Source organism: Panicum hallii, chromosome 7, assembly GCF_002211085.1.
Source record: "Panicum hallii strain FIL2 chromosome 7, PHallii_v3.1, whole genome shotgun sequence".
Lineage (NCBI taxonomy): Eukaryota > Viridiplantae > Streptophyta > Magnoliopsida > Poales > Poaceae > Panicum > Panicum hallii.
The window spans coordinates 36,868,556-36,971,601 of NC_038048.1; the positions used below are offsets into that span (position 1 = coordinate 36,868,556).

The window sequence follows — 103,046 nt, forward strand, 5'->3', positions numbered from 1 at the left end:
CCAAAATTCTCAACTTGCATCCACCATTTTTTAAATCTAAACTTAGGTTTTTTGATGGCTTGATCACATCTAGAATCCCACGGAATAAGGGTGTGATCACTTAGGCTCCTAGGTAGGGCACTACAAGTGGCTAGAGAAAAAAGCTGGTCAAACTCCACAGAGAAAAAACTTTGTCTATAAAAGACTATAAGATTCGTCTGGTTGTTAGTCCAAGTAAACTTCCTCCTAATTAAGTTCAGCTCCGCTAGACTACACTCATCTACCCAGCAGTTAAACTTGTCACACCAATGGTGATCAATGACGCTATTACTCTTGTCAGCCTGCCTTCTAACCAGGTTATAATCACCTCCAGTTATGGAAGGACCATTCCAAGCCTAGTGGATTTCATACAACTCTTTTATAAACTCATTCTTCTTGTCATTGTATATAGGTCCATACACAGTTATAATTCTGTAGACTGTGTTATCTCTTCTATTCTTAATAAAGCAGCTAATAGAAAATACTCTAACTTCCCACTTGATTATCTCAAATCAATCTTCATCTACTCCCATCAAAATCCCTCGAGCCGAACCAGTTGAAGGCAGCCACTTCCAACAGTAGTGTTTGCCTCCAGAGAAACTATTCAGGTAACCTTCACTGAAATTTTATTTTTTAGTCTCCTGGACCCCTATAAAACTCAATTGATATTGCCTACAAAGATCAGAGATCCTTTGTTGTCTACCTTTCTTTCCTAGTCCTCTCACATTCCAGAAAATCTCTTTCATTTGATCACCTTTTTCTTGGGGTGCTTGCCCCATTTAGTATTACCCTCCATTTTAGCATCAGCACTACTCTCAGGCTTAGGGCACTCCAATAGAGGTTTTGACCTTTTGCTATTAGACCCATCATTAACCAGTCTAGTATCTTCGCACTCACATTCTCCTTGGTTATGTTCATGACTAACCTCGCTTCTTCCTCGTCGACAGAAATATCCACACAATTAGCAATCTTAACAGCATCAGCTAATTTTTCCTCAATTTTAGTGCATGGTTTGGGGTTCTTACCTTATTTTTTATGTAGTTGTGCTCCAAGTTTCGTGCTTTCTTAATCTCCTCAGCTTTTTATTGAGCAGGCCTCTTGTCTTGAGCTAGTCTTGAGCTTTTTTTTTCTCAGCAACCACAGGCTCCCATCTCTTCCCACTCTTCTTCTCCACTGGCTTGCTCTGATCACACTTTATCTGCTTGTTGTTCTCATCTTCAATTGTATCGATCTTATCATCCTTTATCTTCTGAGTACACACCTCATCTTGGTTAACAACCTGTTGAATTTTGATTTCATTAAAACTTAGCACAATGTCATCAGGCAAATATTCAGACGCTCCTATTCCCTCATTAGTTTGTAGAAATTCATCTTGGCAGATAGGATTGGGCTCAACATCCATATTTTCTTCCCATACAAACTCACCCTCTTCATCCACCACCTCCATTTCTCTCAATAGCTGATAGATCTGATCTTCTGTCATCTCTGAATTATCTACAGCTTGCGTGATCACCATAGGCACTGATTTTGTTTTTACTTAGATTTGGAAGCAAATCCATTCTTATCTGACTGGATATTATTTTTTGGTGTTGTTTCCTTTGTCTTGGTCTGATCATTACCACCACTCTGCCCCCCATTGGCAGGAGGTTCCTCTTCCTCCACGTCAAGATCTAGGTCCAAGTCATTATCATTATCACCATCATAGTTATCATCATCCTCATCTCCTCATCACCACCATCATCACCTACGTTAGAAGTTTTCTGGATAGGAAGGTCCTCAACCACAATAGCCAAACTGTACAACTTGTCATTCATGCAAAACAACCTCTTCTTGGGGACTTTGGAGAAATCTTGATATCTAATTTTTATCCTAACCACCTCATAGAATATTCTAAATAACTCCTGCCAGTCAACTTCTTCTAGCAGACCAAAGCTTGAGGAAAATTGATCAAACACTTTCCAACAACACCAATTTGATGAAATGCCTCTCACTTGTATCCAGCCTTCTTGCAACTTAGCATGGGATGCTAATTCACCTTTCTAGGGCACCATTTTGATTGAAACACCCTCCTTATGCAGGTCAATAGACTATAAATCAGCTAAGTCCTTCACCTTCTTGGTTGGAGGGAATCTAACCAAATAGTTCCACTCGTCTAACTCTCTCAGTTGCCATGGCCAAGCAGGGTTAAAACTAACAACAAGCTCTTTAATCAGTTCTTCCTTTGTTATCTTCCCTGTGTCGATGTAGATATTTTCACAGTTTTCCACATTCACCATGTATTGTTCCTGATTTTCTAACACCTCAATGTTGTAAAAACCAAGCCCACATGCTGCATTGCCGATGTACCTTGCAGGCAAATGCCCTTTTTCCTTTGTTGGGCACTCCTCAACCACATGAGTTGTTTCCATGCAGATGAAACAAAACTTCGGCTTAGTGCAATTGGCTTTGTGGTTGCCCAGGCACACCACAGTTGTAGCAAATGACATCAACAAAGTGCATCTCAGGAGCAGTTTCATTGATCTTCAGACCACCAACAATAGTACCTATAGAGATATCTGGTTTCTTCTCACCCCCTTTGCTAGCACCAACAGCACTAGTGCCCTTCCCCAGAGGTTGAGTTGAATTACCTTGGTTTTGTAGCGCTGCTGATTTCTGCTCCTCTAGCTCCCCTGGGTGTTCCAGCAGTAATCTGAGGGCCATGGGGGCGGAATGGGCGATATCCTAGATTGAAACCCGGATCCTTGGTAGTAGTACGGCGGCGGCGGCGAGTACTCCTAGTACGGCGGCCACTACGGGCACCGCCCCCTCCCCCGGCCACGGCCACGATCCGCCATCAGCACCCGGTCTTCGATCTGCTTGATCCTCAACTTTCCTCTGCCTCCTCACGGGCCTCGATCTAGTCTCACCAATTTGGCTGGCTTCAGACGATCTGTAAATGTTGCCGGGTAGCAATCCTCTTCCGAGAAGCACCTATCACGAACCAGATCGCTTCGGATCCATACGAGAAGGCGATTCCTAGATTTGGAGGTAGGGTTTTCATACCCACTTCTGGTGTGCGGGAGTTATTTGGGGATCTCCCACAACTACCCAAAAAACTTTTCAATCTCACAATCCTCTACAACTAGGTCTCCCATGTCAGGCATTGACAGTCGTCTACTGCGATTTTGAATATGAGCATTCCCGCCGCCATTGTTGCCTCTCTGAGTTGGGCCCCCAAAATCCTGCCGATTTGCTGACACCAGTGGGCTATCCTCCTCATATGGATGACGCGGTGAAGGAATGTCTTCCGGATCAACCTCTGCGCGACTCCAAAACCTGCGAATCGGAGTATGACTCCGAAACCGCGTGCCATTATTTCAGGATTTAACCGGCGCTATTTTTTCAGTATCTGTCATAATTGTCATATGCAATGCATGCTAAGGGGACAAGGGGAAAGGAGGCACGATTAAATTGATGTACCAGCCAGCAAGTCTCCTATCTCAAAATAAAGTATCATTAATTCTTACATCTCTAGAAAAAAAAGGAGGCATTGGATAACAGCATGGGGATGCTGAGTTTTGACCTTTCGTCACTTAAAACTTGAGAGAGGAGATGGTGAAGGGCATCTAGCCACCTGCATATATACATCTGGTCCTTCTCTCATCTTGTAGGGTGCTCCACACTACTCTGTGCAAACATTGTCACGCAATGGCTAGAGCTGCCCCGTTCCCCGTTGCTTTGTTGTTGTGCCTTGCATTGGCATGTGGGGCTGATGGGGCGCGGAAGACGGTTGGGGTCTACGAGCTCAAGAACAAGAAGGGAGATTTCTCCATCAAGGTCACCAACTGGGGAGCCACCCTCATGTCTGTCATCGTTCCTGACTCCAAAGGTATGGCTTCCTTCCTTTCCAAGAATCCTTTTTTTTTTCCTTTTTGCGTAGTGCTGGTTTACATGCTCATGTGAATTTCATGCTGCAGGGAACCTGGCTGATGTCGTCCTTGGGTATGACACCCTTGCAGAATACGTGGTAATGTCACAAATCTCTGTTTTTTTTACGGTTGTAGACTGGTATGAATCCAAAAGATGCATCTAGCTAGTTGTGGCATCCAAATCTAACAAAATAATCGCAGTGCTGCTGCTGCAATGCCAAACAAAGCAAGTTTAATGTTTTTCTTTTGAACCGGGAGTTTCTTGTTTTGAACTGTAATCACGGACTACACGTATTGATCAGGACGGTTCTTCTGCCTTCGGAACTGTGGTTGGACGAGTAGCCAACAGAATCGCCAATGGCAGCTTTGTTCTTGATGGAAAAACCATCCATCTGAACAAAGACGGCACGACTGTACTTCACGGTAACCTCCAGAATTCATTTTATTCTCCAACCTCATGTGTAAATCGTGACGTACGCTTTTATGTATGACTGATGGTTCACTGATTTTGTTTTGCTGCCATCATATGTGTAAACCACAAGGTGGCCACAGGGGGTTCAACAGAGTCATCTGGACGGTGAAGGAGTACGTGCCCAGTGGTGACTCCCCATACATCACCCTCTACTACCGTAGCTTCAACGGGGAGCAAGGTACGGTGAAAACCAATGCATGTACACCCAAAAGAAATGTAGTCTTAGAAACCTTCTTTCATGTAAACCTTCATCTTCGTAATACGCTGACCTTGCTGAAATTCAGCAACTCCAAGAAGCAGTCAGTCTGAAGTTGGAACAAGTTGACATATTCAGCTCATTCCTACTGATCATTCCAATGAGCTGACTTGTCTGAAGTTTGAACAAGTTGGCATATTCAGTTCAGTCAGTAGTCAGTACTCGATCATTCCAATGAGCTGACTTACACTTGTTTATCTTCCAGTGTCTTAGACGTTCGTGCGCAAACATTACACGATGACGACGCGTCTGATGGTTTTGTAGGATTCCCTGGCGACCTGGACGTGTACGTGACCTACCAGCTGTCCAGCCCGTACCACCTGAGCGCCCGGATGAACGCGACGGCGCTGAACAAGGCGACGCCGGTGAACCTGGCGAACCACGCGTACTGGAACGTGGGCGGCCACGGCAGCGGCGACGTCCTGGGCCAGGTCATCCAGGTGCTGGCGTCGCGGTACACGCCCGTGGACCGGTCCATGATCCCCACGGGCGAGGTCGCGCCGGTGTCCGGCACGCCCTACGACCTGCGCGCGCCGACGCCGCTGGGGTCCCGCGTCAGGCTCGTCTCCGGCGCCGGCATGGCCGGGTTCGACATCAACTACGCGGTGGACGGCTGGGACGGGGACGGCGGGCTCCGGAAGGTGGCCGCGGTGCGGGACCCCGCGTCGCGGCGGGCGCTGGAGCTGTGGGCGGACCAGCCCGGGGTGCAGCTCTACACCAGCAACTGGCTGAGCGGCGTGAAGGGCAAGGGCGGCGCGGTGTACGGGCAGTACGGCGCGGTGTGCCTGGAGACGCAGGGGTTCCCCGACGCCGTGAACCACCCCAACTTCCCCTCGCAGATCGTCAGGCCTGGGCAGGTGTACAGGCACCACATGGTCTTCAAGTTCTCGTTCTAGCGCCGAAGGATCTTGCGTGTTGCGTTGCAAACTTGTAATAAGGCCACTGTACCAGAACGTGGTGTCGTTGCTAGAGCTAGAAGCTTCTCGTGTATGCTGCCGAAAAGAGCACGGACTTTGTTCGTCAGTACCAGTGTTTGTGATCCTTGTGCTCTGCCTGTCATTTTTTTTTTTGACAAAGCGGCAGATGGACACAGTGGCAGGCAGCAGGTGCTGACCGATAGCAAACTTCGTGAGGAGCTGAGGCCCTGGGCCTGAAATACCAGCGTGCAGGCCTACTTTTCGGGCCCATGTTGGGTCAAGCGAAAGAAGGGTGCGTGTGCGCGCTTGGGCCAGCGCCCGTTTATTTACCCTCGTAGCCGTAGCCCACTTAGCCCAGCGCGTCCGGGCAGTCGTCAGCGGCCGTGCCGTACGATCTGAGCGAAGCCTGGTCATCGTCCCAGGAAACCTCGAGCGCGTGCGAGTGCGGAGTCGTCTCCCTCCCTCCCGTGCTAGACCGTTCTTGCGTCCGTACGGCATTGCACGCCGCGCGCGCCTGCCCGCCGTCTCGACCTCCGCCGGACAACGCCGCCGCAGGGGCACGACGCTCCTCAACTGGACCACTTGCCGACTGAGCTACGGCTCGCTCCCACGCCCCCAAATAATGCGGTGGGCAACCAAGGGCTAGCTAAGGCCTCGTTTGGTTCGGCTTTTCCCTGAAGCGTTAGCGTTTTGAACGTGGAATCTGAACCAAACGTGGAGCGTTAGCGACCCGCTTTTTCCAACGCGGCAGCGTTCTCGCGTGCAATTCCCGCAGCCGCCTACTCCCAGCTTTTGTCCGCGTTTGGCCCAAAATTACAGCGAGTGCCACCGCCAAGTTGGGTACCGGTTCGTCTCTCTTCTATTTCCGCGACTCCCTTCGCCCGGGCTCCCCTATCGACGCCGGACGCCGCCTCCACCTAGGGTTCGCCGGCGCCCGCGCCCCCGTCGCCCGCGCCCCCGCCCCCCGGCGCCCGCGCCCCCGGCGGCCCGCGCCCCCGACCCCCTAAAGGCGGCGCCCCCGCTCCCCGGCGCCCGCGCCCCCGCTCCCCGCGCCCGCGCCCCCGACCCCCGCGCCCCGACCCCCGACCGGCGGCGCCCCCGACCGCCCGCTCCCCCGCGCCCGCGCCCCCGACCCCCGACCGGCGGCGCCCCCGACCGCCCGCGCCCCCGCTCCCCCACGCCCGCGCCCCCGACCGCCCGCGCCCCCGACCCCCGACCGGCGGCGCCCCCGACCGCCCGCGCCCCCGCTCCCCCGCGCCCGCGCCCCCGACCGCCCGCGCCCCGACCCCCGGCCGGCGGCGCCCCCGACCGCCCGCGCCCCCGCCCCCCGGCGCCCGCATCAGCCAATGTAAGATCCCGCTTGCTCTCTCTCCATTCCCCCCTGTGCACCATTTTGGTTTCTTTTCAGTTGCTTTGATGTGAGATTTTAGGTAGCTTAAATTTGTCTGGTAGTAATTAGATAATGCAAAGAGAGGGTAGTAATTAGAGCAGTCATATGGAAAAACTAACTGCAATGCCTGCTGCTATTGCATCATGCTTCGCAAGAACACGCTGCAAATCATCATTCAGTGCAAGCCCCTGCGACATAAGTTGCTCGTCCCTGCAGAATGTGGCAAGCAACATTCTAGTATAAGCACAATTGTTGTCTGGTGTATACACATGATGTTGCTCGTTGGACCAAGAAACCATGATGATTTTAGAAATGTCATTCACTGCCATAAGATATACTGCAAATTCAGAGACGAGCAATTGTTGGTTGAGTACAGCATAAATATTGGAAGTAAACCATGCAATTGTATTTTTAATTAGAGATCACTGTTTTACTTCTACATGGAATTTTCATTCATACCACAGTTGAGGGACACTTTTCATCTATACGATATGGCTAGTCAATGCCATGTGGAGTCAGGTCCAACAAGTTAACTGAGACAGGGTGGTGTTATAAGTAAAAAGAAAATATTCCTACTTCTGTTTAGTACAATCTATATGGTAAAAGTGATTAGCTAAAGTACAAGAGCGCCCAACATTAAGATAGGCATGCTACAATTATTTTATATGCTTCAGTACCAGCCCTACCACATTACCTATAAACTCTGTGCTTCAGTGGGGCAAGCATCAATTAAAAAAGGAGGCATGCTTAGGGTACTCTGGTACCTCTCTGTTTCCTGGGATTAGTCATAAGAGCTTCTTATAGCAAATAAAGTAGGTACTGATAGATCGTTTGGAGAGTTACATTAGGTCCGATGAGCTGTGCAATAGACATGTAGCAGTAACAATTCATTGCTTTCTGTTTACTATATGCTGAATTTGATCTCAAGGGAAACTATGAATTTGTATGCATATCTGTTTCTGGTTTTGCTTCCTTTTTTGGGTGATAATTCATTGCTTTCTAAATACATTTGGATTAATACACCGATTGCTTGTGAATGAAAAAATAGTTGATTTCGATCCTCACATTAGTGATGGGTGAAAAGGCGGTGTGGGATAATGCCACTTTGAAGCACTTCATTGATATCTGCAAGGAGGAGCTTATTCTTGGGAATAGACCAAATGGTTGTTTCACTAGAACTGGTTGGAAGAACCTTGAGGATAAACTTCTTGCAAGAGCCGGGTTGAAACTAGTGAGGTCACAATTGAAGAATAAATTGGACAACATGAAAAAAGATTACACCGTGTTCATGGAACTGAAAAATGCTGCCACTGGGCTTGGATGCGATGATGCGAATCAAACTGTTGAGTGCTCTAGCACGTGGTGGGATGAACATCTTGCGGTGAGTTACGTTATGTTTTTTGAAGGGAATTCTATTTGCCTTTGTTATATGTCGTTCCTAACCTTGCTAAATTTATTTTACAGCGATGCAACAACCCAGAGAGAGGTATCAAGTGTGTCCATGTCAAGTTTCGAAAGAGGGGGCCGAAGTACCTTGATGATTTACATCTGCTGTTTGAGAAGGTGCATGTCACCGGTGCTTCCGCATCATGTCCGGGAGATATTCCTTCAAGTGACTCGAGTGATGAGGAACCAGTGGAGATTACTACCATTGAGAAACCAAAACCAGCAGGAAAGAAGCGCAAACAATTGTCTAGTCAGATTGAAGAGAAGGAGGAGAAGAGTCCATTTTTCCGGATGTACAAGAACACATGCATGAGGATTGAAAGTGCAGCTGAGAAAATTGGCTCAAGTCTTGAAGAATCATCGGCTCCTCCGCAATCCAGCCGTGTTCCAACTATTGCAGAATGCATGAGAATGGTGAAGGATTGTGGGATTCAGGAAAAAACTGCTTTGATGCACACTGTTCACTTATGCCTCATGAAGCCTGAGTTTAGAGAGTTTTTTGGTGCGCTTGAAACAAACGAAGGAAGGCTTGATTTGATTGAGAGGGAGCACGAGTTAAAGAAGGGCACATAGATCAATTTCTCTTGTGTTTGAACCTTTTATTTGCTTACGTTCTCGTATGTTCGAACAATTGTCTTGTATGTTGGAACCAGTGTTGTTTTTTAACTTGGAACCAGTTTTGTTATGTATGTTGGAACCAGATTTGTAGTGTATGGTGGAACTATTTTTTCCCGTGTATGTTTAATAAGTTTTTCTTGCATTTTTTGAATAATTTACTTTCTTTATGTAGATGGATGCGAATATGGAAGAGCTGGCTAGAAAAGGGCAGCAGTCTCTTCTTTCACTAAATGAATTATCTCAACATGCTGCGATTCTTGGAAATCTGGCTGATCTTTACAATGACCGGTATGCTAATAAAGCTGAATATAGAGCAATGGAAGATTCGGAATCTGGTTATGATTGGGTCATGAAGTGCTTCAAGCGTCCAAGATACTTTTACAAAATGTTTCGGATGAGTACAGAGGTTTTTATGGCTCTTCATGATTTATTGGTGTCTTCATATGGTTTGAAATCCTCTAGAAATGTTACATCAATGGAATCATTAGCAATGTTCTTATGGATTGTTGGAGGGCCTCAGTCATTTTTCCAAGCTGAAAACCGTTTTGTCCGATCAACATGGACAGTTCATATGAAATTTAAGGAGGTATTGAAGTGTTTACTTAAACTAGCAAAACACAACATCGCACCGAAGGATCCAACATTTAGCAATGAACATGAGAAGTTAAAAGAACCTCGTTTCTGGCCTCATTTCAAGGATGCTATTGGTGCAATAGATGGATTACATATTCCGGTTATTGTTCCGGTTGATGAGGTAATTAACTACACTTGTCGTCATGGATATACATCACAAAATGTACTTGCCATATGCGACTTTGATATGAGGTTCACATTTGTGGTTGCTGGATGGGCGGGTTCCGCCCATGATACACGGATCCTTAACCATGCGTTGGCAAATTTTCCTTCATTTCCTGTACCTTCTAAAGGTAAATTGTCCATTATACACTTTCATCATCATTTTGTACAATGCTAACTTATTTTTTATTTTCAGATAAATACTATCTTGTTGACTCTGGTTATCCAAATCGAACCGGATACCTTGCACCTTTTAAGGGGACTACGTACCATATACCAGAATTTCGTCATCGTCGTGGACTTCCACCGCAAGGAAAGCATGAGTTATTCAACTTTTTGCACTCCTCTCTCCGCAATGTCATTGAGCGAGCATTTGGAGTTCTCAAGCAAAAATGGCGCATATTGAAAGCTATGCCGAGTTTTTCAGCTGATCGGTAGAAAGAGATCATTATAGTGTGTTTTGCGCTACACAATTTTCATTCGGGATAGTCAGTTGCGTGATAAGGAGTTTGAGAGGTGTGACGCAGATGAGGAGTATATACCACGAGCATCAAATGTTGAGGAACAAACTCAAGATGATAATCGTGAGATAGAGGGAGAGAATGAAGTTACTATGAACACAATTCGTGATAGGATAGCTGCTTCAATAGAAAATGCAAGGGGAATATGAGATTGCTATGTAGCTCACAATTCTTTTGAAATTAACAATGCACTTATTTACATATGTAATATAATTTCGTAAAAAACATGTCGCCAATGCAAAGTTTACATCATTACGCTCATTTTACATATATACAGGGTATCAGGATCTCAGGGGCATTACGCACATTTTACAGCAATTCACACTTTCACAGCAGATTGAACCAAACGGCGTTCAGCTTTTTCACAGCAGCTTTCTCACAGCAGATTTTCCACAGCAGCTTTTCCACAGCTCACAGCCGAACCAAACGCACCATAAAGCTGCCTCCGGACGCTGCACACGCCGACTCCCCAGCAAGTGACCGTTTCTATCCTGCGACTGCCTGATGAGAGCCGTGGATTTGATCTCCGAGTGCGCTGCGTCCGCGTACGCACCCACACGGGGGGCACTACCACCACCACCGTCATCATCATGCGGGGCACGAGGTCGCGCCGAGTACTCGCCGGTCGCGGTCCATGTGCCAGCGCCACCACCAAGTGCAACGGACGGGCGACGGACGCGGCTGGATGGCGCCTGGCGCGGGGATTGAGCCTGCGGACAAGGGAAACGCACGGCGCCGGCACGGGACAGGCGCTGCCGTGCCGCGGCATGGTGCCCCACCTTCGGCGTGCAGACAAGTGAATCCAATCGGGCCTTGGGACTTGGGAGCAGGAACCGAGGAGGGGGAGTGACCACTAGCCCACCACAAAATTGGCAGCATCTCCTATCGCATCCCATCTATATCTTTGACTACATCCTTCCGTCTCCATCCCGGTAGCTGTCGCCGGTCGTCCCGTCGACCCCGTCCGTCCCCGCCGTCTTCGTCTTCTCCCTTTTCACGACCAGGCGCGCTTGCACGGCCTGGGCCTGGCACACACACCCTTGTATCGGCCGGGAAGCTGCTGGTAAGTGGTAACCATGGCCGGAGCCCCGCCCCCGCTGCTCCTCGCGCTGCTGGGCCTCGCGGCCCTCGCCGCGGCGGGCGGCGCCAATGCGGCCGGGAGGAAGACGGTCGGCGTGTACGAGCTCAGGAAGGGCGATTTCTCCGTCAGGGTCACCAACTGGGGCGCCACCCTCACCTCCGTCGTCCTGCCCGACTCCAGAGGTGCGGTTGCGTTGCGTGCGCACGCCTTTCTTTCCTTCTATTCCTTCCAAGAATCCATGGCGTCCGTCCGTCCCCCTGTGCTGTGCTGTGCTGTGATTAGTCACTTTGCTCCGGGTTTCTGCGTTCGGTGCTGCGTGTCCACGGCCTGAACTGTGGGAGTGAAACCTTTGCTGCCCAACCTTGATTGCAGGGAACTTGGCTGACGTTGTCCTCGGCTACGACACCATTGCTGAATATGTGGTAAGCTCATGGCTCCCGCTGCTCCAAATTCTTCTTTACAGAACTTGTGTGCCATTCTGGTATCATCCTCCGTTTGGTTTCTCTCTGCATGAGTTACGACTGGTATGAATCATCTCGTTCACTCGTTGGTCGATCGACTCAAGCAGATTGTGTCTGATTAAACCCTCGAATGCGCATCTTTCCTCACTCCATGCCGATTTTTACTGCATCTGTGTGTGTTCCTTGAGCAAGTCCTTCCTTCTTGCCTGGGTTTATTGCCATTTTAATTTCCACAACATTTTTTCCCCATCACCAAGTAGATATACTCACTGAATCACCCACCTGAACATCCGGCAAAACCGCTGTCAAACCAGTCAATTATTCTGACATTTAAAACCAAGCTCATCAACCATAGGACCTTTCTTGTCGCCTTCAGTTTGAGCTCAGTTTTCTACACACATGGAGGTCCCAGGCGTTTGAAAACAACCCCCACAGAAAACTGAGATGCGTCGGCCACGTCTGTCTCGTGGAATACAGCGACACAAGAAAACAAAGAGCAAAGGAAAAAAAAAATGTACTATGACGACCAGAAGAATCGACAAAGCGATTAGCTGGACGCAGTTTTCTTTGCTTGCGCTGGTGCCTGGTGGGCATGTTACCCATGAGATGGTTTACGAGCCGGGGGAAGGCACCTTCACCATGACACCATGTGGTGCCTGTCTGGCACGGCTACTTGTTCCCTAATTTTAGCCACACACAGATTTCCTTCATCAGCATCCTAATCTCTTTTTCTGAAGCTTCACTTGTCTGTGTACAGTGTGGATGCGACTGAACCGTGGCACTAAAACCAGCATAACCGCAAGCAAATTCTCCTACCAGCTAGTAGGAAAACTTTTGAAAACTCTCCTACCAGTCTTAGTACATGCCTTTCCACAGTACCACGTTGTTCTTGTTCTCTTCTTTACTATGGGGGGTAAACAAAGCTCCTAACTTCAACTTGTTGTCTGAACCTTGCTGATCAGAATGGCTCTGCATATTTTGGAGCGCTCGTCGGACGCGTAGCCAACCGGGTAGCTAATGCGCGCTTCGTGCTCGACGGAAAAGTCTACCATCTGTATCGCAACGATGGCAAGAACGCACTCCACGGTACACCTCAGAAACCAGAGACTTCAGAGTCTTGTTCACTTGTGAGGGAGCTCCATGAACAATGGCTGAATCTACCTTGCTCTTGTTCGTTAACTAGGTGGTAAGAGGGGCTTCAGCAAAGTTATATGGACGGTCAAGGAGTACGTCGGTGGCGGCGACTCCCCGTACATCACGTTGTACTACCACAGCTTTGACGGCGAAGAAGGTAACACCAATGCAAATTGTTGATGATTTAAACCCCCAAATGACACCACATGATTGTGCTTCTTTACCTTCAGTAGAATCCATCTTTGAGAAAAAAAATTCAAACTTTTCTGTCAATCCCAGACAGTCAGAAAATTCAAACTTTTTTGTCAATCCCAGACAGTCAGAAATTTCAAACTTTTTTTGGCAACCCCAGACAGTCAGATCTGGAACATCTAGTTGTGCTACTGAAGATTTGGTGACCGATTGTAGGGAGCTGAACTGAGACGGTGCTAAATACTAAATGAACTCTGCTCGTGTGTGTGACACAGGGTTCCCTGGCGACCTGGACGTGTACGTGACGTACCGTCTGTCGGGCCCCTACGAGCTGAGCCTGCGCATGAACGCGACGGCGCTGAGCAGGGCGACGCCGGTGAACCTGGTGAACCACGCGTACTGGAACCTGGGCGGGCACGGCAGCGGCGACGTCCTCCGCCACACGGTGCAGCTGCTGGCGTCGCGGTACACGCCCGTGGACGCGGGCCTGATCCCGACTGGCGCGGTGGCGCCCGTGGCCGGCACGCCCTACGACCTCCGCGCCCCGACCCGCCTGGGCGCGCGCCTCCGCGAGGTCTCCGGCGGCAAGGCCGGCGTGTACGGGTACGACACCAACTTCGCCGTGGACGGGGAGGCCCGGGCGCTGCGGAAGGTGGCCGCGGTCCGGGACGGCGGCGCGTCGGGGCGGGCGCTGGAGCTGTGGGCGGACCAGCCCGGGGTGCAGTTCTACACGGGCAACTTCCTGGCGGGCGTGAAGGGGAAGGGCGGCGCGGTGTACGGGCAGCACGCCGCGCTGTGCCTGGAGACGCAGGGGTTCCCCGACGCCGTGAACCACCCCAACTTCCCCTCGCAGATCGTCAGGCCCGGGCAGGTGTACAGGCACAACATGGTCTTCAAGTTCTCGTTCTAGCCGCTGCGTCGTCGATCGTGACGGTCACCTGGGACTGGACTGGATACACAATCATATCTGATTCGGAGCCACTTTTGCAAATTGTGATGTTTCTCGCTGAGACTGGGCGCCCACGCCTTGTGCAACCAAATTTAGCAGCGATCATGGTGACGGTGCCATGCACAGCACAGGACAGTCACGTCTCACAAGCCACGGATCTAAGCGCGGCACACAGGACAGAGACGGCGATGGATCGGGTGGGCACGGGGAGCTACCGGACGAGGCGAACCGTGGGAATGGGTTACACGCCCGGCAGCGTGCTCGTGCATGGTGGCCCGGCGCAACCATTGGACTAGCTAGCTGGTACTGTACGACGCATCCGGGGAGGAGGAACGACCGCTTCAAGCCCGTCCAAACCGTCGCCATCGCCATCGCCATGCCCCCCGCACAACTGATAGCCGCCTATATTAGGTCATGAGTGGCCATGGCCTCGCGGGATCTCGGCAGCCGCATGCCTGCCCGCATCTAGCCTTCTCCTTAAGACCTTAACTGCACTGCTGACTTGCTCCTGTGTCCAGCTGCGCTTTCTGCTATCCATCGCCGCCGGCCGCCGTCGATGGCGAGACGCGAGATGCTCCTCGGCCTCGCGCTGCTGTGCCTCGCGGCCTCCGCGCATCCTGCCGCCAGCGCCGGCGCCGGCGCGAGGAAGATGGTCGGCGTGTACGAGCTCAGGAAGGGGGATTTCTCTGTCAAGGTCACCAACTTTGGCGCCAGATTGATGTCCGTCGTCTTCCCCGACTCCAAAGGTGCCCGCGGTGTTCTTGATCCCTGTCGCCGCGCTCTTGTGTCGTGCCCCGTTGCTGGGATGATCTTCTTTCGTTCCGTTTCGTGCCAAGATTTATTTTTGTCAGGCGTGTTGCTCTGCAGGGAATTTGGCCGATGTCGTCCTTGGCAAGGACACCATCGCGGAATACGTCGTAAGATCTCCGAAACCACTCTGAATGTTCTTCTTCTTTCTTGAGCTCATCCATCTTTCTGCGCCACTGTGCCCGCATTTGCCATCTGTTGGGCAAACAGATTTGTGTGAGGACAATGCATGAGCACGGGACATCCTTTTTATTTCCTTATGATCTGGTAACAGTTCAAATACTAATATTCTACATGTCCAACAAGTTCAGTTCAACTTTAGAGAAAGTGGTGTGGTGTGCACGCCTAAACGTAGAGATTATTCAATTTCTTATCCGGCACGGCCTGATGCCCTCTGCGAGGTTCAAGAACTCAACAAGTAACATCCGTTTATGACAATCTACTTGCAGAACATGCTTGCTTTTTCAGTCATCCCACATGGTATTCGTCTAAGACATCAAGATGATAGTGGTATATAAAATGCGGGAAAAAGAAAAGTGTACTGGCACCAGATGGAAAGGAAAAAAGTGATAGATAAATCTTGAAGAACCGACAGTCGTCAGACATTTTTGCATTGTTTTCTCGTCTTGTCTAACACACAACTCGTCAGCAAATGCAATTACTGTAGTACCTTTCCTGAGGTCATACTAGTAAAAAATTCCGTCACATCAACCAAAATGTTCAGAAAAGCCTGATCTAATCTTCCGCCACCAACCAAAATGTTCAGAAAGGCTTATCTTCAAGTAGCTAGACAAGCTTTCAGCTGGTAGAAAATGACATCTGCTTGGTGCATAATTTCTTCTGTCTCGTACCCATTCCAAGTCATTTTCTGCATCTGTTCGGCCAGGACGATGACTTCTACTTCGGGCCGATAACGGGGCGCATCGCGCAGAGGGTTGCGCAGGGCCGGTTCGTCCTCGACGGCAAAGTCTACCACATGTACAGAAACGACGGCAACAACACAATTCACGGTACTGATCCATGTCGATGATGCACGGTGCCCGATGGATCGGATTGACCTGCTGCTGTTCTTGAACGAAACCATTCACCTGCTACTGCTTCTTTTCCTACATTCAGGTGGCGGCAGAGGGTTCAGCAAAGCAATCTGGACGGTGAAGGAGCACGTCGCCGGCGGCGAGTCGCCGCACATCACCTTGTACTACCGCAGCTTCGACGGGGAGCAGGGCCTCCCCGGGAACGTGGACGCGTACGTGACGTACCGGCTGTCGGCGCCCTACACGCTGGGCGTGCACATGAACGGGACGGCGCTGGACCGGGCGACGCCGGTGAACTTCCTGCTGCACGTGTACTGGAACCTGGGCGGGCACGGCGCCGGCGACGTCCTGGGCCACACGCTCCGGCTCTTCGCGTCGCGGCACGCCGTGCTGGACGAGGAGCTCCTCCCGTCGTCGGGGCGCGTGGAGCCCGTGGCCGGCACGCCGCTGGACTTCCGGGCGCCCGCGGCGATCGGCGCGCGCATCCGCCGCGTCGTGGGCGGGCGCGCCGTCGGGTACGACGCCAACTACATCGTCGACGGCGGGGAGGGTGAGATGCGGCCGGTGGCGCGCGCCCGGGACGGCGCGTCCGGCCGGGCGCTGGAGCTGTGGGCGAACCAGCCGACCATGCAGCTCTACACCGGGAACAACTTCAACCGCACCAGGGGCAAGGGCGGCAGGGTGTACGAGAGGTACGCCGGGTTCTGCCTGGAGACGATGGGGTACGTGGACGCCGTGAACCACCCGGAGTTCCCGTCGCAGATCCTCAGGCCCGGCCAGGTGTACCACCACGACATGGTCTTCGAGTTCTCCTTCTAGTAGTAGTTGTGAGATTGCGTTGGTGTAACCGTGCGCGAGCAAGATGTGGAGTCAGGTGGTTATTGGTGGTTGGAGGAGATCTAATAAGGGTGGGGCTTGCTGATGATTCCGAGCGCCGGCGTGAGCTTGCTGATGGCTCGATTTTTTGGGCTCGACGCCGTAAACAATGTCTGATCCACGAGCGACGGGGCTCGCCGTACACGCTCGCAACCGGCGGCAACCCGAAGACAACCTCACCGGAAGGACGGGCTCCGGGGGGCTCGCCGGACTGATCGATGGGCACGGCGAGATACCGGACAACGGGCAGCTGCCGGTGTACGTCCGCATCCGCGCCGGCCGTGCCGAGAAAAAGATTGACCAAGTGCCGCTGCTGGCCTGCTGCTTCCAAATCCTAAGCATAACAAAAATCACACAAGAATATCGAAAATCTGAATTGAAAAAACAAAGACAGATTCAAAGCCGTCCGGAATTCCAGACCGTGCGAGCGCGTCGCGTACTGTCGCACGCGCACCCGTCTCTATATATTGGGCGATCGCTCGTTGCGGCAGCCTCACCGGCTCTGCCTCCGCAAGCTACCCCACGTCGAATCGTCGATTGGCCGGCCATGGCTAGGCCTAGCCGCCGCCAGCTGCTCCTCGCGACGCTGTGCGTCGCGGCGTCCCTGCTGGGCGCACAGGCCACCGGCGCCGACGCGAGGACGGCGGCCGGCGTGTACGAGCTCAGGGTGGGGGATTTCTCCGTCAAGGTCACCAACTGGGGCGCCAGATTAGTGTCCGTTGTTCTCCCTGACTCGAAAGGTACCTGCAGCTCGATCTCTTCCTGCTGCCGCCTCTGCAATTCTGCATGCGCTGATGTGGTCAGGTCCGGCCATTGTCGCTGGAATCCTCATCCTCCCATTGGCAACCAGTCCAGGCTTATTAAGTTCAGGTTCGTCGTTTTGCAGGGAACTTGGCTGATGTCGTCCTCGGCAAGGACACCATCGCTGAATACGTTGTAAGATCAGCAGAAGCCCCCTGTTTAATTCTTTCCCTCTGCTCGTCCATGATATCTTTCCTCTGCATTGCATTCGGCTTCTGTTTGATGAACCGGATTTAGAACCGTGTAGCACATCCTAGCTACTTGCTTCACTTCTCGAGACTTTCCCTGGCTGGTTCAGAGCTCGTCTAGCTACGAACTGCCCAATTTTCTAGATCGGCAGATTTTGCATCCAGTTGCTCTCCAAATCCACTAACTTGAATATCTTAGCTAAGTAGTGCCTAAAACTCTTCGTTACACGATGCAATCATTCTAGTCCCTTTTTCCTGAAGTTATACTAGTTCAAGCACGACATGGTCAGAATTTGGAAATTCACAGGCATGAGCTAACATGTTCGGCCACCAACCAAACTTTTTGAAAAAGGGAGCTACAAGCTGCCAACCTCTCGAGATGGAAGAAAATGATATTGCATTATTGTGGTGTCCAGATGGCACGCTCCATCATTATCTTCCCCTAATTTAGCGCTGACAGAGATCCTGCAGATACTCGAGATCAGGCCTGTGCCGATACGCATCATGTGGATGGCACGCTGCTGAATCTCTCAAGCTGATGCATCATGCATGGGTGTTCCCTACTTTCCTCCTCTTGCACTGGCTCTCACATCAAGTTGTTCCCTGCATCTTTGCTCCTGACACGACGCAGAACGACACCTCCTACTTCGGCCCGATCACCGGCCGCGTCGGACAGAGGATATCGCGGGGGCGCTTCGTCCTCGACGGCGAAGTCTACCACCTCGAAAGAAACGATGGCAGGAACACGATTCACGGTGCCTGCTCTAACTGCTCAGAAATAACCCCGCGGCATGGCCATGACCTGACCAACTTGACCTGCTACCGTTCTGTTCGTCTCTATTCAGGTGGCGGCACGGCATTCAGCAGAAGTGCCTGGACGGTGAAGGAGTACGTCGGCGGCGGCGACTCGCCGCGCATCACCTTCTTCTACCGCAGCTTCGACGGGGAGCAGGGCTTCCCGGGGAGCCTGGACGCCTACGTGACGTACAGGCTGTCGAGCCCGTACACGCTGGGCGTGCACATGAACGCGACGGCGCTGGACAGGGCGACGCCCGTGAACCTGCTGCTGCACGCGTACTGGAACCTGGGCGGGCACGGCGCCGGCGACGTCCTCGGCCACACGCTCCGGCTCTTCGCGTCGCGGCACGCGGTGCTGGACGAGGAGCTCCTCCCGTCGTCGGGGCGCGTGGAGCCCGTGGCCGGCACGCCGCTGGATTTCCGGGCGCCGACTCCCATCGGCGCGCGCATCCGCCAGGTCACCGGCGGCAGGGTCGTCGGGTACGACGCCAACTACGTCATCGACGGCGAGCCGGAGGGCATGCGGCCTGTCGCGCACGTGCAGGACTGCGCGTCCGGCAGGGCGGTGGAGCTGTGGGCGAACCAGGCGACCGTGCAGCTCTACACGGGGAACTGGCTGAACAACACAAAGGGGAAGGATGGCAAGGTGTACAACCAGTACGCGGGGTTCACCCTGGAGACGATGGGGTACGTGGACGCCGTGAACCACCCCGAGTTCCCGTCGCAGACCCTGCTGCCCGGTCAGGAGTACAAGCACGACATGGTCTTCAAGTTCTCCTTCTAGGTACATCGGATTTTGGTTTTATTTGGTGCACTACATGCACATTCAAGGTCTTACTCGTTAGCTATTTTGAAGAGGGTAAAATCTAATTAATTTACACCCTCCAACAATTGTCAGAGTACGGATCTGAAATTCTATATCCTGAAATTATGCGAACTTTATAACTATTATAAAACCAATAAAAATTTACCGGCTCCAACTCAGTGTAAGGAAAATGGTCCAATTAGATCATTATTGTGATTTTGGTGATTAAGTGACAATATAGTCAATGGACTAATAAATGAGCTCCTATTTGTAGGATTTTTAGATCTCATAGATAAAGTCCAATTCATAACTAAGATATCCAAATCACAGCCAAGAGACCTAAGCTATAGTAAAAATTTAGAGAATATTTTTAGGTCATCTAATTGACTCACAGCTAGCATGAATTGGATAAGTGACAGCATGAAAAGAAGCGTCGGCGATGGGGTGAAAAATCAATAGGTCGGTGCATGCAGAATTGCAACGACGACCAAGTGCAGAAAAGTCATTCGGTACCGGATCATTTGACACCTTGAAGATAGGCGTCCACAGTTGTTCTGGTGTTATGCTGGTTTTGGATAAAAATGCTATCATCACCGGATGATTCGACACTACTGAAGAAGGCGTAAGCGCAAGTGTGATTTGATTACTTAGAGAGCATGTGTGACAGAATATTTTGAGCAGAACGAAGAAGGATAAGAAAGAAAAAACACAGGAGTCGAAAAGCCCAGGCCGAGATAGCCGCGGCGCCGAGCACATTGGCACGCTACTGGCGCTGCATCTCCAATTACCCCCATTGGTTTCAGTTCCAAGAGAGAGTAATCCCATTGCACGTCAGCTCACCCACCTTGGCCTGGCGCTGGAGCTGGAGCTGGCCGTGCCGGCGAGCGCAAGCATGCAACCGGCGGCAAGCCGGCCAGACCCTCTCACCAGGAAAGACGCCGGACATGAGAGATGGGCACGGCGAGGCATAGGCGCGTAGGGATCGGAAAGTGAAACCTGCTGCCGAAACGTTTGACCAAGGGCTGCTTCTAGTAGATCTTAAGCATAACAAAGACCACACATATCCGATAATACTATGTCATCACTGCCAAAAAAGAACACAAAGACCCCTTAATAATACGAAAACATAGTATATATTATTGGAAAAATAGACGGATTCAAAGTGTCCAGATCATCCAAGCACGTTGCGGTTTCGACATATCCATCTACATTAGGCAGCCTTCATTCCACCAGAGGTCTCGATCCTCCTCCGGCACCTTCCTATCTGCTCCATTCTGTTAGCTAGCTAGCTAGAGTCAACTGGCTGGCAATGGCTAGGTCTCAGCTTCTTCTCGCGCTGCTGTGCCTCGCCGCCTCCCTGGGCGCGCAGGCCGCCGGCTCCGGCGGGAGGAAGATGGTCGGCGTGTACGAGCTCAGGATGGGGGATTTCTCCGTCAAGGTCACCAACTGGGGCGCCAGGCTGATGTCCCTCGTCCTCCCCGACTCCAAAGGTAGATACAGCCGCGCGCCTCCATTCCCGCCGCCCTGATTCTTCTTTCGTTGCGAGAGGATCATCTTAGCTTCAGGCTCCATGTTTTTTGCAGGGAACCTGGCTGATGTCGTCCTTGGCAAGGACACCATCGCGGAGTACGTTGTAAGATTCTTACCTTTCTACAGCATATCATGCCGGATTGTTGCTGATTTCAGATTTGTGTTAGGACAATGCAAAGCATAACGAAGGTCCTCCCTTCTTGCTTGCTTAGTCAAAACAAGTTTTTGTTGATGTGGTTCTAGTCTAAACTAGCACAGGAGACTGCATACCACGACCGGGAGAACTTTCCAAGCTCATCCCGCCGCCAACCAAATAATAGTCAGAAAAGCCTATCCACAAGCTGTCAAGCTTTAATTTGAGCTGATGCAAAATGATAGCCCTCGTTGTCGTTAATAGAAAGGGAAAAAATTGCAAAAACCACCCTTATGTCATCCTGATTTTGATATTCCACCCATGAGATGTTTTGTTGCAAAGACCCACCAGGTTTTGTTGTAAATACCATCCCATCACACATGCACTCTGCCAATTCTGTCCATTTTTACTAATGTGGAGCTTTTGAGAGCCTTTACAGAACTACAGAAGTTCTGAAATTGTTTTTAGTTTTTCCACCAAAGGCATCACGATTGAAAGCTTAAGCGTGACTACACTAATTTTCATCGTAACACAAATAAGCATAGTACAAGCACCGGAACAAGCCAAGAGTGGAGCTAGAAAATGAAAGGATTAGGTTCATCTTCATGGTTTGATGGGTCATTAGCAGCTATGAACAGTGATTTTCTATTGAAATTGTTGGATTTTGTTGGGGTCAGCTGATCCCATTAGTATAACTTTGGATTTTGTTGGCTTTGCCCGTCGTGGCTCCATGTTGCCAAAAACAGATGAAATTTTGGCAAAGCAAATGTTCAGTGGGGCGGTTTTTGCAATGAAACCAAATATGGAGTAGGCATTTGCAACGTTATAACTTCCAAGGTGGAATCTCAAAAATGAAGTGACATATGAGTTGACTTTGAAATTTTTCCCTTATCGAAATAGTACCACCCTTTTGTTTCCCCTGGTTATCTAAGGCTAAAAGGTCCCGAAAACATTCGATATCATGTGTGTGTCAGCTAGCAACCTGCTGTGAGCAGAGAGCTCCTACATTTGAAATTCATAATGGATCCAGAATGGGTGTTTCGTTGTGCCTCTCACCCCAACTAATCTCCCCATCTCATGCTGTTTACGCGTTCAACTTGCCCTTCTTGCCGAGCAGAACGACACCTCTTACTTCGGCCCGATCACCGGCCGCGTCGGGCAGAGGATATCGCGGGGCCGCTTCGTCCTCGACGGCAAAGTCTACCACCTCGAAAGAAACGACGGCAGGAACACGCTTCATGGTATGGAAGCCTACACCCAGAGCAGCAGGATTGCCCGGCCAATGGCTCGATTCACTAACTTGCTGCTGCATCTGCCGCCTCATTCAGGTGGTGGCAGAGGGTTCCACAAGGTCATCTGGACGGTGGAGGAGTACATGCCCGACGGCGACTCCCCGTACATCACCTTCTACTACCGCAGCTTCGACGGAGAGCAAGGTTTCCCTGGGAACCTGGACGTGTACGTGACGTACAGGCTATCGGCGCCCTACACGCTGGGCGTACACATGAACGCGACGGCGCTGGACAGGGCCACGCCGGTGAACCTCCTGCTGCACACGTACTGGAACCTCGGCGGGCACGGCAGCGGCGACGTCCTCGGCCACACGCTGGGGCTCTTCGCCTCGCGGTACACCGTGCTGGACGTGGACCTCCTCCCGTCGTCGGGCCGCGTCGCGCCGGTGGCCGGCACACCCTTCGACTTCCGCGCCCCGACGGCCATCGGCGCGCGCATCCGCCAGGTCACGGGCGGCAAGGTCGTCGGGTACGACGCCAACTACGTCATCGACGGGGAGCAGGAGAGGATGCGTCCCGTGGCGCAGGTCCAGGACGGCGCGTCCGGCAGGGCGGTGGAGCTGTGGGCGAACCAGGCGACCGTGCAGCTCTACACGGGGAACTGGCTGAACAACACCAAGGGGAAGGACGGCAAGGTGTACAACCAATACGCGGGGTTCACCCTGGAGACGATGGGATACGTGGACGCCGTGAACCACCCGGAGTTCCCGTCGCAGACCCTATTGCCGGGCCAGGAGTACAAGCACGACATGGTCCTCAAGTTCTCATTCTAGGTGCACGGTTAAATTTGCAGGATTGTGCACATGCAAAGCACGGGCTGTAAAATGAGATCGTTGTTGGTGTTTGAAGGTGAAATAATGATCTCTGGTTCAGAGGAGAAGCACGCTTAGAAAAGAAAACCGGGCTGGCGTAAACGGCATCCCTTAGGACTTGCCCGTGAATGAATTTTTTAAAAAAATTAACACATTTTTAACCACTAATCGTTGTCCGTTGTTTAATCCATCCAAGAACATACTTTTAAAACTAACTTTTTTATAAGCAAAGCTGAAGTGCGTAATTCGAAGAACCATGTTTCTCATACATAAGATTGTTCTTATATAAAAAAATACTCGACCTGCGGGAAGAAGAAACCTCCGAGCATTGAATAAGAGAAGATAACTCATGTAGACCAAAAAACTCCCGAACTCCTGCCCCACCCTTACACGGGGTGCTGTTACCCATGTAAGTGCGGGCCGGGACCTTCCATTCATGCTTTGGCGTGGAGGCAGGTGAGGAGATTTCTTTAACCTCAGAAATTCGCTCCCACCGGAAGTCGAAGTTAGGACCTGAGAAGTGCTACTGAGTCCATCTAACCAATCCGTCCGAAAAAAGTATAGCCTTTGACGAGATCTATGATTTTACTCAAGTCGCTAAGATGCTTCATAAATACTCTTTCAATTCTAAATTACAAGTAGTTTTAGATTTGTCCTAATTTAAATTTTTTAACTTTGATCGAATTTATAGAAAGAATTTAGAAATCAGACAACACCAAACTAGTTTTACCCATTTCACACTGCCACTAATCTATGTGATTTTTTTAAATTACGTTTTTATGGGACAGAGGGACTATATGGGAGTATATAGTTTTAGTAATTCCTAAAGCTCACTCGAGTGACAACTTGTTTTGCTTTATTTTTTTATAGTTTTTCCGGTGTATGACAGCGGCACCATGAATCTCGGGCCATGTTTCCAGAGCATGGGCCCGCAGGATATAGAATAAGGCCCACAATCACCAGGCATGCGCCCAGGCCTAAGGGCCCGTTTGGATCACAGCAAAATCAAAGGATTTTCGTAGGAATACAATCCATAGAAAAGGAAACACGCTGTTACCTTTGGAACGGAGGAAACCGCGATCCGTTCTGCAGGAAAGGAAACTACGGTGTGTATTTTACAGGAATCAAAAAATCCATTCCGAGTCAAAGGAAAGAAAGGCTCGCTCTTTCTCCGTCTCTGTCTCTCACGTTCTCTCTCCGTCTGGTTTCCTGCAATCCAAACAACAACAATTCTAGTTTCCTGTGTTTTGAATTCCTGTGGTTTTCTCATCTTCTTGATTGCTACCTTTTGCCCATTCCTACATTTTTTTCATTCCTTTATTCCAAACGGGGCCTAAAATATTCATCAGTCAACAAAAAAAAAAGTAGTTTCCCTGGTTCGAAATGTAAAAATAGTTTGTAAAAGGCAAAAAAAACACACGGAGAAGTGCGAGAATGCGCACGTGCGCTTGCATGCTGGCTGACCCATCCCAAGGCCCAAGCTTTGGACTTGGATCTGGAGCTTTCAAATCCACACCCACACGAACCTCGAGTCAAACCCCTCCAGATCATCTCTCTCTCTCTCTCTCTCTCTCTCTCTCTCTCTCTCTCTCTCTCTCTCTCTCTCCACCTAATCCTGTGTGCTCCTCGGCTAGCTAGCTAGCTAGGATTGTTGGCCGCCAATGGCGAGAGGTGAGCTCTTCCTGCTTGCGTTGCTGTGCGTCGTGGCGGGCTCCGCTCTGGCCGCGGACGCCAGGAAGACGGTCGGCGTGTACGAGCTCAAGAAGGGGGATTTCTCCGTCAAGGTCACCAACTGGGGCGCCACGATCATGTCCGTCATTCTCCCCGACTCCAGAGGTACGACGCTTGGTCCTAGCTAGGTTGACACTGCTCCTTTCTCGTTCACGCCACAGGCTTAATTAGTTTGAGGCCCGCTGCTTGTTTGATTTTGCAGGGAACTTTGCTGACGTTGTTCTTGGCCTGGACACCGTCGCTGAATACGTTGTAAGATCACCAAAGCCCTCGATTCGTTGTTTCGTTTCGTTGATGAACAGATTTGAGATCTGTCTCAGGAAATATTCAGCTTTAATTTTAGGGTGTGCGCGCAACGTCCCCTCGAAAGTGGTAGCAGCTTGCAAGGGGGTCTGATTTCGTTCGTTCGTCCACTCAAAAAGCTTGAAATGATTTTACATCCCTAGAATGTTCCTCTTCAAGGAGGCGGTGTGCGCACGCGCACACACACAAGGTAGAGGTGTACTCCAATAATTCGACCTACCTTCTTACTAACTAGCACGGCGTGATTTTCTGTTGAACAGTACTACCCAGTAAGCTTGCCCACGGGGTTCATGACTCAATTAACTACCATCATGTCCACAATGTACTTTGTTTTTTGTTGTTGTGCTGATAACAACAATACAATATGTTTAAGATCGATAATCTTCCATGCTGATATGATCATGACAGTTTCTTACATTTTCCAGTTGTTCGGCTAACCTGGGCCTTTAATGGCGGGTATTAATCAGATGAGACATGAGAGGGGAGCGAGTGAACAAGAACGTGGAGCAGATAAGGTCGGGAGATTAATTAGATGGGTTGTTGGGGCCTGGTGGGTACTAAAATATGCTTTTATTTATGGACAGAGTTTAAACGCCAAGAATGCTTATTTTGTTGACAGGGGAGTGATGGGAGTATTTTTTTTATCGAAGAATTGTCCTAATAAAACGAAATAAACCTTACATTGGCAAAGTTTAGCCATATCTATATTAGGAGTAAAAGATCTTGCAAATATTCGACATCATGTGCTCTACGCCTAGCAAGATATGAGATCATGCTGCTATATTTCAAGTCGGGCATTCCCAGTAATAAGAAAAAATAAATTAAAGACGGGTGTTAATTTCTTCCTGCCTCATGCTCCCATGCAAACTTGCTCCTGCCGCGCAGAACGACACTTCTTTCTTCGGCCCGGTGGCCGGCCGCGTAGCACAGCGGATAGCCCGCGGCCGCTTCGTCCTCGATGGCAAAGTCTACCACCTGAACATCAACGATGGCCGGAATACGCTTCAGGGTATACGCCGCCTGCCACAGGATTATCAGTAACCGGATGTTCTGCTCAGAAACAATCGGAATTGACTTGAACCAAATGATTTGTTCGTTTATTATTCAGGCGGCGGCAGAGGATTCCACAAAGTCATCTGGACGGTGAAGGAGTTCGTCGGCGCCGGCGACTACCCGTACATCACCCTCTACTACCGCAGCTTCGACGGCGAGCAGGGCTTCCCGGGGAACCTGGACGTGCACGTGACGTACCGCGTGGCGGGCCCGTACGCGCTGGGCGTGCACATGAACGCGACGGCGCTGGACAAGGCGACGCCGGTGAACCTCCTGCAGCACACGTACTGGAACCTGGGCGGGCACGGCGCCGGCGACGTCCTGGGTCACACGCTCTGCCTCTCGGCGTCGCGGTACACCCCGCTGGACGGCGAGATGCTCCCGTCGTCGCCGGGCCGCGTCGCGCCCGTGGCCGGCACACCCTTCGACTTCCGGGCGCCAGCGCCCATCGGCGCGCGCGTCCGCCAGGTCACGGGCGGCCGGGCCGTCGGGTATGACGCCAACTACGTCGTCGACGGGGAGCCGGACCGCATGCGGCCCGTGGCGGCGGTGCGGGACGGGGCCTCCGGCAGGGCGCTGGAGCTGTGGGGCAACCAGCCGTGCGTGCAGCTCTACACGGCCAACTGGCTCAACCGCACCAGGGGGAAGGCCGGCGAGGTGTACGACCGCTACGCGGGGCTCTGCCTGGAGACGCAGGGGTACCCCGACGCCGTGAACCACCCCGAGTTCCCGTCGCAGACCCTGAGGCGCGGCCAGGTGTACAGGCACGACATGGTCTTCAAGCTCTCGTCCTGAACGCAGCATGATTGGGTGTTGGGCTGTGTACTGCTGTACTGTGCACAGGCAGGCGTGGCATGTAAAATCAGCTCATTGTTGGTGTTCGGAGGGCAAAATAAAGCTCGCCCCATCTCAGTTCAGTTGTAACTGGATTCAACTGAAAATGCTACACTGTTATTCCGCTCCTGACGAGCAGCAGCAGCAGCAGTCACGCGCGCACGCAGTCCTTCGTCCGTCCATCTCAGTTCTTCGGCGAGGGCTGCACCGCGGCGTCGTTGGGCTTTGCGTCAGTGGTGTTTGGAGGCATCGTCGCGGCCTCCACCTTCTCCCCCAGCAGATGGCCAGCTTCGGCCTCAGAACCCTGCAGACAGGTTCACGAGAAGGTTGCGGACGACATAGCAGCACTTCAGCAATGCTGACAAAATATCTTCACGAAGGCTGGCATTGCCATGTAAAACAACATCCGCCGTGCCAAAGTTCAAGTTTAATTCCAAAACTACAAGATATCAAGAGGGAAAGAGAATGTTTGATGCTCAGTTTATTTTAGTGAACTACTGAAATGTAAAATGACTGTAATGGTAGTACCTCGGTGAAAATCTTGAAGGCCTCTTCTGGGGACTTGGTGTTCAGGATTTTCAAAGCTTGCTCCTGTGCCAAACAAGTCAAAACCGTGGTAAATAGATCTCCAAACTCCCAAAGAACCCAAGCTAGTCAGACAGTAGTAAATAGATGCTCCGGATAAACCTGACGAGCCAATCAATACTGTGTACCGAAGCCAATGCAGTACGCACGTCACAGAAGCTCATTGCAATTCGACGGTAACAAGAAAAGAAGACCATACTGGCTTCTGTGCCTCCACATGCTACATTGTATACCCTTATTACCAATTTTTCCAAAGAACTATAGAATTCAATACATTGGATTAGGAATGGAGCTTTGCACAAATTTGGGTGTAAATTTCAAGGATAGTTTTATATTGTTTGAGAGGCATCTCAGATCGATTCTATTTCCCCGCTTTTCTCTTCATATATTGATATATTCCATTTCAAGGATTTTTCTGTTTGGGTGCATCAAATTCTCTAAACATGTATTCCATTACTGTTGAAAGATGAACAGTATCAGTGTTAAAACACCCATCCACAGTTGCACAATCTAGATTAGATCAAGTTTCACTGAAATGGCATAAAAACTAGTTCTAAAAGAAGGCGTGAAATGCGACGCATACAAAGGGGCAAGCAGGTACTGTACCAAACATACCCTAGCATGCTTGATTTCCTTGCTGGACAGGGTGGGCGCCTCCAGAAGACCACCGGAGAGGTAGCAATCCACGCTGCCAAAGGTGTCCTGCCTCTCGATGGAGCTCATCCTCCCTATCCTCGGACGAGAGGAGGGGACGATGTAACGACTGGAGTTTCTCTTTCGTTCGTGAAACTAGCACAGGAAGAACCGAAGAAGGTTAACACACAAGACCAGGAGGACAAAGCTCTTTTTGTAGGAGCCGGAGGCGAGTGAGACGGCAGTGGCTAGTGGGTGAGATCACGCAAGCCGGTGGCTGACACGCGTCCTGTTGGGTGGCCTGGATTCCCTTCTCCCCTCAAGTTCATTGCGCTTCTCATTCTCTGACGTTTTGGGTGTCACGCGGTAGAGGACGGACGAGTGCGAGAGCGCATGAGAGTTAGGCGAGGCGTAAAGCCTTTGCTTGCATTGGGTGTTTGTTTGGAATTGCAGTCAATCCCCACTATAATCACAAAATCAGTGGATTTTTGGAAAAAGCAACACCAGGAAATGTCACTACAACAATTCACCAAAAGGCATTTACTTTACTGAAAATTTTCATCAGGAGAAAAACTCAGGAACAGCCGTAGGAAATGGGGAAAAAAGCAAAGAAAAGTGATAAAAGAACAAGCGTTAGCCCTCCTGTCCTGCGACACAAACATGCACATGTCGATCACCCCACTATCTTGCGCTGTGTTCCGCCATGCGCGCCACGCACTCGTCATCGTCAGCCTCAATCAGAACTTGAACCCGAGGATGTTGGGCGTGCCGGTGAACTTGAGCCACATCGCGCCGTCGATGAACGGCCCGGCGGTGAACTGTGCGGCCTCCTGCCGCGTGATGACGCGGAACCCCGGCCACTTGACCCTCATGCTGGTGCCGGCGCCGGGGCCGCGGTTGTTGTACTCGGCGTAGTAGAGCGTCTTGATCCCGAAGTCGCCGTTCCAGGGCATGTACCCCTCGGGCTTGATGAAGTCGGCGATGGTGCTCTCCATGATGACGAGGCGCGAGAACTCCTTCCAGGGCCGGCCCAGGTAGGAGGGGATCTTGAAGCGGTCGGGGAAGAGCTTCTGGTCCGGCACCAGGCGGCAGTTCTGGATGACGAGCCCGGACTTCATGTTGGGGTCGGTGCGGCCGTGCGCGGTCACCGAGTTCTGCTGGTTGTCCATGGGCCGCCGCGTGATGATGAGGCAGTTCTGGAACACCGCCGCCGAGTTGCCGAAGATGAAGTCGATGGTCCCGGAGATGACGCAGTTGCGGAAGAACTGGCGCCGGGCGTGCACGTACAGCGTGTCCTGGAACGCGTCGAACCGGCAGTTGTAGAAGGCCGCGAGGTCGCCCTGCACCCGGAGCGCCACCGCCTGGTGCCGCTCCGCGCCGGCGGTGTTGTGGAACCCCATGTTCTTGCAGATGAACCCGGACGCCTCGATGGCTGCCAGCCAACTTCGGTTATAGTACTAGAAGAAGAGTTGCTTATTATATAGTATAGAAAGAAAACGTTGGCTCACAGAAGGTGGCGGTCTTCATGGTGGTGATGCCGTCGGCGAAGCTCTTGCGGCCGGTGACACGGCTGCGCTTGGGCCCGTCGCCGAACATGAAGATGTTGACCTTGTCCTTGGGGATCATGACGATCTCGTCGTAGAGGCCGGCCTTCACGTAGATGACGTACCTCCCCGTGTAGGCCTTGGGCATGGCGTTTATGGCCTGCTGGATGGACTTGAACTGGCCGCTGCCGTCCTGGGCCACCACCGCGTTCGGCTTGGGCTGGTTGCCCGCCGCCAGCAGCTTCCTCTCCGGGGACCTCATCCACACGGGGAAGCCCTTCTCGTCCTGCTCCGACAGCAGGCGGCGCCGCGAGTCCTTCTTGAACATGTCCAGGTCGATCTTCTTGAGGAGCCCGCCGAGGCTGTTGGTGATGGCGAGCGCGTTGCTGCTGAGCTCGGTGGCGTTGCGCAGCACGGTGTGCATGTCGGCCCTGAGCTTCTCGTCGACGAAGCCGTCGATGCAGGTGTCCATGAACGTCATGACGCCGGTGAGCCAGGTCTCGAGGTCGTCGGAGCGGCTGAAGAGCACCTTGATGTCGCCGCCGGCCATCTCGAGCATGCCCTTGAGGTCGTCGACCGCGTCCTCGAGGAGGTTCTTGCAGTCCTCGCGCGCGCCCTCGGTCATGGAGTCCTTGGCCTTGGCCTCGCCGATGGCCTTGGAGTGCTCCACGGCCGACTTGACCGACTCGAGCGCCACCTTGGCGACGCTGTGGAACACGTCCTTGGGGTTCTCCGTGCCATTGTTGCCCTGCGAGAGCGTCTTCTCGCACGACTCCTTGTACAGCGTCGGCGCGCACAGCGACTTGACCGACTTGCCGGAGGTGGCGAGGGAGGCCTCCCCTGGGACGGTGAAGTTGTCGCCGGCCTTCTTGCCGGAGCGGGTGACGGTGGCCACCACGCCGACGACCACCGCCACGACGAGGATCGCCGACAGGCCACCTAGGAGAGCCTTTGACATCTTGGGCCGGAGGCTTGCCGTTGAATCGGAGGAGCCGCCGATTTATAGCAGCGGCCCGGAGGACGACAGTGGCTGGCTGCGCACGGACGTTTGTGTGGCGGGCCGTGTTCCTTGGGAGTCATCGTATTTTGACGTCAGGAAGAGCGTCGTCTATTTGAGGTCTTGTGGCCCAGGTCAACGGCTCCCGTTCTGGATTGATGCAAATTTGCATGGTTCTTGTCTGTGTTCATAGCTGACCACGGTCTTGTAGCACCGTTCTAAAACGGGCTGTGCTACTTTTGGACGACGACAAAACGGTGTTACGATGATATGATCAACCTACATTCAACGAGTGGTCATGGAGATCTTAGCTAAACATGGGTGGATGTTTATTGAGCTTTGTGCTTCTCCATTCGCTTAAGCTGCATGAATCATTTACTATTTGTTTGGATACGACGTGGCTGCTTGCTGGCATTCCACTGTAGCGCTGTTGGCTAAGAGACGAGTCGGTAATAAATGCTTGAGTGCATAATGCAAAGGGTGAAAAATATGTGCTCTTTTTTTTTTACGAAAAAACACTGAACATAGTAGAAAGGCACATACATATGCATAATTGCTCAACACCTAAACACTATGGTTAATTGACTATCTTTGGATTTTGATTGGTCGATGCTCTTCCAAGGTGTAGGCGAGATTTTGGGTTTTGAGTTTGAGGCTCCATGGCTATTGGGGGGGCGCAATGGCAAGCTGCATGCAGTGGAGAACGAGTGGTCTTAGAGATGCAATTAGATATCCAATTGTGTTATTCAGGAATTAATTACGCGGCATGCTATTTTAATTAATTTCTCTCCCTTTAACTAATTATGCATGTGGCATGCTATTTTTATTCATTCTAAAAAATCTCGGTTGACCCAAGGGGCGCAAAACAAGTTGAACTTGCATGCTTGGGCTGAACAGAAAGGAAGAAGAAAATATCCGTGAGTCGTGCGATGCGGATGCAACATCTGATCGAGATCCGCAGACTGAAACTTGAGGGGATGTTTGGATCAGCTATAAATCATAAAAATCTCGATTAGGGGTATATATTATAAAGTTGGATACTTATTTTTAATCAAAAAAGTTGGATACTTATTAAAATCTGGGTTTGCAATAATCTAGGAGTTGTTTGGATCCCTAGAATATAATATAAGGTGGTGGATATTAAAAATCATCTGAGTTGTTTGTTGGATGGGCCAGCCTGCCAGAAATATGGCCCGATGCAACGGGGAGGCCGCCCGGATCCCCTGAACCGTCGCTTGCGGTGACGCTCGCCGTGGTCCCCTGTTGGTTGGCAGCCGCCGCCCTTCTCTGCAAGTCTTCGTGAAGTCCTCAAGCTAATTTCGGTTGGTCTTACGCTGTGGTTAGTTCAGTACTAAATAAAGGCTATTTATAAAACTTTTTGCATGGATGGGTTGTAAATCGCGAGACGAATCTAATGATGCTAATTAATCCATAGTTAAGCAATAGTTAGCGGATGGTTACTGTAGCATCACTGTTGCAAATCGTGGATTAAGTAGGCTCATTAGATTCGTCTCGCGATTTACAGCCCATCCATACAAAAAATTTTGTAAATAGACTTCATTTAGTACTTCAAATTAGCAAGATTCCTTTAAAAATTTTGCATTTACGGCTTTTTTGCGTTTACGGGGTGGAAACTAAACAGAGCCTTAGTTCTTCTGCGCAATTTTGAGGTTTCTCTGATCGTTTCTACTCTCTATTCAGACCTGCGTGCGTGTTGAATTGGGTCCCTTTATTCAGCAGACCTGAAGCTAATTTCACCGGTAGCAGCTCCTAGGATAGTGGCAAAGACGAATGAATCTTGGGTTCAGAACTTCAGATCGATTCGAAGCATGCGAATCCAAATGGGTCGAACATTTCATCTGAGAATTAGGATGATCTAAAATCGCCGGAGCCGCCAGCGCAATACAGCATCCCTCGTCGGCACAGTCCTGATCGTCGTTCACATCGAAACACGCCTTCCGGCCACGGCCGGGCCAGTGCCCGCCACGCCACACCGCCTTCTAGAGTATCTACACCAGCCGGGAGCTTTGCTCGCTCGAACGAGCGCTCACTACTAGCGGGAGAAATCAATCAGCCGTGGTGCAGCTGCAGCTGCAGCAGCCGCGAGTAGGCGCCGTCGGGCCTGGACACGAGGTCCCCGTGGCTCCCCTGCTCCACCACGCGGCCGTCCTGCACGACGGCGATGGAGTCCACGCCCCGGATGGTGGAGAGCCGGTGCGCCACCAGCACCGCGGTGCGGCCCTTCATGATGCGCTCCAGCGCCTCCTGCAGCACGCACTCGGACTCGGCGTCCAGCGCGCTGGTCGCCTCGTCCAGCAGCAGCACGGCGGGGTCCTTGAGCACCGCCCGCGCGATGGCGATGCGCTGCTTCTGCCCGCCGGACAGCTGCACGCCGCGCTCCCCCACGGGGGTGCGGTACCCGTCGGGGAGCGCGCTGACGAAGCCGTGCACGTTGGCCGCCCTGGCGGCCTCCACGACCTCCTCCTCCGTCGCGCCGTCCCGGCCGTAGGCGATGTTCTCCAGGATGCTGGTCGCGAACAGCACGGGCTCCTGCTGCACCAGCCCGATCCGGCGGCGCAGGGACTTGAGGTTCAGCCGCCGGATGTCCTTGCCGTCGACCATCACCTTGCCGGCGAGCGGGTCGTAGAAGCGCTCGATGAGCGCGATGACGGTGCTCTTCCCGGACCCGCTCGCGCCGACCAGCGCCTGGCTCTGCCCGGCCCGGATCCGCAGGCTGAAGTCCTTGAACACCATCACGTCGGGGCGCGTCGGGTACGCGAAGTCGACGTGGCGGAAGTCGATCTCGCCGCGCACCGACTCCACCTGCTCCGCGTCCGGGTCGTCCGGGTCGATGCGCGTCCGGCTGTTGAGGATGGCGAACACGGAGCGGATGGACTCCCCGCCGCGCACGATCTCCGGCGCGAGGCTGACGGTCTCGGCGACGGAGTTGGCGGTGATCACCAGGACCACGAAGACCTTGATGACCTTGGAGAAGGTGGAGGCGCGGGTGCGGACGAGGTGCGCGCCGAACCAGAGGATGAGCGCCTCGGAGGCGTACAGGGAGAGCTGGGAGAGGCCGAAGAGCGCGCCCGAGACCTGGCTGCGGCGGAGGCTGTGCGCCTGCGGGACGCGCAGCTCGCTGCAGAAGAGGGACAGGATCTTGTCCTGCGCGTTGAAGGCCGCCACCGTGCGGATGTTGCTCACGCCCTCCCCGGCGATCATGCTCGTCTTGGCGTGCGCCTTGGCGGTGTCCCCCGCGAAGCCCTTCATCGACAGTTGCTGCGACCAACCAAAGCACACACGAACAGTCGTCAGTCGGTCAGCCAGTAACCGTCATCCACAGCACAGAGACACAAGCTCCGACGTCGGCTGTCACCGCAATCATTTCGAAGCAAACAATGGCACGCACATGCGAATTGCAAGCCTGAAAAGGCAGGCAGGGGACGAGGGATTATACCAGCAACACCATGATTCAGCAGTGTGCATTGGTCAGAAAGTTCTGCCAGCCCATGGACCATGGCCCGTGGACGTCACTGAAAGCGAGCGAAGGACCATGGCGGCCTGGCTCGGTGGCTCCCATGCACGCCCAGCAGCAACACGAGCAGGCGTCACGCGATCTTTACGAATCACCGCAGCCAAAGCAAATTATTGCGAGCATGGCGCGAAAACGGCCATCCCGGCAACAGGAGTACAGGACACGGCCGCAGAGCCTGCGAGAGCGAGACGGCCATGTGCGCGGACTGCAAGCCGTAAAGCCGCCTGCCCCCCCCCCCCCCCCCCCGGCCCGTGGAGCAGCGCGCAGAGCCCCCAGATTCCAGTGCACGAGGCGTCCGTGCAGCCTCGCAGGCCCGAGGACGGGAGCGGGAGGACCACAGCTGCCACGGGCGACGAACCCTATCCACCATGGCGCCGTGCACGCACCCCGGCCCTCTCATCCTCATCACCCGGAAGACAAACACATCTGGGCAAGCAAAGCAGGCGGACGGAAGCTGCCGCCGCCAGCCGCGATAAATGGCGTGGCGCCTAAACGCTGTCGGGGGGCGTCGTTTGCGAGCAGTACAGCGAGTTCTACGAATAAGAACGCGCGCTTGCAGTTGCAGGTGGGATTAAGGAAGGGGTCGGCGGAGGACGGAGAGGAAGCCGAGCTTGCCAGCGAGCGCACATGTCGCGCGCAGTAATCAATCCATGGCAGCTGCGGCGGAGGCCGCGGCATGGGCCGCGGATCCTGGCATGGCATGACGTGCCCGTGAATTTAATTGCCCCCTCCTGTCCCCAACTGATCCAGACGCCCGCCCAGGTGCAACGGCTGCGTGAGGGAGCCCAGAACGGGGGCGGCAGCCGCGCAGGTGAGGGCGTCGTGCAAAGCGCTTGGTTGGGGATACAATAGCTCGGTCAACTTCCTTTGATCCAGCTAGGGTTGCTGACCGGAATCCTAAACCCAACTTGCAACTGGGATTGACGGCAACTGAACGGCCATGCGAGCTCAAGAAATTCAGTAGATGCAGTGTGTTCCGTTGTTTTACCTGGGCGAAATTGGCGAGGACGAGGAGGGGGAAGGTGATGAGGATGAGGAGGGCGACCCGCCACTCGATGATGAAGCCGACCACGAAGGACACGAGGAGGGAGGTCATGTTCTGCAGGATCACCGATATCCGCTCGGCGATGGCGGACTTCACGTCCGCGGCGTCGGTGGCGAGGCGGGCCGCCACGAGGCTGGAGTTGTTCTCCTCCTGATCGAACCATCCCACATCGTTCCTCAAGATCACTGCAAAAGAAAGCCTCGCACTGTCAGGCAATGCACATTGCACACAGAAGGCTGTAGGTGGAAGGAAAACATGTAATTCATACCGGCGAGCATCATCCTCCGCACCCTGGTGGTCAGATTTTCGCCCATGATGCTGAAGAAGTAGTGCTGGACGAGGTACGCAACAACGGCGTACAATCCCGTGCCGATGTAAATGAACACGTACTCCCTGGTCTTGCTCTCCATCTTGTTGGGGTTCCGGTAATAGAACACCTCGATCATGTTGCTCATCACAATGGCGAATGTCGGGCCGATAAACCCAGACAGGATGGACCCGATGGCGCCCAGTATGGTGTAGGGCCACTCCGGTGCGTTCAGCTTAAGGAGTTTGAAGAAGTAACCCCTCGGCGCTGGGTACTTCCGGTCATTGTCAGCGTTGGAAACCATCTCAATGCGACCGTCAGCGCCCGTGCTGTATGAGTAGCTCAGGTTCCTCAAGCTTCCTGACCTGAGGCTCAATGACCGAGTGGACAGGGAGTTGCTCAAGCGGGACGACCGGGACTTGCGGGTTGATGGGCATGCACGGTTTCTGGCCGTCTCTTGGAACCTTATAAGAGCAGCGTAAGCTCCTGAGCTTCCTTTGGCAAGGAGCTCATCATGAGTACCTGTCTCCACAACCTGCCCTTGCTGGATCACTGCGATCATGTCGACACACCTTATGGTTGATAACCTGTGTGCAACCACAACAGTGGTCCTGCCAACCATCAAGCGATCAAGGGCTTCTTGAACAATACTCTCTGAACCAGCATCGAGCGCACTAGTGGCCTCATCTAGGAGCAAAATCTTTGGATTCTTCAGCATCGCACGAGCAATGGCAATACGTTGCTTCTGACCGCCAGAGAGCTGAAGACCCCTCTCACCCACCTATGTTTTAAAAGGAAAGAGTTATTGATCATGCATTCAAGATGTTTGTATAACCTTCCAGTAATAGAATGTCCACAAGTAAGATGAAAACAACACAACTAACTGAAAAAATAGTTGCAATTTTAAAAGAAAACTGCAAAGTAGGTTCCATAACAATAAAGAAGTATTTTTAAATAAAATAATTGTATTGCAGGGCAGTAATAAACATATAATTAGAATAAAAGTAGAAGTAGAACCCACATGAGTGTTGTAGCCATTAGGAAGAAGAGCAATGAAGCTATGGGCATTAGCTGAAGTAGCAGCAGCCTCAACTTCAGCCATTGTAGCATCAGGCTTGCCATAAAGAATATTCTCAAGAATTGTAGTTGCAAAAAGCGCAGGCTCTTGATTCACCAAACCAATCTGATCCCTGAGCCACTTCAATTGCAGCGTTTTGATGTCCACATTGTCCAACAAAACTTGCCCTGCAACAACAATCATGATCACTTATTGCAAACTAAAAAGACTGACAACAACATAAGGTGTACTTTTTATCTACCTACCTTGATTAGGATCATAAAACCGCTCAATGAGAGCAACAACAGTGCTCTTTCCAGACCCACTGCCTCCAACAACCGCTGCAGTTTTTCCAGCGGGGAGGAAGAGAGAAAAGTCTCGGAAAATCATGACATCCGGGCGGGAAGGATAGCTGAAGGCCACTTCCTTGAATTCTATGTTGCCATGAACTTCATCGAGGCACCTTCCATCTGCCGTGTCCTGAACTATAGTTGGCCTCTGCCTTATCACTTCCAGCAGCTTGTAGCCGGCAATCTTCCCTTTGCTGAATGCTCCAAGATTTGAAAATGATTGCCCCAGGCTCCTGCAATCAACAAATAAACACATTGATTAGGATGGTTCAAGCTGCAAAACTATTAGAAAAATAAAGAGCGATTTAGTACTGACAGGCCGCCGACGATTGCCGAGAAAATTGCAGTGAAGGCCTTCCCTCCATCTGTCTGACCATTCCGGATGAACACGCCGGCATACCAGAACACCAGTGCCCATGACATACAAGCAATTCCGTAGGTGCAGCCAATGCCAAGCCCCTTGGCCATCCCGGCCTTGTACCCCAGCTTCAGGGTGTTCTGAATCGCCTCCGAGTACGAATTCAGGGCCTTGGTCTCCCCCACATAAGAGTAGACCGTCCTCACCTGGGCGATGGCCTATGCAACAAAAAGGTGGAAACCTCGGCATGAAAAATTGCTCACAAATTTGCATAAAAAAGGAGCAAGATGTCGCCTTTCCTACATTTGAGCTTGTCACCCGAAGAACAGGTACCCAAGTACAGCATGGGTGAGAAGAGAGCTACTTCATGAAAAGGTGCAAAACGACATGGACCGAGAGATTATCCATCGAAAAGGGCTGATTGGATCTAACAAGAAAGCCTGAAAGTATCCAAAACGACATCATATTGATGCCATGGCATGTGCCCAGCTACCTCAGCTGCATTGGACTCTTTGACCGGGACGAGCTAGAGCCCACACTCCACAGCCGTTCTCTTCCCCACCCAGCCATCTTGATTTGTTGGCATGGAAAGGAGTTTCCAGAAATAGTACGTGCCCGTATCAGTGGTTGGGGAAAGGGGGATGCTACCTGCTCGGCTATGATTCCGGCATTGGCGTACGAGTCCCGGCTCTTGGAGGTGAGGCCGGTGAGCGTGTACGCGTACAGCCCGCCGGCGAAGGCGATGCCCGGGATAACGGCGATACTGAGCAGCGCCAGCCGCCAGGCCGAGACGAACCCGACGACCAGCCCGGCCAGGAACGTCGCGAGGTAGTGGATGAAGTTGCCGACCTGCACCCATTATTCCATTTCAGTCCGTCAGATCTTTGGGCACGCAGGAGACACGAGCCGCCTGAGGTGACGGGTTGGTCACCTTCTCGCCAATGGCGTCCTGGACGAGGAGCGTGTCCGTGGAGACGCTGAAGACGACGTCGCCGGTGCGCGCGTCGGTGTCGAAGAAGCCCACGTCCTGCCGCAGCACGGCCTCCAGGTAGCGCCGCCGCAGCGCGCCCACCTGGCGCTCCCCCGTGTACATCCAGCACGCGATCTCTGCGCGGAAACAGAGCACGGGGTAAGACCAGGATGTCGCAGCGCCGGCAAGAACGGGCGCGGAGGGGCCGTGCGTGCAGGTCGAGATACCCACCCAGGTACGAGGAGGCGCAGACGACGAGGCCGAGGTAGACGAAGTAGAGCGAGTACTGGAGCGCACGGACGAAGCAAAGGCGTAAGAATCAGTATTCACTCATGGCAGCAGCAGCGGCAAGAAATCAAACAGCAAGCGAAGCTGGAACGGGTACGTGCCTTGGACACCTCGTCCGTCATGCGGCGGAGGTTGTGCTGGTTCTTTCCGAAGCCGTTGACGAGCTCGCCGAAGAGGAGGAAGAAGACGGGCATGGCGGCGCCGTGCACCACGGCGCCGGCGCTCCCGGCCGCCATGAGCAGCCAGTCCAGCGGGTCCGCGAAGCCGAACAGCTCGTGGAACGCCACGCTCTGCTCCGGCCGCTTCTTCACCGCCTCGCACCCACCGCCGCTGCAGCTCCCCGCCTCCGCCTTCCCCGCGTCCTCCGCCATTGCCGCGACGCCCTCTTCTCCGCTGGCCGGCTCTTCCCTCACGACACGAGAGGTGGCGCCCTCACCCTCACCGCCTTGGCATCGGATCTAAACACCCGCGGAGGCCGGCGTGGTAGGCTCGAGGCTCAAAAGCCGGTCCTCTTCTTCCTCCTCGAGCAGCACCCCGCTGCCCGCCTTTGATCTTATACCGCAGGCGAGCGCCACTGCCGTCGAAGAGTGCGTGGATTATTTTGGCCGGGCACTTGGCCTGGGCTTGCTTAAATTAAAAAAAAAAAAGCACGCTCCGTTCTTCGGGGCGAGTGAAGCAGGAGTGGCAGCGGGGTGGCAGCATAGGAGTTTGAGGTCGAGCTCGAGGGGGTCAGGTCACGCGCGGCGAGCGTAGGCTGCCGACGCGCCCCAGCGTCAGCCGGTCTCAGCGGAGCCGCGGACCGTTCGTCCGTTCCGGCGGTTTCCGGCGCGGTGCGGTGACCGCGCGGTGAGTGGAGCGGCACGTGAGAGCGGGCACCTCGCGACATTTCGGGCCTATTTGTCAGTGGCAGTAGAGTATTCACGGAACAGAACCCTCCGACATGTTGGCTTGGTGTACGCTGATGTATTGCAGCGTGTCAGGTACCGCAGCGGCCGGACGGTGGGCCCACGTGGCAGCGTCATTGGTAGGGTGCTGGGGTGCCCATGAATGCGTGTGCAGCGTTCGCGGCGGGAGCGGAACAAGTGGGTTTGGTGACTTTGTCGTATACCCGTGCATGTACGCGTACGGGAGAGTACACGTATAGCGTAGGAGCTACACGGATGCAATTGAACGAGGACACGGGTGGCTTTGTTTACAGGCGGTAAAAGAGAGAGAGAGAGAAAACACGAAAAGTTACCCGCTTCTGTTACGGCCCGCAGAGCGTGGGGACCACGCCTCGGGAGGCAGCGCAGGTGGGTCCCGCGAGCGTGGGCACCAGGTTCCAGAGCGGGTGCAACGGATTTTGTAATTCCGTGTGTTTATCATTTAGCTTTAAAAAAAAGAGAGAGAGAAATCATCGACGAAGAGGTATACAATCTTATACCTCATACTCGCTTCGTTCATTAAAAAAATAGCAAACCTCAAATTCATATATTTAAAAACTCATCATTCTAAATGTAAGAATGAGGGGTACATTTTTAGTACCTTCATCGGTAGAAAAAAGTTTTGATCAACATTCTAACTAGCCCGTTGAGGAGGTATGCATTTTGTGTCATATGGATCTATAGGAGAAAGATGAGTGATAGAGCAAACCAACCGTCCGGAGCATATGTGAAAGGGAAGATCATGATGTCATTAGTCGAAAATCAACAGGTTGTACATGTTTATTGCGACGTTGCTAGCTCGAACCAATGGTCTCTCCCTAGTATCATAAGTAAACCAGGTTATTACGTGATTTGTACCTTTTAGAACATATTACTTGTTAGAAATTTATGTATGTCAGCATCCCTTTTAATCCTTGTGCTGGGTAGAGTATGATCTTCAAAACCAAACACGTATTGAGTGAGACATGATGCTAGCGTTGATATGGTGGCGGTAACGGTATGAGACGACAGGCAGTATCGATGGATAATATTGTTGGAGCGTAGGAACAAGAGGATGCTCTCTCGAGGTGGAATACAATTTTATCCCATGGTCCAGTCCATTTCGTGTTTCTAAGTTTCTAACTTTATATGTTTTTAAGGATATTTTACAACGAAAAAGTACGGCTAATGGAAAACACAAAGTAGCTGGTTTTGATTTTAATAAGCACAAGCCGGATATAAAAATTTTAGTCAACTACCGGCATGTACCAGTCGCAAGATTACGATGAAGAGTTGGATACATAAAATACAATCAAGATAGACAACTCTAGCAGACCATCTAAAGAGCCTCTATCTCAAATTTAAAGGATAAAGTAAAATAAAAAAGATACACTTCAGCAGATCATCTACTAAGCCTCTATTTTAGGGAGATCTCTAAATCCTCTTATCCATCCTCTGTTCCCAGAGGGTGTCTAGGAAGCCCTCTAGTATAAATTAAAATTGAGAGTTATTACTGGAGTTGAAGTAAATTTAGAAACCTCCGCAAAATAGGGGCAATCCTCGTTTAGCATTTGGAGGTCTTTGCTGGGGTTGCTAAACGAGCGCATCGTCACGGCATGTGAGGCGGCGGGAAAAATAACCCAAGAAAACACGCCGATTCAAAACCGTCATCACGCGGGTGGTTGTCAGATCTAATCGCGCAACTCAAGTGTATTTTGTATCGTTGCGGAGCGCAGAGCGTGAAGAAAGAATTTGGATGAGTGGAGGAGAGAAAGAAGATTAGGGGCCCGGCGAAATATCAAGGTGCCACGGTGCGTGGCCGGTGGTTGGGGATCAGACTTGTCTTCTTCCTCTCGTTCTTCTTTTCGTTTTAATTAATGAACGATGGATCAGGCTTGCTTTCATCTCCCGTTGATTATATTTTCTCCTCGTCGGCGGTCAAAGAATCCTAAGAGCACGAAGCGGAGAGGGAGGGAATCAAGGGCGCGCGCCGGATCTGCCAGAGCGGCGCGCCGAGGAATTCGCGGCGTCACGGGACTCCTGTGGTGCCGGTGCGGCGGTGGGGGCGCCGGCGCGGCGCTGGGAGAGGCTCGCCGGTGGCCCCCGCCGGCCAGTTCCATGACTCGGTGCCCGCCAAGGCGTGATCGGGACACTGAATGCTTCAGCGTTGGTGCCGCCGTGCGTGCCTGTTTCTCAGCTCCGGACTCCATCGCCATCCCATTTCTGCTGGGACTGCCGCGCTGGGAGGTAGGATAAGGCTGTAGTACGTGCGGCATCTGCGTCCTCGACCCGGGATTGATTCGACGAGGCGGGTGTAGGCTTTTCTGATACGGTTTCGGACAGGAATCAATGCTGGGATCGCGCAACGCCATTACGAGCACCTCTCGCCGGTGCAAAATAAGCGTGGACGCGAGCCACCGTCTTTACTCTGGACTCCGGGCTGGTAGCCATGCCGGCGAGACGACGCCAGCCGCGGCGCGCGGTGTCGCGTCGACATGAATAAGTAAAGTAAATCCGCCCCGCCCGCATCGAAGATACGGACATGGGGTGCGTGTGAATGCCGAAGAAGGCGGCACATGTTTGCAGGGGAAGACGGCGGCGCATGCCGGAACAGTTCGAAATCTTTGGATCCGCTCGGGCTCGGCTGGCTTGCCGCGCTGGACGACTCGACCAGCCCGACGCGCGCCTCCTGGCTGGCCCGTCTCCAGGGCTCAGCAGCCGTACGTGCAGGTCGGGGACCATCCTGCACCTCAGCACCTGCAGGGAGGTGCGCCCCTCAACACGATGCCGCCGAAACGCGCAGCGCCGCAGCTGCCGATCGTTCGTTCATCAGCCGGCCACCGCCAGCTGACAAGTGAAACAGTAGCGGAGGGAAAGAAAAGGCGAGTGCTCGGACGGCCAAGCCGTGGCAACTAACGAACAAAGTACCGCTGTAGTAGGGTACCTAAAGGTTTTTTTTTCGAGAGACAGGTACCTAAAGTTTTTTATGCCGCTACTTACTTCCATGCCGCCACCGACAGGCATTCGTCCTACCTAAAGTTTTTACTACGTATGCCTGTCGTATACTGTACTTTGGTAGGCGCAAAAGTTACGGACGTGTTGTTCAGTCAGCCAAAGCTCGGTACTAGCTCACTACCGTAGTAGTCTGTAGGATCACGGTGTGTACGTACGACTGTACACGCACGCACGCATGTCGGAACGCAGAGCTAGCTAGGGTTCCTGTCACGTCACGCGGGCCGGGTCGCGGCGAGGATGCGGTTCGTTACGACGGGGCTGGCGCCCGGCCGCCCGATGCGGCGCCGCAACGGTTTTCCGGCGCTCGTGGGGCCGGGGGAACAGGATGGCGAGAACGGGGCGCGAGCTCGCCGCGCTGCCGCTGCCTATGCTCGCGCGCCCGGTTTTCTTTCCGTTTTCCTGTCCTGAAGCCGGCGCACCTCGCCCTCGCTCCGCGGGCCCAATCTTCGAGGCCGGCAGGAGCGCGGTAAACGCCGGCGCGTGAATCTACCGGTGGAGCCCGGCATGCACATGCTCTTTGCACGATACTGATAACGTGGCGAGGTTCCAGAGGCTGTTTGGTTTGCTACTAATTTTTACAATATCAAAATCAAGATATGCTAATAAGATTTGGCTAATTCATATAAAAAATTGGTAACTTTGACTAAAATTATAGTAACTTACTAGAAATTTTTTAAACCTTACAAAAGAAGAAGTATTAACTGGCACTAAACCAAATGAATACATAAATTTCTTGCCAATAATTTGGCAAGCCAAGATATTGCCATGATCTTTGGCAAAAATTGACATCCAATCAGACTAGATACTATATCCAAATCGCTTTTCTTCGCTTCGGCTGGCAGTTCCGAGCAACAAAATTCACAGCCCTCACCTGAGAGTGCAAGGCAAGGGCAATGTCACCGTGTGACCAGCGTAGTAGGAGGCCATGGCCAAGGACAGGAAAGAGAGCAGAACACGAACAGCGAGGCGAGCTGGCGGTCAAAGCTAGCGGCCACGTACAGAGCTGAGGACACGTCGCGTCCAACAGTGGGCGTGACTGGGACTCCGATCCCGATGAGACCAGGCGACGGGATCTGATCGCTGATGCCCATTTACCGTGCTGTCTAGCCGCGGGACGTTCGATTTTAGAGGACTAAATTTATCATTTAGTTTTAGCTTTAATTATAATCCTATCTTTTCAAAAATAATTTTATCATTTAAAGTATTAAATAAAATTTAATTATAAAACTAATTGCATAACCTCTGGCTAATTCGTGAGCTAATTCGTAAGATGAATCTAACGAGATATGTTAATTTATAATTAGCGGAGGGTTATTGTAGCATCATTGTTGCAAATTATAGATTAATTAGGCTCATTAAATTTATCTCGCGAATTAACATCCATCTGTGAAAAAAATTATAAATAGATTTTATGTAATATTTGTAAATATTAAGATTCTCTTTTGATATTACTGAACTAAAAGTTTAGGCGTCGATAACCAAACGGCGCTACTGGTAACTAGCTAGCCGTCGGCCCAGCATCGCGATGGGAGGGGGGGGGGGGGGATGGGAATGCGGGGACGGGAAGGAATCTAGCTCCAGCGTCAGGCGCTCCTTCATGGCAAGCAAAATGGCGACCTACTCTAGCGTTGCAGCGCGGGGCGCGCCGGCCGTCGCAGTGCCGGTGCGTCGCGTTGGAACCCTAAGACCCCAGCATTGCTAGTACTCTTGACTAGTAGCCTCCGTAGCTTGCCGCGAGGTTGATCGCGTACTTGTACCGTGCCAATTCTGTCGCGGCAAGCTATAAGCGAAGTTCGTTAGAGAGAACAAGTTATTAGCGGCAAAGGGGAAACCGGTGTTTCCGTCACTGACCGCCAACGAACGCGTCGAGCCGAGGGCGAGCCGCGCGCACCGGAGACGATGCCGCCGACGGAACAATGTGAACCCTTCTGCGCTCCTCCATCCCGCCGGTCCTTGAGCCGAGTGTCGTGTCGCCACATGCATGTTACGTCGCCATCGCTACGCCGCGCGCGGCCACGCCGCCGGCGGGCTGCCGCTCCGGCCGCGGCTGGTGCCCGGCCACGAGAGGTACGAGCTGATCCATGTACTCCGGCCTCCTCCGGCTTGGTATAAACGCCTCGTGCAGTTGTGCGCACAGGACAGGACAGAGACGACGGCGTTATTGCTCGACGATCATTTAGTAACGGCAACGGGAAGCATGAGGGGCTATTAAAACTCCCCCGCCACTGCTCCGGACATGTGCCGCGCTGAAGCTGGCGCGTGCAGGTGCTACGTGCTACTAGGACCTCAGAGGTGTCGAGTCAGAAGGACATGTCGTGTCGATGCCACGCAAGTACGAGTACTAGACTAGCTAGCCCAAAGTACACCGTACGGTGTAGGTACGTACTACCCCTTATGGAGGAGGAGGAGAGGTTGACACTGATAGAGAAACTGATAGCGAGCCAGTGACAACTGACAAGAAAGGAGCTAGCTGAGCCCGATGAGCATCTGCCGCTGCATGGATGGGGATTGGAGATGCCGAGATGGAGATGGAGCCGGGCGACGGGAAGGCATGCGCGCACGCTCGCTGATCCAGCCATGATAGCCGCCACGGGGGCTAACAACGACCGGTCAGTGACGCGACCATGGAGTCCGCGGTAGAGGGGCCCGCCCGGGGCGGGGCGGGGGGGGGGGGGGTGGGGGGTGGGGAGCGCCAGCGGCCGCGTCGGGTCCGATGGAGCCTGCCCGGCGACGCCAGCTGCAGGGTCCCATGGTGGCACGGCAGGCAGGCGAGCATGGTGGCAGGCCCTCACATGTGCCGGGTCTTTGTTTGCTCCTCCTCCAGCCCTGCGCCCCGTCACGTTGGGGGCGCCGCGCGCGCGGATGGGCTGGCTAGCTAGCTCGGGCCAGGCGGCCAGAGCGCCCCGCCTGCCGCGCCGTACGCGCCGCGCTCCGGGCAGTGGCAGCCGCGCATGGCATGGCAGGCAGGAAGGCCGAAGCCCGAAGGCCCCCGAGCCGGCTGGCGTGTGTCAGCGCGGCGGCAGCCGGCAGGCGAGGCGAGCATGCGCCTGGACCTGGAGCCCGGAGCCTGCGCCGTGCTGCGTCTGCGTGGCGTGCGCAGGCCGCGAGCTATCTGGCCGCCGCGAGCCGCTCCGTTCACACGCACGCCCATGGCGGCCACGCACCGCGCGGGGTGGGTTCGGAAGCCGGCAGCGAGGAATGTGGTCTGTCGTCGGGCGTGGCGTGGCGTGGAACCCGTTCGAACTCGCGCGGGCTTTGTTTGAGCTGGCGGCTCAGTTCCAGAAAGATTCCGCGGTTAAAAACTCCGGGGAGGGGGGGGGGGGGGGCACATGCGATGATGCCAAGGCTGCAGCCTGTAGTGTGTGCAGATACAATAGTGTTACGAGGACTTCCAACAAGTTGCTGCTTTCCCAAACTATTCTACTCGTCTCTGCCTCCCTGGGAGCGGTAAACGGTGCGTTCGAACCGTATCCCCTTGCACCTTCGCTCTCATTTCTTTTTTATTTATTTATTTACACACCTCACCGGTGTCTACCTGCTGGGTTTGCCTTAAGCCTGGTTACTCTACCAGTACACTGTACATTTCTGCTTCGTTCGTTAAAGTTTTGAGAGAAGAAACCAGGAGGCGTTTGGTGGGTCTGTCCGCGCCCCGCCCCCTCCCCCGGTCCGCTTCTGCGACGCGCCCACGCGTCCGCCAGGTGGAGCAAACCGCAAAAGCACGCGGGGAATCGAGCAAGCCCATGTCTTTGTCGGGCCCGTTTCGTTCGTCTAACCACACCCGGGGCGGTGCATGCCGGCTGGGCTGACGGCGCACACATCACGTGCGCGCTCGGCCTGCCCGACCCTTGTTCTTTGTGGGCTTGCCGTGCGGCTCGCGGCCTGGTATGTGTGTCTGCGGGCGAAGCAGCCCACTCGATGGAGAATGGGGAGATCCTTGATCGTCCGTGCAATGCTGGTGGCCTTGCTTGCGCACATAGAAGCAACGCGACAAGCTTCAAAGCGCCAAGCAGACAGAGAGCGACGCTTGCCCACATACCCGTACCGGGAAAAATAAGATCCTGAGAAGTGAGAACTGGAGGTCAGTTCGCACCGCGTCGGCCTAGCCGGCTAGCCGCGCGCTTGCTCACGATTCAGAGAGTCACGTCTCCTCCTCACGCTCCTGCCTGCCATCCCGTCGACGCGCACGACCGCCTCACGAAATCGGGAGGCCGCTGGCGGTCGGGCGTCCCTCGAAACAGCATCCACGCCCGACCGCGAGAGCGCGCGGCCTCGACCGAATCCAACGCCGAATATCCATCCATCAGCTAGCGACCTGGCGTTGCTTTCAGCACCTGAGGCCTGGAAGCTCCGGCCCGCCCGGCAGCACAGCTCCCGCGCTCCCCGGCCGTCACAAAAATTCCCAACTCCTTACCGCTGCCACTTCTACCGGCACCACGCCGCGACCAAGAATCCACCGACGGGACGAGAGAGGGGAAGAATACTGAGGCGAAACCACGGGCACGAAAAAAGGCCACACGTTTTGATCGAGCGGCACAGTGAAAGGGTGTGGGTGCCGCGGCGGCGGCCATCGGCAGCCATACGCTGGGGGCCTGGGGCTATCCGAAATCTGATCCCTCGGCCAATCGGGGCCTCACGATCCCGCGCCGCGCCCCCGGGCACCACAAACGCGGCCACCCCAATCCGCCGGCCCGTATATACGCCGTCCGCCTCGAGCGTGCTGGCTGGCATCCTCGTCAGCTTTGATCCCGCGCCCTGCTCCGCTGCTCCGTGGCCGCCATGGCGTCGCCCATGCTCTCCGCCACCACCGTCCCGCTCCAGGGCGCCGGCCTCTCCGAGTTCTCCGGGCTCAGGAGCTCCGCGTCGCTGCCGCTGCGCCGGAGCAATGCCGCCTCCGACGACTTCATGAACGCCGTCTCCTTCAGGACCCACGCGGTACGCGCGCTAGCTCCCTCCTTCGGGAACGTGTCAGCTTGATTCGCTGTCGTCGCAGCTACGGCTGGGGATCGGGGGATGAACGAACGAGCGCGCTCGCGCTCGCTTGGCTGTGCGCGCATGCAGGTCGGCACGAGCGGCGGGCCGAGGCGGGCCCCGACGGAGGCGAAGCTCAAGGTGGCGATCAACGGGTTCGGCCGCATCGGGCGCAACTTCCTGCGCTGCTGGCACGGGCGCGACGACTCGCCGCTCGACGTCATCGCCATCAACGACACCGGGGGCGTCAAGCAGGCGTCGCACCTGCTCAAGTACGACTCCACGCTCGGCATCTTCGACGCCGAGGTGAGGCCCGAGGGCGACAACGCCATCTCCGTCGACGGCAAGGTCATCAAGGTCGTGTCGGACCGCAACCCCAGCAACCTGCCCTGGGGGGAGCTCGGCGTCGACCTCGTCATCGAGGGGACGGGGGTCTTCGTCGACCGCGAGGGCGCCGGGAAGCACATCCAGGCGGGGGCCAAGAAGGTGCTCATCACCGCGCCGGGCAAGGGCGACATCCCCACCTACGTCGTCGGCGTCAATGCAGACCAGTACAACCCCGACGAGCCCATCATCAGCAACGCGTCCTGCACCACCAACTGCCTCGCGCCGTTCGTCAAGGTCCTCGACCAGAAGTTCGGTGCGTCCGCGCGTGCTCTTGTTTGCAATCCATATGATTATCAACAAGCCACCACGTTCCGCTCCGATCTACGCAGCTCATGTGACTAACTAATGGCGCAGGCATCATCAAGGGCACCATGACCACCACCCACTCCTACACCGGCGACCAGAGGCTGCTGGACGCCAGCCACCGCGACCTGCGCCGCGCCCGCGCCGCCGCGCTCAACATCGTGCCCACCTCCACCGGCGCGGCCAAGGCCGTCGCCCTCGTGCTCCCCAACCTCAAGGGCAAGCTCAACGGGATCGCGCTCCGGGTGCCCACCCCGAACGTCTCCGTCGTCGACCTCGTCGTGCAGGTCTCCAAGAAGACCCTCGCCGAGGAGGTCAACCAGGCGTTCCGCGACAGCGCCGCCAACGAGCTCAGCGGCGTCCTCGAGGTCTGCGACGCGCCGCTCGTGTCCGTCGACTTTAGGTGCTCCGACGTCTCCTCCACCATCGACGCCTCGCTCACCATGGTCATGGGCGACGACATGGTCAAGGTCATCGCGTGGTACGACAACGAGTGGGGATACTCCCAGAGGGTCGTCGACCTAGCTGACATCGTCGCCAACAACTGGAAGTGAAGCGTTGCGTTGTAACCCATCCTCGAATTCGAAATTTTCCCCAGGCTCTTCCCTGATGATGATTTGTAATGAGAAATCGAGGCCCCAAAACTCCCCAACAGTCTCCTTTCCTTTTCCCCCTCCCTCTTCTCTCTGATTTTTCATTGTCGAGGGACGGATTATTATCGACTTCCGGCAAAGGAAATCGCAACGCTGTATAATGTGGATTTGTAATATATACTATCGGTTGCAAGATCCTCTTGTAGATTTCAAACATTTTGTTGAAAGACGTTCAAACATGGCAATTTCGGAACCAGATTTCTTCAGGTGTTCACCACACTTAGAAGCAGATCAATCCAACTACAGTGATCGTACAACTGAAACGTTCCAGTGCTAGCATGATATAGCCATCCGTTCAACTGACGAATAGCAGGCTGCACTTCTAGTCTTTCAACTTGGTGTGAAATGAGCCAGAAACCAACCTGCCTTAAAGTATGAATTACGATAAATCTCCAAACAGATTGGATGCGTCAATAGGAAGTAGTGAAGCATCAGTTAAAATGTGTGACCAAATGATCCATCCAACTGGTATCGACTCAATTTGTCATTTGGCAGTTGGCATTTCCCACAGACTTCATAGTTCACATGTTCGTCATCCTGGATCCTTGGTGCAGGGTGCAGTGGGCGATCAGTGATCGATCAAGAGTATATGGTACCATGTTGGACAAAAACTGTCAGACCATACAATGAAATGCAAGGTTGACATCTTTCCCTTCTCAAACATCCTGCAAAACTTAAAAGCATCATCTCCCTTACAATTTTGATAGCTTCATATCGGATATCTCAATTCAAATGCCCCAGGTTTAGGTTAAAAGACAGATTTGGTTCCACTGATCAAGCAGGATCAGTTGACTACATTCTGCTACAATTTAGCTGACAAATTCTACTGATGCCAGGGCCGTTTGTAAGACACTACTTAGTACTAGATCTAAAACAAGAAAACAGCTACTTCAAGGCCCTCCATTGAAAAGGTTCCAATCATGCACATTGAAATTCATCACAGCAACTTTGAAGATCTCAGACATCGGTAAACATCCAGCTTGTTCAGCAGGTATGGCTGGACCAGCCGCAACTGCGGCAGCACTTTCACTCAAGGGGCTGAAATAAAATCAGACAGAATAAACCAATTAGGGGGCAACAAACACTAATCCCTCATTTTACTAAATAAATACCACCGCTCATGTTTTGAACCTTTAGGACCATCATGTTTCTTGCAGTACATTAGAATTCTGTTACATCTCCATTTAACTACTTATACGGTTTTTGATATTTGGGTTCTCCCAATTCTACTGCACTAGCATTCAGTGTGCCGAGGTACAAAGCTGAAAGAAGTTTTTCTATCTGAACATAAGGGTATTCCATAGTGCGAAGCTGACGGTGACTTGCAAAAAAAGGGTATGTTTAAGAAGCAGAACATCCAGTCATTTACTAAATTAATGTCCTGTTTCAACATTATGGACCCTCATTTTAACATGTCAAGATGTATTTATGCAAGCATCCAAAACAGTATACTAATATAATTCCATACACAGGCAAACAAATGCCAGTAGATGGTAATTGTGTTATTTAAAATCAGAACAAGCTTCCCAGCCTTGAGGAAACATGAAATAGTGAAACTATTTTGTTCAAGAATAGTATGAAATACCCATTAATAACAGGAAATATGCGATAACAATCTACAGGACTTACTTTATCAACAGCGGCTCGTAGGCGGTGATAAGTACATCAGTTGCTGCATTCTTGAGACGTATGTTTGCCAGGTAAAGCTATAAACGCAACGCGGCATTCAGTTTGAAGAGCCAATATATCAAATGTTTTTAACAATACTCATCAAGGGTGGTACTCACTCGAACAATGTTCTGTGCTTCTCTGCCCTGCCTCCCTTTTGAGACGGCCTACATAGAGAACGAAAAGAGGGAATGAGATCCTACCATGCATTTTTCTGACACTACTTAGTTCTATTTCTCTACCATTTGAATGCATATCAAGAAACTGAATTAGAAATGCCAACAATCATCAATGTGCAGTTGAACATATGTTTCATAAGGCACAACATTTCCTGGATAGCCACTTCTCCCAATTGAAGGCTAAAAATTGCCTTTTCTCCCACCCTACCGTGAAAAATGAGAAGGATGTACTTCAGCGTGCCTTCATATCTAAATTCTGAAGGTGCAGTCACCACATGAGAATACTTGAGCAAATCAAGCTCCTCGCAATGTCTGCCTGACTTAGATTCATCGTTACTGTTTGTTAAGGATGTTTAATCAAAACTGAAAACTTGTTTAGTTTCCTTAATATGCACAAAAGGATTACACTACACTTGTACAACACTAGAAATCTTTTACCAATTAAACCAAAGAAGCAAGAACAGAAACCAATAGACGACCTAGATTGATCAGGGTGGCAGTGTGGCACACCATACTGATATTGGTACAGTAAATAAGCTTACCAGCTGGCCAACTGAAGTTCCAGCCACCGCAGGTGCTTCTCCAAGACGCAAGCTAGCTAGCTCGAGCGTTCCAGAATGCTCAACCACCTAGCAAACAAACAAGCAATAATTTACCAACATGTCTTTTACGTTAATCCAGTTCAATCAGGTAGCCATCCAACCTAATAGTTCTCTAAACACATTGGTAATTTGCCAAATGAGTCTGTTACATATGGCTTAGTGGCACTAATTAAACTTGTTGATTTTTGTTTACCAAGTTGTCCCCGGCGTCTTGTTCGTTGGCGATGTCGCGCAGGAACCATAGCGCGCTGCCGGCGTCGTCCACCTCGCCCTTGAGATCGAGCAGCTCGAAGATGAGGCTCTCGTCGCGGGCTGGATCAACAAAAACCTCCTGCGCGGCACCGCCCGTCAAACAGACAGCAAACAAATTCTCCAAACGCACGCAAACACATACTACAGTATCGGAACTGCAATGCGAGAACAGCACGAACCTGATGGTCGGGGACCTCCCGGATGTTGCTCACGTCCTGAACATATAAAAAAAAACCGAAGCCCAAAACCAAATGTCAGCGCCACGCGCACGCAGAAAATGGAAAGGAAACCTCGGGGAGTCGGGGGCCAAGGAGGAAGGTGCGGGGGGAAGGCGGAAAGCCTCCAGCCTCGTACCTGGAAGCGGGCGGGGAAGGCGGTGGAGATGGCGCCGCCGAACAGGGGCCGCGGGACGCAGCTCTCGCCGGCCATCCCTCGACCAGCTCTCCTCTCGGTCTCGGCGCTCCAGAAAGGGGGGACAGCTTCCAGAGCGTGGTGGAAGGGGGCGCGGAGGGAGGAGGGGCCGGCGGCGATTCGGACGCCGGTTATATAGGCGGCGGGGTGGTGGGGGCGGAGTCTCCGCGCGTCGATCTGACGCAGCGTCGCAGCAACGGCACCGCGTGGAGGCTACGCACGCCGAGGTGTCCGCCGCGGCCGGTTCGGTTGGTAAGGTAGCTCTAGCTCCGCTCGCGGCGGCAGGCCCGCGGCGGGCGGGCTGTGCGGGCCGAATCGAGTGAGGGAGACAGGACGAGGCCCACAAATTGCCGTGGGCTGCCTACCAGTACCAGCCCATTCTGACAAGAAAAATGTCCTTTCTCTTTGTTACTAAAGCATACATGATCCAATGAGTAAGAAATTTTTACTAAAACTCAAGTATATAATTATTAGCACACTATAAAAATTTCAAAATAATTGGACCATAAAAATTATAGCTATTAACTAATTACTAAAAAGTATATATCTAAAAGTACAACAAAATTTTTTTACTAAATTATATCATATCATATGTTCACTGCGTAGATCACTTGTGTGGAGTCCAAAAAAAATTAAATTTTCTATTTTATAACTTTGTTTTGATTTACTATGATTTTTAAAGATTCAGCTAAAATAAATATATATATAAAAAAGAGAAAACCCACTGAGAGAAACCAGCCAGGGAGATCATGTGTCCAGTATCGCGAGTCCGAAGAGTCCAGACGGACGATTTCATTGTCTAGGGAGGAAATACGGATTCGTCCTAAACTAAGTTCAGGAGTTTAGGGAACTAAAAAGGATTTTTTCTTGTGACAAGCACATGCCTTACTTAGGAGTAGCCACAGGTAAGGTTTTTTTATGCAACCTGTCCATTCGGATTCGGATTCAAGTTCTTAACTCAGCATATGTGCTCGTATTTTTAAGATTTATTTCAAGGTTTAATCGGCGCTATTCTTTTAGTGGTAGGCGAGGTACCCATCAATAGGAAGGCGCATATGATAATTTCGTCAATCTTGAGAATCCGCCGGCTCAATCTCTTGGAGGTGCTCATTGGAGTAGATTTGCTTGTGAGTATTTATAGAGATGAGTGTTACTATGTATACGTGAGCGTACGTGTTTGTACTATGTTTCATAAAAATATCTGAAAAAATAGGAGTAGAGTGTACATCAGATTGATTTACCCGCTTAGTCTCTTGAAAGTGCCCATAGAGGTAGGGTCGCTTGCGTGTATTTTATAGGAGTGAGTGTGTGCACGTGTATATAAGCGTGTGCGTCTCTTGGAGGTGCTCGTATGGGTAGCGTTGCTTGCGTGTATTTATAGAGGCGAGTGTGCGTGCCTCTACATGAGCATATACGTATGTATTATGTCTAAAAAAATCTGAAAATTTTGAAAATTAGGAGTAGAGTGCACATCCCACCATGCTCCCCTTTGACTCTTTAGAGTGTTCTGTGCAGGCCTCTATTGGGAAGGTTCGCCTGAGGCTTCGATTAAACACAATACAATCCAAAACTTGAAATTTATTGCCATCAACGAAGGTCATCGGGAGTCAGGTACTAGGGCTATCCAAACAGGTTGAACTGTGAGTTCGGTGCAAGTTAGCAGGTGATGCTTTGCATCAACAAAAGACCATCACAGGAGATGGGATTAACGAGTGCAAACCAGCTGCTGCCAAAACGACGAGTTTGGAGATAGACTAAACAACCAAAGCATCACCAGTTCTTGTGACACCCATAACCATAATCTGGCTGCAATGGCGGTCCAAATCCCGGCTATTAGGGACGGTAGCGGTAGGAGAAGATAACAAGGGAATGGACTATGGAGGATAGCGGGGAAGGCGGCAAGTAGGACAAGCAGGATACCGGGGCTTGGCGCTCTAGGGCGGTGGTTATTCTAGTTCAAAATATAGCGCCAACCATCATCATCACCATCATCTTACTGGATGTCTGGATTAGCTTTCCGACGACGCGCGTACAGTCACCAGGCATGAAGATCACCGTGCACTCGTCCAAGGCCGTCAGGCCCGACTACGGCGCCGGCCGCGCCCCGTTCGCGGCGGCGGGCGCCGTCCCGCTCACGGTGTTCGACAGGGCCAGCTTCGACCAGTACATCTCCGGCATAAGCTTCTTCCGCCCGCCGGCCCCGCCCACCGCCGTTCTCGAGGCGGGGCTGGCCAGGGCGCTCGCCGAGTACCGCGAGTGGGCCGGCCGGCTCGGCGCCGACGCCCGGGGCGGCCGCGCGATCCTGCTCGACGACGCGGGCGCGCGGTTCGTCGAGGCGACGGCCGACGTCGCGCTCACCAGCGTCATGCCGGCGCTGGCGGAGCCGGCGCCCGCGGCGGCGGGGCTGCACCCGAGCGCCCCCGGCGCCGGCGGGGAGCTGCTGATGGTCCAGGTCACGCGGTTCGCGTGCGGCTCGATCGCCGTCGGCCACACCATGAGCCACGTCGTGGCCGACGGGCGGGCCGCCTGCAACTTCCTGCTCGCGTGGGGCCAGGCCACCCGCGGGGTCCCCGTCGACCCGGTTCCGGCGCACGACCGGGCGTCGCTCTTCGTGCCCCGGGACCCGCCGCGGTTTGAGTTCGAGCACCGCGGCGTCGAGTTCGGGCCGCCTCACCCTCGCCCTCACGGCGGGGAGGCGCGCGACGCCGGCGACGCGGTGGTCGTGCACCGGGCGCACTTCAGCCGGGAGCTGGTCTTCGAGCTCAGGTCGCGGGCGTCGGCGCGGGCGCCGCGGCCCTACGGCACGGCGCTGTGCCTGGTGGCGCACCTGTGGCGGTGCATCACGAGGGCGCGCGGGCTCGACGGGGGCGCGGTCACCGCGCTGCGCGTCGCCGTGGACGGGCGGGCGCGGATGACCGGCCCCCCGCGTGGGGTGCCCGAGGGGTACACGGGCAACGCCGTGCTCTGGGCGCGGCCGGCCGCCGCCGCGCGGGAGCTGGTGGACGGGCCGCTGTGGCACGCCGCGGAGCTCGTGGCCCGGGCGGTGGCCCGCGTCGACGACGCCTACTTCCGGTCGTTCGTCGACTTCGCGTGCTCCGGGGCGGCGGAGCGGGAGGGGCTGGTCCCGACGGCCGACGCGGCGGAGAAGGTGCTCAGCCCGGACGTCGAGGTGGACAGCCTGCTGCACGCCGCGTTCTGCGACCTGGACTTCGGCGGCGGTCGGCCCTTCTTCTTCATGCCCGGCTACCTGCCGGACGAGGGCTCCGTCTTCCTCGTGCGGTCCTTCTCCGGTGACGGGGGCGTCAGCGCCTACGTGCCCCTCTTCAGCCGCGCCATGGAAAGCTTCAAGAGATGCTGCTACTCGCTGGGATCGGTGGACGCACGTCTTTAGAATTTAGACCCCTGTCTGCTCTTTTGCTGGTGCTTGTTGTAATCCGATCTCCGCCGTCTTGAACTGATTCAAAACCTTTGCAAATCGAATGATGCTAAGAGGTCTCGCATATTTCATGCAGCTTCGGTCGAGTGACTTATCCTTCAATCATGAATCGCCTTTTCTTTTGCGCATGACAACGGTGACGTTGTTCGTAGACTTTTTTGTTTTTGTGTGTGTGTAGTCGCAAGGCGGCACCGTGGCAGGCTGGACGGCGATGGCGCGGGTGAGATGACACAAGGACAAGTGGACAACGTCACCGGCCAGAGACACGACAATTGGCGAGGAAGGGTGAGACTTGAGAGCAGGGGCGAGGGGAAATCGACAGGATTTGATTTAAGTGCGGTTCCCGGTGGGAGCAGCAGGCATGACGGTGAGGACGAACAGGGGGAGGCAGAGATCGACACAGCGCGAGGAAGAAGAAAGAGGAACCGTATGAAATCCGTATCTCAAAGGTAGACGTAGAACTCACATGCCGACCCGTCTCCAAAAATATGTCACTGCAGATTAAACGAAATAACCCTTTTGAAGTATACCTTGATAAGAAATCGACTGCATAAATTATTAATGCTTCTATGGCTCTATCCATATCAGGGCATATTGGCGAACAAGATTCTGAAGCTGGTTGACCACATTCACGGACGGTTATTGGATAGACCGGGCCCGCCATCAAAGCTGCGCAGTAAAGGGCCGAACTTGCATTGTGCACAAATACTACATGTACGAATAGCCATGATGTTTTTCAGTACAAGCTATCAATACTTTCTGCAACGCTAAGCACAGCAAATATTTAGCAGGCCAAGTACAGAAATCTGATACAGTAGAGCAATGAGTTGCTTCTCGACCGATAAACTGAAGTTCTGAAAATAGCTCCTAAACCTCCAACTAAGGCAAGCACCAAAACACCGCAAAAGGGGACGCCTCGTTTTCATCAGCCCTTTGGAGGCCCAAGTCTCACGCATTCTGCAGACATAAGTTATCAGATCCAATTGTAATAAAAGAGGGCTCAGGTCTCCTCTTCATCCCCTCCATCTTCATCTTCATCTTCGGATTCCTCCTCATCAGATCCCTAAAAACATAGGAGGAGAATGGTAAATAAAATGGATACAGTGAAATAACAGTTCTCAATGTCTCCAATCTGCATATGCAAATAATAGACGTATTGACTGATATGACAAGCATGACTAAATGGTATATTAACCATGATACATGACATGACAGCAGTACGATTAACCTAAACAGCCAGGTGCAACAGAAAAAAAAGGTAGCTCATGCAGAGAAAGATTGCAATGCACATTTGCCTAAGGAATAGAACCACAGACAAAAAGGACTGAATTACCTCTTCATCACCCTCTTGTTCAAACTCACTTTCTAGCTCCTGCAGTGAGAGATTTCAGCACAAGATACAAGGATATAAAAAGAAAACGAACAAAATCAATTCAAAAGAACCACTAACATTGTTGAAATACTTCAAAGGATTAGGCCACAAGTCTTCCTTGATGATATCTGCCACCTATGTAATGGAGGTTATCAGAGAACATCCTCATCTGGAACATGTTATGTATTTTTAATTTTTTTAGGCCTCAACCTCAACGGTAAGACCTGGAAATTGTTATACCTGATCCATCTCACCATGAGCAAAACTTCCATTCTCTGCAGCATTGAACCAAGTGAAGAAGCTGCAAAAGAAACGGAAGACAACTTTACAGAATCTCCAACTTGCAACTCAACTGAGATAGACATATATTACTATATTGAATCAAAGATGTAATGTGCAAACCAGGTAAAAAAAGAAGAAAGAAAAAGAGAAGATTTCGAAGCACACAGACTGACAATCTTGCAAATAGCAACAAAAAAAATATCTATTGGATACTTAGTAGTATTCATGCTTCTCTATGGAAAAAGAAAACCAATGCATACAGATACATCAGGAGGAATGACCTTATCAGGGATTCTCCGATAAACCATGCAAGTATATTGGATTAAGAGTGTTTTGTATGCCAAATCACAAGACCAAGCAGCCACCAAACCTATAGGCACTAGTATACAACATATTTTCACGAATATTTCAACTATTTCATGAACTGTTGGCAAGATAACACAGATATGGAAATGTGCTAGATTGTAAAATACCAACGGAACCAACAGAGTAAACAGAGTAACATAGACACATCTTGACTACACTGTAGAATCTCAATGGCAGAAAGAATGATATCCTCTTGGAGGCTTGGACAATATTGACATAAGAAAGAAGCTCCATGCATAGATTGTTTAATTATGTAATTGTGCATCACTTATGAGATACAGACAATGGGGAAATTTTGTGCTCAAATAGAAACTAGATACCTTTGATCAACCAGCAGTCGCTTTTCACCCTTCTTGGTGCATACCTTTCCATTGACAATATCCTAATGTATTAGTACAAATTAGATAGGTTCTCTTGGCAGGAACTTGGCATGCTAAACATATAGTTTAATGGTCAAGGCACAATACCATTCCTGCCTTCCACTTAATGGAGGTAGCCTCTACTGTGACTGTTCCATCATCACTCATGGAATACGTCTTTGTAAGCTTTTTATCTTCAAAATACGGATTGGAAGAAAAGGTCTTCCAGTTCAAGGTAGTAAGTAAAAACAAAATTTAAAAGAAAAATTAAAAATAAATTATAGCAGGTCCAAAAGAAGCTTACTAGAGTAATAGAGCAGCCCGATTTAATATCCTCTGACTCATCCACAAAAATAGACTCCAAGTGTTTACAAATCTACAACAGAATGAACACTGAAGATTATTTGATTTATTACTCTCTGCTAATTTATACTAAAAAAATATCCAAAGAGCTAAAAGCATGCCAAGCAAAGGTACCTGTTGATCGTCCTCGGTTAAAAGATCACCAAGCACAGGATGGCTAAGGAACTGCAGGTCAGCACACAGCAGTGTCACAATTAAATATTTAAAAGAAGAGCCCATAAGCACTTCCAGTAAGTCTGGAATGGAAACCATAATAGAAGGATATTACAGACCGCTGTCAGCCAGAAGTCTGAAATTTTCTGGATAATTTCATTGCGTCGAACATAAACTGGTCTACGAATTTTATTGTATTTCTGTTCCACCTCTAAAACCTTATCGCTTGCTTCCTCATTAACCTGTAACGAATTGATGCCATGAGGCAGCCTACTGTTAAAAATACATTTAAACAGCTATTATAAAAAATGCATATGAAATAGCAATTTGTCATGTACATGGGAGTAATGTAAATTTAGCCAGTGCGTTTCCACGATCACATTCAGTGTGGTTAGGTGCTGCTTATGCTGAACAATCAACTAAAACTCGGGTAAAAATCTTCTATCGGGAAACATCAGATTCTAATTTCCTGAAGTATTTAGCAATTCATAAGCCAAGCTATGCAATTGCAAGCTTCTACAATTCAGTTGGTTATGCTCACAAGCAAGTAAATTCCGACTTCAGAGCCTGCTGACATTAAACATGAAGGCACATGCCTTGTTGCGTCTAATTTTTCATGATTCTGCAAGAGCACAGAAAGTCCCCAATGCTTCCTCGCACTAAACGCGTAGACAGAAAACCCTCAATTCCCTCCCGATTCCCCAAAACAAATTCTTCCACCCAGGCCACAATCAACTAATCAATCACCCGAACGCTGAGTCACAGCGGAACCATCTCGCAGGTCACCCTGGGCCGCAGCAAAACCTCCACTAAATCTCCCGCTGCAACTGCTGCTGGAAAGACGACCAACATTCCAACAACCTAACCCAGTGAGTCAAATTCCAGTGACTGAGCGATCACAATTCACAGCGCGCCAAATGAGGCGGGTAAAAATCCCAATCCACTCGGGGAACCGAAGCGACTCACCTTCTCGATCTCGTCCTGGATCCCCTGGAGCTTCTCGATGGAGAGCTGGAGGGCGCGGTCGATGGGCTCTCCCCCGTCCTCCTCGGCGCCGTCGGTCCTCGCCCTCTTGCCCTTCTCCTCGGCGGTCCGCATGGCGAGCAAGGCGAAGAGACCCTTTGGCTGAGGGTCTCTAGGGTTTTAGCACCCTCCTCGGAGAGGGGAGGCTGCCTGCCGCTGCCGCGCGCGGTGGGGGGGCAAGGGAGGAGGAAACCGAAGGGACGGAGGCGGGTGGTGCGGCCAGGGGGTTTGGACGGTTACCTGTGGGGGCTTTTATACCGCCGGTTTGAGTACGGTTGGGCTGGGCCGTGAGTCGTGGTAACTTACAGATGCTTTGAGCAGGCCTAACGAGCCGGGCCGTATTGTCGCCTCAGAATTTTTTTTTCTTTTTTTGAAAGGAGCCTCAGAAAATTTCAGCCGAATGGAAAACACTAAAAGAATGTCTCCCATAAAGAAGACACCACAACAAAGCGGCTTCAAGATCATTAAAATAAGCTATAAAAATATACTAAAGTTTTGTTTGATTAATCCCCGGTCCCCTTGGGAAGGATATTAACCGAGCATGACCTGAGGAAAATCAGAAGGCACGGAAGCTAGTACAAATGTACAAGTACTAGTCAGGGTTCCTCATAGACTGACTCCCACAAACTGGCTCACAATCCCTTAAAACAATCAGAAAACAGTTGGAAGCCTGGTTCCAGCCCACCTCTTGTAGTATCATACATCCATACGCATAACTTCTTACATGGGGCCTGCACCTAGGACTGTGCAGCATCCCGTCAAACCCCATTGGTTTCGCCAATTTCAGACAACTAAAAACCGTGCCTACTCGTTTCAAAAAGAAAAAAAGAAAAAAAACGTGCCTACTTAACATCTGGAGGAGCGTGCTCTCCAAAGATTACAAGGCACTGTGCTCTCCAAAGAGTACAGAAAGTATAAGGAGCGTCAGGGTAACTAAAAAACCACAATTCTGGATAATAATCAATGAAAACTGTCATGTATCAGTTCCTACCTATTAGGCTATTCCCACAATTCTAGTGTAGCATACCACAAAGTAACACTAATTTAACTGCGGTTAACTTCCTGACCCTCGTGTTGTTGTTCCTTGCCGTGCAATCTACAATTGCAAAGCAAATACTCAGCTGGTTCTCCCGTGGTGCCATTGAAATAGGGGCCTGTTGAAGCAAATGTTGCAGCACATCTGGTAGGCTTCAGTTTCGTCCCAGGATAACAAATCTGAGCTCCAACAGAAAATAGCCATGGCATGCCATAGGCAAGCAGTTGGAGTTGAACGAGCTGTCCCAAGTCCCAACTTGGCTCAACAGGTTCTTTTTGTAGCATCCGTCTGGTCAACCCATGAGAATTTCAAGCCGCAAAGTTCAAGGGAGGAGGAGAGTTCTGGTTGAACTTATCTTGCCATTTCCTGCAAAAAGAAAGAAAGCATAGGTAACTGAGATATCCCAATGAAAACATATGGGGGAAAACTCCTCAACTGGTGCAACAAAATTCTGAGGCACCTCCCTCTAATCTGGGAAGTATTTCACTCAAACCAATGATCATGGGGAATGGTAATGAAGGTTATCCTTTTGGGAAATGACCAGGAAATTTTTGTGAGATTAGTCGTCACAACCCGGTTTATTAAATGTTGGCGGTTTCATTAATATATAAAAAACATAACCCGGTCTATTAAATGTTGGCTGTTTCATTGCTTGGTGCACACTGAAAAGAGTCAAGTGTATATAGGATAGGGAATTTGGCGTACTACAATTTGTTTAACCTAACAAAAATTGCATAAGAGCATGATGCTTGTACAAAAATCACTGAGTTCCAGACATGAAAATGATATTACCATATAAGTTCACCAGTTAACTGAAAAGTTAATGCTACTTTACTGATGGAATTTACAAACCATGAGCAATTAATGTTTACCAAAGTAACAGCTTCTCAAAAGATTTTTCAACCAGATGCATCATGGATATGTGACAAATATTTTCTGGTTGTGAGCAACTTCTCCCTGAATGGTAACATCTCAATTAGCTCCAATCAACAGAGTAAAAAATAACACTAAGCACATCTTGCGGTTAGCGGCTTAACGCAATAGCAACTTGAAGCTTGCCAACAGTGCACGGGCATAATATTTTCAGTTTGAACTCGTCCGCTGAACCTGTTTTCAGCATTGACATGCCCCATTGATGTCACACAATATGCAGTTGTCATTACTTCATGACCATCCAAACAAATCTAAAGACACCATAAGTTACAGGTTCATGAAATTGTTACTCGTTCTGGTGATTTTGTAGTGACAGCGAGATATGTACTTCTCCGAGTAGTTCATGGAGCGATTATTTCACAGGCCCACAAAATGTTTACAAAATCAGTGCACTCAGAAATAAGCATTTTACCATAATAAACTCATGATCAATTCATCAGCAACAATTATACTTCAGGGCATCAGGCAAACTCGTTTATCTAAGGATGGACACAAATTTATTATAAGTGCTTGTTTTCTGGGACTGGGAGCACTAGCAACCTCACAAGCAAGGATCATACAAAGAACAAGCTCTGAACATATTGTAAATCAAAGAACAATTTCCAGAGATAAATCAGGATGGGGAACAGGAAAGTTGGCTAAGAACACACCAGATCAAAACTATGAGATACTACTTGATAGTTCATATTTCAGATTCTCCAATCAAGGGGAGGCAAAGAACAAAATCCAGAATATCTGAAAGTGAGGTTCCAAGTATTATTCCTCATTGATTTACTTGGCAAGCCGCTTGCTAAAGCTGGACTAGTTAGGAAAGATGAGTTGGAGTTATTACCTCACGATTGTTTTAGCAAGTGCCCTTGGCCGTTCATAACCATCTTTAGAAATATTTTCAGCACTGTCATTTGATGCCTGTTCCTCATTGCACTCATTGTTGCTTTCTCGTTGCTGCCTAGGTTGTTGTCTTGATTCAGGCTTCCAGCATGCTTTTGCAAGTGATTTTCCAAGTAAATCAGCAATACTTATTGCCATTTGCTCAGCTTGCTGCACCTGAGGAAACTTATCTTCCTCAAAATGGTGTGAGAGCCACAAATAAATTGATAGAACCTGGTGCTTTGTCTCAAGGTCCAGAAGCTCAGTGTCATTTCTTGCAGAATCCCTTGGCACTCCCATTGCAATGCTAACACGACGGCTTTGGCTATAGTGAGTGGCATATCTTAGAAGATGGTACATGGCTTTTGGATCCCTTATATTAACTGGAGCAAAAATAAAATTGTAGCGATCCTTGAGGGATAGCCCCTGGACCCTCTCAAGCATATTAGCAACCTTCTTGATACTGTCCTGCTGGCACATAAAATATGTCTTATCAATGCGGCAATTATCACGAAATTTATCCAACAGGTCATTGAAAGTAAGGTCTGGGAACTGGCTGGCAAACATTTCCACTTGCTCAAAGCAAGGAAAAAGACCAACTTTCTGTGCCTCCTCAAACGGCTGCTGCAGGCACTGGATCAAATAATCCAAATCGTCCTTCAAGAAAGTTGTTGTGAGTCCGTCTGGGTAAACACTGCCCCTCCGACCAGCACGACCAGCAATCTGCTTTACCTGCGAGGCAGGAACTGGTACCATCCTGTCCCCATTGTATTTGGCCAAGCTATAGAATACAACCCTCCTAATGTTAAGGTTCAGCCCCATACCGACTGCGTCACTTGCTACAAGCACATCATACTCATTATCCTGCTCATTGAACAGCTTTGCTTGTTGTCGTCGTGTCTCTGGTGGTAGAGCACCATAAATAACACAACACTTATGCTTTGTAAACTTCTCAATTGCCAGCTTCACCTCAAATATCTCCCTTCGAGAGAAAGCAACAACGCAATCACCAGAGCGAACATTCTTGAGGTCCCCAAGAAGTGTCTTTGCCTCAACAACAAGCGGCTTGAATCGCTGATACTGATGCACCTGCAAATCATCTCCAGTGTCTGCACAAATCTTCTGGACAATCTTGAGCACGCTAGGGTCACCGCAGAGGTGTATCTCATCTGCCTTGAGCCCAAGCACAGCGCGTGTCCATGCAAAGCCCCTGATAGGGTCGGCCATCATCTGTATCTCATCAACCACGGCGACTTCGTAGAGCTCCTCGGTGGACACCATCTCAATAGTACAGGCGACATGGTTGGCGAAAGGCACTTCCTTGACCTCCTGGCCGGTGCGGAGGGTGCAGTAGACACCGAGGGCATTGACCTTGTCGAAGACCTCCATGGCGAGGAGCCGGAGCGGGCTGCAGTAGACCCCGGACTTGGCGGCGGCGAAGCGGGTGAGTGCGTTGTGCGTCTTGCCGCTGTTGGTGGGGCCGCAGTGGTACACGATCCGGCGGCGCATGGCGCGCGCGAAGGGGTACCAGGTGTGCGGCGCCGTGAGGTCGGCTGCGGTCATCACCGACCTGTGCTGCTTCAGCTCGTCCGCGAAGTTGGCGATGCAGAACTCGGCGAAGGCCGGGAGGAGGAGCGCGTGCGCTTCCTCGGCAGGGAGGGAGAGGAGATGCGCCGCTGAGTCCCGGGAGAGGCGCGGGAGGAGGAACGCGCGGAATTGGCGGACGTAGGTTGGGAAGGTGGAGGAGGGGACGTAGAGTGCGAGCGCCTGGTCGCACATGGCCGGGCTCTTGGCGAAGCCGCGGACGAGGGCCACCACGGCGTCCCACGTGGCCTTCGGGAGGCGGGATGAGCCGGCGTCGGGGTCCCAGGCGGAGAGCTCGCTCCATAGCTTCTTAGGGTCAAGGGGCGGCGGTTTCGGGTTGGGATCACCGGCCGTGTCGGCGGAAGAGAAGAAGCGATGCTGGGGCGGGAGCCATGGGAACGGGGGTTGCGGCGAGGGGTGGTGGAGGTGGGAGAGGAGCGGGAGGATGAGTCGGCGGTGCGGGGAGGTGGTGGAGCGGCGGAGTAGCGCCGCGGCGACGGCGGCGGCCATTGGGTTGGTTTGGTTAGGCCGGCGACATGGCGGCGCGGCGGAGGAAGAAGGGAAAGGGAGAGGCGGCGCGCGAGTGGCGGGCCTGGTGGGCCGTGGTGGGCTGGTGCTCTGAAACGGAGGGACGAGAGCAGGCCTGGTGGAGTGACCGAGCATCCCTGGACTAATGCAGAAATATACAACTCCTTGTGGACTTGAATGCGAAAGGCCACTCTCCCTCCATCCCCAACCGCGCAATTCCGCATCCTCCCCTCTCCCGATCAATTGCAGTTGCAGCTCATGCGCCACACACGGACACACACCCCCTCTGGAAACCCAGGCCTCCCTCGGATGCGGTGCCTGCCCTGCGCCGCGTCCACCACCGCGCCGGCCGCGCGCGCCGCTGCCAGGAGTGTCAGCCGCCGGAGGGTTGTCGTCGAGGGCGCCGCCTCGGCAACCCACGGTGGCGAGGAAGCGCCTCCGAGGTTTTGGCTATCTCTTTCCGCACAATAGGATTTTTTTTTTCTGCGAGACATGATGTTGAATGACAATAAAGTAGTTCTCGGTTGCTACATGCTTTGCTCGTTTCAGTATTTGGTGGTTCGGCTTTTATCCCAGCATCCATTTTTTTTTCGTCTCAGTCAGTGTAATGGGTGCTGGTTCGGTGGTTCGTACAATGCGTTTAACTTGTGACACCTAGCAGTACGTTTGGCTCTGATAAGTTCAAGATAAGAGTTTAGTTACAATTCGCGTTAGTTAACAACCAGCGCCTTAGTAGATCAAGTGATGGTGGTCTGCATCCTTCATGTTTTTTTGGTATAAGGATACACAAGTATTAATGCCATTTCTACATCTACTACTTCGTTTCAAAAAAAGTTCTACATCTAGTCACTTTGTGTACTCGCATTAGGTGTTGCTAGTGGATTGGATAAATTTTAGTTTTCTCACCCTTTTCTTCCAATTTACTTATTAGCTGGATGCTAACTGTTCACCAAATTTCTTCCTATTTTTGTTTAATGAATCTTCTAGGTCATCGAGGGAAACATGTGATCTTGATGAAATGTCAAGCAAAACCTTATTGCTTATGTCAAAGAGGAAGCTTATCGCCTTGTCAGCCTTTTGTTTTAGCTTACATTCGTCAAGGTACTTATCAGGTTCGGACTAAGTGACATAGTAGTTTAGGTGTTCATAGAAATTTATTTGGTGGCTTTCACCTGACCATGCGGTCCTTTTTGTAGCATGTTACTTTACAATTTTTTTATGGTTTGGGCTCTTTTAGTTTGACATTTTTTACTGCAGCACTTGCTTTGGGTGAACCATCTGTCAAAATTGAGGATGTGACTCCTAAGATTTCCCCATCTGGTCCATTATTTCCAACTGAGGTCAGTGCTCAGTTGAACCTACTTCCTTGCTTTATCCTATAAGCTTGTTCTCAAATATATTTACACCACTTTGGGTCATGCTCCTGAATGGCAGAAACGGATCGCTGAACTTTTCGAAACAAATACTTACTCAGTCGTCAATATTTTTGATGCAACACTACGGCCACAGCTTAATATAACTGGCGTTGTGGAGGTAAACTAAAAGCATTTTCATGTCCCAAGTTCAGACTCAAGAGTATTAGTTAATTGTTGCATGTTCCCTAGAAGCACTAGAATCATGTTCATTATCATCTCTTCTCCTTATAATTTGATCGAGCTAAAACTAAAGTACTAGACAAAAACTTGCTGATTTGTTGTTCCATTCTTGTTGGTATATTTTTTAGATATTGTTTAAATGACATATTGTTAATACAAATAAAGGTTTGATAAGCTCTTGTTTGAATGAAACTTCTTATCCATTTTAGATCCCTGAAGGAAATGGTTCTGGTGTAGTGTGGGATGATTCTGGACATATTGTTACAAATTATCATGGTATATTAATCTGAGACAATCACACCTCCACAGTCCACTGTATATGAGGCTATGAGCAATATGAGCTCACAATTTTTTTCTGTGCTTCACAGTGGTTGGCAGTGCTCTTTCAAAAAATCCCAAGCTTGGCGAAGTCGTTGCTCGTGTCACCATTCTTGCTGCTGAAGGGTAAATACTTATTTAACTGCACTGGCTTGGATACATTTTGTTAAATTAAATATGATAAAGGTACTAGCATTCTTGTATACGAAAGACAACTAATAGCCTTCTGTATCTACTTGAAAGGATACAGAAAAGTTTCGAAGGCAAATTGGTTGGTGCAGATCGTGCTAAAGATCTTGCTGTTCTTAAGGTAAGATGTATTTTGACCAATGCTGTGTTCTGTAGAAATATAGTCTACAAGTATTGTCACCATAGCTCATCCTTATCTCACTTTCAATGTATGGCATCATAAAGAGAGCATAAAAAGATCATATTGTTCCCCTCCTTTTCACCCTAGGATCAGAAATTTAGAACCCTCCTCTTTCCTAGTGTTTGGAAATGAAAACCCAGAACTTGACTACTTGAGGAGTTAGGTTGTAGGATATGGTTTTTACTTTTTTCTTCTTTTGTTGGTCGGGCTGTTGAATATTTTTATACTCTGCAATATAATTCTCAATTGATTTCATATACCATTTCAGTGTTCTACATGTGTCTCAACCAATTATTTCTGTCGTTAGCCATTGAATTATCTGTCTAGTAATCTAGTTATTTAGATGACTCAGATGGCATATGGCGCAGACCAATAAATCTTTGAAAAAAATAGAAATACTTGAGAGCCTTTATATCCAGAAAGTTGCATCTCTCATTTGCCAACCAATTTAATCACAGTTCTTTTGTGATTCTCACCTGAGTTCGATAATTGTTTATTAATTGGAAAAATTCTTGCCAATCATTTTCTTTCAGTACCTAATACATGGACATGTAATAGGTCGATGCTCCTACAGATCTCTTGAAGCCAATTAATGTGGGGCAATCATCAGCCCTAAGAGTTGGTCAGCAATGCTTAGCAATTGGAAATCCTTTTGGTTTTGACCATACTCTAACTGTTGGTGTCATCAGTGGTTTAAATCGAGATATTTTCAGTCAAGCTGGGGTGACAATTGGGGGTGGAATTCAAACAGATGCAGCTATTAACCCTGGTAACAGGTTTGTGGATATGTTTCAAAATGATTTCTATACTGATTATCTTCTTCAAACGAAAATTGCAGTTTCAATTTGCAGAACTCACTTTAGAAACTACTGTTCTGTTAGTACCTAGCATTTTCAGTACTGGTTTTATGTTTCTGTTATAACTGGTTTTTTATTTTTCTGTTATACTGAGCCTAGCACTTAGACAATCCTAAGCATACCCGTCAGTAGTTTTCCACCTAACTTACATATGGTTTCTACTCGATACCACTTTACACAATGCATCGAGAGGATCTTTATTTATTGCCAAAGTGTAAAAATGGTGAATAGTGTTTGATTGTATCAGTGGCTATCCAAATGAGGAAGTGCTACTCATTATAGTGACTAGCATTAGGCACCATGATGCAAAGATTACGAGCCAAATTTCTGCTCTAGCAGTTAGCATAATGATTGTATCAGTGGCTAGAATGTTACTCTGAAACTTTGTAACATCATGGTCAAGTTGTGAGACTGACAAACTTTAATTCTAATCTCTTTGTGAAAGCTATTCAGTTAACTATTTCTCTGCACTTGATGTTTGGGTATTTTAGTGTACTACATTTGATATACATGCTTGATCATTATCCTATTTATACACTTGTTTTAATTTAATATCCATTACAGTTTACCTAAGTTGAGCATGTATGCAGTTGGTGATTTGTATACATTTGGTCTTGCTATATCAAGAACCTGTACCGCGTTACTGCATTTCTTCATTAAATCTCAGGCACTATGATTTCTTCAACACTAGGTATTACAAAACAGTTTGCTAACCATGTATTTTGATGAACCTCATGCAGTGGTGGTCCTTTGCTTGACTCAAAGGGGCATATGATTGGTATTAACACAGCAATTTTTACACAGACAGGTAAGTTTGTTGCATTTCTCAAAACTGCGCTAGCAAAACATGATCAGGTACCTTTCCGTAAAGTAGTCCTTACGATTAGATGTTTCTATCAGATGTTGTTCTTTGTATACATACACAGTTACACATACCTCAGCATCTATACTCTGTAGTTAATAGCAGTGAGAAGAGCATATGTAACAGTAGTCTCACAACTGTTGCTTTCATGATCTTAACTAGCTGATCACGAAGTTTAACTACATAAAATTTCTGTTTCATTTTCTAGATTGCTTTGTTCATTGTACTGACTGTTGTTGTGACAACATTGAATGACTTGCATTTTCTAGTTTGACATTGGCTTAGACACCTAGAGGCCAGGAGTTTTTTATCTGTTACTATTCTATTAAGAAAAAATGAGGTGATATATAATTGTATATTCTGCGCATCCTAGCTGCTAACTAGACCATAAGTTTATTTTTTTCCTGCTTGTGTTGACCTGGCAGTCCGTAATCAGATTCCACTATATTTGATTTAATTTAAGTTTATGTAATTTCAAGGGTTAGCCTAAGATGCCGCTTTTTCCTCGATGTTGCAGGAACATCTGCAGGTGTTGGCTTTGCCATCCCATCATCAACTGTACTTAAAATTGCTCCTCAACTAATTCAGTTTGGAAAAGTATGTTGCCTGCATATCTTTCAGTCACATTATCAACTTCATACTCCAAAGTTTTCTGAACTTGCCTTGCAATTACCTGCTAGCTGTGATGGCACATGTCAAGACAAGCTTGTCTGTCATGCATAAAACATTGTCTTTCAGTGAGAGATATCTATCAACAAACTGTTGCCATTTAAGTTGTTTGCATGCAATTTTTTATATTCCAAATGTCCCCATTATGTACGGTGAGCATGAGTGTAGATCAGATGCTTTTGAAACAAGCACACAATTATTTCATAGCAAGTTTTTTTCCCCTTTTTTTAAAGTAAGGTATGGAAAGTTGTCCATTATAGGAGGGTAAGGTTCAGCTGATCAGGTTCTTTCAACAGTAGTAACCTTTTTCAGTGACACTGAAATTCTTTTGGTCTCAGTTTCTCCTAACTAAAACCAATTGTGCCTCCCCTCCAAGTAATCACTTGTACTGTATATATTCTGCAATGCCTCGAAGGGTCTTCTAAATTAAGTTGTTTTCTTATTAGATCATTTGTGTCTGTTCATTGTTGAGGCATATGCTTAGTTTCTTTCATTTGCTTCGGTCTAAGTTATTTCTACATTTATATTTTAAGGTCCGCCGTGCTGGCTTGAATCTGGAATTTGCTCCGGATCCAATTGCATATCAGCTTAATGTTCGCAACGGAGCTCTTATACTGAAGGTAGATTGAACCCGCTGCACCCTTCTGTTCTGTCAGCCAAACAGCAATGCGGCCAATGTTTTATTTGCACTGCTACTCTTCGGTCCCCCTGATCCAATCAGATGTTTCTTCTCTGTAGGTTCCTGCGAGCAGCGCTGCAGCCAAAGCAGGTCTGGCTCCTACGGGCAGGGGTTTCGCTGGCAACATCGTTCTTGGAGATGTCATCATCGCGGTGGACGGCAAACCTGTAAGCGCCTCTCGATGAAGTTCTGTTCGGTCTCTCTAGTCCAACGGCAGGGTTTTAAGATGTGGACGGACAGTCTCATGAATCCCTTCTCCTGTTGCCTTGTACCGTCGTTTGTGGAGCAGGTGAAGGGCAAATCCGACCTGCTGAGGGTTCTGGATGACTACGGCGTCGGAGATCAGGTGACCCTGACGGTCCGGCGAGGCGCCGAAACCCTCGAGGTGATCTTGCCCTTGGAAGAGGCGAACGTCTGATGTATCTCTGAAGAGAGAAAAGAAAAAAAGAATCGCACGCCCAAGCTGTCGCGGTGTAAGTCTGTAGCATGGAACGAGTCGATTCAGGGCTCCTCTTCGCCACAGGGGTTCACTGCACTGCACATGTACTGTATGAGCTCCACTTGTTTTTTGTTAGCATCATGCCGCGATCAGTCTGGTGTTTGTGAGCCCTCTGGAACGTCGTGTGCCGTCTGCCTGCGAACTGCGATCAGTCTGGTCATCTTACGGGTCGCAATCGACCGAGGTTCTGCTCTCTCTTTCTCGGCTGGAAAGACCGTGCCACGCCGCGCGCGCGCGGGGGTAGGCTGCTGCGGCGGGGCACGCCTGCTCGTCGCGCGGCGCGTCAGGCGTCTCCGGGCTTCGCACGCGCGCGGAAGCAGAGCGATAGGCGAGGAGCCGGGGACACGATCACACAACGCCACGGCGGGGCTGGCTCGGTGAGCGGCTGGTAAGAGTGCAACTGCTGGTACGTGGAGAAATGTTTCGCTTTCGGCTCTCCCCGCGCGCCTTTAAGTTAAACCAGGCAGCCAGGGGATGTACCCGAAGAAAGCCAAAGCGAGGAGGGGGGGAGGAAGGGGAATGTCCCTGCGCGCGGCAAGGCAGCAGGGCCCTTTCGCCGCTTCCGCTTCCGCTTTGGATCTTTGAACGGGGCGGGCTTTCGGCCTCGGACCCACCCACAATCCAAGAGGAAGGAAACACAAAGCGAGCGGCAAAACAGGAGCTCGCTCCAGCCTCCAGCATGGTTCCATGCTTCGCCCGTCGTCCCCTTGCTTGCTGCGCTGTTCTCGCGTGGCGGCGTGGGGAAGGGCGCTTCGGCTTGCTTGATAGGGAAGCTTCCAAAGTACTCGCGGTGGCGCGAAAGCGGCAGTTTGGATTGGATGATCCGCGACCGAACCTAGAGAAAACAAAAAGTTTAGGTGAGGCCCCCAACCCCGGCCGGCTGCCGCTTTCTTTTCCACCTGGCGGAATCTTCCAAAACAGCGTTCAGTGATTGATACGCAACACAACTGCATGCACTCTTTCCTTTCCTTTTCCTTTTTCTTCGTGGGCACGCCCGCTTGCCTTTCCTTAATTCTCTGCGATCCAAGCTCTAATCCTTCAGCAGTTGTAACAAACTGACATTGTCTCCTCCTCCTACTACTTCTACATTGCATTTACTACACGAACGCTTTTGTTTCTTTGCGCCAAGCCAAGCCACGGGGTGTGCATGCAAATGCGCAAGCAAACCTCAAGTGTGCGCAACAGCAAAAAAAGAAAAAAAAAAGTAATGTGTTGTTGCCTTGTTGGGTGTCCATCCCTTTGGGCTTTACGCTTTTGGACCGGCCGAGATCTCCCCTCACCCGTCGCCGTTACAGATGCGGGCCTAGACGAGAGGACACTGGACACCCCCCCTATATCACCGGAGCAAAGGCGCGCAAGGCGGCGGCGTGGCATTGCGAAACAGCTTAGCAGAGATGGCGGCCGGAGCTCCTCATAACATATCAGCTAGCTAGCATTCTCATGTCGCAAAGCTAGGCTCCGGCAGTAGCGCGCCGCACCTAGCAATCTTCTAGAGCATCGCTCGCCCAGTCGCCCCCGGCGGCTGCTGCAAAAGGGGGATCGAGGACAGAATGAGAGTCCTCAGCCTCGTGCCGCTGGCGGTTCTTGTCCTCGCCGCGCTCCTGAGCTCCGGCCCTGCTATCGTCCGCGGCGTCCGGGTGCCGCCGGCGGTTCTCGCCGCCGGGCGCCAGACGGGAGAGTACCGGGGCGCCTTGCCGCCCGAGCAGCGACGACCAAGGAGGACGGCCGCCGCTGCTAGCGGCGCCAGCGCCCGGCTCGACGCTTCCAGGAAGGCCGCGGGTCCCCTCCCTCCCTCCACGGTGTTCGACCCCGACAGGATGAGCAAGCGCCGGGTCCGGAGAGGCTCCGACCCCATACACAACAAGTGCTGATGATCGCTGCCTCTTCGACCCCAGAGCTTCCAAGTGTCAATTCTCTTGGTTTATTTCCTTCTGATTTTCTCTTCTTGAAAACTCTCTCTCTCTCTCTCTCTCTCTCTCTCTCTCTCTCTCTCTCTCTCTCTCTCTTCCATTTAGCACTTTTTCTTTCTGAGGCTAGAAGAGCTGTTCTGCCTAGGGTGCAAACGATTTTGCCATGGAATGGAATACTTGTACAGAGAATGCATCATGTCAATCAAAGATGAGTGGGCACGTTGAGATCCACGTTTGTATGTAACCATGTGTTTAGCTCGAGTTGCTTTTTTTTTTGAGAGAGAGAGGTTTAGCTCGAGTTGCTTGGCGAATGTGTAACCGAGCTCCAAATAAAAGTTCATAGAACGGTACTCATAGGATTCACACCAAATTCAGGGATAGATTGACTCAGAAGTGGATAATTTGGGGAAGAATAGAGTCAGCAAGAGAAAGGGGAAGACGAGTTAGGGAAGACAGGTTCAGAGCTAGTTCCCAAGACAACCAATTCCGTTACAACGGCTGGGTTATATGCCCGCCGAAAGAAATGGCTCGCAGGCCGGTAGGATAACGAGCTAGGCCGTCGGCACAAGTATTCTTCCCGCGATGCTCCAAGGCTGCTGTCTACTAGCGCCGTGACATTGCCCCCTTCTCAAAATCCAGCTTGTCCTCAAGCTGGAGCAGTAGGAAAACATCGATGAAAATCCCGAAGTTCTTCCCATGTTGCCATAGCCGGCGGTAACTGCGACCACTGAACCAGCACTTGGTGGACAGGAGCATTCCCAGCTTGAATCATACGGTGGTCCAACACAGCAACAGGGGGCCAACTGAATCTTTGGGTCAGTAGGAATAGTAGACAAATCTGTACTGACCTCATTGTGCGGAGGAACATGTTGTTTAAGCTGTGACACGTGGACAACCAAGTGAATCCTGCGAGCTTTTTGGATATGCGCCAGCACCATGACGATGGCTTCGCAAATTTGCTAGTCCGCAACCGGCCTTCACAAAAATACTGTTATAACAGCCATCCGTTCTACTTGTTTGCCATCCGGTACACTTGAATGGTACTAATCCTGTTGAAACTCGATCTATGCACGCAAGAAGACCGAAGTACCCTTGTTGGAAGAGTGAAACGGAGATAGACGCTCCTCTCTCTCCCGTTCTCCTGCTCCCCAAAGTCCTCTCCTTTCTCTCCCGTTCTCCTGCTCTCTGAGTGTGTCTCCATGGTACCTGGGGGCCGCGCGAGGGGAGGTGGGAGGTGGGCGACAGGAGCTACTGGGCTTGTGACGGGAGGTGGTGGGGGCGCGACGGGAGCTGGGGGGGCGGGCGACGGCGGCGGATCTCAGGGACGGCGGCAGGGTCGACGGCGGGCTGCGGGGCACGCGGCAGGAGCTGGGGGGCGGACGACGGGAGCTGGGTGTCCGCACATTAGATTGGAGTCAAAAGTAATTACTGCGGTAAACTTTTTTGGATGACAAACGAGTAGTGCGGATGGCTGTTATAACAGTATTTTTGCGAAGCCAAGTTGCGGACTAGCAAATTTGCGAAGCCATCGTCTTGGTGCGGGCGCAGATCCAAAAAGCTCAAATCCTGCAACTAGAAGGAAGGTCCGGTTTATAAGCTGCACGGCCAACCCTCTGTAGAATTTTGAAAGGCCCAAAGAACCTGAAAGACAACTTCTGATTGGTCCGACTTGCCACCGATGTCTGAATGGATCTTCAAATAGACCAAATCACCAACTTGAAACACCCTCTCCGACCTCTTCTTATCAGCATGACTCTTCATTCGTTGTTGGGCATGAAGCAACTGTTGTTGGATCAATTTGGTCAGCAGGTCTCTTTCAGTTTACCACTGCTCCAAATCAGGTATGGTACAAGCCAACAGATTATCAATACCAAAATGCCGGGGAGGATGACCATATAACACCTCGAAAGGGGATTTACCCAAGGCAGAATGGAAAGTTGTATTATACCAAAATTCAGCTAAGGGTAGCCACTTGTGCCATTGTCTTGGACAGGAATGAACAGTGCATCTAAAAAATGTTTCCAAGTATTGATTAAGTCTTTCAGTCTGGCCATCAGTTTAGGGGTGATAAGATGAGCTCATCAACAACTGGGTGTCAGTGAGTTTGAACAGTTGCTGCTACACAGCACTTGTAAAGATCTTATCCCTATCAGAAATCATCTGTTGAGGCAAACCATAGAGCTTGTAAATGTTGTTCAGATAGACCTGGGCCACTTGCGAGGCAGTAAAAGGGTGTGAAAGTGGAATGAAATGCCTATATTTGATGAATTTATCAATCACAACCATGATGACATCACACTTGTTGGACGAAGGAAGTCCTTCAATGAAATCCAAGCTGACAGTTGTCCAAGGCTGAACAGGTACAGGCAATGGTTCCAACAAGCTAGGTGTTTTGACATGTTCTACCTTAGCCTGCTGACAAATGGTACACTCCATAACATACTGTCTGATGCTCTCTTTCATCTTGGGCCAAGAAAACAGTGCCTTAATTCTATGGTATGTGCCATGAAAGCCAGAATGGCCACCAACACCACTGCTATGTAAGGCTTGTATAACATGCTGCTGAGCTAGGAGGTTATTACCAATCCAAACCCTTCCTCTGAATCTTATGATGCATTCCTCCAGAGAATAACCAGCTTGATTAGGTGAGGTGAAAGCCAATTCAGTTAACAACTGGACAGCCTGAGAATCTTCCTTATAACCCTCAATTAAGTTCTCTATCCAAGCAGGTGTGCATGCTGACATAGCACAAACAGGATGCAAAGCCAGACAGCGAGAAAGAGCATCAACTGCATTGTTAGTGCATCCCTTCTTATACACAATTTTGTATTGTAAATCCATCAATTTCAGAAGTGCCTTATGCTGAATCTTTTGTGTGAACACGCTGCTCTGTCAGGTGCAGGAGGCTTTTGTGACCAGTTCTAATGATGAACTCCTTAAATTGCAAATATGGGCGCCACTTTTCAATGGCCATTAAAATCGCCATACACTTTCTCATATACTGACAGAGCTTGGTTTTTCTTGCACAATGATTTGCTCAAGTAAGCTTTGGAGAACAACACCCAGGCCAAAGTCACTAGCATCATTCTCAATCACAAATGTTTTAGAGAAATCAGGAATGGCTAAAACAGGTGCCTCAATCATAGCTTGCTTCAGGAGGGTCAAAGCTTCCTCAGTAGTTGCCGTCCACTGAAATGCGACTCCTTTCTTCAGTAACAAGGTTAAAGGTCTGTTGAGCATACCATAGTGTTTAATAAACTTTCTGTAGTACCCATTCAAACCAAGAAACCCCTCTTAATGTTTTCAAGTTGGTAGGTATTGGCCAGTCCTGGACAACTTTCACTTTAGATGGTTATGTGGCTACACCAGCAGCTAAAATACAATGCTCCAAGTATTCAATCTCCTGCTTACCAAAGGAACACTTGGACAGTTTGATGAAAAACTGGTTGTTGTTAATGATCTCAAACACCCGGTTCAACAACAAGATATGTTCCTCCAAGGTTGCATAATAGATTAAAATATCATCCATGGAAACTAAGACACCTTTTCTGAGTAAGGGTTCAAAAATTTGATTCATCACACTTTGAAAGGTGGCTGGTGCATTGGTCAATCCAAATGGCATCACCAAAAATTCATAAAGCCCTCTGTGAGTGCGAAATAAAGTTTTGTGTTCATCACCCTTAGCAACTCTGATTTGATGGTAACCAGAACAAAAATCGAGCTTAGAAAACCACATTGCTCCAGCCAACTCATCAATCAGCTCATCCACAATTGGCATCGGATGCTTATTCTTCACAGTGATGGAGTTCATGTGTCTGCAGTCCACGCAAAAGCGCCAAGTGCCATCCTTCTTTCTCACTAGGAGTATTGGTGAAGCATAAGGGCTAGAACTGGGCCTGGTAGTTTCATTTTTCAACATTTCAATTAACTGCCTCTCAATCTCACTTTTCTATGCAGGAGAATATCTGTAAGCTCTAACATTGACAAGTGTTGCCCCTGGCACTAGAGAAATTTGATGGTCACATTGCCTTGATGGTGGTAAAACAGTTGGTTCTGGTTCTTGGAACAGATGATCAAATTTTTGAATGAGTTCTTTAATTTCTGGCACATCAACACTCTTAGAAATACTGCAAATGGCAGAATCCACCAAAGTGTCCTGTTGATCCAAATGTTCAGGACTCTCTGGCAACATCTGAACACAGTGAGTTATAGCTCTTCTTCTCAACAAACCCTTGAGCTTACCAGCACTGATAGCAGTGCACTTGGATACATCAGGTTGCACACCTTTCAGAGTCATCCTCTTCCCTTGGTATGTGAATTTCATGATTTTCTTGCCCCAATGCACCCACATGGGGCTCCAATCCTCTAACCAGTCCAGCCTCACAATCATATCAAAACATTTCAGAGGAAGTACACCAACCTCAGACTTGAATATGTGACCCTGAGATGCCCAAGTCAGATTGTGAATCACTTGACTACACTTCATAGGACTGCCATCAGCAGTGACATATTGTGCTGCAGGAACCTCCAACATGTCACATGGAAGTTGTTTAGCTAGAGATTCACTAATAAACATGTCAACACTTCCTGAATCCACAAGAATCGGGACTTCAATGGCTCCAATGGAACCATGCAGTCTCATAATCTTTCTTTTAGTTTGACAACCGGAGGGTAGAGAATTGACAGCCATCACCACTGTCACGACCCAAAATGTAAAAGCACAAGATAAAAATTTAAAACATCATCATGAGCACCATCCAAGCATAATCAAGCATCATGTGCATGTTTTGACATGAGTTACCCATTTTCTTTGTTATTGTTGAGTGTAGCTTGTGAAGGAAGTTTAAAAATTGCTATGTGGCTGTGCACCCAAATATTTTATTAAACTACTAGATTTCAAATGATGAGTTTTAGATATTTTTCCTCAATTTTTGGGTGTCTCTGCCGAGCCATAAAATTCTTGGAAAGTTTGAAAACTGCAGTTTTGGATGATTTATTGTGGGCAATTCTTGATGTATTTTTGAGTGTTTGTTGTTGCATTATATTCTTCGTAGTGTGTTCTTGCTTCAGTTAAAAATTGGTGAATTTTGGAGCTCGGGAAATGCAGATTTTTGATTTTGCAAGTTGAACCGTTGCCTTTCCCCCTTTTTCCCTTCTCCCGGCCCCACCTGTCATCCCCCTCTCCCTCTCCCGCGCGCCCGGCCCTCGCGTCAGCCTCCCCCTCCGCGCCTCCCGCGCCTCTACGCCCGCCCGTTGGGCGCCCGTGCGGCGCGGCACGCCGGCGGCCGCTGGCTCGTCCAGCGTGGCCGCCGCCGCTTCGCCTCTCTTCCCCTCCCCACTTTAAATCACGCCGTTCTCCTTCTCCCCTCCAACCCTAGCTCACCGAACGCCTCTTCCTCTCCCCTCCGCCACCCGCCGCCGTCGCTTCACCTCCGCCCGATTCCGCGCGCGTGCACCACCCCCTCCTCCTCCGCACCCGGCCCCAGCCCTTCGCCGCCTCTTCCTCTCTCCTCCGCCGCCCGCCGCCGCAATCCGCCGCCACCGCTTCACCTCCGCCCGATTCCGCGCGCGCGGGCCACGTCGTGGGCGCGTGCTGGCGCCCCTCGTGGAGGGTCAAGGCCGTGGCCGGCCTTGACTTCGCCTGGCCCGGGGCTGGCAGCCTGGGCCCACCTGTCGGCGCCCGGGAGTGCCGGATCCGGGTGGCTCTAGCCTTTTTCCCCACGTTTCACCCCGTTATTTCATGCTGATTCTTGTAAATTGCATAGAAATTGTTGTAGATCTCCAAAAATTATGAAATTTATTTTGTTTGAATCCTCTATAATAGATCTACTTAGATAAATTTTATGCATGTTAGAGTCATGTACCTTGAGTTATAGTTTTTTCTTGCTAAACCAAGTTAATTGTTAATCTTGTTGTGTGATGCTTTAAAAATGCTAAGCTAAATCTTGTTAAATTTCTGATGAAATGCTTTATCTCATGGTGCAGCTTTTGTAAATGATCCTAGGCTTTTTGATAGGGTTTTAATGCATTTTTGGTTTTGCTGCCTGCAAAATTGTTTATTGTGTAACTTTGGATAGAAAAGTGATAAAATGATAAAACCACTTCTGTTATCTTTTTTTATTATGTCTTGTACCCCTGGTAATTTTATTAGGATTTTTGAAAATGCTTTGCATGGCTTTTTAGATTTAACTTGATTCTAGTAGCTAAAACTTACAAATAACCTAAATAATTCCACAAATATGTTTTTGATGCAAACTCAACTCTCATGATTTTCTCTTGAGATCCCCTGTGTGCAGAAATTACATCATGATTTATTCTTGCTATTTTGTTGCATGAGCAAGTTCGCCTTCGGGCTTAGAATTTAATTGATTGATCGAGCTTCACGTACGTTGCTTGCGTGCCTCCTTGTGTTAAGTGTTACTTCATTTCCATTCCATATCATGCCATCTCTTTTCATATCATTAGCATTATCCTAATGCATACATCTCATTTATGCATTTTAGTGACCGAGACGCCGGAGGACGCACCTGTTGAGCCCACCGAGTTCGTTGAGACCGAGCCGGGAGCCGAGTGTGTTGTTGAGCAAGAAGAGAACCAAGGCAAGCAGCTAAGCATGATTCCTTGACCTATTTAACTTGCTTAAATTTAGTTATTTCACTTGGGTATCTATGCTTATGTTAAATAATTATCTATTGCATTGTTGTCCCTATTTTCATACAATGTCCTCTCTTGATTTTGTATATCCATGCCCTTGGCACACCTAGCTAGATGCAACTCATTTAACTAAATGCTTAGTCGTGCCTAGAGTTGGTAGGTATCTTGTAGGAAAAGTTGGAATAGGATCACTTGTATCACCCACATTTTGTTATCTTAAACATATTGTCCGGTGTCGGATTGTTGGTTTGGATCGGTCTAGTTGGAAGTGTGGTTTTGAGGTTTGAGCGGAAGGTAGGGCCTAGAGAAAGGAGTCTCGGAGGTTTAGTCCGCTTGAACCGATTAAGGACCGTCCGTGGATGACCTTGGAAATTGAGCACTTATCTTACTATCACATATCCATTCATGGGGTGGATAAACCGAATACCCTCTAGTTCTAATCGTTGATGCACGGTTCTAGATGCGTGGCCGTAGGGCTTTGTAGAGAGGCTTAGGGGTGTCCCCGGTGGACCTAGGTAACTCTCCGCGCAAGTTAGGCGTGATGTTCAACGGTTGCAACTTGTCAGGAAAGGTTGATACGAGTACCCCCTCACCCCACGTGATCGGTTGGGTGAGTCGCATGGTCCTTGTGTCGTGTGGGTAAAGTTGTACACCCTTGCAAGGTTAATGAATCAATTCGAATTGCCGCGCCCTCGGTTATGAGCAAGCTCTTTATCCTACGAAATCTTCGTAGAAGTTTTGGTCGAATGGTTGGTGGCATGTTACGTTCTCTCTTGTTGATGCTTAGGATTTGAGTTATCTAATTAACTAAAATTTGAGGTAGGTTGGGCAAGATAATTAAAATGCTAGGAGGCTAGATGGTGGAGTTAGGGAGCTCATGCTTAATTAATTTACTTAACCCTAAAGCTTTTTGCGAGCCTTCATATGCATTTTTCTTGATCTATTTATTCGCGTAAGTCTTGCGAGTACCTTTGTACTCATGTTGCTTTGTTATACTAAGTTGCAGGTGAGCCGGAAGTGGTGTTTGGCCATTTCTACCCCGCCGAACCCGGCGCGGGTGAGGAATAGGCCAATATGGTCAATGGTGTCCTTGAGCAAGACGCCATTAATATTATGTATCGTTATATTTTCCGCTGCGTATCGTACTTGGGGTTATCATGATAAACATTAAGCTTTATGGATCTTATCTCTTCTATGTTATTGTGAGCCCGAGGCTTGTATCCTTATTGAACCTTAAAATTCGGATTTGGAACCTTCCCTTATGTCATTGTTGTAATGGTTAATGGCTTAACTTTGTATTAAAAATTGCTCTTTGTGGATCAATGGTGATGTATGAGCTTGTGACGGTATGTGCATATGCGTGATCTTGGGCATGTGTTGGAGCACATACCGGGACTACCGGGTTTAATATTATTTTCGGTGAAAAGTTAAGTTGGTTCTTGGGAATTTAGATGTGGGTTAATCCGTGGCGCGCCATTGGTGCGAGCACGAGTTAACTCTCATCTTCATGATAAGGACCGACGGTTTCGCTTAAAATGATATTAAATTGGGCGGTTCTCACAACCACGTCACACTCTTCTTCTTCAGACATACTACCATCCTCATCACAGATAGTGTCCCACAATTCTTCAATCACATGTAAAGACACTTGACAAGACAAGTATGGTTATGGCCCCATTTCTCACTGTTAGAGAGTTTGAACTTCGGCGATCTTCGGGTCCTGGAAATCTTAAGCTCCCGACTTGTAACCCTCGTCGTTGTTCTCCTGATCCTTTCGCTTTCCTGCTTGGGGGAGGGGTGGAGCGTTGAGTGACTTGCGGAGGCTGACACACTTGAAGAGCATGTGTCATGACTTCGGGTGCATTGGGCATTATTTGTGCAAAACTTTCTCAAATTGTGCGTCATTGTTCCCCGACTTCTTGCCATGAGGACTGCGCTCAACAGTCGCGACTTCTTGGTCTGGCTTGCGCTTTCAGGGGTTCCCCAAGTGGTTCCGCTGTCTTGTCGAAGTGGCTGTTACCGTTGCCCTGCTTGTCGCTGTTTCGCTTGGGGAAGCAATCGTTCTCCTCGTCCTCCTGGTCGGCCCACCGTGCCATCATGTCACGCAGCTCCACGTCAGTAGTCGGGCGATTGCATCTGAAGTTGTGGTACGTGTGCTTCGAGAAGAGTCCGTTCTGGAAGTAGCGGATGACGTCCTCGTCGGTGATGTTGGCGATGGTAGCGCGCATCTCGAAGAAACACCGGGTGTAGGATCTCAGGATTTCGTTCATCTCTTGCTTGACATGGGACAGATCGTGGTGAGTGTCCGATTAATTATGGATCCTTGAAAGTTGTCGATGAAGACCCATTTGAGGTCCTTCCATGAGTCGACGAAGTTTGGCTTTAGGCTCTCGAGTCAAGTGATTGGCGCGGATTCCAAAGCTACCAGGAAAGAAGTAAAGTGCATTGGTGGAGGTGGATGCACCTGAGACCTCGGCCACCCGTACTGACCCTTGGATCAAGCTATCCGCAGCCACCCGATCTAGGTCAGCTTCCGGACCCCTCCTTTTATCCGCTCCCCGCCTCATCCCACCAAGTTTACTCGCCCAGGGTTTTAGCCGCCGCCGCCGCCGCACACCGAGCAGAGAGGGAGGGAGGGGGAGAGAGAGAGGTCGACGCCATGGTGCAGCGGCTCACGTACCGGAAGCGGCACAGCTACGCCACCAAGTCCAACCAGACAAGGGTCGTCAAGACCCCAGGTGAGAGATCCCCCTCCGCGCGTCCCCGGTTTCCCTGGCTGCGGTCCGAGTTCTTCCGCCGTTCGCGTATCTGACTGCCACGCGATTGCCGCAGGAGGGAGGCTCGTGTACCAGTACACCAAGAAGAGGGCGAGCGGGCCCAAGTGCCCGGTCACCGGCAAGAAGATCCAGGGGGTAAGCCGCCCCTCTCCCTTCTACTAATTGGAAACCGTAGAACAGTCTTGGTGTTGTTCGTGCTGCGATAGTGTGGCTTTCACTTAGCCTACCAGCTTTCTGGGATCGGATTAGTCTCTGGTGATAATGTGGATCAGGTGCCCAAATTTTCGTTACTGACCTAGTATTTGACACGTTATGAATGCCTGTGCACCTGTTCTGTTTTACTGAATGATAGATCGGACCTGTTGTTTCATGAGTGCGTTGCCTTTTTGAGTGTTTTTGTGGTGACCCAGCGCTCAATTTGTGTTGATTGCAACAGCGGTAGACATGGTTACTCAATGCAAATCAAATTGGTTATACAAACAACTGAGTGGTGCTAGCTATGGTCTTCAAACTTTTGTTGAGGAGGTGTCATTGTTATCAACAGACATAATCCACAGCATCAGATACAAGAAGAAGCAGGCAAGCCTTCGTGGCTTTGTTGCAAGCCTTCGTGGACTGTATGTGCCTATTTGTCCTATGTTAGCACATCTCAGATCCACGGGTTAAAAGTCCTTTCGTTTTATTTTTTGTTCGTTTGTTCTTACTCCTATAAACTTGTAAAGTGATCAGATAATGCATTGCTATGATAGATTGACATAATGGTTTACTGCTTCCTCTTGTCTGTGTCTATCACTGGTGTGGTAATGGGCTGCTAGCTCTTTTACTTGTTGTGGGAATATTTTTGGAGCGGTAGAGTTTGTAGTTGTAGTTGCGGTTTCATAGAATGTCTCTTGCTACTGTAATAATAATGTCCTGCAGGGAATACATTGCTTGATGGTACAAATTTGTTTATGCTGTGTATTGTTTCGTGCAAGTTATAATAATGTTTGTTTTGATGTTTGTAGATACCTCACCTAAGGCCTGCTGAGTACAAGAGATCCAGATTATCCAGGAACAGGAGGACTGTGAATCGTCCTTATGGTGGCGTTCTATCTGGTCAGGCTGTTAGGGAAAGGTTAGTATGCTTTCATGGTTTTATCTGTTGATGCTGACTAGCATAGTAGTGTGCATATCTTCTGTCCATTCCATCTCCTAACATTCCCATATTACAGGATCATCCGCGCTTTCCTTGTTGAGGAGCAAAAGATCGTGAAGAAGGTTCTGAAGATCCAAAAGACCAAGGAGAAGACAACATCAAAATGAGACAGCCAAAGCTCTCTACACCCTTGAGAACTTTTTGGAGGATGATGGTGATCGAATCTCTATCTGTATGCTAGGCTGGTGGTTTCTGAATTGTGAATCTAGCTAGAGATTGTGATCAATTTTCCATGTTGTCAGGATTGGAAGTCTAGACATCTTCCATGTTCCTTGTGGTTGGCTACTCTTAAATTATATATCCACAGATTTTCTATATGTCTGGGCATTATTTTTGTCACGTCGTTCCTGGAAAAGAATGTTCTACTTACGCCGCATGTCAGTTTGTGTGGTTTTCTGGTTGGTCTTTCCGTGGAACGCTCCTTGTGAGCAACGTGATGTTATGCCAAATGAAGAGATTGAGACTTGAGAGGCACAGGGATATTTGAAAACTATTCAGTGTCGATGCTCTGGTGATTTGTAGATATTTGGGCTGATTGCGTCAGCTTGTTTCAGCTGCAAAGACAACCTTGGGCGCTGCGCTTGCGCCGTTACGCTGGAGAAGTCCAGCCCGGGGCAGTGGACGCAGAAGTGGGAGAGGAGCGGCGGGCGGGCGGCCTTGAAGAGTTGATGGAGCGCTGCGGCGAGCTCCTCGTGACGGCGCTGCGCGTCGCCAACGTCTGGGACTCTTCTCCTACCGTTGCCACCGCCTGTCAAACTCAACACGACCTTGTCACGGCTGGCGCTGCGTGCCCAAGAGGTACTGTCCAAAAGTTTAAGGATATCGCCAATCATGGCAGCGGCACTGGAATCAAAAGTGCATATAGTTATAAATAAAAGCATGCTGCAGGTGATATCATAGGTTCATAGAATCACAGGCAGGGTTACCAACTTACCACGTTCATCTGCCCCAAAAGGGGAAAAAAAAGAAAAACTATTGTCAAGAATGGGATTCGAACCCATGCCCTTTCGGACCAGTACCTGAAACTGGCGCCTTAGACCAACTCGGCCATCTTGACACATGTGCGTCAGTTTGACAAGAGAAATGTAATTCGTGCATTCAAAACCGCTCCATAGCTCCGTCAGGCGCACATTCCCTAGACGGAAGTACCAACCCAAACGCTAAACCCACCACCGGACCAAAATGGCGGCTCTCCTAAACCCTACGTCCCGGCGACTTGCCACCGCTGCCTGCCGCCGGATCTCGACGCCGGCGGCAGTGGATGCCCTTGTGTCTCACCGGAACTTCCAAGGTTTGCCCCCTTGCCCATCCCTTGTTCATGTACCTGGAAGCCAATGCGTGCGACTTTCGATTGGGTGCTTTACAAATCCCCTCTTTTCATTTTTTTTTGCGATTAGAAACCAAGAGTTGGTGGTCGCTGCTAGATCCTTGTCTTTTAATGTTTATTGTGCGGGAAGGTTCTAAATATTAGATTTTGTGGGATCCGATCAATTTCATCATGCCTGGTACTCTCGCTTCAGAAATGATTTACTAATTTAGAACCCGAGATTGCCCCCCCTGAATTTGAAGGAAAACACTGACTATCCCCCTGCTAAAACCTTGGACAGAGAGATGCAGTTCCAGTCTGGTGGATGTGAGTGGCAGGTTCAGTGAGATGTTTGATGCTACGCAAAGGTACTACGTGGTTGGAGGCAAGGGCGGTGTTGGGAGAACTAGCATGGCAGCGGCACTTGCTGTGAAGTTTGCCAACCATGGCGAACCAACACTCATCGTCTCCACGAACCCAATACGATCACTGGGTGATTCATTTGAACAAGTATACGAAGGCCTATCTTGTGTACATATTACTTGAATTGTGTTTTTATTATCTTTGTTGAATATATTGCTTATGCTGTTTATAGGACGTGAGCGACAGCAAAGTTGTACGTATTGATGGATTTGACTCTCTTTTTGCAACTGAGGTACGAAAAGTTATGCTAAAATGTTTGCCATTCTACTTTATTCTTTGCTCTCTGAGCTACTGTGATTAAGCAGGTGCTGTCCAGTTGGAAAATAAACACCTTGGATTGTGTTGATGGTAACCCATTTCGTATTTTTAGCTCACTGGCCATTTGCTGGACTTTTAGTCATAATACTGATATTTTAGCAACAAATCCAATGAATCTAACTGCAGTGGTTGATGCTTTTTTTGGGAAACGTAGTGTGTGCAAGTTGTGTATTTCAAGAATAGGTTGGATCTATATGACTGCACTTTGAAGTACATTTTTTTTTTGATAAATATTAAAATTTGCATGATCTTGACAAATTACTTCTGAATGACCTCAGAAATCATATGGAACAACCATGTGTTTCGTGACTCGTTGCTGTAAAACAAATGCTTAGTTTTGTTTCTTTGCTCAAAGTTGATCCAGAACATTCACCCTCGACAGGGCTGCTCTCAAGGTGTGATGATGCATTTGCATTTTCTGGGATCACAGATCTCTTTCTTGTGATGCTAGTTTTGCTTTAACTATCTGTTATATTGTTTGGAACACGTTCTTTTACAGATTGGCCATGTGAAGTTAGAGGGGGGACGTCCAGGTGTTGGATCTTTTATCAACAATTTGATGGGAAGTATGGGGCTTGGAACACTTGCTGATCTGGTATATACCACCTAGAAAATTCGCACTTTCCTTCTCCATTTTTTTTGTTTTAATGGCCCTCCAATATATTGTTAATCACAACACTAGATGAATGTAGTAACTGTAAAGTTTCAAGCTATAGTTCTTTGCTGGCTAAGTGTATATTAATTGAGCACTGATCTTCTCTTTATTAGGGTTGTGCCCTGAGGTAAGGAGATGCTTGAGCTTTTTTAGGGGAGTTTCATATGCTTGTTTTCATTCTTTAGCATGTATCATCGTATCAGGTCTTCAGCATTGTAGTTTAGTGGTCTGTTGATCCAGCATAGCACTTACACTTGTTTGGTTATTTGCTGTCTAATCCCATGAAAATTGCCACAGACAAAACCTTTGTTTGCTCAAGAAGAGAAGTTTATTTCTTTTAGTTTCTTGCTAGATCACATTACTTATGCATACATTTCTCTTTCCTTTCATGGTTGCAAAGTCTATGCTCGATGATATACTGAGTAGATTCCCCCCGGGACTTGAAGAAGCATATGCACTATCAGAGGTATCAATCAAAATTTACATGATTTATTATTTGCTCACGCACTTTCCAAAATTACTCATCACTTGATGTGTATCCTTTGCAGCTGATAAAGTCAATCGAATTGCAAGGGACCGATAAATTTAGGCGTATAGTGCTGGATGCTCCGTCCACTGTTCGTCCCCAGCTCACCTCAATATTTGCAATCAAACTATACTATTCATCTTTTTTTTCCATCCACCGACAATTATTTGACTGCACATTTATTGCACAGGGACATACACTCAAGCTTTTGTCAGCTAATAATTGGATTGAAAAATTCCTCGGTATAGCCGTTAAGGTGAGCTTTAACATAACTAGTAATATTATCTGTTATAACTCAATGCTACCTTCATAAAACTCGTTTGCATGAGTATATGTTTGCACTTGTTACCTTTTTTTTTTTCATTTTTCTTGTCATAATTAGGTAATTTGGACTGGGGATATTTGTTTTCTTTTTGAGATTTAATTATATATGTCTGATTGTCTGTAAACTTTAACACCAATCTGTTTTTCTGGGTTTCCCTATTTTGAGTCGTTTGGTGTTGAATTACGGAGTAAATGTGTTAGTTCTGTTTCACCAATATCTATGTAGACATGCTGATGTGAAATAGATGGCAATAAATTCTATGCAGCAAAGTCAAAAGTCACAATATAATGGACTTGCCTCAATGTGGCATAACTGTAGGCTGTAGTATACTTTTGTTGCAAATGCATGTTGGTGGTATCGAATTGTTTAAGAAGAGAAGTGGTGCAGATACTAAGTGTTAAAGGCTGCAAGTACTACAAGCTGCAGAATGGGAAAATTTTCTGGCAACATTCTTCTCTTTGAGTTTTTCTGAGACCTTGGAAACAGTCTTTTGGTTATGCAAATGTGTAATGCATGTTACTGCACATTGTAATTTCAGGGTGTAAATGCCGCTTCATCCATGCCAATCTTTAAATCGTCTCTTGAGAAATGGCAAGAAATTGTAAGTGTGCAATAGTTCCCAGTTGATTTATATTAATGTGCGTTGAAAGCAAATTACAAGCTTATCATCTTCCTTGTTTCAAGTCTTCGGGGCTAGAGAAACTAAGGCAGCAGATTGCTGGAGTGCATGAGCTTTTGGTTGATCCACGATCAACAGAATTCATCATTGTCACAATTCCAACGGTAAAAGCTACCACCCATTTTTTACATTGCTACCACCATTTTTGCTATTTCGGCAACAGCTATTTGTTTTTAACTATAGTTATAGCCTGTTGACATCTGGAGTCATGTTTACTCTTGTATGCGTGGACTGCCATGAACAATATAGATTATGTTGCTGGGTACATTCACAGTCTTATTCAAAGTAAAGAACAATTCTGTCTTGACATGAGGTTATGAAATAAATATGGGGCTAGCTGCAGACGAGGAGTCAGCTTAATCTTACTTGTGGGTGCTTGTTTTCTCAGATGATGGCAGTTAGCGAGTCATCAAGATTCCACTCATCCTTAAAGAAGTATGGTGCACACGCAAGGAGGCTTGTCATAAACCAAGTGCTACCGCCATCTGCGTCCGACTGCAGATTCTGCGCTTCAAAACGGAGGGTAAGCAAACTTCTGCCATTCTCACAAAACTGCAGCAGATTTCCCATGGCTTCTAGCACTCGATATGGACAGGACGAATCCATGCACTGCAAGTTTACTGCTTTTTAGTGGATATATAGTGCGGCATTAATTCACCGCAGGCTTGTTCTCGAATGGCACATCGCTTGTAGTATAGCTTTTGAATCAGGGTGCAAGTGTCTGAGTGGAAACTTGACAATTTCAGGAACAAGCACGCGCCTTCAGTGCGATAAGGGAGGACCGCGAACTCAGCGGGCTGAAGCTGATCCAGGCCCCGCTCCTTGATGTGGAGGTGAAAGGCGTCCCTGCACTCCGATTCCTGAGCGATTCAGTGTGGAAATAGCTGACACCTTAGAAACCATTTTCGACTGCATTTTTTCTTCTGAATTTCATCTTACTGGTATCTACTATCGCCTAGTAGTCACTGCAAAAGTATGGTTAGGCCTGGACATCAGAAGATAAGCACAGCAGGATCACACTGTTCAGGACCTAGAGCAGTAGACGCTTGCTCACCAGCGGAGAACCCCAGGGCTTGCTTAACACGTCTGTTTTTTTTGAAAGATTTAACACGTCTGTTACCAGTGTTTGTTCTCTGAAATGTGAAGGGATAAGATGGAAGGACTCAGCGTCGGGTCTTTTGTCTGCTAGTTCTCACAAAAATCATGTGCTCCATTTTTCTTTTTTTGGAAATAAGTCCAGGCGCAAGTCCATTTTTTTCTGGCGCAACACGTACCAGTTGCGTACTATTGAATCAACTGCGACTCTGGATCAATCCACACCACGTCGTTGCATCCCGTCAGAGGCTGTCCCCATCTCTCAGCAAGAGGTGCCTGGACGAGACGCAATTTTCATGTCAAAGCTCGATCTCTAGCTAGGCAATCACCGGTTCGATGAGTGGCTTAATGGTTTGATGGTATGTTACACAGGGCGTGAGATATTTAAAGGACTTCGTGATCAAAGAATTATGAAGTACTTTCAGGCCATCAAAAACATGAAAATGAATTTGTCTCGGTAGAATTATGAAGTACTTTCAGGCCATCAAAAACATGAAATTGAATTTGTCTCGGTCTCCTTGCCGCAATTTAGCTTAAGTGGTACGCTCAATTTAGCAATCAATGTTCACAATTAATTTTCAATTTAGCTTAACAATTCATAAAAGATTTTCTATGAAATATGGTAGACAATGTATCCAAAAAATTGGGCTTGAGACCCACATGAATCAGTCAGTAGTGGGAACCCATCCTATGTTCCCATCCAAACAATTCATGTGAATTAGGATGACAATACAAGTTATTGACTGACTAAGAAAAGAGAACTGTCCAGCTAGTAACTTTAGCGTTGGGCTTCTCCATAGCTCGATGGCTAGTACATGAAAGTAAAAATTTAGACTGGTTTAGGCAATAGCCCTAGTTCAGTATGGAGTGATGTTCTTTATGTTCGTTACGTTCGAATGCTGGGTGTTTACAAGCATGGAGCGCTTGCAAGTGGTGTGCGTGTGTGTGGTTGCGTCCTCGAGAGAAGGTCCAATTTCACCCCATATATATATATATATATATATATATATATATATATATATATGGTGTGCTGAGCTACACGTGAGAGGGGGTATCCGCCTCCCGAGGTTGGTTCCCTGGGACGACGGAGGCCACGCAGGCCGCCGACGCCGCGAGGAGGGAGACCGCGGAGGTGGAAGCCCGGGAGAAGGGGCTCGCCGAGGTCGGAGCGAGGCGGCTCGAGAAGTTGGAGCGGCTGGTGGAGGAGCTGGAGGCTCAACTTCGGTCGATGAGGGACGAGTCTGAAGGTAGTCATTTGCCACTCCCCTCGTGCGTGCGCCGGGATAGTGCTGCCCGGCTTCTTCCTTGCTCAGCCCTTTCACTTTGTTGGCCAGATCTTCGGCTGGAGGCGGGTTCGATGCGCCGCGCCAGGTCGGCCTTGGAGGAGAAGCTTCTAGAGTCAGATCGGGAGCCGTCCTCCCTCCGAGGTGCGGCTGGCGTGCTTTGCCAGCCACGTGCTCGGCGTCGGGACGGACGTCGTGCCCTTTGCGGCTCGGCTCGAGGCGGTTTGGGGGCGCGGCGAGGAGCTGATCGCGGAGGGCGTCTTCGTCGGGGTGCACGCAGCGTTCGCGGCCAAGGCTTCCCATTACGAGGGCGTGGATTCCACGGTCGTGTCGGGTGGCTACGCGGGGGGCAGGTCCGATGAAGATCTCGACCGGCTGACTGCAGGGATGGGGCCCCATGCACAGTGTCTGACCCGCCAGCTAGACCCCGCCGACATTCTGGGGCGTGATTGGTTACCGCATGCCCCAGCCTGCATCGCACCGGCCGAGCCAGGCTCTCCTTGGCCAGGCTGCTGCCATGCAATTGCTCACCGTTTAGTTGCCTGGGCGCATGCAGCATGGCCAAGCAGGGAAGCTGTTTGGTTGCCTGGGCGCACGAGTTGTCCTTGCACCGCTGCTCTCTCCTCTCATGCAGCTCGCGCATCCCAGCCTGCATCGCGCCGGCCTGGCCCGACAAAAACGCTCGATTCCTACGTTTCCCGCGGGCCTGGCTGGGAGGCGCATCTTGCACCACAGGAGCCTGGCTCGGCCGCTGGCGCAGGCAACCAAACGCTCAGAAGTTGCATGCCGAGAGAGCCTGGCCGGGCTGGAACCAGGCAACCAATCACGCCCCTGGTGAACCGCCGCGCTCGCGCCGAGTGATTTCCTCGTGCTGACCTGCCATGAAAGTTGCTTTTTAGATTCTGGTTTAAGGTTTGAACGAATGTGGGCCCTGATGGCGAGAACAAGTTTTATTTTTAAGTTAATGTCGTTTTCGCCTGCTATCCGATCGTGCTTTGTTATCTTTTGTTGTTGCGATTTTCTTTGTTGGCGCATGCTGAAATTTTGGGGGCTGACCCGTTGGACTCGCTTTAATACGGCGGTAACGCGCGGGTCAGCCACGAACAACATGAGAGAAACATCGCATAGCTATGATTGACAAGCGAATTATTCGAAAAAAGAAGCAGGTTGCTTAACATAATAAAGTAGGATAAATTGGATAGACGCCACGGAACTTTGACGCGTTTTGAAAAACGCCACGGAACTTTTGGGCCTTAGAAAAACACCACGGAACTTTTACTCGGCTTTGATAGACGCCACGGGATACGTTTTGGGGGCTGTGTGGCCCACTGTCTGGGGAGAGTATTTCCATATTTCCAATCGTGCCCCTGCTCACCTCATACATGGCAGGATCTGATCCAAATCTAAAAAACACACACACACACGATGGAGCCTCTGTTCTTCCCCGAGTGGAACCCCTAGGAAGGCAGCCGCTGCCGCCGACTGGCATCGCCGTCGCCTCCGCCGTCGAGGTGCGCACGACCCTGACCCCGACCCTCTGCTCCACGATCTGCGCGGGCCGCCGCCGAGCTGCGCCCGACCCCGACCCCGACCCTCTGCTCCACGATCTGTGCACGCCGCCGCCCGCCGAGCTGCGCCCGACCCCGACCCCGACCCTCTGCTCCACGAGCTGCGCCCGACACCCCGACTTCCTCCACCTTGTTGTATCAGCGGCACCATGGAAGGGATGGAGCTAGCAGTTCGGTCAGAACCGTAAGTGTCTTCCTACTGTCTGTAATTCGATTCTTGTTCGTTTGGACATAGTAACTATAAGGATGATTATAACCATTGTTGACTCGTCGCTTTATAGGATCATGTTCAGAGTAGACGTTAAGGTCGAAGGTTTCATGTCAGTTGATGCTAATGGTAGGAAGCGTTTTACCAGAGGCTTTACACGTGATTGGGTAATGGATAGCGATAGCATGACGCTGGATTTGCTGAATAGTACATTAAAATCTGAAACAAGCTGGGGTGAGAATCAGAAGGTGATTTTTTGGGTGCATGACAAGAGGGCCGGTGAGGATCATCTTATAGATTCTGACAACCAACTCAAAGAGGTCATTGACATGTACAAAGAAGAGAGGAATTTTATACTTTATGTGTCTGTGTTTGATAAGGAGGTGTGTGAGCCCATTGAGGTTGTGCTGCTAATCAACCAAAGCCATGCACAATCTGCATCTAATGAAGCAGGACCAAGTGCTGCTGCTCATGCAGAATCAGATGATGAGTTGCCTAATATGGATGATGTGTTTGACGCTGCTGAGGAGTATGTGGGTGTTGATGATGAGTATATTTACGGTATTAAGCCACAAAGTACTAATGGGGCTGCTACTGGAACAACCCATAATGAGTCTGCTACTGCAACAACTAATAATGCTACTGCAACAACCCATAATGAGCCTTCTGATGAGGCTGCTAACCAACCTCCTACTGAGCCATATGTAGGGGCAGCACGTGCTGCTAGTGGGAATGTGGTAGAGCCAGTGATGAATGACGATGATCCTCAGTTTCTGGTTGTAACCCATGACCCTGAGTTACCAGACATTACGAAAGATGCACTGTTTCCCGATATGATTACATTCAGAAAAGCTATTAGGAACCATGCTGTGCAATCTGGTTTTGAATTAGCTCCTGGTGTGAAGACAGATAAGACAAGATTTATAGCTCGTTGCGCTGCCAAGGGCTATCCATGGCGTATACGTGCCTCTAGGTTGCAGGACGAAATAACAGTTCAGGTGATGGTGTAACTAACCATTAATGCTTTGTTTATAATCTGTTCACTGAAATATTGTTCATGGTTTAATGTTTGAAACATTTTTTCTTGCAGATAAAATCATTGCCTGAGGAGCACAACTGTTCAACAACCAAGCTATGTGAGGGCAGGATGGCGACACAGGAATGGGTTGCAGATCATTTGACAGACTGGGTTAAAACCAACCCAGGGAAGGGTGCTCTAGCTGGTAAAGAGAAGCTGGAAAAGCAGTACAAAATCAAGTTGAAGTATTCCAAGGCATGGTCAGGACTGAAGCTAGCCTCAATGAAAGTTCATGGTACATACAACAACAGTTTTCAAGAGTTGTTCAACTGGGCATCAGAAATAGCAAAGGAGTGTCCAGGGTCAGTTTTGGAGATAAATGTGGAGAAAGTTGGTAGGAGACAGAGATTTAAGAGAATGTTCTTTGCACTGAAGCCTTGTATAGATGGATTTTTGAATGGCTGCAAACCGTATATTGCAATAGATGCAACTAGACTTGTTGGTAGATACACTGGTCAATTAGCTTCAGCTACATCCGTTGATGGTCACAATTGGTTGTTTTATGTTGCATTTGCAATTTTTGACTCAGAAACAGAAAAGAACTGGACATGGTTCATGGAGAAGTTGCACAAAGTTATAGGAGACCCACCTGGTTTAGTCATTTCTTCAGATGCATGTAAAGGTTTAGTGGAGGGTATTGCAGCAATATATCCACATGCAGAGCATAGAGAGTGCATGAGGCACTTGTATGCCAATTTCTTGAAGCAATTTAGAGGTCCAATTTTTACTCAACACCTCTACCCTGCTGCAAGATCATACACTGTAGATAGGTTCAAGTGGCACTTGCAGAAGATAGCTGAGCATTGTCCAGAAGCAATAACATGGCTTGACCAACACCATAAAAGGATATGGTACAGAAGTGGCTTTGCTGAGAATTGCAAATGTGACTACTTGACAAATAACATTTCTGAGAGTTTCAATAATCAAATTAAGGGACTCAGAGGACTATTGCCTCATGAATTGTGTGATGGATTGAGAGTGCTGATAATGGAGAAGATGGCATCCAGAAGGGATATTGGGAGACAATTAGATGGTGGTATTCTACCCTCTGTAATGATGGAACTCAACAAAGCAAGCAACGAGCTGAAGGTAGTTCAGATTTCTCGAGGAGGTGTTGACTTTGCAGAAGTGACACTTATTGATGCAGATAATGTAACAAGGAGGCACACAGTGGACTTAGAAAACCACAAATGTTCATGCAGAAAGTGGCAACTCACAGGCAAGCCATGCAATCATGCTTTAGCTTGGATATGTGCCAACAGAGGTAAAATTGCAGACTATGTGCATCCATATTATTCAGTTGAGAAGTTCAGGGCAGCATATGCTAGCCGGATCCCCAATTTGAAGGATAGGTCCCAATGTAACTTTGTTGATCTTGGGTACAAATTGTATCCCCCAAAGCAAAAGAGAGCGGCTGGAAGGCCAAAAGTGCAGAGGCATAAAGGCTTTCTTGAGCCAGGCAAGAGAACTGTGAAGTGCAAAAGATGCGGCGGCTTCGGACACTTTGAGAAGACATGCAAGCTGGCAGAAAAAAGTGACTCATCGTCTGATGATGACGACGATTCCAGTGACTCAGAAGAAGAACCAAAGCAAAGGTAAACTTGTTTCCTGACTTACACATCAAATCCATGTTATGTACTGAATGTTTACTTGTGTACTGAATGTTACGTAGGAGGAAGCGTAAGGCTGAGTCAAGTGAACCATCAACTTCCAAGCAGGCTCCCAAGCAGAAGAAGGCTAGAAAGAAGGCTCCTAAGGCGCAGGACAAGGCACCCTTGGCGCAGGACAAGGCACCCAAGCAGAAGAAGGCTAGGAAGAAAAAGACTCCAAAAAAAATCAAGGAAAAGAGAGCGCTAGCTGAATCAAGTGCGCCACCTGCGAGAGTTGTTAAAAAGCTGGCGGACTACCTCAACAATTGAAGCTATTCCATCGCCTTTTGTTGATTATGTGTTTTGTACCCTTATTTTGTTGAAATCATGGACATGGTGTATTTCATTGTGGACTTGTTAGGGTGAACATGTGTACTTCATTGTGGACATGGTGTGTTTCTGGACATGCTTTGGTTCTGGACATGTTTATGTGTTCTGGATATAAATTGACAATTTCTGTACATATGGAATACATAATTCCTGCACAAAATACATGCCGATTTGCACCTTCTATCCATGATTAAACACCATTTGAAAACAAGAATGTTTTATCTCATTCATTTGACAAACAGTGATACAAACATGCCGATTACACATCCAAGCAAAACATACATAATACACACTCTATCGACGACAACAGATGGCCTAATTAACTTCCTATTCAACATTCTAATCTCTTGTTTCATTTCAGCTAATTCCCTCATGACCACACTGAACACTTCTTCCTTCTCTACCACATCAGTACCACCATCTCTCAGCCTTGATCGCAGCCACCTCATGTAATCCAACTCCCACTTGAAGAATGAGCAGGAACTAGGATCACCCTGCACATTGGCCTCGCACTTGAAGAAATAAGCACCAGCTGAGTCTTGCTTCGTGCTTTGCAATCGAATAATGCGTTTAGCACACAGCGGACATTCAAGCAAAGGGAGAAAACGGGGATCATTGCTGCTGAAAGTTTGCCGTTGCTGCCCGTCCCAGCTGCAACCGAGCCATGGTGCTCCACGCCGGCGGCGCACGTTGGACCCTGCAACCGACAAGCCAACATCAGACAGAGGGGCGACGGAGAGCACAGGGGCGGCGCGCAGCTCGTCGGGGGAGGCTCTCCTAGGCGCGCACCTCGTCAGGGACCTCATCGGGGACGGAGCTTCGTCGCCTGGCCGGATGCGCACCTCGTCGGGGCCTGCGCGCGCAGATCAGCGGCAGCACACGCAAATCGGCGGCGGTGTGCGCAGATCGTGGAGCAGAGGGTCGGGGTCGGGGTTGTGCGCACCTCGGCGGCGGCGGCGACGGCGGTGCCAGTCGGCGACGGCGGCTGCCTACCTAGGGGTTCCGCTCGGGGAAGAACAGAGGCTCCATCATGTATGTGTGTTTTTTTTAGATTTGGATCAGATCCTGCCATGTACGAGGTAAGGAGGGGCACGATTGGAAATACGGAAATACTCTCCCCAGACAGTGGGCCACACACCCCCCAAAACGTATCCCGTGGCGTCTATCAAAGCCGAGTAAAAGTTCCGTGGCGTTTTTCTAAGGCCCAAAAGTTCCGTGGTATTTTTCAAAACGCGTCAAAGTTCCGTGGCGTCTATCCAATTTATCCAATAAAGTATGTACATGGTGTGTATTGAGCCCCCGCGGGCGGGTCGTGCCGGCTGCACGCGCGGGTTGGCACGATCCGCTCGGGAGATATATGTGAAAGAGAGCGATAAATTTTAGCAGCGTCCGAGCATCGAGCCGAGCGAGTTCTAGCCTAATGTTAATCTAGTAATAAAATAAAGGACAGACTAAGGGTAAAAGCATGTAGCTGTTCGATGTTCCAGCCGTTGGAGTAGATCTCGCCCTTCTCGTTCCTTAGCCGGTAAGTCCCCGAGCGGAGAACTTGCGTGATGATGAAAGGTCCTTCCCAAGGAGGTTTCAGCTTGTGCTTGTCCGTAGTCGGCTGCACGCGCCAGAGCACCAGGTGTCAAGTACGTTGTGTTGCCGGCCCCGATTCCCCCTAGCGCGAGGGTTGACGAGCTCGGCTTCCTCGCGCTCGCGGTTCCGAGCATTGATGATATTGCGGGCGTCGAGGTTGCCGCACAACCGGCTTCGCACCGGGGCCACCGCGCAGCTCGGAGCCGCGCCGGAACCTCGGCTGCCTGCCGTCGCGACCGGCCGGTTGGTTTGCTGGCGCCCCCCGCGGGCGCTGCTCCCGACTGTGCAGCCATTGCAAATCGAAGACATGCAGCCATTGCTACTAGATGTACTGGAGCTTGTTGTGTCTCAAAAATTGAGCTAGGATAAATCCTGGTGAGTTGTCTTCTCATTTGGACAGCAGATTATTATGTGGGGAACTCAAATTGAGTTCTGTATCAACTGCATTGTTTAGCTAATGAATTTTCATATATGTCTACATCTTTTATCTACATTTTCCTCTTACTGTCACATTGTGCTATGTTTCCTTCACAGGAATTACATTCCAAATCGAAGACACTCAGCCATAGCCATTAGAGGTGATGGAGCCTGGTGTGTCTAAAAATATCGAATTTGTAAAAAAAAATCCTGGTCAGTTAATATTGCTTCTTATTTACACCGCATTTTTTTATTATGCGGTCAACTCTAATCAAGTTCTGTTTTTAACTGCATTGTATATCAAATGATGAATTGAATATGCAGCCTATCTTGGAGAAGATCAGGGACAGCACATTTGCAGCGGGCTACTCGAAGGAACCATCATCCTTGCAGGAGCAGCAACTGACCTTGGTGATGGTACTTTTTGCTTCAAGAAAATTACATGTGCTAGACCACATTACTGATGGAGTCTAGCGTAACTAGTGTGCAGCAGCACCACCAGTCATATGTCACAAGCATCAATGAGGCTCAATTTCACGGTGCAAGGATACTTTTTTTCAAGGCTGGTAAACAAGAATCAATTGATGGACAAGAAGTTCACTGTTGGACTTGGTGTAAGCTGCCACAGGTGTTTGCAAGCCCTCTTGATAAACAGTTCATCTTGCACGTCTTCTGCTCACATTTTGTTGGAAACTAGCTGTTCATCTGTCATTACCAACTGTTGTCTTAATTTACAACTCTGAGCCTTTTGCCACACTCTACGTTCGAGCATTCAATGGTTTCCATTTGCTTTGGGAGCTCAAGACAGTAATGTTCAGATTTAAATAAACAAATGATTCATTGACTTTTGAGGCTTTGTTTTGTTGAGCAATGAGCACCATATATGCAATCTTTTAGCTGTAACTTAACATATCATCATCATCTGGTATCTATACAGGCAGGGATGGGTTAACTCGTGTTGAATTACCGCACCAGCTCTTGTTCATGGTTGGGCACTATGGCAAAATCCCATCTTTGCTAGTTGACCTCTTGGAGAGTTGACCTGGTGGTTTAAGATATCAATGCATCTTGCAGCCTTGTTCGACCTGTACTACTGTGAGAGCTTGTATCAAATATTGATTCTCATTTTACATACAATGTGTAACCAGTTGGTGATGCTAGACCAAATTCGCACATCTGCTAAGTATTGGCATAAGGAACCAATAAGTGACTTTTTGTGTGATCCTGGAACATTTCTTTTGTTACCAGCAGCACCGTTCTAGTCTCAGTTGTTTGCTAAATGCATTAAATTAACCATCTCGTTTGCAAAGGTGACCATAGGTGACACCATCTAGGCTACGTATATTTACTAATTTGCGTTCCATGTGCCCATTGGTCAGTTGTTAATCTGAGTGAGATATAGACAACGATTGATGTCTTCAATCGCATTTTTCATCCAGAAGCAAAAGAACAATGTTGCTTTCAGACAGACGATTTCCATGTTTGCACCCATGAATTTAGAGGTATGTTTGCACAAAAGAATAACGTTGACTTGGAACAGTTGACTTGGAACAGTCGAATCATATTTACTTAAAAAAGTGTTGGTCATACCAATTCTAATGGCTGACCCTTCAGCATTCTCACAACAATACGCTACCAATTCTAAGGTCATGCATATTACAAGTTACTGAAGCTACCATTTAGACTTTGATACTACAAGAGACTGAACCTACTCCTCAGTGCCGGTCAGATATATATTCTCATACTAATCTCCCTTTTTAGTACCCAAACCAACCTCCCAAAAATAGATACTATTAAAATCTTGGGCTTCAGCAACACAATCAAATTGCATTTCCTGTGTTGGCTCAAATATATATTTAGCCTTCCTTGTTGATGAATTCTGCAGTGCCCATCAGCAAAATAGAAGCGCGGATCAAAAGAAATGAATTCTAGCTCAGTTAAAAGTGCCCCAAATCCTGGTAATTCATGTACACCTGTCATGTCTGGCACGACATTTCGCGTCAATACAATAAGGACTTGTTTGGCATGGAGGAACAGAAAATGGAGGGATGAGTAAACACACAGGAATGTGATAAGAATGTAGAGGCAAAATGGAAAAACAAGGGTGATGAGTACCCGTACCATGGGTACCCTCACAGGATGTATCGCGGAAGCCATCTACGCCAAAAAAAAAATAGGAATGACGTGTTCTATGCAGTATGATTATATCATGCATGATCAAACCGTATTAAAAAACATCAAATGTGTGCAGAGGAGCTTACTTGTTTCGTCGCCTTCTCTCCTTCATCTCCATGACCACAGGCAAACACGTCCTCCTCCTGCACAATTGGAGCCCAGACCTCGTCTACAGCATCCTCATCCTTGTCTTTGTGAGATATATGTGTAGTATGATACGGACTCCATGTCCTATACGTGCACTACTGCATTACATGTAATGCTCTCCTTCTAGGAGACATCCTTGTATCCGAATCGGACTCTCCCGTCCGGACTAAATAATGAACATCACCGGCACCCTAAGGGGTCAAGCCGTTCCATTGAATTCCACAGTCTTGACCATGGGATGGTTCATCATGTTCCTGATTATGGCTGTCGTCTGCCTCGTTGCGTTCAGCCTGGACGTGTTGGACCATGTCCAGAAGGATCGGAGCAGTTGCGTCGCCGCGCCGCCGGCACCGGAGCGGTTGTGGTTGCGCGATAGTAGATGTGTTTGTAAACCCTCAACCATTATGCACGATGAATAATGTGTTTCTCCCGTTGATCCTGGAGGCCGATTGCTTCAAGCCTTATCTGCAGCCGAGCCGCGTCCTCGCGCTGCGCAGGAGCCAGAGCCCGCCGCACGGCGAGGGAGGCGATGGCGAGCGCGGGAGCATGAAGAAAAGCATGCAGCTGATCGTCGTTACCGCGGCGGCCGCGCTGTCGGGAGCGGCGCTGGTGCTCCTCGCCGTCCTGGTGGTGTTCCTGACGTGCAGGAAGTTCCAGGGGAAGCGCGGGGGCGCCGACCTGAACGCCGGCACCAACAAGGTGAGCTTCGAGCCGGCGCCGGGCATGTTCTACCTGGACGCCATCAAGCCGTACCTCGACGACGCCGGCCGCGACGGTGGGGAAATAGCGGCGCCGGAGATGGCTGGGCCTAAAGACGAGGAGCCGAGGTGCGAGGAGGACGGCGGTGGAGCTTGCTCCAACGACGGCGCCGATTCGGTCCACTCCTCGTGCTGCTTCCACTCGTCGCATTTCTCCTACTCCGAGCTCACCAAGGGCGGTCAGGCCGACGGCGTGTCGCCATCGCCCTCCATCCGGTCGAAGCGACGCGGCTCTGCCCCGACGACGCCTTCGGATAAGAGCAAGGTTGCGAGTCCATATTCGCCGCCGGGCCCGCGCACTCCAAGCAGTGAGGATCGGGGCCGCCGCGCGCATCCCCAAGCTCGTCGGCGTCCGTGTTGACATCGCAGTCGCTCAACGATCACGACGTCCAGGGAACTGCTCAGTCCGTCAGGTCTCTAAGATTTCAGAGCGGCAGCGCGTTCCACGCAAAAGAAGAAGAAGAAGCAGAGGCGGACACCGTGAGCTCGGACGCCGCAAGTAGCAAATCAGCGCCGCCGCCGCCGCCACCACCACCGCCGCCACCTCTGCCACCAGTGATGGTGAAACAGCAGCAGAACGTCCAGACAGGCTGTGGTGGTCCGGCCGTCCCCCTACCGCCGCCGCCGCCACCTCCGCTGATAGTGCCGCAACGACAGAGCGTTCAGACAATCTGTGGTGGTCCGGCCGTCCCCCCACCGCCTCCGCCGCCGCCGGCACTGCTAGTACCGCAACGACAGAATGGTCAGAGGAGCGGTGGCCCCGCCCTCCCGCCGCCGGGTCTGTTCAGGCAGAGCGCGCCTGTCGTCGGCAAGAACGGCGCGCCGCTGCCCAAGCTGAAGCCCCTGCACTGGGACAAGGTGCGCGCCGCGCCCAACCGGCGGATGGTGTGGGACAGGATCCGGTCCAGCTCGTTCGAGTAAGTTTCAATCACCTTCCCCTGTGACCAGTGATCACGAAGGAATTCGAAATGGTAACCGCTGCGTGGTGTGCTTGGCAGGTTGGACGAGCAGATTATCGAGTCGCTGTTCGGGTACAACGCCGCGAGGTGCTCGGCGAAGCACGAGGAGGCCCAGAGCCGGAGCCCCTGAACCGACGCATCTGGACAAGCGCGGATCTTTGACTCGTTTTTTTTTACACGGTCTTCTTGGTCGTGTTGGTTCAGGGAACGGCCTGTCCGTGCAGCAGCAGGAGGCGCTGATCAAGATGGCGCCGACCAAGGAAGAGGTCGACAAGCTCGAGGGCTACGACGGCGACGTCGGCAGCCTGGTCGCGGCCGAGAGGCTCGTCAAGGTGGTGCTCACGATACCGTGCGCGTTCGCGCGCGTCGAGGCCATGCTGTACCGGGAGACCTTCGCCGACGAAGTCAGCCACATCAGGAGGTCGTTCGAGATGCTAGAGGTAATAAGCGAGACAGAGCAGAAGATCTTGAGTTTCTCCTTGCAAATGGCTGATTTATTATCTCGTGATCGAATTGTACTAACACTATTGCCAACGATGCTGTTCTTGTTGTGTGAAAGGACGCGTGACGGGAGCTGATGTCGAGCAAGCTGTTCCTGAAGCTGCTGGAGGCCGTGCTGAAGACGGGGAACCGGATGAACGTCGGGACGGCTCGGGACGGCGCCATGGCGTTCAAGCTCGACACGCTGCTCAAGCTCGCCGACGTCAAGGGCACCGACGGGAAGACCACGCTGCTGCACTTCGTGGTCCAGGAAATGATCCGGTCGCAGAAGCCGGCGGCGCGCGCGGCGGAGGCGGCGCCGGACATCGTGCCCGGGCTCGCCGCCGAGCTCACCAACGTCAGGAAGACGGCGACGGTGGACCTGGACGTGCTCACCACCTCGGTGTCCGGCCTCTCGCACGGCCTGTCCCGGATCCGGGCGCTGGTGGGGGCGGACCTCGCCGGCGACGAGCGGGGCCGGTGCTTCGTGGCCCTCATGGCCCTCTTCGTGGCGCAGGGCGAGGGGGTGATCCGGGAGCTGGAGGACGGCGAGCGCCGGGTCCTGGCGCACGTCAGGGACATCACCGAGTACGACCGGAGAAGGATTCAGTGAACGTCACCCGATCGAAAACGACAGAGCCGGTACTGTAGCAGGAGCATTGCAGATGATACTGTAGCACGATGACACTGTATGACAGATACTGCGGAAACGGGAAGGGAAACAACACTTTGTAATTCTTGGTTTTGCGTTGTTCTAGGAATCAATTCGTTGTAGATGAGATCAGAAGCATCTGTTTCTTCTTCATTTTCATGCGCATTCGGGTACAGTACTCGTAGCAATTGGCCAGGCACTCAAATCTGGTGCTGCAAACTTTCTGCATCTAGATACTCAAAATAGCTTTTGGAGAATCTAGCAGCTCCAACGTGGTTGGGTGAATTCAAACTTGGGACCGAAACGATCCCCGCACCGCCACACGATCTAAGCAGCGCAAGTTGCCGTTTGTCTGTCTCCTCGTTGAACCCACATTTACTTTTTAAAGTAAGGGGCTGTTTGCTTGCCCGCCGACGGCGCCACACCGCACCTAAGGTGCTGCGGCTGATTCGGCCGTCACACCTGCGGCGCGTGTGGCGTGGCGTGGCGCGGCGTGCGAGGCAGGAAACCAAACAGCCCTTAAATACCAACATTTATGTCCGTGCGCTTACTTTTATGCCCCAGTGAAAATTTGAATTCGTATGCGTCGCGCCATCGGAACCCCTATTTGTTTCGCGCCTAAGGTGCGGCGGCCGATTCGGCCGCCACACCTGCGGCGCGTCGGCCGATTCGGCCGCCACACCTGCGGCGCGTGTGGCGTGGCGTGGCGCGGCGTGCGAGGCAGGAAACCAAACAACCCTTAAATACCCACATTTGTGTCCGTGCGCTTACTTTTCTGCCCCGGTGAAAATTTAAATTCATATGCGTCGCGTCACATTCAGTTCGGAACCCCTGTTCGTTTTCTCTGCCTCTATGTCTGCCACGTGCTCGTTCACCGGCTCGAGGAGCGATGCAGACATGCGTGCGGTGGCCGCTCACCCAGTCACCCGCTCGCAGCTCGTGCGTGTGCCTGCTGCTGCTGTTGGGCCACGTCCTCTTTTGCAGGCCAGAGAGCCGCCCTGGCGAGCCCGTCTTCTCTCCCAGCGCGGCAAGGTACGCACCAAACCATTCGGGACCCTTTTTTTTTTTGAGGACCACGCTGGGATCCAAGCACCGCATGTCATCAACCAGCGCTCTCCATCGCACCGGTCCAGGCGTAACAGCATGTCAAGTAACAAAACAGGGCGTGCCAGGCCGAATAGGAGCACAGTAATTTTTGGGGGATAAAAAAGATGGCCGAGCATAGTATTTTTTAAAAACAAAAAAAAACTCAGATCGAGCACAGCTGAATGTGCAATAAACCATCGCGTAAGCAGTTGTTCTCTGAACCCGACCAATCATGTTTTAAGACTACAGATATACATCAACTAAAATACGGAAAAATAAGTTCATCGAGCAGAGGGTTGCAAGGTAAAACAACCGCCATCATCAATGCCCAAGGATGGTAGCGAAGGGTTAACTCTCTAATCATTCTGGTTATGTGGGAAATTACGCTGTACAATCTTCGTCGCCCATGCCTTCCTCAGCCTCCATGGACGAACCATCAGATTCAGGATTGTTCATAACCAGCCTGCCATTGATTTGGGGTACCTGCGGCATGT

The 103,046-nt window shown here is 50.2% G+C and overlaps 18 protein-coding genes, 1 non-coding gene and 2 pseudogenes across 23 annotated transcripts; 14 read left to right on the forward strand and 7 right to left on the reverse strand.

Annotated features, from left to right (window-relative positions):
- Nucleotides 1-3,644: 3,644 nt before the first annotated feature.
- Nucleotides 3,645-5,697, forward strand: LOC112900417 (aldose 1-epimerase-like). The gene is made up of 5 exons (XM_025969258.1): nucleotides 3,645-3,886; nucleotides 3,975-4,024; nucleotides 4,229-4,349; nucleotides 4,469-4,576; nucleotides 4,919-5,697. Exons 1-5 carry the CDS (start codon nucleotides 3,706-3,708, stop codon nucleotides 5,548-5,550), a joined length of 1,092 nt encoding a protein of 363 aa, XP_025825043.1. The 5' UTR covers nucleotides 3,645-3,705; the 3' UTR covers nucleotides 5,551-5,697.
- Nucleotides 5,698-8,033: 2,336 nt separating this feature from the next.
- On the forward strand, nucleotides 8,034-8,720 carry LOC112899092 (annotated as a pseudogene).
- A 2,528-nt stretch (nucleotides 8,721-11,248) lies between these two features.
- On the forward strand, nucleotides 11,249-14,219 carry LOC112899592 (aldose 1-epimerase-like). The gene is made up of 5 exons (XM_025968121.1): nucleotides 11,249-11,604; nucleotides 11,795-11,844; nucleotides 12,846-12,969; nucleotides 13,067-13,174; nucleotides 13,485-14,219. The coding sequence occupies exons 1-5, from the start codon at nucleotides 11,418-11,420 to the stop codon at nucleotides 14,117-14,119; spliced, it is 1,104 nt and encodes a 367-aa protein (XP_025823906.1). The 5' UTR covers nucleotides 11,249-11,417; the 3' UTR covers nucleotides 14,120-14,219.
- Nucleotides 14,220-14,366: 147 nt separating this feature from the next.
- LOC112899594 (aldose 1-epimerase-like) lies at nucleotides 14,367-16,921 on the forward strand. Its single transcript, XM_025968123.1, has 4 exons — nucleotides 14,367-14,904; nucleotides 15,026-15,075; nucleotides 15,852-15,975; nucleotides 16,082-16,921. The coding sequence occupies exons 1-4, from the start codon at nucleotides 14,715-14,717 to the stop codon at nucleotides 16,816-16,818; spliced, it is 1,101 nt and encodes a 366-aa protein (XP_025823908.1). The 5' UTR covers nucleotides 14,367-14,714; the 3' UTR covers nucleotides 16,819-16,921.
- A 462-nt stretch (nucleotides 16,922-17,383) lies between these two features.
- LOC112899593 (aldose 1-epimerase-like) lies at nucleotides 17,384-19,642 on the forward strand. Its single transcript, XM_025968122.1, has 4 exons — nucleotides 17,384-17,615; nucleotides 17,762-17,811; nucleotides 18,496-18,619; nucleotides 18,710-19,642. The coding sequence occupies exons 1-4, from the start codon at nucleotides 17,423-17,425 to the stop codon at nucleotides 19,444-19,446; spliced, it is 1,104 nt and encodes a 367-aa protein (XP_025823907.1). The 5' UTR covers nucleotides 17,384-17,422; the 3' UTR covers nucleotides 19,447-19,642.
- A 161-nt stretch (nucleotides 19,643-19,803) lies between these two features.
- On the forward strand, nucleotides 19,804-23,302 carry LOC112899596 (aldose 1-epimerase-like). The gene is made up of 4 exons (XM_025968124.1): nucleotides 19,804-20,957; nucleotides 21,051-21,100; nucleotides 22,248-22,371; nucleotides 22,459-23,302. Exons 1-4 carry the CDS (start codon nucleotides 20,777-20,779, stop codon nucleotides 23,193-23,195), a joined length of 1,092 nt encoding a protein of 363 aa, XP_025823909.1. The 5' UTR covers nucleotides 19,804-20,776; the 3' UTR covers nucleotides 23,196-23,302.
- Nucleotides 23,303-24,790: 1,488 nt separating this feature from the next.
- LOC112900466 (aldose 1-epimerase-like) lies at nucleotides 24,791-27,275 on the forward strand. Its single transcript, XM_025969329.1, has 4 exons — nucleotides 24,791-25,070; nucleotides 25,168-25,217; nucleotides 26,154-26,277; nucleotides 26,377-27,275. The coding sequence occupies exons 1-4, from the start codon at nucleotides 24,896-24,898 to the stop codon at nucleotides 27,114-27,116; spliced, it is 1,089 nt and encodes a 362-aa protein (XP_025825114.1). The 5' UTR covers nucleotides 24,791-24,895; the 3' UTR covers nucleotides 27,117-27,275.
- Nucleotides 27,276-27,339: 64 nt separating this feature from the next.
- LOC112900727 lies at nucleotides 27,340-28,463 on the reverse strand. The gene is made up of 3 exons (XM_025969543.1): nucleotides 28,356-28,463; nucleotides 27,684-27,746; nucleotides 27,340-27,459 (listed from the first exon to the last, which is right to left on the reverse strand). The coding sequence occupies exons 1-3, from the start codon at nucleotides 28,461-28,463 to the stop codon at nucleotides 27,340-27,342; spliced, it is 291 nt and encodes a 96-aa protein (XP_025825328.1).
- A 647-nt stretch (nucleotides 28,464-29,110) lies between these two features.
- On the reverse strand, nucleotides 29,111-30,875 carry LOC112901572 (pectinesterase-like). Its single transcript, XM_025970511.1, has 2 exons — nucleotides 29,882-30,875; nucleotides 29,111-29,805 (listed from the first exon to the last, which is right to left on the reverse strand). The coding sequence occupies exons 1-2, from the start codon at nucleotides 30,873-30,875 to the stop codon at nucleotides 29,111-29,113; spliced, it is 1,689 nt and encodes a 562-aa protein (XP_025826296.1).
- A 1,751-nt stretch (nucleotides 30,876-32,626) lies between these two features.
- LOC112898735 (ABC transporter B family member 19-like) lies at nucleotides 32,627-39,477 on the reverse strand. Its single transcript, XM_025967013.1, has 10 exons — nucleotides 38,926-39,477; nucleotides 38,768-38,822; nucleotides 38,498-38,673; nucleotides 38,215-38,415; nucleotides 37,525-37,784; nucleotides 37,125-37,441; nucleotides 36,823-37,046; nucleotides 35,763-36,582; nucleotides 35,438-35,679; nucleotides 32,627-34,193 (listed from the first exon to the last, which is right to left on the reverse strand). Exons 1-10 carry the CDS (start codon nucleotides 39,193-39,195, stop codon nucleotides 32,985-32,987), a joined length of 3,774 nt encoding a protein of 1,257 aa, XP_025822798.1. The 5' UTR covers nucleotides 39,196-39,477; the 3' UTR covers nucleotides 32,627-32,984.
- Nucleotides 39,478-47,455: 7,978 nt separating this feature from the next.
- LOC112899553 (glyceraldehyde-3-phosphate dehydrogenase A, chloroplastic) lies at nucleotides 47,456-49,189 on the forward strand. The gene is made up of 3 exons (XM_025968059.1): nucleotides 47,456-47,673; nucleotides 47,800-48,349; nucleotides 48,451-49,189. Exons 1-3 carry the CDS (start codon nucleotides 47,518-47,520, stop codon nucleotides 48,951-48,953), a joined length of 1,209 nt encoding a protein of 402 aa, XP_025823844.1. The 5' UTR covers nucleotides 47,456-47,517; the 3' UTR covers nucleotides 48,954-49,189.
- A 463-nt stretch (nucleotides 49,190-49,652) lies between these two features.
- On the reverse strand, nucleotides 49,653-52,393 carry LOC112899554 (ran guanine nucleotide release factor). The gene is made up of 7 exons (XM_025968060.1): nucleotides 52,108-52,393; nucleotides 51,933-51,968; nucleotides 51,695-51,832; nucleotides 51,442-51,528; nucleotides 50,840-50,887; nucleotides 50,682-50,758; nucleotides 49,653-50,090 (listed from the first exon to the last, which is right to left on the reverse strand). Exons 1-7 carry the CDS (start codon nucleotides 52,180-52,182, stop codon nucleotides 49,943-49,945), a joined length of 609 nt encoding a protein of 202 aa, XP_025823845.1. The 5' UTR covers nucleotides 52,183-52,393; the 3' UTR covers nucleotides 49,653-49,942.
- Nucleotides 52,394-53,926: 1,533 nt separating this feature from the next.
- Nucleotides 53,927-55,675, forward strand: LOC112901175 (agmatine coumaroyltransferase-2-like). The gene has a single exon (XM_025970022.1). It carries the CDS (start codon nucleotides 54,209-54,211, stop codon nucleotides 55,553-55,555), a length of 1,347 nt encoding a protein of 448 aa, XP_025825807.1. The 5' UTR covers nucleotides 53,927-54,208; the 3' UTR covers nucleotides 55,556-55,675.
- A 595-nt stretch (nucleotides 55,676-56,270) lies between these two features.
- On the reverse strand, nucleotides 56,271-59,733 carry LOC112901649 (NAP1-related protein 1-like). 3 transcript variants are annotated; one of them, XM_025970606.1, is made up of 10 exons: nucleotides 59,462-59,733; nucleotides 58,615-58,737; nucleotides 58,457-58,507; nucleotides 58,284-58,355; nucleotides 58,088-58,201; nucleotides 57,941-57,984; nucleotides 57,213-57,273; nucleotides 57,051-57,107; nucleotides 56,934-56,972; nucleotides 56,271-56,663 (listed from the first exon to the last, which is right to left on the reverse strand). In XM_025970606.1, the coding sequence occupies exons 1-10, from the start codon at nucleotides 59,591-59,593 to the stop codon at nucleotides 56,601-56,603; spliced, it is 756 nt and encodes a 251-aa protein (XP_025826391.1). In that variant the 5' UTR covers nucleotides 59,594-59,733; the 3' UTR covers nucleotides 56,271-56,600. The 3 variants fall into 3 exon arrangements, with proteins under 3 accessions (XP_025826391.1, XP_025826390.1, XP_025826392.1); XM_025970605.1 differs by having other exon boundaries at nucleotides 57,941-58,002; XM_025970607.1 differs by lacking the exon at nucleotides 58,615-58,737 and having other exon boundaries at nucleotides 57,941-58,002.
- A 441-nt stretch (nucleotides 59,734-60,174) lies between these two features.
- LOC112899276 (ATP-dependent RNA helicase SUV3L, mitochondrial) lies at nucleotides 60,175-64,584 on the reverse strand. Of its 2 annotated transcripts, none has more exons than XM_025967678.1 (2): nucleotides 62,320-64,584; nucleotides 60,175-60,920 (listed from the first exon to the last, which is right to left on the reverse strand). In XM_025967678.1, exons 1-2 carry the CDS (start codon nucleotides 64,449-64,451, stop codon nucleotides 60,863-60,865), a joined length of 2,190 nt encoding a protein of 729 aa, XP_025823463.1. In that variant the 5' UTR covers nucleotides 64,452-64,584; the 3' UTR covers nucleotides 60,175-60,862. The 2 variants fall into 2 exon arrangements, with proteins under 2 accessions (XP_025823463.1, XP_025823464.1); XM_025967679.1 differs by lacking the exon at nucleotides 60,175-60,920 and adding an exon at nucleotides 60,946-62,222.
- A 105-nt stretch (nucleotides 64,585-64,689) lies between these two features.
- LOC112899277 (protease Do-like 8, chloroplastic) lies at nucleotides 64,690-70,428 on the forward strand. Of its 2 annotated transcripts, XM_025967681.1 has the most exons (13): nucleotides 64,690-64,912; nucleotides 65,457-65,581; nucleotides 65,727-65,809; nucleotides 65,904-66,002; nucleotides 66,274-66,340; nucleotides 66,433-66,508; nucleotides 66,626-66,692; nucleotides 67,311-67,528; nucleotides 68,350-68,417; nucleotides 68,989-69,068; nucleotides 69,674-69,760; nucleotides 69,879-69,986; nucleotides 70,109-70,428. In XM_025967681.1, exons 1-13 carry the CDS (start codon nucleotides 64,728-64,730, stop codon nucleotides 70,235-70,237), a joined length of 1,392 nt encoding a protein of 463 aa, XP_025823466.1. In that variant the 5' UTR covers nucleotides 64,690-64,727; the 3' UTR covers nucleotides 70,238-70,428. The 2 variants fall into 2 exon arrangements, with proteins under 2 accessions (XP_025823466.1, XP_025823465.1); XM_025967680.1 differs by lacking the exon at nucleotides 64,690-64,912 and having other exon boundaries at nucleotides 65,457-65,570.
- Nucleotides 70,429-71,548: 1,120 nt separating this feature from the next.
- On the forward strand, nucleotides 71,549-72,389 carry LOC112898712. Its single transcript, XM_025966985.1, has one exon. The coding sequence runs from the start codon at nucleotides 71,869-71,871 to the stop codon at nucleotides 72,187-72,189; it is 321 nt and encodes a 106-aa protein (XP_025822770.1). The 5' UTR covers nucleotides 71,549-71,868; the 3' UTR covers nucleotides 72,190-72,389.
- Nucleotides 72,390-81,451: 9,062 nt separating this feature from the next.
- LOC112899897 (60S ribosomal protein L34-like) lies at nucleotides 81,452-83,184 on the forward strand. The gene is made up of 4 exons (XM_025968548.1): nucleotides 81,452-81,620; nucleotides 81,715-81,794; nucleotides 82,664-82,773; nucleotides 82,871-83,184. Exons 1-4 carry the CDS (start codon nucleotides 81,542-81,544, stop codon nucleotides 82,959-82,961), a joined length of 360 nt encoding a protein of 119 aa, XP_025824333.1. The 5' UTR covers nucleotides 81,452-81,541; the 3' UTR covers nucleotides 82,962-83,184.
- A 646-nt stretch (nucleotides 83,185-83,830) lies between these two features.
- Nucleotides 83,831-83,911, reverse strand: TRNAL-CAG. Its single transcript has one exon. It is a non-coding gene; the product is annotated as a tRNA-Leu (tRNA).
- Nucleotides 83,912-83,981: 70 nt separating this feature from the next.
- LOC112898765 (ATPase ARSA1-like) lies at nucleotides 83,982-88,252 on the forward strand. Its single transcript, XM_025967052.1, has 11 exons — nucleotides 83,982-84,145; nucleotides 84,462-84,670; nucleotides 84,756-84,815; nucleotides 85,401-85,496; nucleotides 85,957-86,022; nucleotides 86,105-86,173; nucleotides 86,273-86,338; nucleotides 86,946-87,008; nucleotides 87,092-87,190; nucleotides 87,475-87,609; nucleotides 87,833-88,252. The coding sequence occupies exons 1-11, from the start codon at nucleotides 84,037-84,039 to the stop codon at nucleotides 87,968-87,970; spliced, it is 1,110 nt and encodes a 369-aa protein (XP_025822837.1). The 5' UTR covers nucleotides 83,982-84,036; the 3' UTR covers nucleotides 87,971-88,252.
- Nucleotides 88,253-99,028: 10,776 nt separating this feature from the next.
- Nucleotides 99,029-101,427, forward strand: LOC112900728 (annotated as a pseudogene).
- The last annotated feature ends 1,619 nt before the right edge of the window (nucleotides 101,428-103,046 follow it).

Excerpts from the sequence above, each read along its gene's own strand:
- LOC112899592 (XM_025968121.1), top strand. The coding sequence starts at position 11,418 with ATGGCCGGAGCCCCGCCCCCGCTGCTCCTCGCGCTGCTGGGCCTCGCG. Across the intron at positions 11,845-12,845 it reads ACACCATTGCTGAATATGTG|AATGGCTCTGCATATTTTGG; the intron begins GTAAGCTCATGG and ends CTTGCTGATCAG. Across the intron at positions 13,175-13,484 it reads CAGCTTTGACGGCGAAGAAG|GGTTCCCTGGCGACCTGGAC; the intron begins GTAACACCAATG and ends TGTGTGACACAG.
- LOC112901572 (XM_025970511.1), bottom strand. The coding sequence starts at position 30,875 with ATGTCAAAGGCTCTCCTAGGTGGCCTGTCGGCGATCCTCGTCGTGGCG. Across the intron at positions 29,806-29,881 it reads CATGAAGACCGCCACCTTCT|CCATCGAGGCGTCCGGGTTC; the intron begins GTGAGCCAACGT and ends GTTGGCTGGCAG.
- LOC112899897 (XM_025968548.1), top strand. The coding sequence starts at position 81,542 with ATGGTGCAGCGGCTCACGTACCGGAAGCGGCACAGCTACGCCACCAAG. Across the intron at positions 81,621-81,714 it reads AAGGGTCGTCAAGACCCCAG|GAGGGAGGCTCGTGTACCAG; the intron begins GTGAGAGATCCC and ends CGATTGCCGCAG. Across the intron at positions 81,795-82,663 it reads CCGGCAAGAAGATCCAGGGG|ATACCTCACCTAAGGCCTGC; the intron begins GTAAGCCGCCCC and ends TGATGTTTGTAG.
- LOC112901649 (XM_025970605.1), bottom strand. The coding sequence starts at position 59,593 with ATGCGGACCGCCGAGGAGAAGGGCAAGAGGGCGAGGACCGACGGCGCC. Across the intron at positions 58,738-59,461 it reads TCCAGGACGAGATCGAGAAG|GTTAATGAGGAAGCAAGCGA; the intron begins GTGAGTCGCTTC and ends AATTCGTTACAG. Across the intron at positions 58,202-58,283 it reads CGGGCTGCTCTATTACTCTA|ACCTTTTCTTCCAATCCGTA; the intron begins GTAAGCTTCTTT and ends TTGAACTGGAAG.
- LOC112899596 (XM_025968124.1), top strand. The coding sequence starts at position 20,777 with ATGGCTAGGTCTCAGCTTCTTCTCGCGCTGCTGTGCCTCGCCGCCTCC. Across the intron at positions 20,958-21,050 it reads CGTCCTCCCCGACTCCAAAG|GGAACCTGGCTGATGTCGTC; the intron begins GTAGATACAGCC and ends TGTTTTTTGCAG. Across the intron at positions 21,101-22,247 it reads ACACCATCGCGGAGTACGTT|AACGACACCTCTTACTTCGG; the intron begins GTAAGATTCTTA and ends CTTGCCGAGCAG.
- LOC112899553 (XM_025968059.1), top strand. The coding sequence starts at position 47,518 with ATGGCGTCGCCCATGCTCTCCGCCACCACCGTCCCGCTCCAGGGCGCC. Across the intron at positions 47,674-47,799 it reads TCTCCTTCAGGACCCACGCG|GTCGGCACGAGCGGCGGGCC; the intron begins GTACGCGCGCTA and ends GCGCGCATGCAG. Across the intron at positions 48,350-48,450 it reads GGTCCTCGACCAGAAGTTCG|GCATCATCAAGGGCACCATG; the intron begins GTGCGTCCGCGC and ends CTAATGGCGCAG.
- LOC112899277 (XM_025967681.1), top strand. The coding sequence starts at position 64,728 with ATGCGCCACACACGGACACACACCCCCTCTGGAAACCCAGGCCTCCCT. Across the intron at positions 65,582-65,726 it reads TTCGTCAAGGTACTTATCAG|CACTTGCTTTGGGTGAACCA; the intron begins GTTCGGACTAAG and ends TTTTTACTGCAG. Across the intron at positions 69,987-70,108 it reads TCGCGGTGGACGGCAAACCT|GTGAAGGGCAAATCCGACCT; the intron begins GTAAGCGCCTCT and ends TTTGTGGAGCAG.
- LOC112900727 (XM_025969543.1), bottom strand. The coding sequence starts at position 28,463 with ATGAGCTCCATCGAGAGGCAGGACACCTTTGGCAGCGTGGATTGCTAC. Across the intron at positions 27,747-28,355 it reads AGGAAATCAAGCATGCTAGG|GAGCAAGCTTTGAAAATCCT; the intron begins GTATGTTTGGTA and ends TGTTTGGCACAG. Across the intron at positions 27,460-27,683 it reads CCTTCAAGATTTTCACCGAG|GGTTCTGAGGCCGAAGCTGG; the intron begins GTACTACCATTA and ends ACCTGTCTGCAG.
- LOC112898765 (XM_025967052.1), top strand. The coding sequence starts at position 84,037 with ATGGCGGCTCTCCTAAACCCTACGTCCCGGCGACTTGCCACCGCTGCC. Across the intron at positions 85,497-85,956 it reads TTGGAACACTTGCTGATCTG|TCTATGCTCGATGATATACT; the intron begins GTATATACCACC and ends ATGGTTGCAAAG. Across the intron at positions 87,191-87,474 it reads TCATTGTCACAATTCCAACG|ATGATGGCAGTTAGCGAGTC; the intron begins GTAAAAGCTACC and ends TTGTTTTCTCAG.
- LOC112899276 (XM_025967678.1), bottom strand. The coding sequence starts at position 64,451 with ATGGCCGCCGCCGTCGCCGCGGCGCTACTCCGCCGCTCCACCACCTCC. Across the intron at positions 60,921-62,319 it reads CTTGCTAAAACAATCGTGAG|GAAATGGCAAGATAAGTTCA; the intron begins GTAATAACTCCA and ends TTCTTTTTGCAG.
- LOC112898735 (XM_025967013.1), bottom strand. The coding sequence starts at position 39,195 with ATGGCGGAGGACGCGGGGAAGGCGGAGGCGGGGAGCTGCAGCGGCGGT. Across the intron at positions 38,674-38,767 it reads CTGCGCCTCCTCGTACCTGG|AGATCGCGTGCTGGATGTAC; the intron begins GTGGGTATCTCG and ends GTTTCCGCGCAG. Across the intron at positions 34,194-35,437 it reads TCCTCGCCAATTTCGCCCAG|CAACTGTCGATGAAGGGCTT; the intron begins GTAAAACAACGG and ends GGTTGGTCGCAG.
- LOC112900466 (XM_025969329.1), top strand. The coding sequence starts at position 24,896 with ATGGCGAGAGGTGAGCTCTTCCTGCTTGCGTTGCTGTGCGTCGTGGCG. Across the intron at positions 25,218-26,153 it reads ACACCGTCGCTGAATACGTT|AACGACACTTCTTTCTTCGG; the intron begins GTAAGATCACCA and ends CCTGCCGCGCAG. Across the intron at positions 26,278-26,376 it reads TGGCCGGAATACGCTTCAGG|GCGGCGGCAGAGGATTCCAC; the intron begins GTATACGCCGCC and ends TTTATTATTCAG.
- LOC112900417 (XM_025969258.1), top strand. The coding sequence starts at position 3,706 with ATGGCTAGAGCTGCCCCGTTCCCCGTTGCTTTGTTGTTGTGCCTTGCA. Across the intron at positions 4,350-4,468 it reads CGGCACGACTGTACTTCACG|GTGGCCACAGGGGGTTCAAC; the intron begins GTAACCTCCAGA and ends GTAAACCACAAG. Across the intron at positions 4,577-4,918 it reads TAGCTTCAACGGGGAGCAAG|GATTCCCTGGCGACCTGGAC; the intron begins GTACGGTGAAAA and ends ATGGTTTTGTAG.
- LOC112899554 (XM_025968060.1), bottom strand. The coding sequence starts at position 52,182 with ATGGCCGGCGAGAGCTGCGTCCCGCGGCCCCTGTTCGGCGGCGCCATC. Across the intron at positions 51,529-51,694 it reads AAGACGCCGGGGACAACTTG|GTGGTTGAGCATTCTGGAAC; the intron begins GTAAACAAAAAT and ends TTTGTTTGCTAG. Across the intron at positions 50,888-51,441 it reads GAACTTCAGTTGGCCAGCTG|GCCGTCTCAAAAGGGAGGCA; the intron begins GTAAGCTTATTT and ends TTCTCTATGTAG.
- LOC112899594 (XM_025968123.1), top strand. The coding sequence starts at position 14,715 with ATGGCGAGACGCGAGATGCTCCTCGGCCTCGCGCTGCTGTGCCTCGCG. Across the intron at positions 15,076-15,851 it reads ACACCATCGCGGAATACGTC|GACGATGACTTCTACTTCGG; the intron begins GTAAGATCTCCG and ends CTGTTCGGCCAG. Across the intron at positions 15,976-16,081 it reads CGGCAACAACACAATTCACG|GTGGCGGCAGAGGGTTCAGC; the intron begins GTACTGATCCAT and ends TCCTACATTCAG.
- LOC112899593 (XM_025968122.1), top strand. The coding sequence starts at position 17,423 with ATGGCTAGGCCTAGCCGCCGCCAGCTGCTCCTCGCGACGCTGTGCGTC. Across the intron at positions 17,812-18,495 it reads ACACCATCGCTGAATACGTT|AACGACACCTCCTACTTCGG; the intron begins GTAAGATCAGCA and ends GACACGACGCAG. Across the intron at positions 18,620-18,709 it reads TGGCAGGAACACGATTCACG|GTGGCGGCACGGCATTCAGC; the intron begins GTGCCTGCTCTA and ends GTCTCTATTCAG.
- LOC112898712 (XM_025966985.1), top strand. The coding sequence starts at position 71,869 with ATGAGAGTCCTCAGCCTCGTGCCGCTGGCGGTTCTTGTCCTCGCCGCG.
- LOC112901175 (XM_025970022.1), top strand. The coding sequence starts at position 54,209 with ATGAAGATCACCGTGCACTCGTCCAAGGCCGTCAGGCCCGACTACGGC.